Below are 121,896 nucleotides of genomic sequence, written 5' to 3' on the forward strand. Positions count from 1 at the left end.
GTTTCCCTGTCTCAGTCCTGCATTCTATGTTCCCTTGTTTCGGTTTACTCCTCATGTTCCCAGCTCTTCATTGGTTTGTACTTAATTTAGTTTGTCTCTCTTTAGTTTTTTTGGACTTTTGTCTGCCTTTAGTTTCCTGTGTTTTTTGCCGCCTACCTTTTGCTTTTTGTTCACTTACCTTCCTGACTGTGAGTTTATGTCCCTTTTCATTTAAACCAAACACATCTTTAATTAAAAAAAACAACAAAAAACTTCAATATGATTACACAGTGATGCACCAGTTGTTAACCTTTTTTACCGTCTTTTGTAAAATGTTTGTCAGTATGCATTTCAATAAATGTTATGATAGTGATCTTTATGCCAAATCATTCCCACGGTGGGGTCTGGCATCGTTTGCTTGACTAACGGATACATCAGGTTCCCTTACACAGCCGCTGAACAGGCTAACATCAAAATGCAATTTGCAGCGAGGTCCGGTTTCCCAAATGTAATCGGGGATATCCAATGCACAAACGTTGCAATGAGGGTGCCTTGGGAGGATAAGTCATCCTGTACGTTAATTGGAAACATTTTCACTCCAAGGGAGATGGCTATGCCTGGATACCACTAGACTACTCTACCAGCCACGAAAAGTATGCAAAATTATAAGGCCGTGTGCTGTGTTGCACAATCTGGCTGTGAATGCATCAAACCTGATCCTCCCCATTGAGCCCAGTGCTGAACACCAGCCAGCAGTAGCAGCAGTCCAACCATGTCTTGATACAATGCAGCAACCCTAGACTCGGTATGTCAAGTGAACATTGTGTGTTTTATTAAACAAGTAGATGATGGATACACTTTGGTTATTTTTTCACAAGATCTTTTAGTGTACAGTTTATTTCAGTCAATCATTCTTTGAGTGTTACTTGCAGTTCCCTCAGTTCCATGGCAAGATTATCAATAGAACTGATGATTTCATTTTGTGATTGAAGGACTTAGTCAGGGAGGATACAGGCATGTGTCAGGGCAGGTGATGGCTGTGGATTAAAAACCCCAGATCTCAACCTGTTGGCCGGAGGGACCAGGCTCATCATAATCATCATATGTGAATAAAATATTGTACAGCTGTGTTCACTGGGAGGCATGTGAGGCCAGTCAAGCTGAGGTTGGATGCAGGCATTCTTCTGTTAGGGTCGGCTCTTCTGTTTCTTACAAATTATTCCTCCAAGTACGGAGCTGGAGCCAGAAGGAGATTAATTTAGCTTAATTTAGACTAAAAACAGGGAAAGCAGCCTGGCTTTCTCTAAAGTTAAAATCATCACTTATCTCTACAGCTCACAAATTAATGTGTTATATTTTATTTGATGCACAACTACAACTATCCATTAGTATGGGCTTAACAATTGAGACAATGTGTTAACAAGTACACTTGTTAACACTCGTCTAAAACATAATTGAACTTTAGCCTAAGCTAAGGTTCACTTAAAATTCTGTTAGCTCCAATTGCTAAAAAGTATTTTGAAAAAAACAGCAATGTCTTTCCAGAAACCATGACCCAGTTCAGTTACTTGAGATAATCCAGACCTTGTTGTGGGCAGTTTCACATAGGATATAATAATATGAAGCATATCTCCACTTGGCTCTTGGCATAGGCCATATAGGCAGTTGACTAGAGCACCACATGCTGGAGGGTCGCCGCCGATGAGCTCATCCTAAACCTAATCTTGCCCAGGGCACCTACATGGCCAGACCCGGCCCTGTCTCCACTAATGCTGCAAAGCCTTTTTAAACACACAGCAGCATATGTACAGAGTCTGGCTATTATCTGAATGTGGGGTGGGGGACATGTGATGTGTGTGAACCTTTGCACAAGCAGATAGACAAAGCAGATGTGGTGAGGGGCACTAAGGGGGGAAAATTCAGGGGTAAGACAAACAACGCCACCTGAGGACTTTCAACCCCAGGAAATATTTAACCTCTGCGATTGATTTAGGGAAGAAGGGAAAAAAAAAAAAAAAAGACACAGGCTTGTTACTGCATGGGCAGAGACACGAGTTAACGTAAATTAAAAAAGGCTTTATTTTAAACAATCACTGTATGAAATTTTTATTACAAATATCTTTTTTTTTAAAAAAGGCCTCAATATGAAATATTAAGAATCAGCGTACTTGTATTAAAATTCAGAAAGCAACCACAATTATAAAAACAGGAAAACTAAGCTGAGGCCACATGTGGAGCGGCAGACTACACAGAGGCAGTGACCAGGGGTGCTACCACTACTCACCTTCAGTGCAGCACAGCAAACCTCACAGCAAAATGGTGCAGTCAATAGTGTATACCCGTGTGTTTACTCACATACAAAAAGTGAAGGGACCTCACCGCGGGTGCCTAGCCTCCCAACAATATGGCACTCTGCTTAGGAAAATAACTAAGCAAATGGTCAGAACACAACAAGTCATCAAATAAACAAGGTAGCAAACAACAAAGTTAATTAAGGTAACCCAGTTGGTTTAAAACACTAAACTAAAAGGCACAACTGTGGGCAAAACAGCAATGTTATTTTGCAGGTGAACCTGAAAAAGGGGAAACTTAAATTAGCTTGGCTCACTGCATGTTAAAATACATTTTAAAACCAAGCCTACTCACCACTCATGCACCTGACAAACACAGAAAATGCTCTGGTAAGGGGCAAACAGGAATTCCTCACATGGACAGCCGCAGGAAGCAGAGGCAGAACAATGGCACACAGGTGCCTTATAGCTTGGCCCTGATTAGGGAGTTGGGGAGGAGTTGAGTCAAGGCTGCATTCACCAGCGCTACACCTTGCTCTTTACTAGGGGAGTATGCCCCACCACACAGAGAAAGAGAAGTAGAGTGTACTGAGGGTGAGAACTTTTAGTGCCAAAAATCCCCAGTGTAAAAGAGCCTGCAATGGCAATAATTACTTCCTGTTTGTTAAATGGTAAGCAATGGGCATCAGGTATGCTCTTGGAATCATGACGCACAAACACTCACAACATTCAGTTTGATCCTGTTGTGTTTCACCACTCAGGAGTCTGACTAATGTTTACTTTTCTGCTTTTGTGTTAGGATAATACTGATATAATTCAACTTGCTTCTTCTTTTTATAATCAGTCCATATGGGTTATGAAAACATTGTACTCATCAAACTAATTGCTGAGATCTGGGAACATGGTGAAAAACTACAAAAACAAGTCATGATTATTTTTTAAGTTGACATAATAGAAAATCCAATCAGACAAGGGATACAAAAATATATGCAACTAGATACATATGTGCTTTTTTTTTTTTTTAAAAGGGATATACAACGTGTCATTTTTCACACAAAAAGGCAAAAAGCAAAAAAAATGATGAAAAAAAATGATTAGACACGTTGTAAACAAGACACCAGTTTAGCCAGATTAAGTACTTCATGAACATTATTGTAGGGGGAGTGAGGGTCATAAAAGTAGGAGCTTTATATTGTTAGAGAGGTAGTCTGACCTGTTCGGGAAGGTAGGAAATGGTCTTTAATTTCCTTTCCTTTCTTTCCCTTTCTTTCCTTCTTTCCTTCTTTCATTATAAGAATGAAATAGGTACAAGTAATGGCTTAAGTGTGCGGAGTGGCTCTTTTTTCCATTCTATGCTACTCCATACTTCTAGTGTACTACATTGTAGATGGAATTAATGTACTTTCTACTCCACTGCATTTTTAGGCAGCTATAGTAACGTATTACTTTGCGGCCATTTTCAGTCAAAAACTGGCCTGAAGCACAGTGCAGACTGTCAAACCTGTCCTGCTTTCTCTTCTCTTCTTCTTCCCAGATACTAGAGGACAGCTGGGTCATCCTGGATGATAACAGGTCAACGAACTGCTGGGCTTCAGGGATGGACGGATCGAGTGCTCGGTGTTTCAGCAGAGGTATGAGGGTGAGACAGAAGAATGGCAGCCAGAACATCTCGATCACCAATCCCATCAGTTCTGCATGGCAGAGTTTTCAATACTTAAATAGAGATTTTAAAAATCCCTTCCTACTCCACCAGGCGTTCTACTCCATCTTGCCTTGCATCCAGACTCCTACCCCACCCACAGTGATCAAATATAAGCCTACCGCTTCCTGTAAAATGATGTCTTTCTTAGCACATGAGCCACTGGAGAAATCATCCTGGATTATAAATAGAGTAAGAGAGTGCCTCTTCGTCTCTCATTAGCAGAGCGGAGGAGCACACAGATTCAGAATTGCACTCATTTCTGCTTGTTTGGGCTAATTATGTGCTTTGGAAGCAGAAAACAGAGCAGCAGGACATCGCTCTAATTTGTATCCTCTAAAAAATATTTTTTTTAAACACACAGCAGGAAAAATAACAAAAAAAGAAGAATCATTAAACAAAGCCAGAACGTAAAGTTAGTCATGTTTGCATATAAGGCATACAAATCGCCTTTCTAGATTTAGAATACCAATTAACTAAATGTAAATTAGGTCAGGCAGTTAAATGCCCAGTGTGTTTGCCAGATATGAGGGGCATTCTTTGGAGTGTGGAAAAGTGCAAATAATTCACAAAATGGAACAAAAATTCCAATTTGTTGGGTTTTTTTTTTTAATTGGGTACCAAATATCAAAACTCTTGTGATTCATCCCAGTGGTTTCTGTAGAAGCCACAGCCAAAGACAATCAGCAGGGCTCTGAGGGTCAGGCTAACATGCATCAGGTCAACCCCTTGCTTGAGTATGCTGAGCAATGCCTGGCTGCCATGAACACCAGGATCAAGCTCATCCATGAGGCAAGCAAGGTTTTGATAGGAAATCTTTCAGCAATGCTTTCACCTGCTATTTCAATTAGAAATCACCACCTAGTTTGGCACTATTTCACCTGGCAGTTGTTTGAGCTTTCTATAAGAAAATGACAAGAAATTAAGCAGAGAGAGATGGAGAATGACACGCTATAAAGGTCCCTGACTGGATGTTGGTTCGTCATCAGGGCCATAACCTCCTCTGTCACCAGAGCATTTTTTCAGTGATAGCCTGTGACGCTGAGAGTAAAGAAGGTGGACCCAAATGCAAGAGATGGTAGGCAGGCAGATCAATTGCAGAACTTTATTCCAATGTAAACCATTGGAACAGTTTAACAGCACAGCAGGAACAGCAGCAAACACCATAGACAACTCAACTTATACTGAACTAAAGACTGGACTTAAATACAAACTAAACTAACAAAGAGATGAGGTGCAGGTGGAGAGAAGCAGAAAAACATGGGTGAGGGGAATGAGTGGAGGAAAATAGAGGGAACGAGCTTATAAGCTGGGGAAAACACTAGGAACAGGGTTGATGAAGTTTCTCATTGTAATTCTAAGTGCTGTATCGTAGGCAACTGGACTTGTTTCAGTTTCTTGAAGATGTTTCACCTCTCATCCAAGAGGCTTCTTCAGTTCTAACTAACTGGAGGACAGCTGCAGGCTTTTAAACTCTGTGTGGGAGTGTCCTTACAGAGTCGTTAAGGACAAGTGTGAGCTCTGAGTGTCAGAGTTGTTAGGGCCACTTGTGGGTTGTTGAACCAACTGGCCTTCATGTGGGTTGCTTGGGCTAGGTGAGCCCAGGTGTGAATGATTGTTAAGCTGTCTGGGGAGGGAAAGTAATGTCGTAGGCTGGGGTCATTGAGGCTTATGCCAGACAGGTGTGGAGGGAAAATCAGGCTGGGGAGGAGCACAGGAACACAAGAACACAGGAGGGAAACAGAACACTGGACACAGGTGAGCAGGGAAAGGATGGGAAAAGAGACAAAGGCAAAGAGACACACGAGGAGAGAACCTACAACATTAAACAGTGAATAACTGAATAAAAAAACCCGAACCATGACATAGCCATTCAGTGTATCTATATTCTATAATCATGTCTTTGTTTTATAACTGCTACTCCACGCTTCCTGTGTAGGAATCAAACTACACACCCATGTGCAATGGAATTAAAGGAAACAATGTCGTACTGGATTTGATGGCCAAGCTAAAAGCTGTCATGTAATTTTGTGATGTAATTCAATCATGAGCTCACTATATCTCTGTACTGTGTGCACATTTTTGGGAAATAAATAGTTAGTGTGTGAGTCTGATGTGTCTGTGTGCCATTTTGAGAAAAGTTGTCTGTTCCACTGTGCTTCTATGATGGTTTTTCTGTCTCTCCTGACAGACTAGAGCAGCTCCATGACCTCTTGGCCTGTGAAGCACACTACAAGCAGGCAGACATGTCTAAGGTCAACAAAACATCCAGAAAGCACATATAGATGCTTTGCACGATGCAAAGACCTATACCTGTTCCTGTCATTCCCATCAGGTGCTGTTGCAGTTTGACACAGACTGCCACGGTTGGATCCATAAACAGAGCTTGAGGGGACTCTTCTTCACCTATGCTTTTCCCATGAGATCTGATGAGTTTGACCAACTTTGGTTGAGGTAAGGGATAACCAGCTGAGGCATCAGAAACACTACATCGTACAGTGGAGAGCTCTTGCTTGAGCCAGTCATGATTTTTAACTTCATTTTGACAAGTATGACCCAAGTATTACTCCTTCTCTTTAGATGAACCATTCTTATCTTCCTGGGGGATCCTGAAGCTCTCACAGACCAGAGGGGACTTACTATAATCCCTCCTGGGTCTGACCCTATGTCTCAAGATTCAAGTTTCAAGAATTATTTAACTGTCATTCTGCAACACAAGATTGTATATGACATTTCTGTTTGTAATTCCCTAAACTCACACAGAAAAAACAAAAACAACAACCTGACAGACTTATTAATAAATAATAATCGAGTCACAAAAATGAACTATTAGTGGTGGAGTGTTGAGGATGAGTTGAGGAGTCTCACAAGAGACGATTCTGGTGGCCTCTTTGGAGAAAAACATGACGAGGGTGAGGGAGGTTTAGTGTAGTGCGTTACATATTAGAACGGTTATTTTATCCATTATCAGTAGTGGATGGCACCAAAAGAGCCGCTCCATGCCACAGCAGTAATAACAGCATTACTAACTGAGATATGAGTGTTAATAATACTAAAAGTATAATAACCCCCCACCCGGTTTGGTCATTAACGGAGGTCTTGGATCAGGAAGTAATCAACATTTCAAAAAAATTCAGGCGCCCATGATATGGGACGAACTCCTGCTTGGTAAAGATGAATGCCACATCCCTGGTTTCCCCAATCACACAGTTGATTAACAGAGCTATCAGGGAAGCCGCTTTTCCTGAGACGGCAATCATTACCCCAATTTTTAAGGGAGGAGACCAGTCTTAGTTGTCCAATTATAGACCTGTAAGTACTCTACCAATAATAATGAAGTTAATTGCAAAAGTGGTGACTAAACAACTAATAAACCAATTGAATTTTGGCCAGCATTGTCTCAACCCAATACAGTTTGGCTTTAGAACAGATGCAGCAAAGCTGTACAGGCATGCCATGATATTTTCACATTACTCATATTGTATTAAAGTCTGTTTGCACGCAAGTACTACATTATTCCAACCTCCTCTTAGTCTATATAAGCAAGCGTTAAAAATCATGGATACAAAAAAAACAACTTTCATCATTACTGCAATATAGTCAAAAGATGTAATCTCTTATCATCGGAAATTTTGTGTTTATGGCAAATGCCATAATCTTTTCACTAATAATCATTTATCTTATAGATCACCCATAATTTAGCACCACAACCGCTTAAACAGTTTTTAACAACATGTAGAGCAGGCCCAAGAACAACAAGAGCCTCTGCTACAGGGGACTGCCATGTTGCTTTCAGATCAACAACATCTGGTCAAAGCTGCTTCTCAGTAAGCGCAGGTGGGATGTGGAACTCAGACAGTGCAATACTTTCAAACATTTAACATTTTGTCTTAAAACATCGCTAAAGGACAACCAGGTCTGTAGCCATGAACTTAAAAGATAGCAAATAGAGCCAGCAGTAGTACTGAATGTTTTTGGGGATACTTTAATTTATTGCACTAATGATCTAGCAGTTTTATTGCTGTTGTAATTGCAGATTGTTGAGAATGCTGATGAGAATTTGTTGGTAGTTTATTGTTTGGTTTTCATGTGGTTCTTTTGGTTCATGTTTTTGGTTTGTTTTTATTGATGGTATTAACTGTAAAGTTTTTGGTTTACTTCTGCATTATGGAGTGTTATTTTCTGTAACGTTTACAGCAGTGGTGGTATCTGTCCAACATCTGGTACAATACATGTATTGTGCATTGTCCCAGCTAAATAAACAATAAAATAAATTAATTAATTAATTAATTAATTAATAAAGACTCAAGAGCAGACTGTCCTGTTGTTTTTCAACTGCTGGGAAAGTGAAAGGGGGTTACCGCAAAGCCAGTTGGTAACAACCCAACAAGCGAACTGTTGAAAACGTGTGGAAACCCAAAACGAATCTACGGTTTAGACTACAGAGCAGCTTTCCCTCAGGCTGTGAGACTCTTCACCACCCCGCCATAACAAAATGTTTTAATTTTATGACTGATCAATCCAAATAAGTTGGAATCTGACCCAGTGACAGACATTAAAAATAACTATAACAATTATACAGAAACAGCTAGCCTTCCCTCTGATTGTCTTGTTTGCTTATGTGGGTCTTATAGAGGCATCAGTATTAAAGCCACTCTTTCACAACCAGTTAAAAGTTCCTTGTTGTACATTTAATAAACCTAAAACATTCATTAGTGTTAATTATGATTATATAATACACAGAGGTATAGTAGCAATTAAAATAAAAATATACATACATATAGCATTTCAGTTGTTTTAAACTTTAATTACCTTTACTTCACTTTTAAACTGAATGAGATCCTTAACAGGCACAATACACACAGTGAGCACGGTTACCTTGATGACTCAGGCAGGATATGCCCTACAAAACTGAACAACACAGAATACATTTATAGGTAAATATTTACAGATTGTTGTTTCCTAGCAAGCTTTGATCTGGACCCCAGAGCATCAGTACATTTCAAAATTACATATGTTGTTATTTTACTCTCCTAAATGAGCTTCTTCCCGCAGGGGGTTCGATAAACAAACATTTAAGCCTATACGGAAAACATTTTACACATGCTGTGATTATTATTGAGTCATTATTAAAAATATTTTTTGTGATAAATACTGTGAATGCCATACATCAGAGCAATATTATTTTTGTTCAGATGTTTATTTGACTTGAGGAGAGGCCTTTTCAGAATCTGCATTAAAATGTCTCATATTCTGATGATGTGAATAAAACATATGACAAAAAAATTTGTCCGTCTTAACAGAAATACTGCAAAGCAGAACATGTGTCATGTTCATATCATGAGCTCCAGCACTGTCCACAGACACACTTTGCAGAAGAACTATGAGGGGTTGAACAAGGAGAGATGGCACTGTGACGGGGGAGCAGCTGCTTAGCCTGATGCACATCTACAGCTGCTCCGTACAGAGAGAGCAGCTTGTAAATCACCTGCACAGGTCAGGTTCTCTTTAGAGACATACAGTAGGGATATTAAACGCAGTTTTTGACTTACAAACTTAAACAACTTTCAGATCACTTGTTTGTAATGCAAAATTTGAATAATACAGGCAGCGGACTACATCACCTTCAGACCTTCAAATATACTCAGTTTCCCCTACAGAAACTTAAATCATATTCTAAAACTGCCTAAATATTTATGCGCTGTTTGGTGGCCAGTGTGCTAAGTGCAGTTCAGTTGTGGGAATATCTGACTTCTCGATGTCTGACTTCTCTCGAAAATAATGGAACTAGATGACACTCAGCTTGTGGTGCTCAGAGCACTGAAAAAATACATTTGAACTCAACAGCAATGCCTCTTTTCCAGAAATCATGGCCTGGTTACGAGAGATAATCCAAAGAGCTTGTTTTGAGCTGTTTCACTAAGGAAATGTTGCTTTCTGTGCAACTACACCATATCACGTGCATTTTGTGCTGCAGATGCATGCTTCCTTCTGCGTAGTGAAAATAGTTCACACATAAAACTGCTCAGAACAAGGTACCAAGTTTATTTTTTTGGCATTTTGAGTAACACAAGCCATGTGCCATCTAGTTTCATTATATTATACAGAAGGACATCTCTGCAGCCAATATCACAAAACCTCAGCAAATCACACCAAAACAATCTAGATGGATAAATTGCACTACTAGTAAGAGGACATATATGTAATTTTGATTTTGTGGTGAACTGTGCTGATAACCAGTAACCTAATAGTGGACACAATCTACAGTTTACTCCCTTGTAGTGCTTATATAAATGAATATCCTGTGCAGAGTACAGTGGAAATAAAAGCTGAACTTGTGATAAAGGATACAACTTTAGATATGGGTTGTTGATCTATGTTGTTGTTGAGTTTCAGCAGGTGCTCTTTTCCATGTTTACCACCTTATTTGAGCATGTTAGCATTCTAAAATATCCTAATTAGTATTAAGGAAGGAAGGTTAACATTTTTGCAGGTATTTGGTCTTCAACCAAAGTGTAGGACAAATTGAAATCTTGACATTAAAGTCAGGGGATCACCAGTTCAAAAATGTCACTCAAACTCACAAAAGTCAACCTTGCGGTGGTGCTGGGGGAAAAAGTCAGGGATTCAACTCTTTTGTGCATCCTTTAGGATGCATTAATGTCCATACACACTTTCTTTATAAATCTCATGTCTGTGAGTTTAAGGAAGCTGGAGGCAGAAGGAAACAGCAAACCTGGCTCTGACCAAAGTAAAGGCCTACCAACAACTTTATGTGTGACTATTTGTGATTTTAGGGGGTGATATATGTCGAAACTATTTCTCAATTCAAAAATTCATCCTCCACCATCACAAAGCTACAGGCAATGACTGACTGCAGCCCCTGCACACAGCTGTTGTTCCCCAAGATAAAGTTCCAGACCGCAACTCCACAAATAGTCAGTTTTATATTTCCTTTTCTGCACACAATATCTTCTCTAGAGAGTGTGTATTTTTAGGGATGCACAATATGAATTATTTTCAACTGATACTGATAACCGATTATTACTTGCATCTCGCAACCGATATCGATAATTTCTTGTTTACATTTATGTATTTTAAAAAGCTAAAAACATGTAGTTTATGTGCACCTGAGGGTAAAAAGGCTAAGATGTAGTGAGTAAATATGAATGAGTTAATATTCCAAAGCAAAACAGTATTACCTGCAGAACAAAGAACAGTTCTGACTCTTCAAATGTTTATTTATTTTTTCTAGTTAAATACACTGAAAAATATCAAAAATACTTTGGCTTTTAAGAGTATTTTGCTCTTTTAAAATAAATACTTTGAAATAATCTGTTAATTGAGACCTGTCAATTTTGTTAAATACTCAATACCAAAATAGAGGCTTGCAGACGATTCCTTGTTGGAAATATACGATGAAATCCATTCTAGGTTGATGCTGGAATGAATGAGCCAGAAGTACAAGAGAGGGACATTCTGCTGTGTGCTCTGTTTTTGATTGGTTGTAACTTAAACTTACGAGTTAACAGTTTGAGTCGGGCATAGAGAATGTAAAATGTGTAACTTATGTGTAGTTTTGCTTGCAGTTGGTTCTTACAACAAACAGCCATCAACGGCTGTACTAATATAAGGAATTTTGATCTGTAGTTTCTCTGGTAAACACGCCAACTTTTTTGGCTGTGGCAGTCACTACTGAACGACCTGCTGCTGTTCTTCTTGGATCCTACTTCTCCTCCAGAGCCGCTCTTCGCTGCCGTGTCTCTGGGCTAGAGAGAACAGACAGGCTGGATTGCCGAAGGCAGGCTACCCCTCCCAGAGCAGCACAGTGGCAGTCCACCATGCCTACATCCGGCCTGTCTGCTCTGCTTAAGCCACGGACACAGCTGTGAAGACAGTGTGTTTTAACGAACTAGACTGATGGTGAACACCATAGGTTTTGCGTTATGTCACGCATTATTGGCACTGACGAAACAGACTGCCCTCGTCAGCGCTAGTTCTTTGATGTCAGGTTGTTGTGTCTGGGCCTAATATAGGCTAACCACATCCTGGCTCCAGCTATTTAATCAGCATACAGACATGAGATTGATATCCATCTTTTCATCTCACTCTCAAAAATAAAAGTAAATAAGTGCATTGCTCCAGAATGTCAGATTATCTTTCAGTTGTATGTCAACTACCTGTATCCCATACAGCATGTTTGTGTGTTAATAATGCTACAGATGTCAGCAGACAGCTGCCTGAATAGGACCTTGGAGCAAGGGACTAAAACCAGACAAAGACCCCGGAAATCACAGATCATCTGAAACAGGTCCAGGAAGTCATGTCATGTCACTTGTATGAAATCACTAGAGAGCTGACGGATTGAGACCCATCCAACAGCACTATAGTCTCTAAAGAGCAGTTCAGACAGCTTTGTGATTGCCACTGCCTGAGACTTTCAAATGATCAGGTAAAGCCAGAAAATGTGTTTACTGTTTATATTCCAGTGATTTAAAATTCAGAGAATTCAAAGAGGAGACATTGAAGAGAACAAGCACATTTTCAACAACTCTCCCAGTGCTTTCAAGCTGAACAGCACATACTGGCATCAGTCCATGGTTACAAATGAGAAGATGAATCTGAATTTTAGTACATTTGCCAGTTCCATTCTTTTTAGTCTGGTATGTTTTCTTTAATTATTCTAATCAAAATCTAATTTATCTTTGCTGATAATTATTGACTGCGTAAGAAAGTTAGTCATCTGTAAAACCAATTTACAGACATGTGTGTAACTCTCATCAGGGTATTAGATCCCCCGTGTGGATGATTATTATGTGTGTGTTTCCTCTTTATTCTCAGTTTGAGTGTGTGTGGAGTCAGATGCCTGTCAATGAGCAGAAGAAGCTGCAGTACAGAGAGTTTCTGAAGCCTTTCGGTGCTCTGGGAAGGATTCCCCACGCACAGAAGCATACGGGCCAACCAACAACGTCCCATCTCCTTCCCCTGAGCCCAGAGAAACAGTGTCAGTGACAAAATCTTGCTGCCCAGAGATTGCTGGTGCCATTCTGAATCTGACCAAAGCACACCACATGAGGAAACCCCTTTGTTATCTGTCAACCCTTACCTACTATGGTTTTAAATTATCATTGCTCTTGTAGATTAAGAAAAAACGCAAATAGTTCAAGCTCAGTTATGAATTATGTTATCAGTTGAGCTGCACAATACTGTCATAACTTTTGTTACATTTCTATTAAGCCGGTGATTTCCTAAAGCAATTTGAAATATGGACACATCAGACCTCAGAACACTTGTCCACTTTGCTTTACCCAGAGAAGTTGGTGGCATTTCTGGATGTTGTTGGAACATGGCTCTTGCTTTAGTAGTCTTAACTTACATTTGTAGATGTAGAGACAAACTGTGCATACCGACAATTCATACTTGCCAACATAGGCGATTTTAGACCCTCTTTAGGGGTGCTCAAGGACACCTAAATTTCATCAAATCACCCCTAAAAAACATTAATAATTATATTAATTATAATATTTTTCTTTATTATTTCCCTGTTTCGGTTTGCTGTGGGCGTACAGGAGAGAAACGTTACGTGAAGATAACATTACTTGAATTGACGACAACTAATTACATCACATCTAATTTGAAACGTACGTTTTTTAGATGGATATACAATATTTTTTTTCTCAACAAAACAACCAGGTTCAGGTTAAGATTAAGATTTTGATGTTACCTGACTGCATTGCCTGCTACAACCCAACATTCATCCAGAAAAATGTTGTAAATGATATTGTTATAATGTAAATTGATATTGATTGTCCCCCTTCTTCCTGCCTTTTATTGTATTATAAATACTCTTTTGGTTGACAGCACAAAGAAGGAGCGAGGAGCAGAGGGCATCTGCCCAGGTGAACAACTCAAGACCACATAGTTATAATGCCAAGTCAACTATTACAGGGCTCCAGATTCAATATGTGACTGTCGTGCAAAGAGGGAGAGATGATGGGGAGAAAGAGAAAAGGAAGAACCAGATGAGAAAGTGCTGACAGATAGGAAGATTGTAATAGTGCAAAAAAGTAACTGTTTAGTTGAGGGGGAAAAAAACATGTGGGGGCTGAGCACCACTAAAGGTCTGATCCTAGAAACACCCCTGCTTGCCAACCTTGAGACCACAAAAAACAGGGAGGAACGCCAAAGCAGGGTTCTGGGGGTCCTATCCCTGAAATAGCTGCGATTCAAGGACTGTGTTTCCTGCATTCTGGTGACATTTAAAGAATGAAAATAATAAAATAATTAGGAAAATGCAACAGCATTTTTGGGTCAAATAATTTTAATTTTACTTTTAATTCTCAGAAAACAATGCAGAATAATTCACCCTCTCGCTTAAAGTTGCATAAATCTGTGGCATAGAGTTATATTTATCACTTTTCATTCATTCCTTCATTCTTGCCCTTGCTCCCTAGAGAGTCTGGGCATACCACTGCACTGTGCTTGTCGACCCCCATGATTGACAGAAAAATCATCTTTCTTATCGAAAGAAATGGGAATTCCTCTCTCCAGGGTGCCTGAAATTTGTTCACTCACTCACTGGAGAGGATGAAGTGAACAGTCCAGCAGACTACAGACTACAGAATACTAGCTGTATAGTGCCAATAACAGGTTGTGAACAGTTTTCACATTTTGGAACACTTGCCTGTAGTGCCCAGTTGTGCGTTACTAGTACAAGTGGAACAACAGAACTGTGTAGGTTCCCAAGTACACTCCTCAAAATTAGTTAAGGGTATTGGAATATTTTAATGTTTAACTTGATTGTTAATTCTGTGGCATATCCAAAGCTTTATTTTGTGTTTTGTGAATATTTTTGGTCCCCAAAAATAATGCAACACATTTCATTTGACTTTTATTGCATACGTATGCATATGCCCATATCCCAACATCCCAATATCCTAAACTAATTTGAGTAGTGTAGACCTTAATGTTGGGTCATGAACAAGCCTTGAATGTATTATCAGAGTTGGGTAACACTGTTGCCTTATGTTCTACGTACGCACCAAACACTGCAATACCCCAGTCATCATAGGTATGCATAAAAAAAGGCTCCTGGGCCAAAGTCATGGTGCACGGGCCTCCAATGACTACATCATACACGGTTGGTGGGATAGGAGCCTCAGCTTCAGATCATGCCTCTTGCATTAAGGATCTGACTGATTGAAACCTTGGGACTGCTGGTCTATCATCCCCACCCTGGGTCTCTCAACACAGCTGTCACGTTACAGGCACTGTAGGATCTTGCCTGACCTCATCCAATTGCACACTTGGTTTCCTTCTGCAATGTCAAACCAGTTTCTGGTCAGTCTTGTCTTACAAGTCTCTCTCCAACACTGCCATTTTATGTGATCTCCTCTCACTTGGTGTCAATGGCATCTATAATTTTGACTATGAAGTCTAACTTTTCTCCACAGTTTCCTGGCAACGCTCCAGCTTGCAAGGCGCTCTTAGTCATAACAAGGCGTATATCCCACATAGTATCAACTGCAGAAGTCTGCGAGTCAGTACTTATTGAATAGGCCTATTGTTAAATTCATTAGCACATTTGGTTCAGTTGCTAAAGTTGTCATTCTTTCTAGCGTGTTTTGCTTCCAAAGGTTGAAGGTTTATGATTCAACTCTGGCTAGGAGCAATGGTTTCAATATAATCAACAATTGTATGTATTATTGTATACTATAATATAGTACAGCATTGGTAGTATACTGTATGACAAGATTCTGACACACAAGACCCAGAAAGGACCCAAAAGCACAACTCAAAGCAGTTCAGGTGTCTCAGAAAAGGCAGTTTTTACTTAAGAATAGTTCTGTACACAGGTAATCAGTCAGCGTAGCAGAAGTACAAAAGGGATCAGGCAGAGGCAACGTCAGGTCAAACAAGCAGGGTAAAAAAACACTAGGGAAAACATTCAGTAGGAGAATGCTGGAACGCTTGCATTCCTTCTCAGGACTGTAGCCCTCCCAATCAACAGGGTTTTGGCGTGAGGACGAAGTGTGACGAAGAGTTGGTAGGACAGACAGGATGACAGCAAGTTTTCGACATTTAAATTCAGTATTTTCATATAAGTTGCCTAAGACACTTAATGTGTCACACATTACTGTTGTTTGGTCTCGTAATGTTGCTTTGTGGGTTGAAATATACGGCATTTTTCTTTTATTTGATGAGTGAATGATCTGTTTAGTTGTCAGACTGTGAATGCCATAAAAACGTCACACCCCTGTCCCGCGCTGCCGGCTTACACTTACACACAGATGTCATCTTGCCTCTGTTGTGGCTCTCTGCTGGCAGATCAGAGGTGGAACAAAACTTTCCTCCCATTCCACCTCTGTAGCTTTCACACAGACAGTGAGGCAGACTATCGGCGCAAGATTCCCACCTTCAAAGGGCAGTGTGAATGGGGCTTTAGACACATTCCTGATAGAATATGCCGCATGGGGCAAACCACTCTTAAATGACTTAAGATACATATACTTTTCTGTATAGTTTTCTGTATGGTTTCCTGTGTAGTTGTGTAGCCCCCCACAGTGCACCTCCAGGTGTCCTGCCTCAGTGGGGAGGCCAGGAACAGGCAGTCTGCTGGGCAGCATGGCAAGGAGGCTGTGTGGGGCAGTGCAGCACTGCTGGAAGTAGATCCAGAGGATATCTGTTTCGAGGAGTATCCTCAGCAAGAGGGACACATCAGCGTTACCTCTTTCCTGGGTGAGCAGACAATCATATATGACACTAAGCTATTCCTTCTACAAGCTATATTCTGATGAACATTCTAGTGACTGACTGACTGACTGACTCCAATCTCTCAGCATCAGTATTACTCAGGTGCAGTTTAAGCATCTGGGTGTGAAGTTGGCCATCAGCCTCTGTTTCATATCACAACTTCCTTCGTCACTTCCTCCTGAACATAAAACCAGCAGAGACCAAAAGGGCATTTGAGCAATGGAATCTCCCTCTTCCTCTTACACCGGTATGAAAACGAGAAGGAAAGAGTTGTAGTTCTGCAATTTGATGTCTACATGAAACTACCTCTTGTGAGATAATGGGCCTCATGCAAGAAGTAATATATGAACAAATTTTCTCTCATTTTTGTTTGTATCCATGATTTTCTGTTATTTTGTTAGTACCCACTGATTTCTGGAATTCACCAATGTTTTCTTATTTTTGCTCTTCTCTTTGGGAAGAGAAAATTTTAAGAGTGGTCGAGTGCACTCTTATCAAAAAAGAGAAAAACATCCTGTTTACACAGTCCGCAATTTGTTTATCCAATGCACGGAAAAATGTGTTTTAAATCATAGGAACATTAAAAAAACACATAATTTAATACAATTTTGATTATCAGCCTATATGTTTTAATGATTTGATTGTTTAATAAAAAAAAAATACTATTGGTCAATTGATCCTAATTAAGACTATAAAAACCCTGGGATGATTGCGAGTGTTCAGCACCTGAATCATGGCTGACCTACCGCTGCTAAATGCTTAAGCAAACCAGGCCTTATGCAGAGAGCGTGTTTTTAGAAATCGCAGATCTGTTTGATGAGACACATGAATGGCTGCTGAGTCATTTCAGATTGACACAAGTGGACATTGACACACCTCCAAGTACTCAGCGCACTCTTAGTTTTGGCCACAGGATCATTTCAGAGAGAATTGGAGACAGGACAGGCATTTCACAGTCCTCTTTGAGCCGTGCGCTTCCGAGAGTACTGAAAGCAATAATATCATTCATGCCCCAGTACATATCGTTCCTGTACAATGCGAACCAGCGGGTAGAGATTAAGAGCACTTTTTTTTGCTGCAGCGCCAAATATCATTGGTGCTGTGGATTACATGCATATATGGATCAAAGCACCCTCTCCAGATCCATTCCCATTCCTCAACTGAAAGCTGTATCACTCTATTAACGCCCAAATAACATCAGATGCAAACTGCCACCTTCTGAATGATTTGAATGATTTTTTTTTGTTTAATAGAATTTTTGAGTTGTTTTTCTGTTAGGTAACCTTTTAAAATATAACCAATAAAATACATTCAGTTTAATCACAAGTTTTGAATTTAAATTGGTCAAAGGATTCGTGTTTATGGAATTATGCTGGTTCACTGTCACACTGTCATGACTTACTTTAAAAGAACAGAGTCATTGTTAATGCTATTAGTAACACCTTCGCTTTTCCAACCATGACAAGTGAAAACGTCTGTGCTGAAAAAGGCCTATTGTATAAAGCAGTGGTTGTCATTGGAGTTCAGTGATGACACTGTTGTTCATTCTTCAATAACACTGCTAAAAAAAACTGTCTTGTTATTAGCTGGTAAGCTACAGTCACCAAGTAATTGTCAAATACATGTACATGTACAGTTAATATTATGTCAAAGTACCAATAGTCATACCTACAATATTCTTTCATTATCAATATTGACATATTTGGTCAACACAAATTTGTTTCCTCTTTGAACTACTCTATGCAGCTGCATGGAAATTAACCAATATTCCGTACACGTTCTGTGGTCTAGCCTACAGTAAAACACAGAGCACACACAGTCATAAGGACCATCTGCCAAAGACAATGCCGGCCCTGGTTTTACGTACAAGTTTCAGAGTTGCAAGCTGCAAAAGTGTGTGCATTTTCACCAAATACACAATGATGTAGGTTAACACTGACACAGGTACACACCTGTTTGTAGATCAGTTATAAGCTATTAATAAGAACAATGTCTGAGTTGCCACTGACTAGAATGCATGTTAGCATTTGAAAATATTCTTTTCCCTCATGTATCCAGTGTGTAGACAGTCATCACAGTTGAACACAGTTGAGCTCACAGTTGAGCGTGAAATTGGGATACAGAGTATGTACTTTCAGCTACACATACCCATGCTGAGCAGCACATTAGCACATTTCAAATTAACTCTGTAGTACCTCTCTATTCCTCTGCTTAAGGTCTGATCTACTGCAGTTTTATTGGCTGCAAGTTTAAATTGGGTTACAGTAAAGTGTTGGGGGACAGCTCTGGAATGTGAGGGGGCGGTGATGGGCGACAGCGGGTTGCCAGATTGTGTAAACTCAGCGGGGACCTCCCACCCTCAGGCTCTCGACTATCGCCTCCCATGACAAGCGAATTGGGCAAGTTTAGAGATTTGCAGTGCTTTTTGGCATGGAGAGGTGTATGTGAAGCTTTGAACAATGACACACGGGTGGGCACGCTCTAAAAGGACCCCTGCTGAGCAACTAAGCCGAGCCCCAAGCTTCAGTGGATCGTGTGGGTGAGGGCCTAATCTGGCAACCCACGAGCTGCAACCTTCCAAACCAACTTTGGAATCACAAAGACCTGCATTGTCTCGACCGAACCCACCATCTGTGTAAAATTGAGACCCCCTGCATCTTATCCGAATCGATGGTGTGTCTGTAGATGAGTTTACAGACAAAACCTCTTTATCTGATCACAGAACAAAAAACACTTTGTTTGTTCTGAGACTCAGCTTGTGAAAAAGTGAAATATTACCGATAATGTGGGTGCTCTCACCTCTATCTGTTGTTTTCTTTCTTGTTGTTTGTATCCTTCTGTTTGGTCCTTGTACTCGGTGGTCTGATGGGATCCTGTATGCTCTGGTTCTGTTCAGACAAGCCAAGGTGTCCTGGGCAAAGACTGTGTGGAGGTCATGCTGAGGACCTATGGTGTGATTCCTACCTCCTGGACCTCCATCAGACGCACAGGAATTGTCTCCGTGCAGGACTTCAGGAAGGTGAGGTCAGCTGCAGCACACCATCCTGCAGAGCTCCACCTGCTCTGCTGCATCACTCAATGATCATCAGATTCTTTAGGAATTCTTTATAATGCAACTATTTGAGCTCCACTTGTGCCTCTGCTATCAAAATATCTGAGGAGAATGATGGAGAGTGACTGGATATCCATGTGTGCCGGAAATCACTCACACACACACACACACACACACACACACACACACACACACACACACACACACACACACACCTGTTCACTTGACAGCCAATCAGTAATTTTAATTGTTCAATTAAGCTGAAGGTTGAAACAAGACCACACTGACATTTCGGCTCTGGAGAACAGCAGCTGACACTCGTGTTCTATTGTCCCTGTCATTTACCTGCTGCACAATTTACTGAAGACAGCGCCCCTGAGCTAATCGATAGAAACAATTAGCAGCCTGTTGTGAATGACATCTCCTACACCCCCACCTAATACACAAGGGCACACACATATGTGCACACATACAGTACCCACTTCGATTTTTGCTGTTGTTGCCCTGCAGGTGTTGCGCAATTTCCGCATGAATCTGACGGAGGAGGAGTTTTTCCACCTCAGCTACTGATGCCAATACCACAGGGAAGATTTGCTACAACAACTTTCTTTGGGCATTTCTTCATTGACCTTCATTCAGATGCCTACAGCTGCTTCACAAAGCTGGGCTGAGTGGGACTGAGCAACTACTCCGAGGCTGAATTACTTTGATTAATTGCAAATAGTGAAAATACTGAGCACCTTTAAGTGGCTTCTGCAATCTTAGATTCCCTGAAATCTTATTTCTCTATAAGTTTAAATGTTATTTAGTAAATAACAGCTATGATCAGGTTGGTATCTTTAGCAATTAGGTTACATCCATTTTGGAAATTAAGCACCTTAGAAACCTGCAATAACTTCAAGGACAGTGCACCCCACAATCAAAATGACCTTTTTTTCCTCTTACCTGTATTGCTATTCATCTATCTAGATTGTTTTGGTTTGACTTCTGGAGATATTGGCCATAGTGATGTCTGTCCTCTTTCCATTATTATGGGACTCGGCTTGTGGTGCTGAAATACCACTCATAGTAAGAAGCTGACTGAGAAAAAAATGTTTTCAGGGCTTTTAAGGAGTGAATTTTTTCGCTACCTGACAATCCTGTTTTGCTGACCTTCACTTTGACTTCTTACCTTGCACTGAAGACGTGTACTCTGGGTGTGTCAGAGGTGCAACAGAGACTGAATTGCCACTTTGCTTCAATTTAATAATTCAGCCTTTGTTTATATAAGCTTGTTGGGGTGGGGCTATTGTCTTTTCCCCTAACAAATCAGTAGCCAGTGTCATATTCATCTTAGCTGCAGTAGTGGTTGCTAGGAGCAGTCAGCTTATTTTTTCACATTGATCAAAGAAATATTTATGCAGATTTATGTGTTGTTTTTTCTACAACAACCTGTACACTTGTATCAATCTCTTCTGTACATGTTGCCATGTTTCTGTTGCTATTTTTCCATGAATATAGCTAGGTAACTAGCTACGCAGGAAGTTGGTGTCCGCGATTAAGCTCTCTCAATTGTTTCTCTAAGCAGGGGGAGCAGATGTCAACAGGCACAGTGTGACATCATTTGACAATTCATATGACAACTAGCTGTGATTTTGGCAGGTTTGCATAGAGGCCCTATGTCAAAGGCTACTTTTGTTTCATGTATTGCATATGTTAATATTATGCTTACATGGTGCATATTAATTGATAATAAAGCTGTGTGCAGAATGAACTAATATGGGACGTGGGTGGGGGAATCAGGGCCTACAGCTCATTTTTGCCCATTGGCCCCTTTGTGGGTTAATCTGGCCCTGGCAGCAAGACTTAACATTTCAAATCTGATCTGACGCTAATACAATAAATAGATCCATCAAGGAAACTGATGACTGAAAAACATGAAAAATAAAGATCAACAGGAAGCAATAGATAACCCATTTGAGAGTTTTTCAGTGTCTTCTCAACCTTCTGTCTGTTTGACACTAATTTGTATTCCAAAGCCAATCAAATAAAGTTCCTTTTTAATGATGCAGACAAGGAGAAGCACTGGGTGCATCTTTTGTTCGGCTGGGAAGTGTGAAGTGAGATGGATGACGGGGAGATAGAGGGGACGTCTGTCATTCATTCAAAGGAAATGCTACTGCAGCAAGATATACAGTAGCACTCAGAGAGGAGCGAAAAGTGTAGAGAGCTGGGAATCATTATCTGAGGAAGCTAAGAGAGGGACTAGCAGATGGAAATGGAAAAGGGATGATCAGAACTGAGAAAAAGAGCTCAGTGCTGTGGTTGGAGAGGCAGAGTGCGAAAAAAGAGGGAGGGAGCTGGAGGAAGACAAGAGTATATGAAAGCTAGTTGTATTAATGGCAAAGTAAAAAGATGTCTGCGAATAAATTGCCCCGGCTCCCCTGGGATTACTAATGTAATTATTTGAACGAGGGTTCTCATTAGAATGTGCAGAGGTGTGAAAGACCTGCGGAACAAAATGGGAGACAGAGACGGAGCAGTGAGGGTTTAGCTACTGGAAATTAACTCTCTGCTCTGGGCTCTATAATTGATATGAGACACAGATACCTTTGATTGGAACAAAAGGGGAGAACCAAGACGAGAAAAGTTTCCTCGCCACCTCTAATTTTTTCACTAGAACAAGAAATAAAGGAGAGGAAAGACAAAAGGGAAGAACTATGATGGAAATAAGGAAGCATGATCTACTGGTCACAGATAAGGTTTTATTCAATCAGTGAATAATCTTTCAGAACCAGCAGAATCATTATGGTTTTAAGAAAGAAAGGTACTTTACATTTTTAGAGTTGTCTCCAGGAGCAACACAGTCAAATTTTGCAGTTATTGGGTCTTCATTTTCTTCTTTGAAAAAATTTCCCCAACAACAATGGCAAAATACAATACCATATGAACACTTTCATTCCAAAATGCTAGATATCCATTTAAAAAAGGACTTTAAGTTTATGACCATCCAGTGTTGTTGAAATATGGATTCAGCCAGTGAAAATGTAAGCAAGGACACAAGTTACTAAAAACCTTTTAAAATGTACCACCACAATCTGCTTTCAAGTTTTAGCTGTCAATCATTCTGCCTGTGTAGGCGTCCCTTTTTTCAAACAGCACATATCTCATTTTGGAACAAAACTCTTCATATGCAGATTGTCTGAGTAGCAGAAGTCATTAACTCATTTAAGCATGCCTCAAGAAATAAATCAAGAAATAGCACAGCACTTTTTTTTCGTCTTGGAAAAAACAGGAAACACATAACACAGCTACTGAAGCAGGAGAGCATCAAAGTGAGACATCTAAATGAGGACTGGAACTGGAGAGTCAGACCAAACAGACAGCTTTTCATGAAACTTAGAGATGAAAGTTCCTCCCATCTTTTGGATTGAAATAGTTCCCTTTATCTCTTTCTCTGAACGTTTTCCTTCATAGACATAAATTAAGTTTGTGTTTTAATTCAAACCAAAACACAAACATTCAAAATATTGCTGGCTAACCCTGATCTAAAGTCTCCCCATTTCATGCCTGAAATTCTGGTCCTTTGAAGAGCAACGTAATTATATATTGAGCCCACATTCAACAAAGAGCCATTACTTGTTCTTCTGATCCAACAAAACCAATTAGTGAAGTGAGGCATAGTCACTCCCTTTCCTAGAATGGTTTAATGTGACTCATATGCAGGGAGTGTTAAGTTGATCGACACTATGTTAGCCTAACAGCGATCGCAAAAAAATGGCTAGGTAGTAACCCTGCACTACAACATTAGCCAATGTTTTGGCATTGTTACCAATAAACCTACCATTGTCTTTGGACTTCATTCGCGCTTCCACCTGGTTTCACTAGTAGTCTAATGACTAATGGAACTTGTACCAACAATATTTCCATAAGCCAGAACTTTCTTACTCCCAGTGCGTCAAATACGTCACCTTGGTCAGTGGGCCAACACTTTAAACTATGCTGCTGTAGGTGCACATCTAGCATCGTTTCTGAAGGTGCCCCTTAGTGTAGAACAAAGGGTGAGAAAAGTCCATAGTGGAAGGAGGATGGGGTAAACACAGGACTTCAACCCAGGAGACCAGAACCAAAAGTCACAGTTGACTTGTTTTTAACTTGAACTTAACTGACCTTACTTATTTATTTTAAGTCAAACCATAATCTTTTCCAAAACCATGCCAAGTAGTTTTTGTGCCTCGATTCACTTAATCAAAGTGTAACCATTTAATATTGTTAACCATCCAAAGATTTATTTTGAGATTCTAACAAGGCACTGCATATTTATTATTGCTAGTGGAGCCCTGCACATGCAAAACTGAGGCTAGATTGGTTAAGTAGAGTGTAGAAGCTTAGGGCCACTGACCAAGCTGCTGTATTTGATGACTTCAGGTTGAGATTACATTACATAAGCAGCATCTTGTCATAAACATGCAGTAGCACTGTAGCTACTGTATTTTAATTTTTGGAACCATCTTTTTGCCTTCGTGAGTCAGATTAACAGGCAATCACTTAAATAGTTTAGTACTTCACAAATTTAACATGTGGCACAATTAGATCAGGGCTTGCAAATACATACAAATAAACTGAGTTGTGGTTGATGTGGAGTATCCATCAGTGGTGTTGGAAATAAGCTAACAGGTGAAGGTAATTCAGATTTATCACCCTGATATATCTGATATTATTTGAGATATACACTATCAGTCACTTTACAAGCACTAACATGTGACAGTGATCATCTTGTTACAGTGCAATGTTCCTCTGGGAAACCTTGGGTCCCAAATTCCCCAGATCCAAATCCAATTGAGCATTTGTGGGATGAAGAAAAGTCAGATCCATGGAGGTTCCCCTGAGGAGCCAAAATGTTCCAAAACAGTCCCTATAACATTAGCATAACACGTACAGACACTCAGGCATCAATGTGCATGTTCTAACAAGTGTGCGCACCTCCCACCATTATCCACAGACATTGGTTTCTTGGTGAGCGATTCTGCTGCTCTTTCCTTTTTTTGCCCATTTGGAAACATTAAGATATCAGCCAGCACAATGAATGCTGATGTGCTGAAGAAGCGAAAGTGAAACGGGAGTAAACTGCAGCCTCAGGGAACGTTCATACATAATGTTGGAGAGCAGAGAGATCAAAGTGTGACGTGGTCTGGTTATGCTGAGCACATTCAGACTCTTACTGAGAACAGCCTTATTCAGAAAATAGAGCAAAGGGAAAAAAAAAATTAACGCTCTTTTTTTAAAACACAGACAAACCGCTAAGGGACATGAAAGAGTTAATAATCACCAAATGGGGCCGAGCAGCTTCACAGAGAGGAAAATACCATAATAAGCTTTTACATTACTAAGAAATAGACCAAAAGAAATGTAACAACCACACATTTCTGGACACAAATATTAACAAGTTCTTTTGAAAAGCATAGCAACAGCTTGGAAATCTTCAAGAAAAACTTCAAGTTTTTTTTCTTTACATTGACAGAGAACATTTACATAGACCAGTTACAATACATGTAATTACAGCTTTATTCCTCTTGAAAAAGGGATAAAATGTTATGTTTCTCCCAGGGATAACACAAAGGAGGGTCCTTGAAACCACCGTTGCTCTTCAGGGGCTGAGGTGCCAGGATAGTCCAGAAGTAACGTTAGCATGTAGCACATTGCATGTTACCTGCTGTCCTTTCCAAGTCCAAAGAGCCTAACCTCCAAGTCATAGCTAAAAAATGAGATAGTCTTTCACAGCATGAAAGATAGAGGGGAAGGAACAAATGAAAAAGAAATGGCAGAAGGGGAGCTAAATAGAGGGAGATGTGGTGAGGAAAAAAAACAAGGGGGAAGTGCGGCCCGTGGTTTCCTCCGCGGCCTCCTCTCGGCCCATTTAGAGGCTTATGAAGGCTGTAATGAGGCTCAGGGGAGCGGTGTCAACATGTTTGACACCCCGACTCTCACACAGCCCTTGGCAGAGACCTCTTGCTGCCCTTACACACTTACTTTGATCTCACACACACACACAAGAAAACCCACTCCAACATGCTCCAGGCCCAAGAATGGGACTGAAACATCAGGAGTCTTGTGGGGGGGTGGCGGTCGGGGGAAGAAATGAGACAAAAAGATGAGAAATTAATGTTTAAAAATGGGAGCGGAGAAAAGTTCTGTTACAGTCCCCTTGGCAAATGTTCCATTGCTACTGTGGAGTCGTGGCTTAACCACAATCTCCTGTAGACGAGGCAAAGGGAGAGAACCACATCAGATTGTCAGTGCAGTAAAAGAGGACATAGAGAAATGTCCATTTGTCCATGTGTAAAAGTGTCTCTCCACTCGTCCATATGCTTTTAGACTGAGTGTTGAGATGAATAAAATGATGGCACATGAAAAAAACATTAATAGTGTGAGAGATGGTCCATCCTTCACTTCGTCCGTAGGTGTAGAGTTAGACACAAAACTGTGTTATATATGTACACAATTAGGTCCGTTCAGCCCACCGACCTCACCTGCCTTTCTTGGCTCCTTTCTCCTGATTGGCGGGAGGTGTTTTGGGGCGAGCTTCCTCTAGTCATGTGGCCCTGGGGTTTGGAAGGTCAATGACGATGGGCGCATTCATGGGCAGGAAGTTGACAGTGCAGGCCGAGGCGTTGACGAACGTCGTGGTGCCGTCAGTCATCATGCCGTAACCTGGGTAACAGTGAGAAAGGTGAGGCTGCAGCATGTTTCCACACCATACATACTTTATGTAATTTGGTAACACTTTCTTATAACCATCATTAATAAATGGCAAAGTTATAGTTAATTAAACTTTAGTTAATAGTTATTTCACTGTTAACAAACAATGAATTGCTTTATAAGCCATGTATTGAGCAAATGACCCTTCCTAAGCCATGCCCATTTTCATTAGGTGCTACAATAACAGTTGACCAAGATGGGTACCTGGATTAACCTCGATTAACTTTTGTGGTTCCTGTTAAAATGATGTGCCAGTTTGCTGAGGGACCAGTCCCTGTACCTCTATACAGTGCCATGACAGTGTGGAAAGCGTTTTGTTTACTCTGTCCCCAAATTTCGATCGAAGTAAAGAGTGGATTAGGCTGTGCGGTTGACCTCGCCATTAGGTGGACATCAACACCATCATGAAAGATACCTGCGTTTGTTCAAAGGTTACATTATGATGTAAAGTCACATTATATAGATGCTATGATCTCCATGGACACATTACATTGTATGTAGTGGCATCTTAGGTTAGCAAATGTAAGCAAATCACAACCCAACAAGCTAGCTACGTATAACAGTTAGGTAACAATGTTACATCAACAGGAGTTAACCTCATTTCACCAACTTCAGGTCTTCTTCCTCTTTATTTCTGTGGCAACATTAAAAAGGGGGGCTTTGGTGTGCCGATTTGTTTATTGTAAAATTGCAGCTGATGTTAACAATACTTTGTAAATTGTTAATAAATACTATGTAGTTCATCTATGAACATTATTTGATGACCAGTATAAAGTTGCAACTGGTGTTTATAAACCTTTACAATTGCTTAATAATTTCATTTCATTGTTTGTTAACAGTGAATAACTATTTTCTTAAGTTTAATTAACTATAAATGTACCATTTATTAAAGATTAGAAAGTGTGCCTTTATAATTCTCCAACACACCTTTCTTACAGGGATGCATTTGGTTAAATACATTTTGGATCCAGAAAAAGAGAAGACCTTTCATTTTGCCTTAAACTGTTACTGTTAAATGAACTCATACACATAATTGTCTTCAATGCAGCCCTTCAATATATATGGAATTTTTCTGCTTACTATTACAATTTTGACTCCCCCAAAAGGAATGCAAATCCTCAGTAAATATCCCCCACTATACGATCAAATGATCAAATTAAATCAGAGGAAGTACTGTAGTCCACTGTCAATCAGACGGGAATAATAATAAATACACAAACACAGAGGTAATCTCTTGGATGTGGAGATGAGAAACAGTATAATGATAAGCATTTAGTAACACAGAGCTTCTCCATCATTTTCTAAAACAGCAGGAATTCAGTTTGAGCAAATGTATGCATGAGAGTGTGACACTAACAGCACTGCAGTAAAAAAAATCTCTGCTCAAAAGGCACTTTGGATCAACGTTTCTTCCAAATGGCAGATGAAAAAGTGTGACCATTTTGTCAAGCATAAGTTAACTACAATCTCTCAAAAAGTACTAGCATTTAACTTTGCACTATCAGTGATTTTCTAAGTGTAGGTGTCACTTTCACCATCTCTTGGAACAGAACTCTGCATGTCTGTGTTGGTCCTTTCAGACTTGGAATACATGAATACAAAACACTGTGTGGCTCATTTCTGCCATTCTCTCACATTAGTTCTCACATTAATGAAGAGAGCTGCTCTCAGCCTATTTCTGCTGTTATAAAATCTGATCTAGTTTCTAATCTGGTTCTCTCTGATGGGGGACCGCTGCTCCGAGGGCTCAGCGCTGACCTAATAACCCCGAAAAAAGCAATCCTCAGTCCATGGAGACGGCCTCTCTGCCCTCGCTGGCCTGAATGAAATACTGATAGGGATGTGGCAGCTCAGCCATTCTCTAATATACACTTTTCATCATTTTCTTCAGGAAAACTGCTGTACAGTATCTCTATATTCTCTAAGGTTATATGCCAGGAATTTAATTCTCTTTCAATTTATTTAATTCAAAAAGTTTCAGGTTGAGAATAAGATATTTCTACGATGGATGATATGGCTTTGGGTTTATTTGCACCACAGTTATCTATATGTATTACTAATATTATTATGGCGAGCATGATAACCAATTTAATCATAATGTTTTACTTGTGAGGTGACATAAACAGCTTTCTAATGTCCAAAGCATTCTAATATTTTGCCATAGACGCCTATAGATCTATTTTTATTATCTGGGTCTCCCCTCATCACAACTTCTAGTAGAAAAAAAAAATATATATATACTTTTTCTTACTTCTTAATTTTTACTTGGAGTTCACATCCAGTACATGCCGCATGATTTATTATATGACCAAATAACGCATTAACGTGCAAGAATTTCACTCAGAAAATGAGAGAAGATTACATCATTTTTAACATCTGCAGTGGCCACTTCCTGTGCAAATCCACATGCAGATATGTATGAAGATATTTTCCCCAAATTAACAGATACAGATCTTTCTGTCACACCCCTTGCATGTGTACACACAATTGTCTGTGAAAGCCTGACTTAAAATTATGAACGTATGTGATTTTAAAGCACGTACTGTACAATTTCTTGCATGTTAATTTTGCCTTTTTCCATTAAAAATTAACTGACTTTTTTCCTAAAAACTGTATTATTATAATGGATGTACATGTGAAATTTGTAAAGGAAAAAAAACAATGTGACTGTCATGTCAATTTACAACATTAAATAAATTGTTTAAACTGCATGCTGCTTACACATGACAACCAACGACTTGAAAACCACCTGTGCTTGGAATGGCTGTGGATTGTCACATGTGCCTCTGTTGTAACTGCATTATGCATGTTGAAATCTTCCATACACATACCTTCATGAATGTGTCCGAACACATGTAATTTGGGCTGGACTCTCCTCTGGACTGTGTTGAGCAGCTCCATGCAACCGACACGCTGCATCTTTTTCGGAACCCAGTCCAGGAAACCTGCAAAGCAGAGACAGTGAACAGCAGAACAATGACAATAGTGTCATTATGGTTGTGTGTCATATGTTTTAGTTATGAGGTACTAAAGGTCCTCTAAATATTGCATTGCATTTGGGGAATAATGCCATAACCTCATTCCACATTTTAACCTTACCATTCAAACTCTCAAGAAACTGGCATGAATAAATGCTCTATAATGAAAACAGGAGAGAAAAAAAGCTTACATCCAATTTGCTGGGTCTATGTTCATGAAGTGCAGTCATGTGTTCTCAGTACATAAATGATGTACGAAGTTTTAGCATTAAATAAAAGTTCCATTGGAATATGCTAAAATGCAGTATTAGGCATGTTGTATTTATTTTTCTAATACTTATTAAATCTATTTTTAAACTTTCTGTCAGATTTGACTGTTTTAGCTTTTATGAAAAAGTAACTGGGAACAAAAAATGACCTGTTTAATCCTTACTTTGCTACATAAACTGACAGTTACAAAGTAATGATCCTGTAAGGATAATTTCAGCCATGCATGTAACAGTGTTATGTTCGATAGTGTTGGGTTGATTTTCTGTTTTTCACTTCCTGAATGTGTCTCCATGAAGGTTATAAATTTAATCTCTCTTTGAAAAGCCATACATCACATTTTAGAACGAAGCTCTCCATTTTACCCTCCTTGTCTAATGGCAAACTGCACATCGCAGCACAAAAAAACACCCTTAGAAAGCAGCCACAGAAAATAAAGATCAATCACAGCCACACAGATTGTATGTAAAAGGCTACACTTCACAGTGTGTGTGACAAGGATGAAGCATGGAGTGTATATGATTTAGTGGCTGCTCGGCGAGGAGGGATGTTGCTGATGCTGAGTCAATAAAAGCATCAAGTCGGAAAAATAAAATGAAAGAGGAGCTTGTGCCTCCATCTCCCCTGCCTTCTGTCACACAGCCCAGACAGAAATAACAAAGTTAATACAAATGAAAAGAGAAAAAAGAGTGAAGTGAACAAAAAAAAAAAAAAATAGCCCCCCAAAAAACCACTCTCAGATAATCTCATGACAGTCTACCTATTAGTTTTTTAAGTTTAATTTGTATACATTGAACTACTGGCCTTGGAGCTTGTATGGGTCAACAAAAATTGTAGAGAATAGATGTCCACAGCAAATCTGGAGAAATTGAAGCCTTGACTGAGGGGCAGCAACAAACGTTTCAACAAACAGTATGTCTTCCTCAAATTGATCATCAGATCAGTGTGCTCTTATTCGTTTTTTAGAGTATTCCTGAAGAATTGTGGGGCCACAGGCAGACCGGGAATGACCAGCAACATGAGAAAAGCCAAAAAACAAAATAAAACCTGACAAAACATAAGTGGGGTTCCAGAGGGTTCTGTCTTTACCAGCTGTAAACGTCTATAGTCCAACTCCAAGTCAAGCTGCAAGTCTTAAAGAACAAGTTCATGTCGACTGTTGAGTCTCAAGTCATTAAATAAATGAATAAACTTAACTTGGTCTTGCCCTAAAACATTTCAGACTTGACCTGGGTTTGTCCTTAAATGCTCAAGACTTGGCTGGGAACTGTCCTTAAAGACTTGAGACTTGAATTGACCCTAAATTCTTAAGAGAGGACTTGAAGCTGCCTTGAAAGACTATTAATTACAAAGGCCAAACAAACATTTTTTTCATCTTAGGTCAGCTTTTTGCCTTCAAGTCTCACGTCAGGTCTTCAGCAATCATTTTTTTCAGTAAGCTGCTTCTCAAGGCGGATGCGTCCATGTCGAGTCCTAAGTCCTCATTTTAGAATTTTAAGCCTGACTAAAGTCCAAGTCTCAAGTCTACAGCCCTGGTTTAAAAGCTATGAATTTGAAATTTGGATGGATCATTACTAACACAATAATTACATTTTGTCAGTAGTGTGAATGAAAACTAATGCTTGTGACACCAGTAGGTAGCCGGTCCTGATTTGGAAGCTTTCAGCATTTCTTCTGCAAGATTAAAGTAAAAGAGTTTATGATTCTTTACACATTTTTATTTTTTACTACCAAACAGAGAACTTAAAACATCACTCAAGGCAGAGTTAATGGACCCTCTCATACTCAACACAGACATAAAAACCTCCATGTTCTCAGCTGGCAGTGAATCAGTCATGCTGGTAAAGTGATACAGTCTGACTACTTTGTCCTCTAAATGCATCGACCTGTAAAAAGAGACACTTTTAGTTCAGTTTAGGGATAAAATGCCTTAAAACTCTAAGTGTATTCTTTACAAGCCTTGGGAGACGGTGAAAGTGAAGTGAGAAGTTACGAGGGCTTTTCATGTCTCGGGGTATTTTGTTCTAATGTGCCACTTGTTTCAAAGCAGCTGCTGCTTTGGGCACTGAGCCTATTTTCCTCTTTTTGTCTCACTTTCTCTCATTCCCTCTTTGCTGTTAACTTCCTCCTCGCAGCCAGATAAAGAGGCCATATTTTTCCTCTCTAGCCACCGATCTGCCGCTTTATCGCGCCTCATAAAAGACGGGCGCTTTTGTCGCATTGCGAAACAACGTCTTGGTCGCACTCCTCTTTCCTTCACATTCTTGTCCAACATTTGTTGTAGAAATGTTTTGAAAGTAGAGGTCTTTTCTTGGCCTCTAGTGCTTTAAAGAATCCACTTTATGGTCCACACTTTTGTCCTCCTTACCCTTTTTCATTTATCCTCCTTTCTTTCTCATGCCATTCCCCCCAGTCTTTCTCTTAAGTCTTTCTGTGTGTGTCTCATGCATTAGTAGCCTGCTGTAGCTGCTCCATATGCTGGTGGCTTACAAGCAGATAGCTGGAGACACTTCGCTAAGCTGAATGGAAAATAAACGGCTGCGTTTGCAGCCGAGACGCAGACACAGAAATCAATCACACACACTCGTCTGAACTCCACAGCTGTAGTGGGAGATGAGGTGTGAAAGTGTGTTTTGCGAGAGTGAGAGTCAGAGAGAGAGAGGAGAGTGTGTGTGTGTGTTTTTGTGTGTGAGACAGAGACGTTTGTCAGTTATCTTGTGAGCCAGCATCTGTGTTCGTTCAAACTCAATCAATGTTTGTGTGAGATGAGAGATTGTGTGAGGATGAAAACAAGTGTGTAGCAGCTGAAAGATCACTAAGAAGGCTAATGATCTCCTCTAAAGGTAAAGTGTGTTTTCTGCCAGAGTGGGACGAGCTGACCGGACTCTGTGAGTCATCGCTTTGATTCACCTTTTTTGTCAGATGACAAGGAAGAATACATCACTGCCAGAGCAAGACTATAAGCTGGCAGCAAGGAGGTAAAGAGGAGACATCAGCAGAGACTGGAGAGGGACCTCAACACCAACAGCACTAAAGATATATGGCAGGCAATTCAATATGTCACAGGTTACAAAAGCAGGAGCGCCCCATCATCTGTGAGGCCACGCTACCAGATGAGCTGAACACATTTTATGCTCGCTTTAAAACTCAGCTGTAAAGTCCACTCCACCACCAGAGGACTGACCACCGTCAGTAACCACAGCGGATGTGAGAAAAATCCTGAAGAGAGTGAATATAAATAATGCTGCCGGTCCAGATAATATACCTGGCCATGTGCTAATAACAGGTGCCAGTCAGCTAGCTGATGTTATTACAGACATTTTTAACATCTCACTCTCACAGGAGGCTGTTCCCTCCTGCCTCAAGACAGCCATCATCATTCCTGCACCTAAAAAGTCTGCTGTGTCTAGTCTAAATGTCTACCGCCCTATGGCTCTCACCCCCATCCCGATGAAGTGCTTCGAAAATATAGTTCTCCAGCACATCAGAGATAACATCTCTGCCAGCCTGGACCCTCACCAGTTTGCTTTCAGAACCAACAGATCCACAGAGGATGCCATATCTACTGCCCTCCACTCAGTCTTCACTTACCTGGAGAATAAGAACAGCTACATCAGGATGCTGTTTGTTGACTTAAGCTCAGCATTCAATACAATCTCGCACATGAAGCTGATTGGAAAACTAATCCTGGGCTTGAGTACAACACTCTGCAACTGGATATTGGACTTCCTCAAAAGCAGACCCAAGAGAGTTCTGATTGGCAGTCACACCTCCTCTACATTAGTGCTTAACACTAGAGCCCCCCTGGCATCAAGAGAACTCTATTGTGAGTATGCGGACGACACCACCATGATCGTCTGTATTATAAATGACAATGAGAGCTCATGCAGAGTGGTGCGAAGGGAACAATCTACTGCTCAACATCAGCAAAACCAAGGAGCTGATTGTTGATTTTAGAAAGAGCGAGGGAAAGACACACATCCTGTCTCCATCAGTGGAGCTGAGGTGGAGTAGGTGAACAGTTACAGGTTCCTTGGAGTTACCATCACTAAGAACCTATCTTGGTCATCACCACCCTGGTTAAAAAAGCACAGAAAAGGCTCTACTTCCTACATAAACTAAGGAAGGCTAAATTCCAGAGCCATATTCCGGTCAACTTTTACAGAAGAGCAATAGAAAGCATCCTGACTGGAAACATCACAAACTGACATGGTTCATCATGGTCCAGGACAGGAAAGCTCTACAGCAGGTGATTACAACTGCCCAGAACATCATCGGTTCCCATCTACAGAGCATCAGTGACATCAGTGAAGTGAGATGTCTGCACAGCACCCAAAGGATACTAAAAGACAACACCCACCCAGCCACAGTCTGTTCACCCTGTTGCCATCTGGCAAAAGATACAGAAGTAACCGCTGCCAAACCACCAGACTACAGAGCAGCTTCATTCCCCAGACTGTGAGACTCCTGAACTCATCCTCAACAACAACAAAAAATAGATGTAGCAGGACTCAGGGCCTCTAACTGTAATGTACCTTGTACTTTTTTTCATCCACTCAACATGACAATGATTCATGAACACCACTTCCTCTGCTCTCTTTTATTTGAGAAGAAAATAAACCATTGATGGAGAGTGTGCTCATTGTTGTGTACATGTTATTTTCGCAGTTTGTATAGACATGTATAAGTGTGTTCATTCATACACTACTGTACTTGAAGCATCCCCAGTTCATGTCCACCTGGCGACCTGTTGTTCTCTCTCTCCTCTCTGTCATCCTCAAAATATCAAATATGATCGGTATTTTATAGGCTGATGCCAGTATTTGGACACACTACATTTTGAAATGTGACTGTTAAATCACAAGTCTCACCCCACCTGCTACATCACAGAGCGCCATTCCTCAGGAGACCACTCCCTCGAGATAATATAACTCTACCATTCAGGCCTGACTGCCTTCTTTTCCCTCCAAATGATTCCAGGCAGAACAAAGACAGAACTGACATGAGTTTAATGTAGATTTTTCACCTCTGTAATTATTAATTTGGTTGATACAGAATGTGTTAATACCTCCGCCAAGGAGGTTATGTTCCCGTGTCCATTTGTTGGTTGAATGGTTAGTTTGTCAGCAGGATTACACAAAAACTACTGAACAGATCTCCATGAAACTTGGATGGAGTCTGGGAATTTTTTCTTAGTTTCTTTAAAATTGTGAGATAGGGCAGTTAAAAAATCAGGCGTAGTTAGATTTCTGTTATCTATCAGTGAGTACAAAAGATGACTGTTGGTCCTTGGTGGAGATATGCACTCTACTGAGTGCCATTCTTGTTTGAAGGTCAATAGATTGTATTGTATTGTAATGTATTGTATTTTATTATGATAGATTCTTGCCACTTTTTCTTCAATGTCCTCTGCTGACTTGATTTAATAACCTATCTTTTTACTCTCTGAACTGTTTTGGACACATCTACATTGTCAGTTAAAAAAAACACAGAGAATAATATTATAATAAATGGCTGTAACTTGCTTTGGAAAGGTCAAATGGTCAAAAATTCATATGGAAGTCTAAAACAACCAAGCACACCTTGTTTAAATAAAAAACACTAAACTTTCGGAGGTTTTGTCTGAGTTCACAGGAAAAAAGCAATACATTTTGACCAGTGCTTTTTAAAAATCCTGGTAAATTCATCCATTTTCAGACAAAGCAAATGTAAAATTGGGACTTTAAACGAACCTGACTGACCTAAGGTTCTCCTAAATCAAATAATGTGTGGCAGGTGTTAGTCACCCCAAATATTGTTCTAGGTCTTTCAGAGGATTAACTATGTTCCACATCAGATGTTCTTCTAGGAAAATTCACCAAAAACAATTTATATATTTTTAGTGACTACTTTTAGGTCAGTAAATTAATAATTAAAAGACGGACTGAGGACCAGCTTTACTGCAACTTTTGAGGACACATGCAACTTATTTATTGATGCAGCAGGCTGGAGTTGCAGTTTTTGTTTCATGTGTACGAGTGTTTGCAGGTTGTGCCAACAGTGGTCAGTTTTGCAGGGAAAATTCTCCGCCCCTAAAGACCAGGCATAAACATAGTACAAATGGGAATTAAGGTCAGGTTGTAGTGGGGAAAGAAAATGTTAATTAAATATCAGCTTGGATATTACAGAAAAGATTAGGATGATATCAATGAACACAGTGTCTGATTACTGTAACACAAACAAATAGTGGATGGAAAGTTTTTGCAGGACTCCCAATATTTGCATTATTATTAATATCCTAAATATATTTGTATCTGTGTGTGCACACATGTTTTGTATATGCATGTGTATGTTTACTCTACTTGGACAGTCTTACTGGTGGTGTGTGTGCAGATGCACTGTATTTGTGTGTGTATCTATGTAAGCACATATGCTTGACTCTGTATGCGCGTGTATGTGTGTGTATGTGTGCGTGCGTGCGTGTGTGTGTTCTGTAATGTGTGTCTCACCCAGAGGGGGGCAGTGTGTGACCAGGATGTCTGTGTTGTCAGGGACCTGGTTCCACTTGTCGAGCAGAGCCTGACCCCGCGGCAGGTTGAAGCCCCAGCCATAGTACCAGGGCTGCCTGCAGACACACACACACACATAGACACACACAAAGAAAGAGAAAAACATACGGTTTGTTTAACACAGTCACCATCAGAAGTACAGAATCATCTTGGCAGTAGTCAGTATCAGATATCATACATCTCATTCTCTCGTCTATCCCAGCTGTTATCCTTTACATTAATAATAAAGTGAGACTGGAGTACAGAACCTCAGAATTTTTCAGAACACACAACCTGCAACAGTCGCAACTACAGCGCAATGAAAAGTAGTCCAGACCACCACTTGGCAAGTTGTTAAAAAACTTTCCATGCCACGCCAAAGAAGGGACGTAAAGGGTTCTTACTTGTGTAATCTACCATGCCAACGAGCACTTCTGAAGGCTAATAACTCCCTATGATTGGATATCAAATGATGAGGCGTGGGATAGAGAGTAAAACACTGTTCAGAGTCAAAACAATCAAAAAAGCATCCGTATGAATGATGGATCATCCAAAATGACCTCATTCTAAAGGCGACTTTCCTGAAAAGTCTACAAAAACTCGACATCCTGTTCCTTTCAAGCTTAACTTGCACATTGCACTTACAGGCACCAACTTCAATTAGCCAATGGCAAGACAAATCTTAATCGGTCAAAACACAAATCAATCAAGAGCAGTTTCCAGTAGAACACACCTGAAAGCATTATCTGAATTCTAATGTAAATTAATTATTTTAAATTATTTTCTTTGGAAAGGAGAATAAAATACAACAACTGTTAATACAACATGGCTTCTACAAATGCACTGTGCAGGCTATATTAAACATTTCAAGCTTCAAAGCTCTCGGTTCAAGATGATTTGTTTGTCATTATACAACACATGGTTGCATAAGGAAATGAAAGTTAAAGGTAAATTCCTTTATGCTACACAAACATAAAAAATACAGTTCTTTATATACAAATATACATAAACAAATAAAAAATTGTTTTGATTTTGCGTATGGGTGCATGAAAACAGCAGCAACAAGATGGTGATGATAATATGGTCGGCATCTTCATAGTAAAGCCAACAAGTAAACACTGTCCAACCACTTTCACTGTGTTTGAGCACCAAACATCACTGATTTAAACACAGATTCCACCTCTCCTCTTCCTGATGTAGTCCTGCACTGTGTTGGCCTGGAACACAGTCGGCCCGTCAAGTGCAACAGCTTGATCTGGGATGTTGTTTTGGAGACAGGTCTCTGTAAAGATGTGGGCACAACAGTCTCTGATTTCCCGTTGCTTGGCCAGCCAGAGTCCTGTTTGTCCATATCATTTTCCTGCAACTAGACCTTAGACAGGAATAGCCTTAAATCCAAGCTGGATTAGCATGGCTCTTATCCTGACACCACGGAGTCAAGTCAAGTTGGACGGTCGAAAGATGCCTTGGGTAGTGATCATCTCAAAGTCAGCTGCTGTTAATCCAAAAACCTGTGCTTTCTTCTCCGATGCTGAAAGCAGCAAACATCTTGTAGCGCTGTAAGCTGTCTTCTGTTGCCTTCAAAACTCATAAAACTGCCGATTGATGAATCTTATTAAAGCTGACACATCATACTGACCCCTTTTGTCTTTTTTTAACAGGACTTAATTGTGCTGTTCAAACTGTAATTTGCTGCCTGGAGTGATTCATGAGGAAAAAACTGCAGGAAAACAAGACAGAGAGCAAAGGTCATTATTCCAACATGACCTCTCACTCATCTCTTTTCACCCCACACAAACAACTGTCAGCCTTCTTCCTTTTATTGTCTAAACATTAGGCTTGACCTATAAAATGTGAAGCTCCCAGGGGGCTTATGAAGAGCATCTAGTGGAGGGGAGGACAGAACAGATCCCAGGATAGGGGGGGCACTGAGCAGAAAGCTACATTAAACATCTCCTTGATCACAGTCACACCTCGGAACGCTCCACGACAGGAAGACGAGGGAAGAAAGAGGGAGAAATGAGAGGAGAAGAAGAAGAGGAGAGCCTTGATGGCTGGGGCTCGTGTCCCTTTACTTTGATAGCAGACGCCTCGGCCGTGAGTGACGGAGAAGAAATTAACATGTCACTTACAATCTGTACTCCGATCCATCTTCCTCTCCAACATGCTGCTTGTGTGTGTGTGAGTGCAACCGTAGGCGACAACGTCCACTGCTGCCGCCTTTTTTAAAATTGCTGAGTGCAGTCACTCGAAACGCCAACTTTATCGCCATGGCCACTACCCGGCGCATCTGTGCTCAGTGGAACATCAGATGACGATTTTTTGGAATAAGTTCTGGAGTGTGTGTGTGTGTGTGTGTGTGTGTGTGTGTGTGTGTGTGTGTGTGTGTGTGCATGTGTGTGCGTGTGTGTGTGACATGCTTGAGAACTTCAAAGACAGATGGGGAGACAGAAAGACAGGCCTGAAGATAGGAAGAAATACCTGTCACACACATACACTCTCGCCTTGTCTTTCTTTCTAATTAAGAAAGCTAAAAATGGTGACTCAGAGGTCACCAGCATAGGGAGGGGTGGTTAAGCGCATGTGGCAGTGCATCATGGGAAATAATAACGTCCTATTTCAGCTGGAGCGCACGCGATTAAAATTCCATCACTCTCTGAACATCAGAGACTAAACATTTCTGACGAATGATCTGGCGCAGCCCATGAACACAATTTCAATAATTTACACTGTGAATATTAAAACATTTAGACTGGCCTCAGCATATTAATAGGGCCTGTGGAATGTAATATTCATGTCCATCTTAACATGGACGTCTCAATTAAAATGAAATGAGCTCTGCTGTGCGATTGATGCTCTCAATTCCATCATTGTGAATGGAGGGATGAAGGGATGGCAAAAGAGGAGACGAGAGAGGTTTCCCCCAATAATGACCGACGGACAGTGATTCATCCTAACAGAGTGATAGATAAGCAAAGAGAAAGATTAATGAGGATGGAGGGAACAAGTGATGGGATGCTTGGATGGATGGAAGTCAACTTAAATGATCACATTGCACTTTGCATGTTTTATTAACTACAAATCATGTCCACTTTAAATTATTTGCAACCATTTTCCAAAGCACATTCAGTATTTAGATTGATTTCTTATCCTCCAGGGAGCCATTGTTTTATTTCATTTCAGTTCGCTATGAATATTAACTTTGTTAACTTGAACACACTGACTGCAGTTTACTCTTCCTGCACTAAAGCAACAACAGCATCAGTTATCGAAGTGTAAAGAAACAAATTTTCTGTCTGTCTGTCTGTCTGTCTGTTGTTCCCATATCTCAAGAACCATTCATGCCATCTACTTCACACTTGGCAGTGTTGTTGCTGAGGCCTGAAGTGCAGAGTTGACTTTGGTTCCATTTGGACAAACTAATATATATATATTATATATATATATATACTGACTGTCAACAGTAGAATGCTAGGTAATGTTAGCCTCAAGGGCTACAATGTTTACCATTTCTTGGCAGCACCTTCAGCTGCTCTGCCTCTCTCATTGGTTGTTGTGGTCCAGCTCAGAATGTACAGATGTATCTTCTCGATTTTTAAATCCTAAATAGCAAACATGTTTGATATCCTGAGTCTGTGAACAGTTGAGGAGGCTTAAGGCTTGATCTGTAAATAATATGGCTGTCAAAATTACGTGTTAATTTTGATTAATTAACTACAGAATAAATAAATCGTTTAAAAAGGTCATGCCCCTTGGCCTTACGTCACTGAACACATTCCACAGCAGCTTTGTAAACATGATGGAGGCAGATAACTAAACGCTGCTGAGTACTGTATACTGAATGGAAAAGTCACCGTCCAGCCAGTGTTTCTCACTGTCAAATGGTTAAAAATGTTGGCATGGAACTAAGCACAGATACAAATTGCATGGATATTAACAAGGATAGTGATAGCTGTTACTCAAACATGAGGTCTTCATGTGTATTAAGGAGCTGCAGAGTTTATACATGGTCAGACTGTGACCTGTACTGTACACTTACTGCCACTAGACAACCTCTCTGCTAAACGATCTGTCTTCTCCAGTGACTAACAGCTGTCTGCTCTGTCTCCACTCACTCACTACAAACTGCCCTGTTCTTAAAGGAGCCACACCACTCTTATAACACCAGATGCCAAGTTTGGTGGAGGACATAAGAGTCCCAGATTCTACTGTGGTCCCTTCCATTTTAGCAACAGCTTAATTTTTACAAAGTACAAAATTAAGTTATTTGTCAAAAATGATAAAACATTGTCAGAATAGATCATAAAAACACCAAAACACACTGGAGTGGTACTTCAAAAAACGCCCAGAGCACTGTTTTGTGCAACTTATGCAACAAAGAATTTTCTAACCAGTACTTCAATCTTAAAATAACACCTCCTTTAGAATGTCCATTTATTCACTGATTCACTCATCTACCAAAATCCATTTGCATTGAGATATTTTTAAATGCTCAAATATTGCCATATGTGACTAATTTAGATTAATTAATTACAAAGCTTGTAATTAATTTGATTTTCTTTTAATTGCTTGCCTGCCCTAGTAAATACCTTGCATTACCAGATCATCTGCGCCAAACATTGGTAGTAATCATGGACCCAGACCAGATTTCTCCTCTGATTGTCAGGAGGGCTGAATCAGGATTAAATTGGCCCTAAACTTCTGTAGTTTGAGCCCATATTTACTCAAGTCGTCTTTTATGTCCGCAGCGAGCAGCTATGTCATGGCAGATATATTGCTCAGCAATGAAGGATGCACAGTGCCAGGTGTAATTTTGTTTGATTGAGCTTTTCTAAAAAGCTGCAAGCAGCAAATCCTCACACTGCCTTATTGAGCCATTTTGAACAGCACGTTTTGAACGGGCACTGCACTAGTGTATTTAAATGTTTAAACATCCTATGTTGATGTTTACCTGATCTGCAACCCTTTTTGGAACCTCTGAAAAATGTGGATGGTTGGACAGCTGTGACAACAGAATGGAATATACATAAGTCTTTCCCACAGACAGATTTGACTTGAGTGGGCAGCCCAGGTATGTTAACAAGATATATAAACATTTTATACCTTTATTTTTTTAATCCGTCAGAGAGACCGACGCCATCTGCTGTTGATCGAAACTGTACAACTTATTGCTGACGAAGAAAGCAGATAACGTTGCTGGTAGAGAGAAAACAGAAAGGAGAGAGAAAGAGAAAAGAAAGAGGAGAGGCAAGCCAGTTTGCCTGCATAAAGGTGGACAATTAAAGCAACACTATGGAAGACTAATGTAGGAAAACTCTTAGCTATTCTGAAAAAGATAGTTGATTTTTGAGTCTTATACTCCCCTCGCCACAGGTACACAGCCATTCTGTAGGAAACTTACTGTATTGTTGACCTCCAACAGCTGGAGGGGGAATGTACTTTACATCATTCCATAACATTACAGTGAGGAGAGGGAACAAGAAGAGAGAGAACCAGAGTCTCTGGTGAGTGTTAAATTTAGTGGGTGGTTGACCTGAATTTAAACACGCAGACGCACTGTGTGCAAACTTCCTTCATCACTCTGACTCTCTCCTGGAAGTTATAGTGACAGGCAACCAAATTAAACCCCGCATAAACATGTGGATGTCTGTGGTTCAAACATCGTTGGAAACATTTGTGATAATGTAAGTACACAACTTAACAATTATACAACAAAGGTCTAGTCCTTTTTATACATCTGAATGCATTATACATGTTTCAGTACAAGCAGGGACTGTCTTTTACTCTTTATAGTGCTGCATTCAAAGATGTCCTGACATACTATACTTGTAAAGCTCAAACTGTGTTGTCAGAAAATTAAACCTAAAGGAAGAAAAGACGAAGCTGTCAAAAGAATAATGTGAAAATGGTCACGTGATAATGTGAACCTGGTTTAACTCATAAGATTGTTGACTGCAAACAGTTTTGAGTTTTAGAGCATTCGTGAATGCAACATCACACGGTGCTTAACTGCATTCCATGCAACAATAATATAACTGACCAAAACAAAGGATGATTATATGTTAACTATGATGCATTTGCTGTCTGCGACAAGTTTCAGAAAGTTGATTTTGATAATGTCCTGACATGAAATGAAACCTGGAAGGTTGGAAATCAATCTAATGTATGACATTCTTTGGAAAATGATGTGAACTACTTGTAGTTGATGGGTTTTAACAATCAAAACCACCGGTATTGTCCTTTAGCACACACAAGCAATCTGTGATTGATCAGTGCTGCTTCTGAGTTCTGATCAAAACTTCTGAAAATATACTTTTTCAAATGAAAAGAAAAATCTTTTTAATTTGTTCTACAGGCTGTATATCATAAAAGTGTGATTACCTCAAGTTTGTCATTCAGTATAGCAAAGACAGTGATGATCCAGTCCATCACTTTGTCAGCCGAGGATTACAGTATCCTTTATGAAGCACCGCAGCTTGTTTTAATTTTGTGACATCAATCATTCTGTAAGAGAAGGCGTCCCTCTTTTTTCAAATGCTTTATATCTCTCTTTGCAGCAAAATCTCTTTATGGCGTCCTGCGTGCCAGGAAAACAGCTCCATGCCGACTGTAGGCGCCTCCATCACAGTTGCTAAAAAGAGATTATCTCTGGTGAGGAAATGACCGTAGCGCCTTTCTGTGAGAGACCTTCTTCTATGTTTGCTGAGCAAACCTGAGACTAACTGAATGTAATTCCGTGGATAATATCCCTGCTCCAGAATTATGATGTTTTTATCAGGTGAGGGATTACAATGGTGCAAGTGATTTGTGTTAATTTAGAGGAGAAGAATCAGGCAAAGCTTGAAGCATATTAAATATTCTGTTAATGTGCTGGGCTGGTATTTGTTATGGGTTTTAAAAAAGGAGAAAACAGATGTTTGTGTTAGAGCGCTCAATCCCCAGGCACATCTTCAGGCGCCGCACGGGGAGAAAAACAACAGCGCTCAAACCATTACTTTCATTTCACACACACATCCATCCATCCACCCACCCACACACACACACACACACACACACACACACACACACATACACATACATATGCTCAGTTACTAGCTTCACCTCTCTTAAGGACAAGAGGGAAAGTCAAACTCAACTGTTAATCTAAAATGCATTTAAGGATTTAACACAAACAGGGCAATGCACAGCTCAAGTTTGCTTACGTTTCTGAGCTTGAACATATCACCGTGTGTGTATCAGAGTGTGTGCGTGTCTTACTGGAGGAGACCCACTGATATCACCAGAGTAAGTCCATGAATCATTGAATGCCTCTGCCGAATGCTGGGAGCATCGATGCCTGCCTCCCTCTCTTCTCCCTTATTCTCTCTCTTCTTCATCTCTCCCCCTCATCACATCTCTGACCATTTCCCCTGCCCTCCTCCTGCTCCTCTTGACATATTACTCCATCTCTCTCACTTCCTGTCTCTCTCCCTTTTCATTTCTCCCCCTCACTGTCCTTGTTAGTGGGGCAAACGAACTGCTGCCATTAGAGCATCCTGCTCTCTGAGAGGTTAACTTCCATGTTTGAGAGGGAATCTTTAAAGAAAACACATCAGCAGTGAAGGTATTCTGAGGTCCAGCAGGGAGGAAAAAGGTAGAGTTTGGAGAAAGACCACAGGGAAGTAGGACTGGGTTAGTGCTGGGTTAGTTACTGCAGTACTTTTTGAATAGCGACAAAAGAACTGCACATTTTAGAGTACCAGCAGCTGAAATCACATATTTCCTTAAACCTGCATTCATTCATGTATCCTAAAGTTACTGACTAAAAGTTAGTAACTTACTAAGTCAACTAAAAGTTAGTAACTTTGCTGTGTTGCTGTGTGTAAGCGGCTAATGTTACTACACAGACACAAACAAACCGTTAGCCTGTGGCTACATCCAGCTGCTAACGTCACCTCCCAGATAACAGGTTGGGCTTTCGGTCCCATATATAAAGGGACATATTTCTAACTCTTCGGTTTCAGACTAAAGGACCGTGGAAAATGTGCAGTCTGTAACTATTCAGTGTTACACAGCGGTGGACTAAGTTACATGTTTGCAGCTAACGCTACTTTGCACGTTAGGTCACTCCGAGTCCTCGGTGATCTCATATGATTTTCAAATCAAGCTCTAAACATGACCTGTAATGTTTTCTTACCTGGTTACTAGGAAATGAGCCATGTCAGCATCTGTTTTCAGTCCCGAATCAAGTTGAAGCTGCCTCCATGAGCCGAACGCGTATCCGATGTGTATTCAGGTGCCAGCCCGGCTTTGGTCGTAATTTTGTTTCGACTCACGACATGCCGCTGATAAAACCTTCGTTTTCTTCTTTGTATGACTTTTTAGTGGACTTTGTGTGGTGGTGGGTCGTTTGCTGGCCGTAGCAGAATCCATTACTACCCAAACACTAGTTTGGGTCCACCGCGCTTGTCTTCTTCCCGTATCCAAGGACGTGCATTCAGCGTCATCGGACGTCACGTCCGCAAGACTGCGCGGGAAATTCGGACACCGAATTGCAGGACATTATGCAGCACGCAGCCTGTTTAAGGCAATGGAGAGATACGTGGGTGGGCTCATTCTTTTTGGTTTTGAACGCTTCATCACACATTAGCATTAAAAAACTTAAAATGCATGTTTATTTTTTCACAAATCCTGCCCCAAGTTCCTTTAAAGTTACCAAAAGTTATGGTAAAAACCCTTGTGCAACTCGTTGCGCATGTTAGCTATATTGTCCAGATGCCCTGTAGCCAACTATACTGTATCCAAGCTCCCAGGAGGAGCGCCAGGCTCTGAAGCCAGTTTTCGTAGTGGCCAAAACCGTGTAATTACATTGTCGCGTCAATCTTATGGACTGAAGTTGCGCCGTATACAGAGCTCTGATTGCATGAAGCCAAAAAAGGCTCGACTTCAGGCCATGCTCTGGCTGGGGTCCTTCTGCATAGCTTCCGCTAGAGACTTCCACTGAGCAAGCCCGCTAACTTCCTGTTTAGCGCCTGAATGAGGATAAAATTATTTCATCAGGCGGCTCTTCTAGACTTTACAAATGTTATTGGACTGAATGGCTCAAATTATGATGGTAAAACAAGTCACTTAGCCGAGGTTGTCATGCAAAAAAAAATTATCCACCGTTTTGCAGCCCCTTCTTTCACAATGTTAGCTTATGGGAAGAAGTCTTTTTGGGCCGCAGGGCATCACGTGACACTGTAGTTACATGGTTCGGCTACTATGAAAATTTCGTAGAAAAGTTTGACTTCTGGAACTGTTTCACTCATTCTCATTCAACATTCAATATATTACTTGTTGCATTTAAAGAGAAGTGGTTTGTCTGATTTGTCTAAAAGTTTGAAAATCAACCTGGTTTAATTGGGACACCTTGCAATGTTTTAAAAGGGTTCATAAGAGTTATACTGTGTATTCTATAAATGCATCCTTTGGAGGGTTTGACCAGACTCTAACTATTAAATTGTCAGGCTCCGGCCTGACTGGCACCCCAGCAACTTTAAGTCAAACCGCTACCCTCTTCCATCAATTTGTAGCCGTCTTTACGGCCCACAATCGGTAACTCCGCAGTAATACTAAGCTGTACTAATAATAGGAATGACGGACGCAATATAACATTCACGGCTCTTTATTTTGCTAACAATCTGACAGTGAACTGGGCAGAGGCATACAGTATGAACCTGTAAACTATGAGTGCTTATATAGAAACGATAAAAGCACAAAAATGATGAAAATTTTTCCTTCACATTTCACCGGGATGTTGTTCTTGTCCTTTTCACCCAAAAATTCTAAATAATGGGAATATTTCCATGAAGTTAATGCTGTCCTCTCTGCCCTCTCGCTACACTGAATTAGCTAGCTATGCATGCGCACTGACAAGACTGTAGGTTTACCTTTCACTGGCACGCAGCCACTTGCTAAGCAGCAGGAGAGAAACAGACACAGAATCCAGTAATGGATTACTTGAATTGCAATTGGAGATTATTTCCTCTTATGCAGGCACAGAACGTACAACCAAGTTGGTTGTCAGCTGTAGTCTTTGCGGTGTGTTCATGTGCAGCTTTTTGGCTGAGACAAAGACAGCATGAGGTGACAGGTAACAGCCAGGCCTCATCACCACTTGTTCTTTGATGTCTCTTTGAGCCCTTAGCAAACAGTTGACTATCCAGCAGAGTAACTTAAGCTACATCTGGAGTGAAGTCCATCTCCTTTCAGCTCTGTTCATGAAAGAATGGTAAACAAATCCCATGGAAACAGCAACCCCACAATGAATGTATCCGACTATCAGATAGTGTCCGTATCCAAGGCCAGGTATCTTTTATCCCTCTGTGCCATTGAGCTCCACTGTTGTCCAATAACTATTACACATCACACATCACTGAGTCACACTGTTGCACTGGGTGACATGTTGCTTCATTACCATAAACAAATACACTGTAGTTTGCGTTGACTCAATCATACATCATCTTGATGCACCAAATACTCCCTAGAGAACCCAATACACATCAATACACCACTGAAAATAGTCCCCAACAAATGCTTTATTTTCTCCTGTTTGAGTAAAGTTTTATAAAAACTACAGTGACAAGCTGGTTAAGGAAATTATTGAGCCCTCTGATAGTGTAACACATTGACGGTTTTAGTCTTATTATGCAATTTGCTAAAACAAATTGAATAAATTCAGCCTTTTCCTTTAAATATAAAGTTTTGTAGAAAAATATATTCATATCCTCAAATAATTCTAGTAGAAATACTGAAACTCAGGTGTGGGGCAGCAATTTCAAAACCTTTTAAACGAGATCCAGAGATTAGGAAAGGAAAGCTACAGCAAACACAGGCAGACACACACACAAACAGAGAGGGAGGAAAAAGAGGAGGCGAGGTGAGGAGGTGCTGTAGAAGGAAAAGGAATAAGGAACGAGAGAGGATTACTGTAACAAAGTCCATCATAATGTGTAACACGGGCCTTGTGCTAATCACTACATGCACTGATTCAGTGAAAACATCGACCGTGATCACCTCAGTTAGATTTAATTAACTACTCATGACTTAACGGCCCTAATAACAGCCTGGGAGGCACGTTGGGGGAGTGGAGCGCGGCGGTCTGCATACACACACAAGCCATACACACACATTTGTGAAGTGATGTTTCTTCTGTGTGTGATGTGCATCACATAAGTATAGATGCTTATTTGCAAATCCACTCTTGCCTATTTAATTGAGTACTTTCCCCACAGCTTTTTATCCAAACTGCCTGACATCCATGTCTTTACATCCTCTGACCTCTTTGCTCCCTCATTAGGATACCTGATTGGGGAATAATTTCAATTAAGGATGAACAGAGGCGAGGCTGCTCTTCCCCTGGGACTCCACCACTCTGGCGGAGGTTGACTCTGAAGCCTCAGCAGGTGAGACTGCCTGCTGGTCTGCCTCAGAAGTAGACTCTGCCTCTGTTGTACGCTCCTGAAGCGCAGCCTAAGGCCGCTTCTTTCACAATGGGTCTATTGTTTTCTCTTCTGTTACAACTGTTTCTGGCGCATGCGTAATGTAAAACATGACGTCAGTGACGTACAACGTAAGGCTTCAGATAAAAATCACAGACGGGCTGCCTTGCCTGCAGGAAGTGGAAATGGGTTGTGGGCAGTGTTGCCACAGTTACCTTGAAAAAGTAATCTGATTACTGATTACTCCTTTAAAAAGTAACGTAGTTACTTTACTGATTACTTGTTTTCAAAAGTAACTAAGTTAGATTACAAGATACTTTCGAGTCAGCCGTGTTTAAGGGCAGCATTTCCTCTACAACATACCGCCCGACCAACTTCTTCAACTCTCCCCCACTTACTTGTTTTGCACCGAAGTCCGGCTTTTGTTGTTTGGGAGGTGGGGGACCTCCTGCAGAAGTCGAGGCTGTGGCTTTGCTCGCAGCTCTCTGCTTAACACCACCTGGTGGGACTTCCTCTGTAAACTTAACTGTGCTGTGCTGCGACTCCAAATGTTTCTTCAAATTTGACGTTGTGTTTTTGAAGCTTGATAGTACTTTGTCGCCAGCACAGAGCGTACAACGAACCTGAATATTCTCATCTTTAGCTGACACGAACTCAAAATAATGACTGTATTTCCAGCTCGAAAACACGCATCTCTCACCTCCCTCCATTGTTGTTTGTGTTTGTGTTGCTGCGTGGTGTTACACGTGAGTTGTTACTAACAGTGATGCCGGTAACGCGTTACTAAGTAACGCGTTACCGGCATCACTGGTTGTGGGTCAATAGGCGATTTTTAGCAGGTGTACCCACATTTAAAAAAACTGTGTAGACCCGCTAATATTGGTGGAAAAGCAGTATAAGGGTGTGTTCACACCAGCCTTGTTTAGTCCGGTTAAATCCTCTCATTGGTTCGGATCAAAAAACGGACCTTTCACGGACCTTTAGGTGTGAACCCGACCTAAGTGTCATATCATGTCCACATTACATGTTTGTGACCCATCTTTAATAGCAGGAGGTGGAAGGTATGGTGGTGGACTTACAGGCGAGAAGGCTGCCAAGCCAGTGACCACAGTTCATGACTGTGTTTCAACATTTGTAAGTGAGTGACAAGGGACCATAGCATTACAACATTTGTCATCTTGACAAGGAGACCTCAGCAGAATTTCCAGCTATGTTTGTGGCAACAAAAGAGGTGTTTTTAACAAGACTGCGGGACGTCTCCTGCCTTGTTTGTGGTGACCAAACAGGTATTTTAATTGAATTGTCAAAACATGAAATTGAAAATTTGACTGAAAGAAAGGTGAAAGTTCAACACATCTGTCCGTTTATTCTTGCACTTGGGTTGCCATCACACTAACCCATTGCTTTTGAGTTATTTGTTGTGTTGGGATCAGCTCTCTCTGAAGAATTGCTGCTCAGTTTTTTGAGAGCTCCTTCATCAAAGCCTTCCAAAACATTTTGTGATAAATGGTGAACTGTTTAACATGACTGTCCCTGGCTAATATGCAACAAATCAACCCAGCCAAGAAGGTCTACATTGGACAAATCTGCAAAACCCTGGAGGACATTTAATGACAATGATATATCAAGTCTAATGCCAACATTTTTTAACCGTCGCCTTTTCATTAATCAGAACCACATTTCCATTTAACCAAATGTTTTGATTGATTGACTTTAGCAATAGTTTGGCCATAGTTTATATGCCATGACCCTAATCATCTTTTCCTAACCCTAGGTACTGCAAGTAAGCAGGTGAGTATGGCTTTGTTTATATAGAGGCTACATTTGGCTACTCGAGGCTACTTGCATAACAGACCCAAATCTGTGCAGATGAATGAACTCAGTCAAAGTGCATACAGAGTAATGTAGGTACCAGGTTTTGACAAGGAAACAGAATCCCAACCCTAACCCGAACCCAACAGAGGATTGATCCATACACAAAGTAGCCTAACTATTTAGTCCCACTGATATTCCGAGTTAGGAAAGGTGACTCCAGCATTTGGTCTTCAAATTTACTGACAGCCAGAGGTAATCAGGAGTTACATTGTAAACTTGCAGCCACAGCTCTTAAACAGAGTTACTTAAAATAGAACAAAAGAAAAGCCTAAAAGCCTAGCCTTGAAAGCCAAGACCAGCAACAACAGTGTGGACAGCCAGTGTCAGAGACATTATTCTCTAAGAAGACTCGTATGACCACAGACAACAGACAAGACAGAGTCGAGTCAAGTCAAGTCAAGTTAAGTTAAAACACAAGACAACAATTCATGAAAACATGAGACAAGATAAACAAAGTTCCTCTTCTCAGCTTCTCAGATTGGCTGTTTTGACAGCAGTGACTTGTGAAAGTGGTGTGTTTAACGTCCCCTTCGAGTGTACTTCGCTATTTTTATGATATTTCAGAGTCCTTTCTTGGCAATGTTGATGAGCCATATTGTTTGCTGAAAATTTTTTGCCAAATAATTTTGTGGTCAAAGTCACTGCATTTAAGCTGTTGCTAATATGGAATAATGACATATGACTATAGTAGAATCTGGGAGTCATATGTCATCCTCCAAGAGTGGCTATAAAACCAGCATGGCTCCTTTAAGAAACAGGGCAGTGCATAGTGTGTGAGTGGTCGAGCAAGAGGAGGAGAGATAGCTCCAGTGATGGTGTTCAGAGCAGATCGGTGTCACGAACGGAAAGTTTAGCAGAGAAGTTTGACCAGGAATTAACACTGCAGCTCTTCAATACACAAGAAGAACTTCTGTTTGTGTGACAGCTGTCACTATCCTTGCTAATATTCATGTTACTTGTCTATGCTAATGTCGATGCTATTGCTAATCTATGCTAGTGATGTTGATCATACTTAGAAGGGCAGTCTGGTTGCAATGGTAATAAGTACATATGACTATTAACTTCATCCCCATTCTCTGTTTGAGAAAGATGATGAACATTAGACCGGAAGAAAAACTGACTGGAGGTGAGCTTTAAAGAGCAGAGGCTCCAACGGCCTTGCTTTACTCCCGCCACCCCCCCTCCCCCACAATGGGATTAGTGGCACTCTTCATTGTAAATTTGACAGTTATAACTCAATAGACACAGTGGCACACGCGGACACATACAGGCGTATGCATAGAAGCAAAATGTGTTTGCTTCTACACTCACATAGCCCGTGGTGGTACATGGCAAGCATGCAAGAGTTAGCCTCAATCGGCCCACTCAGCACAGCAGGGCGCCGAGTTGGAGAGACACAGAGAGGGAACAAGTTGTTTTATATGTTGCTAAGAGATAGTTCTTCAATTCAATTATTTATTGTGAGTAAAAACCAATGCAGACACATGCTATTGGATTTCTGATTCACATACAGACTTTGATGTTTAATTTTGGGCCAGCAAACTTGCGAGTTGCCCCGCCATAGTGGGCTGCTCCTCACAGCAGGAATAAAGAGACACTAGAGAGAGGGCGAGAGTGATAGACACTGAATGAGAGGATGGGAGGGTGAGAAACACAGAGAGGATGTGAGAGACAAACTTTGAATTTGATATGGCAAATAAGACAAGATGGAGAATAAGTGGCATAGTTATGTGTGGAGGTATGACGAGGGAGATGGACAAAAAAGAAAGGGAGATTATGGGTGAATACAGGGAGGAGGGACAGATGGAGTGAGGATGGAGGGAGGGAGACAGCGCTGGAAGGCAGAGTTTATCTGACTCTGACAAAAAGGAGGATTAGAGATGTGACAGAGACTAGCCTTCAGCACCCTTCTCCCTGTGTGTTTGTGTGTATATTGTGTTGTCTTAACACCGCCTCTCTTCATTGATCCTAACTCATCACTTATTTTACTTTCCTCTGTTTTGGCTCGCACAATATATTGTCTATATTGTTAACTGAAATTGTACTCTTCATATTTAATGTCAGCTGGGGAGAAACCTTTGATTTCCATTTGATAATATTCAACATGCTGATTAGTGAAAAGGTTTTTCTTAGAAAATGGTCTATATATAAGCAAATTGGAAATCTAAAAATCCATGACAATGAGGCAAACTCTGATGAAGATCAGGTGATGTTATTGACAGCAATAAGCTGTTAGATGGACATTGTGTTTAATCAATTTTTGATTTAATTTTTTCTCAATCTTCTTGTTTCTAAGTTGTTTCCACCAAGGGTGTAACAGTATATGTATTTGTCCTAAACCATTACGGTATGGCGGGGGGACACACAAAACTGTTTTCTTCAGTGAATGAAGCTGGCTCAGACGGAGTTATGTGAAAATTATGTGAAAATTAGTTCTTGATTTCAAGAGCAGATGACCAAACAATCTCCCCCCAAGGCCCCAACTGCGAGACAACAGGTGAGATCTACCATGGTGGCTTACAGTACCGGTGCCCTGTAAACTTCCCTGAAACTTTGATCAAACTAATCAAAACTGAAACTTTTCCCTCAATTATACCATCAAAACTCTGGAGAACTTGGAAAACTTCAATATCACAGACTTTGCATCTCCACCACAGAAACAGCCGAGACGAGACTGGTCCACTGAAACGGAATCAATCATTCAAAAGATTGATTCATTCATCACCATTGAGGTCAGTGGACTCAAGTCAATAAACAAAAAACTGTCTATTCTGGAAGTACTTCATGCAGACATAAAAGATCTTAAAGCAAGTCTTGAGCATAGCCAATCGCAAATCGAAACACTACAGATGGAAAACGAAGACCTAAAACTAAAAACTAAAAATGCCTGTTTAGCTCATGTTGACACAAAACACACTTAACTGTGGACACTGACACCTGTCTTCCAGCAGCTTCTAATTCATTGCAGACTTGCTTTTTGGTGGTTTTTGGTTGACTGTTGACCATCCTGACCAGTTTTCTCTCAGCAGTAGGTGATAGTTTGTGTTTTCTTCCTGATCGTGGCAGTGAAACGACTGCACCATGCACTTTATACTTACAAATAGTTGTTTGTACAGTTGATCTTGGGACCTGTAACTGCTTTGAAATTTTTCCAAGTGACTTTCCTGACTTTTTCAAATCAAAAATGCGCTCTTTCAGATCAATGCAGAGCTCATTGTAGTGTTTGTGTCTAATGGGTGTATCAAACAAGCCCTATTAAAATGTGCCCAGAAAAGTCACCAGCTGTTATCAATCATAATCACGCAGAACAAGTTAAGAGGCCATGCTACAAAGAACATTTGATTTACTCAACTTTCTATAATCACCCAAAGTGATTGTTCAAGTTACTGTATGTATATTTTTGACCCAGCAGTTGTATATACACTTCACCTACCCGTCAAAATGGCTATTTAGAGATCTGTCTGCACATATAGTATGTCTGTCTGTCTGTTTATACGTCCTTCTGCTGCCAATAAGTCTAACTTAAAACACCATCTGTTAAAAAAAAAAATATAGGGATATATATGTGTATGTATTCATACGGCAGCATAACAACAAGCAATTATAACTAGTTAGCACTAGGCCTGCACGATATGAGGAAAATCTGCGATGTGCGATAACACTGTTCAATATTGCGATGACGATATAACTTGCGATAAATAAACAAATATTGAAGTTTGCATATTATTAACTATACAGTTAATAATAATGTTTCCGCATTAATAGGTACACTGCTAACATAGACCCCAAACATTGAATAGCCAATGTCCACTGAATAAAGAATGAAACAAATTATTTCGAACATGCTTTTATTGAACAAACTGCACATGAATACCCAACCAGTTAAGCAGAACATTAATTTAAATAAGACATTATACCTATATGAAATTAAAGTTTAATTTCCCCTGCTCCCTTTAAACTATTTTCTTGCAAACTCAACCAAAACATCTCTTACCATGCAGAGTTGAAATAAATAAAACATCCAGGGGGAAACAACTTAAATAATTAAATAAATATAAATTAAACATGGCACTTTAAATTAACTGTAATGTCTCTCATCACAATCATCAAGGCCCTTGACTCTGCCTAACAAGGTGCAGAGATCTGTAGTATGAGGGACAAAACTGAAATAGAGAAGGGCCAGCCCACTAAATCAAGAGAAAATAAAATCAGGAAAAAATATCTACCCGTTAGGGCAAGTTACAACCTTAGTTATTCCCTTAACACAAGTTCTTGGCCAAGAAAACCAGCATGTTAACTTTGTTAGGTTGTTACCACATTCCCAGATGTGCTGATGTGCTCACACAGTACCTGTCATTGTAACACGTTGTAACAGTCAGTTATTTAATGTAGCGGCACTAGGTGGCGCCTCCTTTTGTTTAGTGGGTAATGTAACCTGTACGATGAAGAAGAGCAGGTGTACTTCCACTCCTCATGAGAAAGGATACCGCTAATAGAGCGAAGACTTCCCTTTTTATTTTGTGAAGTGTTGGTAGAAGAACTTCGGCCTGTGTTCATTTGCATGTATGCCTGTAACATTAGTGCCGTAGAGACCTGGCATGGTGCGGTCAGTGTTATGAATAAAAACCCCCACATGTTGCCTGCCGTCTCTTGAGTAACCAGAGCAACCGCACTAAAGTGGACCATCACCTTCCCCTTCACCAGCCCACGTTACAACGTCGTCTCTCCTGAATCCAAAATAAGTTCATATAGCAGAAGTGCTGTTTCTTTTCACCACAAGGCCTTCGTCGACCATTGTCATCGCTTTTTTCTCCTCCCTCAGCCATCATAACCCGGCAATCACCACCAAACTGATGCCGATTAATTTTGTCAGGGTAGCTAACGGCTAGCTGGGGCTTCATCTGATTGGCCTTTGTAAACAGGGCTCCGTCTGATAGGCTAAATGTTAGCATGCTCATGGCGCATGTAAACAAAATGATTTTTCTTATTCATCGCGTGTCAGGCAGTCTTTTGCGATGTGTTTATCGCACATGTTCATATCGCGATGACGATGAAAATTCGATTTATCGTGCAGGCCTAGTTAGCACAATCACATATATGAACACACTTGAGGATATTCTTTGTATGTATGCCAATATGTGTGTGCTTGTACGGAGACATATACATCTGTGTATGTGTGAATGTGATAGTGTACATGCTGTATATGTGCGAGCATGCTTGTGTGAGTGTGTGTGTGTGTGTATGTGTCGCACGGCAGAAGTAACAGCTGATTTTTGTGTATGATTTTATATTTTCCTGCATGATTTTATTATTGTTTGTAGTGATTTTATTATCTTTTATTGTACGGTTTTAAGTGAAGTCAATTTGAGTGTTTACTTCTGCTGAGGCATTTTTTTGATTACCTTGTTAACCTGCACCTGGGAAGCGCTTTACCTCCATAGACTGACCAATAGGTCTGAAGGACGAAGCGGCGAGCGACCAACTGAACGCGAGGAGGAGGGACTCAACGGGCCGCACACGGAAACAAGAGCAGAGGAGAGTGAGACGGATTCGGACGCGGCAGACAGTGCAGACACACGAGCAGTAAGCAGTGACGGGAGAACGACGACATTGACGGACGAGCAGTGGAGGGACCGCCCAAGAAGAGCTGACTAGAGACCAGCGGAAGTGGTGGTAACAACTGAGCCGAAAAAAACCAGAGTGTTACGACGCTCTGCCTAGCCGTGTGTCCTCGCCGATGGTCCGCCCCCCTACGGAGTGAGTCAGAGGAGGAGACCAGAGAGCGGTGTGGCGTCGGACACGAGCAGGAAAGCCGCTGGTATCCGGTCCCGCTCGGGCCTGTACGTTGGGCCTTGTCCCCCTGTGTTGGACAGACTTCTTGGACTTCTAGCCGTATGTTGAAGACAGTATAAAGGACATTTTTCTTTCACATTCTGCTACTTAAACAAAAAACTGTTGACGTGTCTGAGTGTAATAAAAAACAAGCTTGTTTTAACTGAGAAGTGGCAGTTGCCTCCTTGGGGTTAACACAGTGCTCACCACTTGATTTTAAAGGACCAGTACAAAGTTTTAATAATCCCACAATTCTCATTTTTTAACTACCTACATTACATATGTACATGCATATATGTGTGTATGGGTGGCACGAGTGTTGCCAATTTCAACACTAGCAACCTTATAAAGCATTTGAAGACGCATCACGTGAAAGAGCATGACAAAACTGCTCTCCCCAAACTTTATGAGACAGTGAGGGAACACATGTCATGTAGGCCGAAAGACATGCAGGCAATCAACTTTACTACTGACATTTGGATCTCCAGCATGTGCCCCATGTCTTTGCTGCACACTGGGTGGACACAGTATCACTGTTTGCCCTTCAAAGTGCAGTGCTGCAAGCAAACGAGTTCCGTGAGTACGCTTTCAGGGAATTACTTATTCCTAGATTTATTTAAGTTGCTATTGCACAACTGTTTTCAACTGTTCTAAGTGGCTGCACTTAAACAGTTTTTAAAGGTATTGTTATTTATTCCTAGATTTCTTTATTTGCTCTTTTTTCGGTTATGACTGACTGTCAAAATAGATAATAAAACAATGTTGTATTGTAATCATTCTCTGCAAGATTTTATCTGAGCCAGGCCATACAACAATGATAGCAATCATATCACATTCATACAGGCTTAGTAGTACATACAGCTCTTAAAAGAAAAAAAAAATCTTCTTCTTTTTTTTTTTTAACACGCACTGGTATCGGATCGGTACTTGGTATCGGCCGATACCCAAAGCCCAGGTATTGGAGTCGGTATCGGGAAGGAAATAATGGTATCGGATCATCTCTACTGCAAAGACTATGCTATAACCACTTCGAACATAATGATGGATCTGGTAGATATCTAGCAAACCAACTCAAACACAACAAAGAAAAATCAATCATATCCACAATTAAAGACTCAGCAGGGAATATCACCCAGGACCCCGAAACCATAAATAATATTTTCAGAGTATTACTGTAAATTATCTAAAAATGACAAAGAAAAAACTCATCAGAAATAGATACATTTTGGGGCAGAATGACCACCTACACTCAACAAACATCAGGCTGACACTTCAGACACCCACGAACATCAATAGAATATGAACAAGCACTCAAACAATACTCAAAAACGATACTCAGATGACATTAAAAGATCAAAATCCATCACATAACATAAATACAGCAATGATCTCACTACTACTTAAGTCAAATAAAGACCCAACCATCTGCACAAGCTATTGCCCCTATCATTAATCAACACATCATCAGCAAAGTATTATCGACTTGAATTTAATCTATAATTGAATCTCTCATTCTTCCGCATCAAAAAGGATTAATTAATTGCAGATATTACTCAAATAATACATGCTGACTCTTCAATCTGATGAACACCCTTTGTAACAAAACCAATACAGATATCTGATCATTAGATACAGAAAAAGCATTTGAAAGTGTAAACTGGCCATTTCCCACGAAAACCCTAAAAAAATTTGGGATCAGGAAAACATACATTCAATGAACGAAGATTCTCTATAGCACACCCATGGCAACAGTCACTACAAATGGATTAAGCTCACAAAACTTTGCACGTGGTAGAGGAACCAGACAAGGATGTCTGCTTTTCACCACAACTTATAACGCCTTATTCACTGAACCATTAGCTACAACAATATGTCAAAATAACAGCATCACTGGCATTACAATAAACAACATAACACACAAACTCAAACTCTACGCAGATGACATATTATTATTCCTTCAAAGTCCACACTCAGTCAAGTCGTCAAAGTCATCAGTGCCTACTCTGACCTTTCTTACAACTCACTAAACTGTAATAAAGCAACAATTCTGACTTTGTGTCAGCATAACTGGAATATAAAACCTCACACTGCACACTGACAAACATATTTGCACTAGACAGTAAAAACAAGGGTAACAACTCGTGCATCACTGTTTGATCATAGTGAAGGGTTTTTTAAACCATAGATGTAATCATGACAAAAGTTAGTGAAAAAACCCCAGCTCTAAATAAAATGTCAACCTAATTCACACTTTTCATATTATTTTCGCCAACTTGCAACATCACAATAATCAGACTGCATGCATGGTACACATAGTGTTAAAGATGTTTACCAGTACACACATTCTCACCCTCTGTGGATTTTTATACATTCGGAAATCTGCATGGAAAGTGGCAGTGTAAAAGATACGTACCAGTATGCATGGTCTCACTGCTCGTAGATTTTTATGCATTTGGAAACCTGTGTGGAAAGTGGCATAAGTACATTTTTCGTGTGTACGCATGCTTTGTACAATTGGCCCCTTGACTTTCTTGTCAACAAATCACCTATGATTGGCACCAAATGGAAGGAGAAAGGCACAACACACCTACACCAATAATATTTTACTCACCTTCAAACAGTTGATGCAAAAATAACACTTAATAATAATATTTATATCTAAAGGTCTTAACATCAGCACCAATAATGATTACTGGACACAAATGTGCAAAAATATCTCCATGTCCATGAATGCTTTCATAAGACTAATTCAATGCAAAGTCAATCACAGAATACATAGTATACAACACAAAATCCACAAAATGGGACTCACAGAATCAGACGGAAATATTATACTGTACTCTCAATACAACTGACCACCATTTCAACACATTGTGGCTCTGCCAGAATGTGTAGAAGTGGAAGTAGTGGAATGCTGAAACACAATAACTATTAAACTATCAATGCTCTTCTGATGCAACATTCCATGATCCCCATCACTGTACATACTAGGAGACCTGAGCCCACTCGACACATCACATAATCAAATCACACCATCTCTATTGGTCGCTCGAACTATCGCCAAGAAAACTATTCTGCTCAACTGAAAAAACAGAAAACAACTTAGTATCCCACAGTGGTTAAATCTCTTAACAGAAACCACAACACAAGAACAACACTCAGCCCCACAAAAAAAAACAAAAAAACAATTGCAACAGTTCAGTGAAAAATATTCAAAACTTCTCAAATCTCTTGAGTTTCCGTTGAGTTAATGCCACAACAAACTTTTAATAACATTCATGTACATTTACATACATGAACTCATATGGGATTATAGATTTGCATACACTATTGCAAACACATACACACACTTAAAAGCAAGACATAAAACAGACAAGACACCGACACAAATACACACCTCTATATATTGTTTACCCCTGTTATTTTTACTAACAGTCTTTTCGCTTTCACTTTGCTATTATCACCACTGCCACAAAACATCATAATCAATACATTTGAATCTTCTCCCAAGTTAATTCCACACAGCTACTTACCTTCAACAGCCATTACCTTACATCTTCTCTATGTATATCTACAGTTTATCTCCATATCTCAAAATCCTTTATGTTGTTAGCCCCTATCTGTATGTCTTATTAGTCCCTTTCTGTATGTAATTTCTGTGTCTTTGTTGTTGCAAATACAATGAAACAAAAAAAGAAGATACAATGCATTCATTTTCAGGTAAAACTGAAAGTGGGGGCACCCTTAATGATAAATGGACTGCATTTTAATAGTTGCGTTAAATGTGAGCACTGCTCCTTTAATGTGCCCTTCCTGTAGCCTTGGTTCCACCTGTGTGGCGGTGACTGTGTCTTCACCCCCACACCTCTCTGCAGAGAGGCAGATTGGAGACATGTTGGCCCTCAGCATGACTTATGTAACTCACAGCAGGTCTCAGGCATCACACACACAGACACACACACACACCCACAGATGCAAACACACACACATGGTCAGTTCTGGTTTAGCAACATAATCTGCAGAAAACGTGGGTATTATGTGCTTCTTTCACCTTAAGTACCTCTTTGTGTGTGTTTGTGTGTCTGTGAGAGAGAGAGATAGAAAGAGAGGTGTCATTGCGTAATTGCAGGTAAGCAGAGAGTGCAGTGGGGTCTCAGCTGAAAGTAGTGGAAGGATTACAAGATTGCCAGAGCTCTGATCTAGACACAGTCTTCTCTCCACTGATACAGTAGCAACACGTACATGCACAAATGCATACACACACACACACACCCTGACACACTCAGTTGAGGGCCCAGTTGGGTTTCGTTTGCTTGTGAGTGTCCAAGCATCCTGTGAATCCTGGACAAGGACACTGTGGCATCACAGAGCCCATCTGTGGGACACTGAGTGGGGACATCTGTCCATTTGACACACACACACACACACACAGTCTCTCTCTCTCTCTCTCTGTCTCTCTCTCTCACACACACACACACAGAAAGAGAGAAAGAGAGCGAGATTCATCAAAGAAACAGTGAGAGGACACAGAGAAATGCTATACAGGAGTGTTTCCCTGGTCTGACTGAGTGTGTGTGTGAGGCCTGGAGTGTGTGCTCTGTCTGCTCGCAGCTGTGCTCATTCACAGCTTTCACACTCATCAGCACCACGACACGCACACACACAACTGATGATGTAGAGATTCCCCGAGTGTGTTGATTGCTCATTACTATTTCCCTGTTTATGTGTCTCACTTGCACATATTTGTGTGTGTCTGCGTGTGTTTGCGTGAGTTTGTGCATCTGTGTGTCTGTGTGTAGTACGGTAGGTGCACTGTAAATTCTCCTAAATCTACCTTTAAAAAAAACAACATACACATGTATTAACCTTTACTTCACGGTTATAACAAAAAGATATTAGATATTTATTTTTTTACTATTTTGATGATTAAATTGATGAGTCCTTTAATGTATAAAAGACGAACACAATCTTTCTGTGAAAAGGACAGGTGTATGATGGTCCACTGTGAATAAACATCCATAAATTTGCTTAGAAATCATCACATTTGAAGTTTTCTTAAAGTACAGTTATCTGTACATTCATTGGAACGCTGCAAACAGGAACTGCTAATGATTATACAATGTACTTGTATTGTTGCCAAAATGTAAACAAATATAGGCTTAAACTAGAACTTGTGGTTGTATGTCTCCACAAACCAGACAAGTTGTAGTTTACATCCATGTCTGTCCAGACTTATTTAGTATATGTAGTGAAGACTTTGAAGGAATTTAATAAAAAGTTCTCACTATATTGACATGTTTGATACTAGTGAATAATTTCCAGTGAGAAACATGCTGTTTTCACTAAGAGACATATTTTTTCATAGAGGTAATCAAATCAAATCAATTTTATTTATGTAGCCCAAAATCACAATCACATTGCCTCGGTCGGCTTTACAATCTGTACAGTGAACGACATCCTCTGTCCTTAGACCCTCGATTAGAGTGAGAAAAAACTTGCCATGTTGGGAAAAAAATTAGTAGTTAGATAGAGAGCTTCATCACATGCAACAACAATCTCCTGAAGTTCAATATCAGCAAAATCAATGAGCCTGTTGTGGACTACATTGCTTTAAATACGGATGTTGTAGCAATAAAACGCAAATTGTAAAACATGGATCCTTCAAACACACGTTCAACCCATCAGCACAGAAGATCTCTACAATCAGGTGTACACCAAAGATTAGGGTCACCAATTCAGTATCTGGCCAAATGTGAAATATGATCATAATCTGCTGTTCTGTTCCTGAGTTATGGTGTTGAATAATGGCCAAAAAAGTGTTTATGCAGAACTTTATGATGTCTCACTGAAGTTGACCTATGACCTTTTGGATATAGACATTTGTGAGAAACTTTGTCATAACTAGTGAATGAATGAATGAATGAATGAATATTTGAATTATAGCCAAAAATGTGTTTTGTGAAGTCTCTGTGACCTTTGACTAATCAGTTCATCCTTGAGTCCAAGTGGGCAGCTGTGGAAAATTGTGAAGAAATTCTCTCAAGGTGTTCCTTTATGAGAATGGGACAGATGGATGGATGAACCGAGGGACAACCCTAAAAACATTATGCCTCCAGCCATGGTTGTCACTGGCTTGTCACCACAAATGTTTTGTTCCTGGCGCTTCAACCCGTTATTATTGCAAGACAGTAATTTTCAGTTAATGATAATGGTGCTGTTTCAGATTATATTTTGTTGGAATCTTTTAAAATGAATGAGGTGGGTTGTGTACTTCATGTTATTTTTTTTAATCTTCAGTTAACACAAACTATATGTCTTTGTCAAGTTAAAATAGTTCTCTCTATTAAAGTCCATATAATAATTGTGTCTCTCATTATCTGTACAAAATATCAATGTGTAGTTTAATTGAGCATGACCATATTTTGTGTTTGTGATACATGTTCTATATTTGTGGCGAGCTTGTGTAGTCTGAGCAGGTGGATCTTGCACATGCCCCTCTGCCTCAAAGTTCCTTTATCAACACACTGCTAGCTCATCAAAGTGTTCAAGAAGAAAGGAAGCTCTGCAGGGAGGAAAATTAGACTAATATTAAGGAGTATGTTTTGCTATTAGTAGAAAATAGTATGGAACTAAAACAATTCCAAAAAAATATGGAACTAATTAATATAGTCAAAACAATCACATTTGTGAATGTGCCCAATGAGTTTACAATTGTAAATTGATGTTGCTAACAAATAGTAACTCCTGTGCTTCTTTCAAAACAAATATTTTCTGTCTGCAGTCACCTCACAAATCAAAGAAAACTGAAACCTGTTGTATTGGTACACCATAATATACACCAAAGGATGTTTTGTTGTTATCCAGTGTTGCGTGTTTGATGTTGCATCATGGCAGTTTACAACTGGTGATGTTGGACCATAAGCGGCATTATGTTTCCATTTGAAGAAATGGTTCATTATATGTATGACTGCAACTAACAATTGTTTGATATAGACTCCCCTGTCAATCAGTTTTTCTATTATTCAATTAGTGGGCTTTGGGAAACAATGACTGATTTTTTCTGACCATTTTCTGGCATTTAATAGACCAAGGTGAAAACTAAAGTGTCTCTTTTGTCCCGACCAACAGTCCACACCCCAAAGACAGTTTACTAAAGAAACCTGAAAATATTCACATTTAAGAAACTGTAACCAAGGAATACTAGCTTTTATTTAACAAAACAAAAAACAATTGACTCAAAAACAATTGAGTCATGACATTATTTGTTGATTAATTGTATGTCAATTAACTAATTGATTAATAGACTAATAGTTGCACCTCTTATTATATGTAATACACTGTCAAAAATGTTGCTGTATTGTGTTTTTTTGGACCAAGTGCACCAAATTGTTAATTGCTGTGTTGGTAAATAAAGGAGATAGCAAAATGATGTTGTGTGTACCAAATTAATTTGTGTGGAACCTGTTGAAAAACTAAAATTATGTCAAACCAATAAAAAAAACAAAAATAAGATAAAAACCTGATGTTTTAATTAATTCAATTTATTTTATTTTATTTTACTTCTGCAAATAAGATTTTATGTAATATGGCCTTAACATTTCTACTTTTCACTAACCGAATACAATATTGTGAAACAAAATACATTTAATTAGAGTCAACGTTTCCATTTTTTGAGTTTTTTCAAGTCTTCATCTGGGGAAATCTTAACTAATATATAATTTACTATTTCAGAGATCACACAGTTATACTGTAACTTCTAGCTGTAATGCATCAGATGATGATATAGAGCAATTCCTGGATTCTGTTGATTTGCCTAAAATCAGTGAATCTGCTCAGAGTGGTTGAGACAGACTTGTACATAAATAATCACTTTGCATCTTTTACGGAGCTGAAAGATACCTTTCGTTATTTACAAGTCAGACATTTTGTTAGGAATAATAAAAAAAAGTTTGAAAGCTTACCCAAGGAACACTCTTTTAATGTTTTACTGTGGCAACAACCATGATTCAGAACATCTTATATACATTTCTTTTTTTATTGTTTTCACATATGATGGTTGTTGTATAACCTCAATAAATCAAATCTGCCTGGCAGGCAGATCTTTGATCTCAGATGTTTTGTTCCCTGAGGTGCTGTGGAGGGAGGGGATGAAGAAGATCCACCAAGGTTCAATTAATACTAGGTTGCAATTGATCCAGTTTAAAGCTATGCATAGATTACAACATTCTAAAGAAAAAAACTAGCAGAATGTATCCTAATGTTTCTGATACTTGTGATGGATGCAATATAGCAAAAGGTAATCTAGGTCATACTTTCTGGTCTTGCGTTAAGATTGTCCCTTTTTGGTTGGATGTCTTTGGTTGGTTTTGTAAAATGTATGATTTAAATACTGAACCTGATGCATTAATTGCCTTGTTTGTTTGTTCTGAAGCCTATCTTTCACTGCCCCATACTGTTCAGCAGACTTTTATGTTTGGGATGTTAGTGGCTGAGACAATAATTCTAAAGAAATGGAAGGCTACCAGTGCTCCTTGTTTTCTAGTTAGATAAGGGAATTCTTCTCAGGGATATATCTTGAAAGGCTCCGTGGCAACACACATGACTTTTGTGAAAAATTTGAAAGTATCTGGGGCCCAATTATTAGACATTTTAATTCTCCCTGATCTTAGTGGAAGTCCCTGCTATATCATATAACAGAGACTCTGATGTATTTATCTCTGCCTAGTCTGGCTTTCTAAAGTTGTTGTCTTTTTTTGTTTTTTGTTTTCTGAATGTAGGGTATGTGAATGTAGTTGGTTTATAGTTATCATTTTTTGTCTGTATGATGAAAATAAAATAAATAAATAAATAAAAATAAATAATAATAATAATAATAATAATAATAATAATAATCGTCATCATCATCATCATCATCATCATCATCATCATAAAAGATGCTCACAGACGCATCGGGGCCACCCCGATAATGTCAAACTTGTTCAATATCAAAAAACCTCTGTTGATCACGTCTCCCCACTCATCCAGACTTGTTTAACCTCAGCTTTTTTCCCCACTGGAACATGTTACTACAGCAAGTTGTTGCAACACCCTAATCACGGCAATCACATGAGAGGGATCATGCGTGAGCCCGACTTCAATCTGCAGAGCCATGAAGCCAGAGCACTAAAGCCGAGCCCCCGCTGCTGCAGAGAGTGGTGTTCACTGTTTATTGGAAATTTAATAAGATGGACTGTGTTGCATATCCAAATTGCACCAGATTCCTCAGCAACAAACCCGCCAAGTGTGAGATGGGATGAACGGTTCTTGAGATATGCAAAGAACAGACAGGCAAAGATTCCTTGCTGGGAAGTGATAACCCAAACCATGAAAATAAGACATTGTCTCTGTTTCTCTCTAAAATCTGCACCTCCATCACACCAACTTTCTGTCGTTAGCCCAGCCTGTCCATCCATCTATACTGTACATCTATCCATCCATCCATCCATCCATCCCCAAGGCTGTAAAATCTGCTTGTTTGCTGAAATGCTGAAATATCACACCTCAAGGGCTGCAGTCAATTACACACACACACGCACACACACTTGGAAGATCTCAGCTTTCTTGATGTGTCCCGCTTTAATAAGAGAAAGTCTGCTGTCGTAGGTGAATGGAGGCTGGGTAGAGAAGAAGAAAAAGAAAAAGGAGAGGAATGCTTTTGGGATAACGAACTCTGGATAGGCAGACAAACAAAAACACAGAGAAAGAAATGGAGGGAAAGATAGATGGGGAAAAAATAAAATGAAAGAACATACAACACTACCAAACAAAGACATGAGGAATGAGAGCTATTAAGACGGACACAGAGGGGGGAAAGCGGGACAGTGCAGAACAAGCAGAGGGAAGGAATCATACACAGGATTAGTGACAGATGAACAGTCGAGTCCCCTGGTCCTGCTCTCTCCTTCTCTCCATCTCCAGCCGCTTTTGCTCTCTAATCAGGTCTGATGTCAGGAGAGCCTAAACTGATTCCAGCCCTCCAGGGAAGGAGGGTTTCATGTCACACACCCTCAGTCAGAGGAGTTGGTCCTACGGGGAGTGTGATCAGACTGTTTGTTGATTTAGTATTGAACTGTAGACAGTGACAGAGCTGTCACACACACACGGAATCAAATATTCACAAACAATATTCAAGTTTTTATGTGCAGCACCACATCAGACAGGAGATTCTGGCTGGATCACGCCTCATTTTAAACACATTTCAACACATTTATTTCAAGGTGTGTTTCAACCCTAAGTTCTGAAGGTTGATATTTGTTCATAATAAAAAATACTAAAATAATCACAGTCACTCGTGTTCTAACTGTGGCTGGTTTACCCGATTAGGGAGCCCTGGGGGAAATATAAACTGATGCCAACCAAATTTCATGACAGTGTTGTCGCAACATAAAATAAAAAGTATAATAAAAAGAAACGTATTGTTGCAACATCAAGAAATGTAAAGTTTGAACATATCCGTGGCTTGCAGTGAAGTATTTTACCAACATTTATTCTGGCGATTGGGTTGCAAAAATGACTTGGATTAGGTTTAAGGAAAGATCATGTCTTGGGTTTAGGGTTAGGGGTTAAGGCTAAACCCTAACCCTAGGGTTTGTCTGTTTGGTAAGGGGACTGTCATTGTCATGGTGACAATTATAAACACATTGTGATGATTCAGGAAAGTTCTTGGTCATGGTTTAAAGAAACCAACGTTGACAGTCTGCTGGAAACAAGAAACAAATGGCAATCTCCAGTATCAAAGTCTTTAATTGCTGCTGCACTAGTTAAAAAAAATCTGATTGACAACATGCAATGGTGTTTAACAGATGAGAGAAGCTGCGGTCGGGGGTCACCAAATCCTAATCTGAGCTAGGGCCCCAAAATGTGTACAATGCTCTGTGTTGCACTGGAATTTTAAATATGAGCAGGATCTCTGAATGTGTGGAAATCTGATGTTGTCATAGATGACAAAGAAAGGCATTAAAACATGAGTCTGAGGCTGCAGGTAAAACATACTCATGTCTGCTGATACAGGGGTTAAGTGTGGTGCTGAACTGAAAAAAAATAGGTGAATTCAACTGATGAAAGCCTAAATCTAGTAGGCCTATAGCCCTATCACATCATCCTGATACACTTGTCTACAAAGCCAAATCAACTATATAGTGGTTTATTTCTATGGTTTCAGCACGCACATTTCCTGGATGGCAAAGCATCGTCACGAGAGAATACAGAATCACTCAGAGCTGATCATTCTTGGCTCTGACCCAGTTAGTTTATTCACCAATACAAAGTTTGTAGCTTTGATTGTTGAAATCTGTGTGTCAAGGATTGGACTTTGTTGCAACAGAAAGTATCATGTCAAGATGATTGAGACATGCACACTGCGCAGATGGTCGGTGACTTGCTGATTTTTTTTTTTTCTGTTTTGATAGTGAGTTTCCTTTTATCATTATTTCAATACGGATTTGTTGACTATAATGTTGCATTATCAGGGATAAAATATGGACGCATGAATAGTGATTTCATCACTGTACTCCCAATGCTGACACAGAAGACTTTATTCGAACCGCTGTCATGAAAAATGTCTGCTTGAGTCATAAATCTTTGCCTTCATTGCTGATTTCCTCCTTCCACAGTCTCAAGCTCATCTTATGCATCTTGTAAGTAGATGAAGCTCTGCCAGAGCACCATTTCCATTTCACAGTACAATACAGAGCCATAAACAAAACTGCATGAATCACTGTAAACAATACCAGCGACATGACAAACGCCACATAGAAACGCTCTTAACACGCGCCACATGACTCGCCGCCGTCCCTCTCTGCCGACAAGAGTTACTGTCAGGAAACAAGACATTAACAAGCACAGGCCGTAGAAAAACGCTTTGTGACGCTCCCCAGAGCAGGCAGTTCTAGACAATCCTCTCCACCCCCAACCCCACCCCCCTACACACACACATACACCACTCAACAACACCCCCAATCTGCTGGGCTCGGCAGCGGGAGGGAACTGGGATGTGACAAATCAGCCGGGACCCTGGCAGTCAACTTCATGCCCGGCGATAATGAGCTCCCGCCGGAGTCGACTCTCACAGGAAGGGAACTGCAACGTGGAAAAACGTTAACGACGCGCTAATCGGCCAAGACGGAGTGTGTAAAGAATTTTAAAAAGAACTGAAAATTTTAAGTTATCTTCTCAGGGAGGAGTGTGTGAAAATGGGGGGAGGGTGGAGGGGGGAGGAGGGAATGATCTGAAGACAGACAGATGGGCAGACAAACAGAACCAGGAAGAGGGGATGAGCGCGGAAGTCTCTGCGGAGGCTCGGAGTGTGTGCTGGATGTGCAGGGGATGAGGACGGGCTGGATCAGAGCACATGGTTTCAGCGCTTGCATAAGCCTCCCTCGGTGCGGCAGGTGGAGGATGCAGCGTTGTGGATGCAAGTGTGTGAGAGTGTGTGTGCTTACAGAGCAGGTGGGTGAGTTGCTGTGTCATTTGGAGATGCCTGGAGCTGCACAGGCGACATAGGAGGCCTAATTCAAGCCTGTGTGTGGGGACTGGGGGTGGTAGAATGAGGTGTGTGCATTGGAACAGCGCTACTACAACTGAATACTGTCACTGGATATTTATATGAATACATACTCTGATGATTTTAGGTACAAACGACATGTCTCACAAATACAAGACGTTCAGCTGCTCAAAACCAACTTTAAACTAATTTCAACTTGGTGCAGACTCTCCTCTAAAACCAACAAACCAACAAGTCCTCCAAATTTAATGACAAAGTACTGGAATTTTAACTATGAGCAGGATGCTCACTTCTACTTTCTCTGACTGTGTGGAAATCTGAAGAAAGGCATTAAAACATGAGTCTGAGGCTGCAGGTAAAACATACTCACGTCTGCTGATACAGTGTGGTGCTGAACTGAAAAAGGAATAGGTGAATTTTTATATTGAATAGCCAAATCCTATTCAACTGATAACATCCTAAATGTAGTAGGCCTATAGCCCTATCACATCACAAAAAAAGTTAAATAAACTATATAGTGGTTTATTTCTATGGTTTCAGCGCGCACATTTCCTGGATGGCAAAGCATCGTCACAAGAGAATACAGAATCAGTCAGAGCTGATCATTCTTGGCTCTGACCCAGTTAGTTTATTCACCAATAAAAAATGTGTAGCTTTGATTGTTGAAATGTGTGTGTCAAGGATTGGACTTTGTTGCAGCAGAAAGTATCATGTCAAAATGATTGAGACATGCACACTGCACAGAAGGCGTGACCACACCAGCAGGTGTGCTCTGTTGCACCTGTAACTACACCAACCTGTTATGTCACAGGGTCCTGGAGTACACCTGCTACACCGCTCACTTTCCCTGAAGCTAACTAAGCCTCATATTATGTTCCATTAAGCAATATTACATGAGAGGATGTGCTTTACTGTCATTATTGGCACAACAGTGATATGGCAGAGGTCAGTAAGCATCACTGATGTTGAATGCAATAGTGCCAGCAGTTACCAACTAAATAAAAGATGTTATTGAAATTAGCTCTCAAAGTAAAAAACTAGCTAGTGCTATCTCTGCAAATACATTGGATCTGACTAATAATTGTCAGGAGACTACAATGTAATGAAACCGAGTTTGCTAGTATCAGAGACAATTTCTAGTCCCTGTTGAGTTTGCCAGTCAACATGAGCTATTGTTAATGCTTTCTAGAGATAGTAGGTTTTTCCAAACTGAACAAAAAAACACACATTTAAAGACAAAAATGCTTAACTAGCTCAGTCTTGTTATAACCAGCGTTAGTCAAGTTCCATGTTTCACATTGCTGTGCTGCAGTTTCAGATGCTTCAGTAATTTACATGTTGTATTTTTGTGGTTGAAAGCGTTTCGCTGCTTGCAAAAATTTGCAACAGAAAACAGCTTGTTTGACAGAGACAAACTGACTAAGACATCCTCCACAACGTGACCTGCCCTGACTTGCCCACGTACACGTCGTCATAAGACAGCCTATCTAGGACAAAAAACATATCCCATTCTGGTAGCGCAGAACCACTACATTAGGCTACTAAATATAGTAACTGTAATATTATTACTGTTTTTGAAATTGTAATCCCTTACACTACTCCTTACTGGAAAAAGTAATATTACTACAGTAATATATTACTGAGTAATGCCTTACCGACCAATACTGGTTACAAGTCAGATATCAGCTGAAAGAGACAATTTTCCCATGGACAGATTTAGCGACTGCATCCGCAAACCACACATATTTTTAAGCTAGTAGCACCATGTCATGGAAACGAAACCTTTAAATGCTGACCATAGATTTTAACTAGAACTAGAATGCAAAGATGACACCCATTCAGTGCAATAAGAATTGCTTGCCAGGTGCCAAAAAAGATTTCTAGCTTCCGTAATGCACATTTTACTGAATCTGATACATTAATTGATCTTCCCTGGAGTAAAAAAAAGAGCTTACCAAGATATAATTGATATGTAAACATATTATTGGTTGTGACTGTAAATGGACTTCATATGTCATAAGTGATAACAAACAGCACTTGTGCATTATTAAATACTAAAAATCTTGCATAAATAAATACAGCACATTGCAGATTGAGAGACTGCTTTTCCATCAGCTGAGTGGATTTAACTGTAGTTTGGCTTTTAAAATAGTGTTTAAATCACACTATAATAAAATACTGTTGTTGGTTTGCTTTGCTTTTACACCAAAAGCAAAATGTAAGTCCCACCTGTTCAGGCAGCCTCGGTCCAGTTGTTTAGTCTGTTTGATAGCCAGAGTTTGATTGACAGCTTCCACGCCAGAGCTCATTTGAACCGAACTTAAACAGGTTAAATGTGACAGCAGCCTTTACCTGCCCTGGTGCTTCAGGGTCACAGGGCAACTAAAAACTGGAAACATCAGTGATGTAATATATTGACTGATTGATGACTGTCAAGAGATAAGCCTTTAGTCTACAGCCTTCAAGTGCTTTACAGGTGGATGATGGCTGTCAGGTGTTGATCCTGAGACTCACTGGGATGTGGGAGATTTCTTGCTATCTGGGGATGCAAATTTTAAATTATATGTTTTAAACAGTAATATTACTTTACAGAGCTCCATATTATATTCCTAATGTGCTGTTTTGTAGCAACACTGGCCTTTATCTCTGTGTGAAAATCAGAAGTCTGACGACAACATTTCAATTTGAGTCTGGATATTGACTGGACGAAGAAACACTGACAAATTGTATGTTCTAATAAAGAGAAAACATTCTTTAGAAACTATATTTTTCACAATATTATTGTTTGTGCATTATTTGCGCTGCAGGTGCAGCTAGTTTTCCCATCTATTCCAATCAAGCACTTGTTTGGGGTTTGTGTGGGAGCAGGGAAAGGAGCTCAATTTTACTGCAAAAAAAAGTGTCAGAGCATTTTGTGTGATGCATACGGACCAGTGGATTGTTTCCCAGAGCACCGCTGCTGCCACTGATCGATTTTTTAACAATATCGACAGTGATAATGACAATTTGTGCTCTACTGCTGTTAACAAATACAACCCTATTTATGTTTCCTAGCTTTTCTCTAAACCTAATTTCTTTCCCTTGGCTTGTCCCTCAGGTTGTGCACTCAGCAGATTTCGATGTAATACAAACAGATCCAGCGCCTCTTCACCTGTTTTCTCTAACTTTCTGCCTTCAAACAAGTCTCCATGAAATGTCACAGGAAGGAGGAGGAAGGAATTCTTCCTCACCTTGTCTTGTTGTGTCTGGACTGCAGCATATGACATTTCAAACAACTGCCAAGACCCCCCCTCCTCCATCATCATTCCTTATTGTTACTGCAGACATAATGAAGGGCCGTTTAACTTTCATTTAGAAACGCTGGGGGAAGCACATTTGTCCCTCCCTGTTCTAAATAATGACCAATTACCATGGAGTGTGAGGTGGGCTTCAGCACAGCGGATGAGACGTTTCAGACAGCAGAAAAGCTGTCATGGGTGGGCACTGGGGGTTGGACAGGGGGGTTTAGGCCTCTAATTGGAGGCAGATTTCACACTGATATTTCTGATGATGCTGCAGCATGAGGGATGGAGAAAGAGAGAAAAAAGAGGGGTAAGGAAGGGAAATATGGAGAGGGGAGGGGAATATGAGGGCTACAGCAAGAAAAACAGAGGGACAGGCAGACAGTGGGAGGTGGGGAAAGTGGAATGAGAGATGATAAAGAGAGCGAGAGAGGGAGGATGACATGAAGAGGGGTGGAGAGAGAGAAAGAGAAAAGAAAGAAAGAACAGGCCCCGCTGCTGGTTGTCTTGCAGGGATAATATTCCACCAAAGTCTAATTCTGTCCATAAAAGCTGTTGGACTTCTTTTTTTTTCTTTCCTCATGCAACCTGCCCCCCCTCTTCCTTTCAGAGTGATAGTTGCCTTGGCAACCGTGGCAAATCTTCCTTTTCTCAAACAGATGTCCCATTTAGTTGGAAATTAGAATGTGTAAAAAACCCACGAGACGCAAATTATTTCAAAGTTCTCCGGTGGAGAGAAGGAAACGAGGGGCGGGGGAGAGGAGAAGAAAGGAACAGATAGACAATGGAAAAAAAGGGGAGGGGGCCCCCCTCCTCTCCTCTCGTCTTCCCTCTTTTGCGTCCTGTGCTCTTCAACGTGTGAATCGTGGAGATTAGCAAGATCATCCGAAGCTGGTGGCTTGTTCAGGGAAGTGGAGGAGGTGTTGTGGGTGGCTGGGTGGTTTGGTGGGCAGTGGGGTGGAAGGAGGGGTGGCAGGGTGGCTCCCTCTCCTGCATCCAGGATGGGGTGGGGGCAAGTGGCAAGAACTGTAAACCCGGTGCCAGCATGGCAGAAGGGACACACTGCGGTGTGGAGCACTGAGCTGCCCTCGAGGGAGGGATGGAGCCTGTCTTGTGGACCCTGCACACTGCAAAAAATATCCTGAATGGAGAGCTGAGCCTTTGTCATCTAAATGTTCCTTGTTTTCAGTGCAAATAATCCTGTGCAAGGATATATGCACCTTAACAAGTTATTTAATGTCGTATTAAGTCAGAATTAAAGAATCAATAATAATTCTTGTTGAACAACTTGATTCAACTTCTTGCCATTTGGGTGAATTCATTGCTCTTGTTTCATATGCAAATTAGTTCTTGGAAAAAATATCAATCTGAAGAGATTTTTTGATCAGATTTAAAGGAAAAATCCACCCAAAAACACTTTAAGTGCTTCAATAATAAAGAAACTGGCTGGGACAAGTGATTAACTGGCAGAATGGAAACAACACAACGTTCTTCTGAGACGTTTCCAGCAGAGCCACACCAGAAACACTAGAGCGTTGACATTCAGCTATCAACAGGGAGAAATCCATCATAGAAGACACACACAGACAAAATGCACCACAGTCTCAGTAGACTCAAATATGCAATACAGCCTGAAGATATGCTGGATCTTACTCAAGACCACGTGAGCTTTCGGTTTGGGAAGGATATACATTTTTGGGAAAGATACAGACTGTAATTAGCTGTCTTTATTGGTGATTTTGAAGTAATAGTTAGGCAGAGCAGAGTAATCTGCAACATGATGAATATGAACAAGCAATAACTCCAATACCTATTAAATTACTGCAAGCAAAGGTCATTGCTGTATCCATAGCTGTTGAACAAAAGACACATATTCCTTTTTCAAAGGAATAATAATGAAAATGCTTCATTTCAGTTCAATCAGTTGTTTGGCAGAAGGCTGAGGTTACTTTGACCAACATGGTGTCCTGGTGCAGGTTTGCAAACTAGTCTTATGTGTTTTAGTGTGAGTTTTTATTATCATAGACTACTCCTAACTTAAACTTGTTGCTCCCAGACTGGGGAAAAGAATGCCCTAAGATCTTAGATTGCTTGACTTTATGTGCAAGGTAGGCCATGTTTTTAATCTCCTGCAGTAACCTTTTCCAATGTTATACCATCACTACTGAGGGACTTGTGAAAGGTTTCATGGTCAGTACATTTCTGAACATATAATGATACATATAAAACCAAAATATTTTCACAGCCCATAGGCAGAGTTGGATTAACCCACTAGGGGGCAAAAATGACACAGGGGCCCTGGTTGAGCAGCCCCACATACACATGTTCCATTGAGAAATTTTGCTCAAAGACTTAAAAACCAAGCAGGACCTTTATACTTGAACACTGGACCCAAGTTTTCTGTGAGTCAATTAGTTTCTCTAATTATGTAATTAAAAACATAAGGCTGTGTAAGCATAATATTAACTGATTATTAAATATATTACAAATTCAAGAATCTACAAATATGACACAGGGCTACATTACAGGACAAGATAAAATTAGTTATCTCAAAGACCTTAAATTTCAGTTACTATCACACTTCAGTGGTGCGCATTAGCGAAGTGCAACAAAATAACTGCCACACAGACAACTTGGAGCCTTTGGACCTTCTCCCTCACTTTTCCTGGCAATTTTTCTAACTTGCTTAAACCGACACAATCACGCCTACTCCAGTTCTCACTGGATTTGTCACTCTCCTGTGTATAAACAAGTGCAAAATGTGAATGCTTTGAGGAGAGACTCCAACAGCGTGCACAGTTATCCCCAAATTTAAATGATTATGGTGGCCCTTTCTATCATGGCTGTTTTTCACTCAACCCTTAAGTATAGCCGAAATGTAACACTTCATCATGGTTGAACGATGGTTGGCCAAGCATACCTTAACCTTAAAGTACAAGACTAGAGATACCTTAGCTATTACAGCAAAGTGTGTGGAAAGTTTAATGGTCAATAACATATACATATACATATACATATATAAACATGTTTTACTTTTCAGCCAACAAGTCAAAAGAAGCAGAAAGCTAATCAGCAAATAAAGGAACCTCAGTAGGAAGGTTGAAGGAGGTTGGACATGACCTGCTGAATGAGAAGGGATGTCAAACCTCAAGTCTCGCTTAAGCTTGCCACAGTATGTTAGTGTGTTAATGGTGTACCGATTACATCACTTGCCCATACTTCATTGGTCGACGGACACTACAGTTACAAACTGAAAGTGTCTGCTCTACAGCAGCAGGAGCAGAGCCACAGCAGAGTAGCTGGAGTAACAGTAAGGCAAGTTGACCAACCAGATGATGGCAGAGGATTTGTTGTCGAAGTGAAAAGAAAAAGCGCCTATTGGTAATATGTCGGATTTAAACCCAATGCTGACAGGGAGAACCTACAACATCAATGAATAAAAGGAGTTGGCTACTTCACTGAGAAGTTGGAGGTGTGCATCCTGTTGCCTGCAGCGCTTCACTTAAAAGCTAATTGAGGCTGCTCCTTGTTCCATTTCTCCCACAGACTGTATCAAACTACTCCCTCAAACTGATCAGCTGTCAACAAATGCAGAAAATGATTTGTGTCATGTTTCGTAGACTCATTTTGGATGAACCATACTGGTAAGTGCTAAACTCACTGAACACATTGCATTTCCTGTGGCTAGCATAATTCAAATTTCAAATCAGTTTTGAATAGGTTTTTATCAGCTGTAATTTCATACAGCGCTCTAGAGACAGTGAGGGTCTTTTCTTGTAATCAGTAATACCAGTGTCACCACGATTACCAGTGGGAAAGTTTCATCACCGAGCCAGGCTTTAGGCCAATAGGCATCCTGGTAAACATAGGACCCAAATCAACATTTATACAATAACCTGTATACAGTACAAACGAGTAAATTGCAGCAATTCACCACAAAGTAACACCTAGAATTCTAATTAAATATTTCTGACATTGTCAAAGTGTGCAGTGATGCGATTGTCAGGATTCTCTACAAAAAAAATCAGTGAGTAATTTCACTACATCAACATGTTTATCTAGCTTGAAAGGCTCATTGTAATGCAAGTGGATCAATCTGAGTTAATCTGCCTTGTTTCACAGTGAACACATTTGTTTGTGCAAAAATTGCTGCAATAAATGGAGCCGTATTTAGAGGAAGCAGAATCATCTCATTTGCTGGTTTCAAGCGTGTGAAGAGAAAGACAGAAACGGAGCAGATATGACTTCCAAGCGTGGACACTTTTTGCAGCGTCCATGGCATCCTGACTCCCCCAACTCTGTGGTCAAACACCAAACATAACCGCTCACTGATGAACTGGCAAGACGGAAAGAAGAAGAGGTAGGGCACATGTGTGTGTGTCCGTGCCGGTGTGTGTCAGTGAGTGTAGAGTGTGTAGAGGCAAGCAGAGAGAGAGACTGAGGCGAGGAGGAACATAAGGACAGAATCACTTTAATTCTGTTTTTTTCCTCCACAATGCCACATGCCTTGGGGAAGGAAGGCATGTGTGAAATGGAGGAAAATGCCCTGTAGCCTGCCATAATACACAAGCACACAGAAATGCTGACACACACACACACACACACACACACACACACACATCCACGCATGTTGAAGTCCTGCCCCTGGAGGCCATTTAACAGGTAATTTAAAGAGAAATCCCTCCAGGGAAATGACACAGTAAATGTCCTCTCGTCTGCTCTTCCTCCCTTCATAACTGTTTATTCAGCTACAGGGCTGCAGACTAGCAGCACTTACTGAAATTGGAGATGAGTAGGGAGGAAAAAAAGGGGGGGCCGGGGGGATGAGAGGGTGGGAAAGTGACAAGTGTTAAAGTAGGCCAATTCTTTTTTCTTCCTTCCTCAACCAACCCCCTTAAGTACCCGTTTATTAATGTTCAGTGTTCGTAGGCTACTTTATTTGGGTCCGGTGGGAATGTAAGGGCTACAGGGATGTAGATGGGAGATGGAGGAATGAAAGGGTAGAGGAGGGGAAGAGAGAGAGGAGAGGACAGGGCCCAGGAGGGGATTGAGAGTCTCAGAGTGAATCGGATGTTAATTTAGTGTGGGCTCTGGTGAGGAGGCCCAGAAAAGCATGAACTCCCAACTGTACGTCTTCCTGTCTTCTTTAAAGCAGCACATCGGTGCTGCTGCATGTTATAGCCCATTGACTACAAACCGTGCATACATGACATTACTGCCGACAGTATTCAAAAGCAAAGCACATGTTTTTAGATTGATTTTCTTCCTTACAGGCAGCCATTGGTTTCAGTTCATTTCAGTGGACTATTGAAATCAAACTGGAAAAACTTCAAACTTGTAAGAGGTATCCATCACACTGAGCATTTTGGCAGGTAAAATATCACCTCCATACCTAAACAATCATTATCTGTGCTTTTCAAAAAAAAACAACCCAAAAAGCCATATATGATCTTTTCTGATCTATGGTCAACATTTGGTTGAGTTCTGATGAAAGAGCTTGACAAAAACAAAAAATGTAACTTAAGATAGCCTCAGTCTACTTGGCTGAGCTTACGCAATTATCATAGGGATGTTTAACCCTGGAGGACATTTTTGTTAACAGTTATGCATGTCAGTGTATGGTTAATTTGCATATACACAGACACAAACTCCCCCTTCGCTAGCTCGTAGTCTGAGGTAAAAAAATGAAGCACGCCAAATCAAGCTTGGTGAGGGAAAGTTTCCTTCAGAAAGTCAACATGTAAATTGTGTAATGCTACTCTTCAGTTTAGTAGTAGTAGTACTTTAGTAGTAGCACTAGCACTACACTACCACATATTAAGAACAAGGTGTGATGCGTCAGTCAGAGGCCACTTGGTGTGCCAAATCATTGAGACAGATATGCTAATTAGAGCTAGTTCCTTGAGTACATTATGCCATCACAAGTTACTGTGACTAAACACAATGAGGACAAGGTTGAGCTAAAAGTCAAGGCAGCCAGGGCAGAAAAGCTAGACCTGACCACTGACTGCTGGACAACTCTAACAAAAGAAAGCTACATCACAGCTAGCAGTAAGACCACGACCAGGGAGGTCGCTTCTCAAGATATTTTTATGTAATAATTTGAACACATGGCCAGTGCTGTCGTTTGGATGAAACTCCATCACCCAAGATTTGAGACTTGGCTGAAAAACTGCATCCTTTTGACAGTATCTCTCGTCCCTTTTACACAGCCTGTTAAAGGTGAGAATGTTGCACTGTTATTTTGCCTCGCTTTGTTGTTCTGCCTCTGAAACAGCAACAGAGGTAGTAACAGGGCAGTATCAACATCTGTGTAAAAAGGGTGAGCCCGCATGCAAGCAGTACTGGACAGGGGTGTGATGTGTTGATAACATGTTATGTGTGGATTTAGCAGCTAGGAGCTAACTCGAAGAAGAAGAATAGCACCCGAAAATGCGAACAACATGGTCCCGAAGCTCCTTACTCTCCTAGAACAACATCAACTGTTGTATAACAGGGGCTGTAAATGATTGTTATTGCCATGTAATTCCCTTGTAATGTAATGCCATGTAATACCGCGGGGCAGCTGTAGCTCAGGAGGTAGAGTGGGTCATCCAGTAATCAGAAGGTCGCTGGCCCAAATCCCTGGCTCCCGCAGCTGCATGTTGAAGTATCCTTGAGCAAGATACTGAGCCACAAATTGCTCCTGATGAGCAGGTTGGCACCTTGCATGGCAGCCTCTGCCATCAGTGTATGAATGTGTGTGTGAATGGGTGAATGTGACATGTGTTGTAAAGCGCTTTGAGCGGTCAGGAGACTGGAAAAGCGCTATAGAAATGCAAATCCATTTACCTTTGTTATTGTTTAGTAATCTCTGCCTGATGCTTATGTTATACAGCACGGACCCAGACTGTGGTGTGTAACATGTTACGTCGTCACAATGGCATTATTGCATACTGCGTGGCATCAGTTTTTTTGCAGCCATTTCTCACACCTTGGAAGTCAGACTGTCCTTGAACCCACCAACAGGAAATGTTTTTTAAATTGGTCCCTGTTTGAAACCATATTACCACATGATGACAGTGTGGAACAAATGCCACTAAATGTTGACTCTGATAGATTAGCTATCTTCCTCTAAGTTTCTGCAAGTTGATTTTCATAGCATCCTGAAATGAAGTGAAACCAATGGCTGCCTGGAAGGAAGAATATCAAGTAAAGTAATGTAAACTCAACACAATTTTGTAGTTAATGGGGTAAAACATGCAACAGCACCGGTAAAGTCCTTTAAGAAGTTGGATTTGTCACTCACTCATTCTTTTACTCCTCAAACTCAAACTTCACATCACTCAAACGTCTCTGTCTCTGAAGTGTTTCCTCATCAGAGGGAGAACAAAGAAAACTCCAGCAGCTCAGGGAAGAGAAAAAAAAGGTCAAATTACCTTCATGCCATCTCCACCATCATTAGACTCATTATCATTAAAGAAAAAGCTTTACACACCAGTGCTGCATTTTACCTCTCCTTTTCCACCCCCTCCACTCTCCCCGCCTCTCTTCTTTACTTTCAGCGAGGCCGTGAAAACAAGCAAGTTAATTAAAGTCGCTGAGAGTCCCTTCTCTTTCTCACTCAACAGTGAGGACAAGCCATCAAACAGATCGCAGGTAGTCCATTTCTGTCAAATGAGAGAGTTGAGGAAGAGGAGATGGAGGAAGACGAGACGGGGGGGACAGGGAAGAGGAGGAGGCCTCTCTTCATCTCTTTAGTTTTTGATGAGCTTTCTTAATTGGGCCACTATAGAAGGAGAAGTGAATCCTCAATAATTAAAAAATCTAATTAAGGAGTCTTTTGCATCTCCGTCCTTAATTATTCCATGCGGAGCAGTGGGGAGCGATACATTTCTGCCGTTTTCATTTAAAGAAGAAAAAAGGGTCTTTCGCTTTCTCTCCCCTGTCGCTCCGTGCAAATCCCCCATCAACAAACAGACTACTTTGTCTCTCTCATCCCTGTCTGTTTGTCTGTGTCTGTGAACACGCCGTCCATCTCTCCTGCCTGTCTTACATTCTTCAGAGATCATCATCATCATAAACATTTAAAGAGATTTAACCCATTAGTACCAACACACATTTTTCCATCCCTCTCCTCATCTGCCCCCTGCCTGTCCTCTCTTGCTGCCTCTTCTGTCTCTGACTCAACCTTCCTGCTGAGTTCAACAGCAAAAATATAGAAAGTACTTGAAAACAACTCTCAACCAATGAGCATTTCTCCCTTACATCTCGACCCTCCAAAACATCCCCTTAGGATTTGGAATCAAGTCTCTAACCATATTAGTTTCAAAGTTATTAGGGCTGCCCCCTAAAATTCAATTATTTGAAGCATCTGTCAGAGACCCTCGAGCTAAATAGTCTCTTGTCAAGGTTTTACATGGCTGCTGTCACCTGGAAAATAGGCTAAATTTTTAAACCATAACGTTTGTGTTGTTCTGTGTTTTTCCCAAGAAAAGACAGAAACCAACAATGGTTTCTGCTGACAAGTATTGTGTATTAAAGACTGTAATATATTCCTCTGTGCCATAGAGCTCCATTGTTCCTTCATTTCCATCATCACACAAACTGTATTTCGTTTTGTCTCAATCCTACATACAACGTCATGCTGCCACAAATACATGTACTCCAACTCAGACTAAGAACGATTTGAGCACTGTGTGAAAAAAAACACAGCCACATCATAAATCTGAATGAGCCTAGTCCAGCAAAGCAGCCGGAATGCAAGAACGATCCAGCACGAAAGACAACATCAAGTCATTGCCACTGCAAAGACACTTCAGAGCAGGCCATCCTCTTCAGAGTCAAAAGTCCGTTTAGGAAGGAAGCTACAGATGGATGGTTGGGTTAACAGACAGGACACATTCAGGAGACCGCTGTCCGTGTCAACAATGATGTCTTTTATCTTACCAACGCAGTAAAGTTGTGTCACGTACATTACATAACGATAGTTAGACAACATAGCTACATATGTAACTGAAGTTATATAAGTAACATAGGGATTTTAACCCAAACCATAATGTTTTCCTAAAACTAACCAAGTAGTTTCCTTGCTTCAGCATAACTAACAGCTGCAAGTGTATGACAAAGGTCCAGTAGCCTGCACTTGAAACTGGTTTGCTGCAACAGTCACGTTGTTTTGGGAATGTTTTGTTGAGTCAGTGGCTATCGACCTATTCAGTGGTTTAGAAATGAGGACATGTTGTTTCAGAGGTGTGAAAACCTTGAGTGTAATAAACCACTGTCTTTATGGTGTCTGGTGTCTGACAAGCCTTCAAACTCAAACTGAACTTCCTGTATCATAATTTATGTTGCACCGGTACATGAAGCAACACACTCCTATAAACAGGGCTGATTTCAGTCTAAACAACCAAGGCCCAGGACCCAACGGGTCTCAAGCCTCAGCCTCAGACAAGTTTGATGACAGGGAATACTTGACCAAGGCTACATCCGGAGGTCTGGACGTGTTAAGGACAGCAGAGGGAAAACCAGAAAATATTTTCTCTATAAAACATGATCCAGTTTCACCCAAATTAGTGAATAAAGTTATGAAGTTGTGTTTTTGTACAATGATCTGTGAGGCAAGGCCCCTTAAACACTCTGCTGCTCTGGCAGCATCCCTTGGTTTTATACATCCATGGCAGTGTCATAAAAATTAAGAGAGCACGTATTGGACACAATATCTCGAAAATACCATTAAGGTTACCTACAAAATGACTTCTCGCCATTTTGGGATCTGATATTAGTGTATGGGTGAGATATAGAGCAAGACATACGAACAAAAGCACTTGAACATTGATTTTGACTTCATTGGAACTACAAGTATTTTAGTTAAAATTGTGCTTATGGGTTGTTAAGTTATGTTTTATCAAATCGCTTCAATTTTTTCGAGAGTATTATTCTATCATATACTGTAATGCTACAAAAATAAGATGAAAATTGATTGTTTAGTATAAATTGTCAGAAAATAGTGAAAAATGCCAAAGACATCAAGTTTACTGTCTAGAAAACACAGCAAATATTGACATTTTTGATGCCGGAACCAACAACTTTAATATTTGTGCCTGAAAATGACCTTAGTGATTCCTTGTTTATCAAATTATTGCTGTTTTTAATTTTCTGTTGATTGAAAATCAGTTATTTATTGTCTAGGGAAATAATAAATATTCCATGTGCAGTCGAGGTTAATGGCAGGTTAATCTGTGCATGAATGTAAATACATTTTTCACCATCTTAGAGATGAACAAATGTGTCAAGTGTGACTGGATCTTGTACAGCAGTGCCTTCAATTTTAATGTGATACATGCGGTATATTAAAAGAAAAAAGAATCACTTGTGTTAGAGAAGAAGATGTTTTCACTCCTCTTCCTTTTAGACATGAGTTTCTTCTTAATTGGCTGCTGATTAAAAAATTGCACGCAGTGAGAAGCGCATAGCCATGGCTGTGTTTGTGCTCATAGAGGAGCTGATCCATAAATGTGCAAAGCTGCGTGTCCCGGCCATACAGCTCATTATTAATAATGACTCAGATGTAATCTGCCGAGGTTGCCAGACTGGTTTCTGCTGCCGAGCATCTTAGTTGCTAAATTATGAGTAGAGAGTAGTTCTGAGATACTGAGCATCCAAGATCTGTGATACCAGCTGGTGAAACTATTATGTACTTTCTGTGTGAATTTTTAATTTCAAAAGTTTATTTTTTTAAAGCATTATTCAGTCCAGTAATACAAAGATGGAGCTCAATTCTAATAAATAAATGAAGGACAGATAATACCTTTTAATTCTATGCTTATAAAATGGTCCTCAAATGCTGGAATGCTCTTGTCTGCATATCACATTTGTGCAAAAAATATCCATCTGAACTTGTGATTTACAGTCCTCCAGACTGGGTCCTATAATTTAACAAGTGGACAAATCTGCAGCAGACGATGCTGTTGCACTTTACTTTCTAAATTAACTGAAACAATGGGAACAACTGGAAATCGCTAACACCACTGGCATCATTATTTCTTCATGGTGCAAGGAAAATAAGTCTTAATGGCTCACTAGGAGAGTAAATGTAAGACGTTTTCTTTGGTGGAGGAAGTTGACATCCTATAAAAATGGCAGCCTAAATATAGCCACAAAACATTTCTCATGCGTTGCTTAGCTTAGCTCCTGTTGTTTATTGTTATTTTTGGAGAACATTCTGACTTGCTGGACTGTATTTGTTTAGCAAATAAATCAAAGCTTCTGCACACCCATACACTTAATTAATGTTTTCTTTCTAAATTACGTGTATACAGTGGAGATAAGAGTACGGCAGCTTTTATTTGTCTTCACCAGCACTAATTTTGCATCAGACTTGCTGGTGTGCTGTACTTCTATAAAGTAGCATGTATAGTTGAGCAAAGGCAAAAATCGTACAATTTAGTGTAGCCTATAGCCTCAAAATCCTAAAAAAAATAAATAAATTCAAATAATAGTAATAATAGGTGAGCTCATTCAGCTTAATGCTCATTAAACCAACATAATTTTATCATAACAGCAGAAATGAAAAAGTGTTGACATTACTATGCAATTGACATAAAGGCTTGTGTGTTGTACTCTGTTCACTGCAGTTCATTCAGTCCATTGAAAAGTGTGACATGATGATCTCACATTTTTTCCGACTGTAAGTCATTTATAACATGCGGTTGATTTGCAGTCTAACAATAGTCACAATGATCATAATCACTTTGTTCTTTGTGACACTAGAGAACACAAATAGACACATTAGGACCATTAACCTTTCACCTGCTGTTAGTCACCAGAATTGACCCTTTTGTGGGTACTGATATTGTGCTGATGATACAGGATGACAACATTAAAACTGTCCAATCAGTGAGTTACCTGTCAGTCTGTATGATTTTGAACCTCACCAGTGCAATGAATCCTTTTTACCCCTGGTCTGGACCAAAGGAACCAAACTGAAGACTATAGGCAGAAAAATAAAATGCTCGGCCATGTGCATGTCAGAGTCGATGCTAGAATTTCTTTTGATGGACAGTTTGGCTGTTAATGTTACAGAATTCCAGTCATATAGTTTTAATGTGTTTTAAATAGACATTTATATCCTACATTTCAACACCAATAAAAAACATAACACACAAATGCTACGATCCGCTATGATTTGTCCTACCTGCAGTCTCACTAAAGGGAGAAAATAATTTAGTCTATTCTGTCCACCTTTTCTTGCCCTGACGGTGAGCATGCCACACCTGTGGAACGGAACTGCATGTGCAATTTGCCCGGGCCAAGTGTGACATTGACGAGTGATGCAAATTGGTGACTTGGTGAAGTCCAAAAACACAACGCAGAGAGCAACAAAGGCGCGCCATTAAAGATTTTGCTGGTGACATGTTTCTAGTGACATTTCTCGGTGTGATCAGCCACCCAGCTGAACTTCTTCTTCCATTCTTGTTCGAAACAGCTTTAGTTTTTCAGCTTTTGTTGTATCTTCCATTTGTTGAAGAGCAGGAGCTTAATGCATTTCTGTGGTTCTGCAGGCCTTGGCTGCAGTACTTGTTGCGACTTGTTTTTTTGGCACTGGAAAGTCTGCTTCGCCTTCGACATTTGGACTCATATTAATTGCTGTCAAGCCAAAGCTCAGCGCTGTCTCTGAAGTATCCGGCTTTTAAACCCCATGTCCATTTTTTTCCCCAGCAGAAATCGCTTGCAGGGACCCTGAGAGCACTGGGATGAGACACTTGTGCCATGTCTAAACTGCAGAGGCAAAACCAACTTTTGCATAATACAAGTTTATATTTAAGTTGTCTTGGCGATATCTTATAAGTCACACAATATTAGATTATCCAGTATGCTGATAAGAATTTCTTTATTGGCCAGCGGACATTGATATTTTCATCTCCCGGGTAACTACATGTGATACCGCGAAAGAGCCAGCATATGGCGGCTAATGAAAACCCCTGGTGCTGCCTCACTCAGCCAGAAAGTGAGGAAGCAGTTGGGCTGGATGGCTCTTCATTGTCAAATGTTGACGAACAAATCAATGTATCAACTCCCACTTGTCACATTTACTCTTCAGCCATACACATCATACACACACATTAATCCACTGTCCACCTTTAATAATTCTGTTCCCTCTTTTTCTGCTCTCCAACATGGTTCTCTCTGTGGTTAATATTCATCGTACAGTCCTAATCTCAGACAGAGTGGCTGTGCCATACGTCTGTGACAAACGACTTGTAAACCCACATTAACGTCAGGAGGAGGGAGCGGAGCAGCGCCCCCATGCCATCCCTCTGCTCCGCCGATTCATGCAGTGACAAATTTGGAGTGCTTGGGGAGAATGGAGCAAGCAGGATCTAATTAAGGTTGGGGTGGTAAGGGGTTTGGAGGGGGATATGTGGTGTATTTGTGTGTCTGCGTGTGTGAGTTAGCAAATGTGTGTGAGAGCGATCCAGGCGTGGGATGGACTAAAGGAGCCCGCTGAGAAGCACACAGCATCACACTTTCTCTGTGGAGGAGAGAAAAAGAAGAGGATAAAGTAGGAATGAGGGACAACAGAGGGAACAAGTAAATGGCTCGTGAAGCCAGATGGATAGAGGGATGGAGGAGGAAGAAGAGACCGGAAGTTGAGGACAGTGGCAGACAACAGGACGGAGAATGAGAGGAGGCGACAGACAGAAAGGAAGAAAGTGAGAGCCAATAAGAACACAAGGAATAGGAAAGGAGAGGAAAGATAGAAAGATAGACTCCTCCCATCATCCTTTGCTCCTCTACCTCCACCTTCCCTCACTTCTTATCTATCCCTCCTTTCTCTCTATCCTCTTGCATCGCTCTGTTTCATTGCTTTCCCGTTTTTTAAATTTTTTATCTCTTTTATCTCCTTCCCTATTCTTTCTTGATTCTTCACCGCGACCAATCTTTCATTTCTCCTTATTTTTTTCCATCCACACTCATACATACAGCTGGGTTCAAATGGCAATGTTCCATTTTGAATCCAGTTCCAGGTCATGTTGGACTAATGAAAAATATATAAATTACTCTTTTTTTATGAGCAATTTAGAAAACATTAGGGTTATGGCAACAGCATACTCACTTCTAGCCAGTGGGTCATTCCATGCCAACTCAGTCTCACTCCCAGTTCATGTCATGGATTTTCTTAAGAACAAATCATGTTGATTGGGTTGAAAATTGTCCTGTTGTTAGTTTTCACTTATACTTTCAACCTTCTGTGTAGTATTAACTACATTAGTACTACACAGAACCAAAATTTGGTTCTGTGTAGTATTAATGTAGTTCTATCACATCTAGAAGTTACCTGGTCCTGAATAAAAAAAAATGAGTGCTACAGATCTTGTTAAATATAGCTTTGGAGCAGAAAACTCTTTGGGTTATTTTGACTGTAGAATTTCACAGGAAGGATTATTTTTATTTCCTTGAAACTTTTGTATGTGTTGATATTCATTGTATATATATATATATATATATATGTATATATATATATATATATATATATATATATATATATATATATATATAGAGAGAGAGAGAGAGAGAGTAATATAAAATCTTTGATTTTTTTTATATATCCAATGAATATCAACACTTTCACATACTAACGTTTCAAGCAAATAACATCATATATTATTAGTATTATTATTTGTATATAATGTTAAAATAATCTACAGTCAAAATTACCCAAAAAGTGGATTTTTCAGCTCTGAAGCTACATTTAACTAAATCTGTGGCAAGCCATTTTTTATGGAGGACCAAGTAACTTCTGTATGTGATAGAACTACATTAATACTACACAGAGCCAAGATTTGGTTACAAGAAAGTGAAAACTAGTGGAGATAAACATGAAAATGACAGATTCTTTATTCTGGTAAAAAAAAAAAAAAAAACTTCCTGTTATTAATTTGATTACTGTAACCATTCAGTAACAACTATTTAAATAAATTAATGTTGCCAAGTTTCCTTAGGGTAAATTCAGGTGTAGTTAATTACTGTTAATTCCATAACATATAAAATGAAACATGCTTTCCTGTTAATGTGCCCTCTGCTAGCTGGTGTCTGTCTTTGTAACATCTGTTACAACACTGTGTATGGTCTACAGCTATGCTAGTGGCTCTGTGAGGCTGCATGTGGTCTCACAATTACAATAACATGCTGATATTTAGCAGGTATAATGTTTACATTGTCCACCATTCTAGTTGAGCTTGTTGGCATGTTCACATTTGTTAATCAGCACTAATTACAATACAGAGCTAAAGGTGATGGGAATGTTATTAGTTTTGTTATTGAGTCTTATGGTCTCACTCATCGCTGTTTCACTCTGAGGTGCTCAGTTGTCTGTTTTTCCATCATATGCAATTTTCAGCCATCTTCTCAAGTCTCCTCGAGGTCTAGCCTTCTGCCCTCATATCTGCCACCTCTGTCTTCGACTACAGTCTCATGGTAGCACTAGACTTAAACTCAGGAAAATCACCAAAGTCATTAGGAACTTGAATGGCCCTCAGTAGAGCACATACCTTCACCAAGGCCCAACAGCCCCATTTAATTCAATCAAGCCTGATCCAATATCAAACTGGTGGTTTAGAATTGAGAGTGATACAGGGCTATCAACTTTGATATTGGATTAGGCTTGACTGAATTACAGGGGACTGTTGGATCTTGATGGAGGTATGCACTCTACTCTCTCTAAGTGCTGTTCTAGTTTGAGCATGTTACTTGTGAAAAATAAGTTGTCATGCCAGTATGTCAGATGTCAGGTAGTGATTTATACGTTTTTTTGCAAATGGTAAAAGCTAAATAGATTCAATAACATTTGAAAGGAACAAGATCAATTAACAATTGCAATTAATACAATTACTCGACTGGCTTTTTTATGTTTCCATCTGTTTACTGGGGTTAAGGTCTTGTAAATAATATATTTTTGTTTATCAAAACAGGACAGCTTGCTTTAAAGTGACAAGGTTTGATACATGAGTATTATTGTGTCTGTATTGAATAAATTCCCTGTTAGGGTCAGACTCCAGACACACAGACAGACTGTTAAGTACTCAGATAATCAGGCGGTCAGACAGTCAGACAGCCGGGTAGCACCTCAGGGTGGTGGAGGTGATTGTTATAGTGGTTGTGGTGGGGTGGGGGTGGTAATCCACAGGCCATGAAGCAGCGCCAGCCTGGCATCGCCATGACGACCGAGGGACTGGAACAGGCACCGTCCCACTACTTCTGCCAGAGAGTGGAGCATGTGGAGGAGGTGGCTGCTGTGTGTGTGTCCATCTAAATGCAGAGCCCATCAAATGATCGGGGAAGTGAGGGGCAGGGGTGGACACGAGTGCACAGATGAAGATACAGAGGGAGGGGGGGAGTTTAGGGAAGAGGGTAGATGGAGGAGGGAAAGGCAGTATAAAGCAGTTGGTGGTAAAGAAGATGGTTGCAAGAGGAGGGGAGGGATAGATTGAGAGCATGGAGGGAGAAGGTTAGGAAAGATGGATGAATGGAAGGAAGCAGAGAAGGATAGACAGGAGGTGAAAGGAAGGAGGGAAGAGGGGAGCAGACAGTGCAGGGAGGGGGGGGGGGCGGACACGGAGCCTCCAGCTGGAGCCCCTCTGTGCTGCAGGAACACACCCCGAGGCTCACAAACAAACACACGTGTGCAAGCAAGCAGTCCAAGGCAAGTGAGAGCACACACCGGTGCTCACAAACCCACAGTGGACACATACACTCACACATTCAGACAGAGATATCCTTACACACACGCAGGCACACGCACACACACACACACACACACACACAGTCATCACCTCATGTGCCCATTACACCAGCCAGGGCCAGCCGGTGAAAATGAATAAAAATCATCTCTTCCCTAATCTCCATCCCTCGCTTTCTCTGTCCGCTCTCTCCATCCATCACCACCTCTTCCTTCTTTCCGACATATCTCCTTTGTCTCCTGCCCTCCATGTGTTCTCTTACTTTTCCCCTCCCTCACTTCTTCGTTCCATTCTTCTTTTCCATCTTCATCTTCCTCTCAGTCTACCTCAGGCAGCGCTCTGCAGTGGCCTGAGCAATAAACTCATGGGACCCTACTATCACAGCAAACCAATTACCCAGCACTGGGGGCACACACACACATACACACATACAAACTCAAACACTGCCCTCGGGAATGAGTGTCACTAAAATACACACACACACACACACACACACACACACACATACACACACACACACACACACACACACACACACGCGTGCACACACACATTCAGAAAAGAAGCAGCAAGTTCACAAGGAGTTGAGGTAGAGAAATAGAAAGCGATGCAAGTCAAAGCTAAATAAAGAAGCTGATAAATGATTCATTTCAACGATTCAATGATGCACAGATGAAGCTGAAAAGAGAACAGTAGGAGAGTGTTGTCACGATACCAACATTTTAACTTTAGCACCGAGTCATGGCCAGAACCTGCTACGACGCCAAGGGCGAAAATTAGTTGTCAACCCCCACTCCTCCTCCTCATTCCCTAATGTGTATAGTTTTTCTATGGTGGAATACTGACAAGCTTCAAATTTGCCAAGGTGGTATTTGACTGAACAGAAATTAATTTACAAATATGCCAAATATAAACACAAAACTGAAAAACTGAAAACCTTCTGACACAATGAAACCCTGTTCCACTGTTAAGGTGCTTAACCCTCCCCAACATATCTGGACATGTGGTATGGAAGAATAAGATGAACATGTGTTAAAAAGATTACTTTTTATTTTGATGTTAGTTCAGCAAGCCAATAATAGATTACTACTGTAATAATGACCTCATCACTACCCAAAAGGAAGCACCAAGCATAGTACAGCTGGGAGTGGGGAGTGACGATAACAGCTTTCTGACCTTGACTATATGTATATGTATGGGACAGACACAAGTTGACTGACTGAAAGAGCTCACATGTTTTGCTACATTTTCTCACAATAAATGCAATGTCTGAATGCATACACACCAACTTGGATCCTCTATGTATGTGACTACGAATCAGAATGATCCATTTTCATATTTCCCTATGTTAAAGCACATCTGTCAGTGTGGCATATCACCGGTGTGTGTGCAATAGGCGTTAAATGATTCAGATCAAATGGTGCAGTGCTACAGGAGACAATCGGTATGTGTTGAAGTGTAAAGCATTTTTTGGGAGTTGGTTGTTGTCACCTGTACTAAATGTCCTCTGCACAGGAAAAAAAGAAAAGAAATCCCTTTTTCTAAGCAACAGCAAACCTGAACTCCAGACAGAAATGTCAAGTCTTTAGTAGCAGGGTAAGCCAACATTGGAAACTATCAAGAAAAAATAATAAATGTTTCCGAGCTTTCTATAATTACAACATACTTCTTTAATGATGTTATTCAAACTCTTAGAAGTTGCTGCACTTGGTGCTAAATTGAAACATAAGGTCAAAATATTGTGTAAACTGATCACGAGAACATGTTAATTTTACAGGAGCTGGTGACAATAAATATCACATGAAAATGAAACCTCAGCTAAGTAGTTTTTCAATACCTGAACTACGCGTTCGTTCTTGTGTACGGTGCAGAGGTAGGGGTTACTCACCAGGGGGAGCCATAGATCCTGAAGCCCCTCACTGTGACCTCAGAGTCCTGCAGGTAGATGCAGTTGGTGAGCAGCGATTGGACGTTCTCATAATTCTCTGGCTTTAGTTTTGAGGCAGATGGAAAGTAGTAGAAGTCCTGCTTGATCAGGTCAGCCATAAACTCCTGGTCAAAGGTCAACTCGTGGTTTCCGGCAATCACTATCTTGATGTCATAGGGCAGGGTACCTGGCACAGGATGAGAGGGGGAAGTGAGAAGTTGAGAAGAGATAGGAAGGAAAGGTAAGGGGGAAAGAGGAGAGGAGGCAAAATTCAATGAAGAAAGACAGATAAAGAGTAACAAAGCAAGAAAATGGGGTGGCAGAAAGATAAATGACATGGATAGAGAAGGTATAGAGGAAGAGACAAGAGGAGTGGTGTAAATTAGGAGAACGGAGGTGGAGGTAGTATAGGCAAGAGAAGAGACAAGGATGGAAGATGAAGGCCGCGTCCAGGAGGAAATAGAAAATTGAGGGAGACATAAGGACATGCTTAGGGGAGACGAAGAGATAGGAGATGTAGTGGAGGGGGTGAGAAAAAGGAAATGAAAGAAAGAGGGGTGGCAGACGGAGTGGGGAGGGACAAGAAGAAGAAGGAAAATTGAGGACGACATGAAACCCATTCCAGACAGCTTGGCATTCACACGCCACAAGGCTTTCTCATTGTTTTCCCCTCCATTTCTAGCAAATCTGTACATCTGTCTTAGCTTCCCTTCATCAGTCAAGGTCTCAACCCAGTGCACTGCTGTCTTCTGTTTATGGAAGCATAGCTGAACGTATCCGTCAGGGAATCTTTATCTGGAGGAATGATGAGGAGGGAAAGCAGAAAGAATGATCATTGTGAAGTTTATGACGCAGAATATTAAACATTTACCGACTATGGCAACCGCTGCTGCATCTTTCCTCCTTCTCTCCCTCTCATCATACTCCTTTAATCAAACACCCACTCCTTCACATCACCCCCATTTTCGTCTCCGTCTCAATGGCTTTAATTGGCTATTCAGAGCCCGGCACAGCAGGGCGCGTGATCGATCCGCGCCCATCAAACCCAGCGGCGGCCGGCCCCTCTCAAATCTACATGATGTTTTCAAAGCTTTGCTGAGGAACATCTGGGGGTCTGCTTTGTCAGGTAGAGTGGCTGACGGAGAGTTCAATCACCAAGGCTTTTTTCATTACTGCCAGGACGGCGCGACGTGCAGCTGGGCACATCGGTTTGTGTGTCTGCATGTGTGTTTGTGACTTTCCCTCGTGTGTGCGAGTTTGCATGCATCTGTGCATGAACGTGTCATGTTGGTGAAAAGGAGTAATTAAACTGAGCTTTAGAAGAGGCTGACAGCCCGGCGACGGCTCTGTCATAACAGCCAATCACAGCCCAGTGACAGAAAGAGAGAAAGAGTGGGGGGATAGAAGGAGGGAGAGGAAGGACAGAGCGAGAGAAATACTTTAGGAAGCCCAAAAATCCTTGAGTGTGAAGGAGGAATAATAACAAGATGAAAGCAGCTGTCAAAGAGTGCCCAGCTCTGCAGTTTGGGCCGGGGCCGCCCCTCTCCCCAACACAGCTCCTATTTGTTTGGCAGAAGGGCTTGTGTTTAGCTGTCAAGCACACACCAAAAAAGCCCCGTAAATGAGGGGCTGCACCTCCACAAAGGCACACGTACACACGCCACCGCACAATCAAAAGATGTTTTAGATTCCTTTTCGTGGGACTTTGGCATCTGAAGTAGTGTTCACTCAGTCATCCAAGGTTGAAGGAATATTTCACTCCAAAATAAAATGCAATCATTATTCCGATCTCACGCAAAGTCTTGAAGATAATGGAGCCGTCTTCTTACAGCTCCAAAAATTATTTTCAATCCCTGTATATCATCTGGGTGTCTAATGTGGTACCATCAATGTATTTCACAGCTGAAAGACTGCATTGTCCAATATTTATCTCCAGGGTTCGAGTAACGTGGGAGTCAATGGGAGCTGAGCTCCCATAAGGTAGGGTTTGAGCTCCATTGGAAGTAGTAAAATCCTACATCTGTGGGTGTCACTAATACATTACCAACAACCGTTATTTTAAGCACAAATAATGCATTTTTCAATGTCATTAGTATTATTTACATTAATGATATAAATAGGTTAAAAGAAACAAGGAACTACGTACCATATTCTCTATATGTGTCTCTCTCTTCTCTCTGGGGTGTGTGCTGTCATACCATTTCTTATTTAAATGAGATAACTGTTGTTGTGATCTACTTGACCATTGTTGCAAGAAGTGGGCTGCTGTGTGTGTGTGTGTGTGTGTGTGTGTGTGTGTGTGTGTGTGTGTGTGTGTGTGTGTGTGTGCGTGCGTGCGTGTGCGTGTGTGTAGGAAATTCATGGACATGAACCAGGTAATAAAGTGAAGTCACTAGACACGGCAATATCCTAGACTCCCTTACAAATTGCATGTTTTTAAGAGTTGTTGCATCATTAGGAGAAACTTGACAAACTTCGTGAAACGGTTATAGTAAATTTTAAATCATTGGTGCCTTATTCTAAATTCAGCATTAAATACAATACGTTAAGTTAAGTGTCAGTTTGTCGCAGTTTGTTGCAGTTCATGTGTTTAAAGTACATCTTGTCTGCTTCCATGTCTGAAGTTTGTTTTACCTCCCAGCAGCTAAACACACTGTTTCAAATTTCACCACTTACTCCAATAACATATTGACAGCAAACCTGAAATTTTACAAATCCAGTAAACAGTAACTAATATAGGCTACTTCTTTGGAGAGAAAAGGAAGTGGAGAAAGTCACCAGACTTCCTTAAAAAAACCTCAATTTTGAGACTTGTTGCATTAGGAGAAACTATAGACTTTGTTTACAAGACATTCTTAACTATTTGGGCCTACTTTTTCATTTGGCAAATGTTATACATGAAGATGTTTCTTTCTTTGTGTAAAAAATGTTGTAACCGTTTTTCCTAGTAATGTAGGTTTATATTTGCCTACAGAGCAGGGAAGTGAGATCCAATCTCAACTGGTCACTCAAGACGCATGTCGGGATGCATTTAATGCCAGGTCTGAATTGACGGGCTTAAAGCTGTCCGCTTATGATCGATTCACTTAGGATGGATGGTAAGACCAAACATGAACAGCCTCAGTCTCTCTCTCTCTCTCTCTCTCTCTCTCTCTCTCTCTCTCTCTCTCTCTCTCAGGACAGAGCTGTTCGGCTATCTCTGCCCTAACGTTAGTTAGGTTTAGGGTTAGTTATTTTAGAGACCCCCACAAAGCTCAGAATATAACTTGAATCCTGTTTACCTCTCTCTAAATTTCTCACAACTATTGAGAAATGTCATAGGTGAGGTAACAAAGAAATCGTCATGTTAACATAACATTTGGACCCACAGTGTAGTTTATTGGCCGTTAACCCTACTTGAAAAATCCTTAACCAATGTTCAGCTTTTGTGCAGCTCCTAACACACTGGACTGGTAATTTCAGCAATTGAGTTGGATTCATTATGATTCAGATTTTATTTTCTGTGCCCTCAATTTAAATGCTTATGTTTGCTCAAAAGATGCTCCTTGCTTTGTCTAATATTTCAATAAGCCTCGGGGAAGAATGAACATGTGAGAGTCTGTCCATTCTTGATTAAAACCTCTTTTTCACTGTCAATTTTTTTCCAACTGTTAAATTCCAATGCTTTTTGCAATACACAGATTTGATTGGCTAAGAGGCACCACGTGAGATGATTTACAACAAATGCTATTGGTCTGTGAGTTTCCATGTCGAATAGGCTGCACTGGTTAAAATAGAATCAAAATGTAATAATTCTAAATAATTTATTGGTTATAACTTTGTGTCCACATATGATGGCTGACCCAGATTGCCATCCACCAATTAGTGACTCAGGTGGGATTGAAAGGGTACAGATTAACAAGGTGGGGGCGATGTGCCCCAGTAGCTCAATTGGAAGAGCGTCCGTCCCATGTGTCCTCGCCACAGCAGCCCAATGTCCGAGCCCCGAATGTGGCCTTTTGTTGCTTGACATCGCCCCTCAAACAAAGCCTTCCTCCAAAACATATAAAAAATGAATAAAAAGAAAAACAAGCGTGATGCATTCCGGTTGTTTTGTTAACAAGGGGAATGGTGTCCCCAGGGACAGATTAAATGGAAAAAATTATACTCGGCACACTGCATATTCTGCCCCACCCCCCTTCACACACATTTGATATTTGGTCAACAAATTAAATGAATCACCTGCATGATTATTAATATGCTCATTAATTCAGTTTAGTTTAGGCATAGATTTTAGCTCATCTAGTTACATTGTGATATCATGCCACTATTGGTTATGTCGTGTATTTATAGGAAAAGTATATTGTTTATGTTTTTAAATATGAATTTATATATTAACATTGAAATAAAAAAGAAAAGAAAAAGAAAACAATGAGTTGACCTCTGCTCCTTTGCTCCATTGTTAAAATATGTTGCATTTGCAAATAGCACAAATCTATTGCATCTCATACTGCCTCACAAACTGCTACAAATAGATCATACAATACATATTTTCTCTGCAGCCTTAATGACGACTGTGATAGCTTCTGGAGAAAGAGCTTGCCAGGAACAGAGCCAAGTAGCAGCATCTACCTGGAGACTTGTTTAGCTTGTTGTTTCAGTCTTTAAGGACTGGAGCAGCCTGAGTGTGAAGTGATAGATGAAAACTGGACTCACCTCAGAGGGTATATTAAAAATGAATGAAGTAAGGTCAAGAAAAAGCTACCTTTAGTCTTTGAGCTGTAAAACTTAACGTGTGTCTACAATACTCCTTTTGTAGTAGATATGTGGTCCAACAGCACAACCTTTTCTACCTTCATCTGCAAAAAGACATAAAAAATGTGTTGATTCAAAGAGAATCTTCCAAAGTCACTACAGTTCAAAGACAGACAAGCTGGGGAAGAATGAAAGCTGCTTTGGATGAGATCATCACCTGAACACCTAAAATGCAAACATTAAAAATACGTAACAGAAACAGATAAACTGCACGTCTGTGCATGAGAGCCTGAAGAAAGAAAGACAGCGAGGCAACAAGGCAAAGACAGCGACATAACAAGGCGCTCATAAATTTTCAACAAATAAACACTATCTGTGCCCCCTCAGAAATTCTGCACCATGAGCAGTTTTTCACCAATGAAGTTTGACGGCACACTGTGAACTGAGAGAAATAAATCACAGGGAGAAATATAAAACTCCACCAGCTGGGCACAAATACCCCACCATCCTCCTACACACACACACATACACACACACCTACAGACACACACGCGCACACACACACACACACACCTACAGACACACACACACACACTTACAGACACACACGCACGCACGCACACACACACACACACGTGCACTCTTACTTAGCAAAATTAAATTTCAATTTCATGGATGAATTTTTCAAAAGTTTCCCCAAGAAAAAAAGCTGCTAAATGACAATACGAGAATACCAACTAGCTGAACTCTATATAGTTGAATCTGACTAAAAGCAGCCAGTGTGTGTAACTGTTTATTGTTGGAATTCTCATCCCAAGCTGCTGTTAATATTAAAGTAGTAATACCGAAAAAATAAGAAAGTCAACAATACAGTCCCTTATTGTGCATGTCCACAAAGAACAAATCAATCACAACAAGACAATTTCTGCAACGAATGAGAATGATTGTGCTGCTTCTGTGACAAAAGAGAGAGAAGAAAAGGGGAGCGGATGTGGATGGAAGTGTGGAGTGTGCTGGGGGGGGGGGGCATCTAAACATTTGGGATACGCGGGCCACTCTTTGTTGCCCCACCATCTTTTGTCTTTCAATTCAAAAGACTGCTTTTGAGCAACAAATAGTTTTAATTTGTCTGTGAGGGAATCATCTGGGCGCAGGGCAGACATCCACGTTTTCTGCCGCATCCAAAAAACATAAGAAAAAAAGAAGAAAAAAAACAAAGTGAACAAGAGGGAGAGCAGAGACTTATGGAAAACATAGGACAGCGCAGGCTGAAAGCGAGGCTGTGTTCAGGAGTGGAAACATCTGGACTTCGGTTGTTCCTTCTGTCCCTTCATCCCTTTAGTCCTCTCTGGTTCTGGTTCAGTTCCTTCTCTCTCTCAGTGTCTTTGCTCTTTTGTCAAGCGCCTGCCCCCCTCCAGTCATTCACATCCCAGATCTGCTTTCTGTATGTAACCACAAAAATCTCCATCCTCCCATGAGCTCCACAAGGTGGCTTGTGTGAGTGTAAATGTGTGTAGAAGAGCCACATGCACCCTGCAGGTATGCACATGGTCCTAGGGGTCTGTACATAGCCATAATCTATCTCGTGTATCTTGATGTGTGAATGCACATGGTTGTTTGTGTGTCTATACATAACACTGGCTACAGTATCTGTATGTGTGGACTCCCCCCGCCACAGGAAATCTTCCGGAGTTCGGCCACCATTGTTCCGACACTGCGATGGGTGGTCTGCTCTTTGAAGAGGAAAATCCCTGTTCTGCCCAAAGCTCTGGCATGTTCAGGGGGATTACTGCCCATTGTGTGTGCATGTGTGTGTGTGCGCGACCTGATATATGTGTGTCTGCGTGCATGCCGAAACAAAAAAGCCATAAATGTCCTCCCTGCCAAGACAAAGTTAATTCCTAAGTGTGTGTATGTGTGTGTGCTTCGATACCAAAAACTAGTAGCCAAAATGTCTTGCCAAATAACTTAGTATCAAAGTGTGTGTGTGTCTAGAACGTCATTGAGTGTGTGTGCACTTGCAGAAAACAGGGGCCAAATTTTTCCTGCCAAAATCCAAAATGCTTAAATTAATACCAGTATGTGTGTGTCAGTATGAGTGAATGCATGCATACAGTATAAGAAACGGAAGCCAAAACGTTGTGCTAAAATTAAATTAAGGGGAAAGTCCAGTTTATTACAACTTTCATTTAATTTTTCTGGCAAAAAGAGCCTTTTTTGCATTTGTATTTAAATGGATAATAAAGAGTCACAATTTCATCAAATGACGGTATCAAATCACGCCTAACGCTCAGTTTCACTGACACAGTTGTGTGTGAGGTAACGTTATTGAGTGGACATAGAGAATGTTTTTCAGCTGCTTTGAATTTTTTTAATTTTTTTTTTATGCAGGCTAATTGTCATTTCTGATTGCACCATCAGAATGGGATTGCTGCATCATGGCTCAGACAAAAAAGGTTAATAAAGGTTAAAGGTAAGACAAAGATCTTTGGTACACATCATCTTTAAGGTGTCTAATATTGAAATGTGTCAACAACAGTCAGACAAGACAAAGTCATGCCATTTCAGGAATGGCCGTGGATGAGTGCATGATCCCATACCATGGCCAACATGGATGTCAGCACATCATAAACAGTAAACCAATCTGTTTTGGTTACAAGCTAAGGAGCCTGGCCTCATCCAGTGGTTACATGTATCACATGGAGCCATATGTTGGTTCTCACACTCTCCTCTAGTGTTGTTGTTGGTCTTGCAGAGCAAGCTCAGGTGCATCAAGGTTGCAAGTTCTTCAATGATTATCCGTTCACTTTGCTTGCACTCCATGACAAATATACGGTATGAGGGCTCTGGAACAATGAGGCAAAACTCCTCTGTTTAATGTTCCATTCAAGCCACAGAAGAATTCAGTGAAGGTACCCCAGTGACCCTCTGAGGTTCTGACCCAAGGAGAGAAGTTGCTCGTCCATTGGAAAGACAAGAACATTGTCACAGTGGCAACAAACATGGCGAAGAAATGCAATAAACCCTCAAGGGATGGACCAAGGAGCTACAGGTGATCTACAGGTTTCAAGATACCATATCTTAATCAAGTCCAAGAAGATGTTGAGGTCTATCTTCGCATGGTCTCTCAACAATGCATTCATAAACAGCCATCTCTTTAATAGAGACATTAGGGGAGGGACCGTCAACCTTCTCACCTTCTTGTGGATAGTGGCACAGTCTCTGCAAAGGTTTGCCCCAAAACTCTGCAACGGAAGGAAATCTGGACTGGCTGCTACTGTTGAAGACATATGACAAAGCTTCTCACTCAGCTTTTTGTTTTTCAACAGTTCTGCATAAAAGTGATAGTAATATGGCCAGGGAATTAATGATTTAACAGGAAGGAAAAAACTGCAGGACTCATCTGACCGGGACAAACTTTTATACTACTATACAATACAACACTATTTTAGTGTAAGAGCCATTTCTTGTTCATTATCAGAAGCAGAACATAGCAGAATATTTGGTTAGGTAAAAACATGTTGTGGATTTTGGAAATTGAAGTATATAGCTGACTGGTAGCCAGTTGGGAAAAATCGGGGATGTATATATACATATATATATATATTTTATACACACACACACACATATATATATAGTTGAATGTAAGCTACCTCCTTAATGACCTTGAATGACATGGCTGCTATACAGTTACGAGTGAATATTGCACTAAAGTTCAAATGTCACAATAAAATTACAATATCACTGTTCCAATACATGTTGCACAAAAGTAATAAAGTTACAATGTATGTCACAATAATGTAAAACATTTTAAATGGGTGTTGTTTTGTCATTGCTTTCAGAATTCATATCAGTGTTGTATAAGGGTGCTAGATTTAAAATATTCACTAGCATGTGATAAAGCATTCTAGTGGCAACACCAGTAACAGAGTTTTAAGTGTGTGAATAACTGGGCTGGGATATATACAAATTTTGGTGACTGTATAACTGTAACACATTGTCCCACCGGTCACAATTTTGACCAACCACCAAAACTATTTCAAGGGGTTACCAATGACACATGATTGGGATATTTTCATGTCTGGGCAGAATTTGGGATTAAATGGGTTAATGGCAGTTGGCAAACTGCTTTTAGGTGCATTACCGCTACCTTCTGGATCAGGAAAGTTCACAACTTCACATCACACAATTGGGCCATTAAATGACACACCCATGCAGATGCACAACCCTGTGGCTGATCGCCAAAACACCTGATTCTGTCTGAATGAGGCTTTAAGGTACAGAATGGTATTACGAGATGGCCAGGCGGGGCTTGTTGTTTAGCATGTTAACTTCAGAAGATATCTTTGCAACACAACACATAGCGACTTAACGTAACATCAAAAGTTATGTTTCTTTACATTCCTTTCTACCTAAGTACAATTTAAAAGGAGCGACTTTACATGAAACAATGTTAATTTAAACAATTCAAAAATGATCTAAAATTCTTGCCTATAGCACCTTTTAAATTGTACTTGAGTAAATGTATTTGTTTACTCTTCACGACCGCCAAAGTTAAAATACTGGCTGAACTGTCTTTGTGAACACCCATCACAGTTTACAGACCAACTTCTTGGTTTGCCTTTGACCTACCATACACAAACATTTTTTTCCTGGCAATTATAGAGTTTTACACTATTTGAGATGCACTTGTGGTTTAGATAATTGGAAACTGTTGTTGTTTCTTGCCATGCCTGACTTTGTTGTGGAAGGACAGCCAGAACCCAGAAAATAAGAACCAAGTGATAAACAAGAATAAATTGTTAATTCCAAACTCTGTGTCTGTGCCTGGGTTTATTGCAAGCACACATGCCTGCGTGTGTTTGTGTGTATACACCCCGCAGCTTATGCATGTCTTCTTTACGTATAGAACATAGTGAGATTATAGCCAAACAGTGCAGCTTTAGCTGGCCTTTATCTGTGCATGCTTAAACAGAAATGCAGTAATTCAAAGGGAAGCTTCAAAAGCAACAGCACTGATGTTAAAAGACAGACAAGCTAAAGACTCAGCTCGGATCAGCTGTAATTCCTTTACAGCATGTGTGTGTGTGTGTGTGTGTGTGTGTGTGTGTGTGTGTGTGTGTGTGTGTGTGTGTGTGTGTGTGTGTGTGTGTGTGTGTGTGTGCGTGTATGTATACTAGTCAGAGACGAAGAGGGAAGACTGGATGTGAGAGAAGAAAGTAATATGTCACATGAAAGAGAGGTGAGTAAAAGAGAGACATGCAACAAGGTAGAGATGGATGATGGAGGAATAGAAGCAGCAAGGCCTCCGCCTTCTCACCTCAGCTTAAACTTAATACTCACTCGTTTCATTTAGCTCACCACCCACACACTGCTGTGTCTCATCATACACACACACACACACACGCGCACACACACACACACACACACACACACACACACACACACACACACACACCATCATACAAGCAGACGCAAAACAAAGACAGCCAGCAATTATGAGACGGCGTACACAAACACCACCTACTGAGCAACGCATCCAAAACACATATTTTATCTGAGTACAGCAGCACCTCCTAACACTTCACAATGTCCTCACTGAACATAATGCGTTACACACACACACACATGCACACACAGAAGCAGTGACAAAGACAGATACAGCACATCATCAAGCGGCCTCGTAGGTGGTCTCTCTCTTCTCTTTCTCCCTCCTACACTCCATTTCTGTCTCTTTCATCCTGTCTGCTCCACTTCCACGTTCAGTGTGACGACGTCGCCTCCAGGATAAAGTGGTTGAAGATTAAGCTGCAACTTTCAGAACGAGTGACGTGGGCTTCTGATGAATTAAACGACTGGCCACTCGCCATCTGTCCCCTGTCTGTTTCAAAACGTGATTTCTATCGACGCCGCATTTAGCTGATGTTGAACTAAACAGCCGTATCCTGCAGTATGTACATTAACGTTTTTGGCAGAGCCACTTTATCACATTGAAATCCAGTGGGGACTGTTCAGAAACCAGTTCCAAGTTGATGTGTTCAAGAGTACTCCAACATCCAGGGCTTTCTTTTTCTTTTCTCTGTTTTGTTGTTGCGGATTTCACTGCTCCAGGCCCATTGGAGGGTGTAGACACTCTTATGCCTCTTCTCATATACATGAAGTCACAAGTTGGGAACTTCACCAAGAACTCTCAGAGTGTCCTTGGACACACTGACATGGAAAAGTATTCATTATGGTACATGATGACAATGTCACTTTGACAAAAAGTGGCAGGCGATCGAGTGTTCAGTGTGGATTAGGCTGCATGGACAGTATTACTGTAATCTCAAACAAAATAATCAGGAGGAGTCATAATTTATGCTAAAACATGCAAACCAGCCTTTAAATAACCTAAATGCTAGTGACTATAAACAGTAACTAAACAGAATCTTGTTTTTTGTAATACAATGGTGGCAACATATTTGCTTAACCATTCATGACAGACTTAACAGTATGTAGACTATACTCAATGAATAACTCGGATGGCACTCAGTAGAGTGCATACCTCCATCAAGGCCAAACAGTCCCCTTTAATTCAATCAAGCCTAATCAAATATCAAATAAAAAACACATAAATCTGCTCTTTGCTGCTCTGCGCTGCTACTCTGCTTTTTATTTGGATCTGCATCAAATTGTACTCACTCATACATACCGACCTCCTAAATACACCTGATGTTTTTCATCAAGATCCATGCACTATTTCCTGAGAAAATTAACAAGAAATGTTGAAAAAAGGCGCATCAATGCAATGTTAAAGAAAGTGAGAAAATATTCCAGGATCCGTCCCTTTATTGGGATCCACACTAAAAGTTAATGGGGTCTCTTCTGGGCCGAGACCCATCCTCCATCTGAGTTTTGTGGAAATCCACTCATTAGTTTTTGTGTAATCCTGCTGACAAACAAACCAACTAACCAAACAACAAACAAACAAATGGACACAGGCGAAACCATGAAGTCCTTGGCGGAGGTAATCAGATTTAAAGATGTAATTTCTAAAATACGGCCAGAATTCAAAGAACTCACTAAAAATAAAGAGGACAGCATATCACCAGATTCAAGGGTAACTGCAGCTCTTTGTTAGCAACACTTGGCTGTAGCTCGCTACGTTAGCTAATTAGCTCATGGCTCAGTTAACCATGGAGACAGTAGCCCTGGAGTTTGTTTGGACTAAATCCTTGGATCACAGGGGAAGTGACTGTATTCAAAGGGGCTCAGCTCAACCAGGTTTAGCTGCCTGAGTGTGAACAAGGCTAGACACAGAGCTGGAACTGAACACAGCCTCAGCCTCAAATACAAATGGAGGCAAGTTTGAAGACAAGGGATACAGTACAGAGGTGATTTACAGCCACTCTGACCAGGATTATGACTTCGGGGATTAGGAGACACTGGGCCTCAGCAACAGCCAAACACGGTTGTAGAGCCAGATTATTTTCACATTTTACTTGGGGAACTGAGGTTTTGTTTCAACCAAACCTGAGGTGATCGTTGAAATACAATCCAAGACTGTTCAGGTGAGTTTCATTTCGATTATGTGGAGTTTGAATGAAGTGTATTTTTCAAAGGCAATTAAGTAAAAACTTTAATTCACAAGGTGTATGCTTGTATTTTTCTGTTTGGTAAGGAAAATATATATAAAAGCTTTTCCCTTTATGACATTTTGTGAGTTTATTTTGTTCATTTATAACACTAAAAGCCAAGAGACCTTGTGAAACGTAGAGAACCTGCCTCTGGCATATCATGCTATCTCCCAGCTAAAACTACTGGGGTCGTACTATCAGACTGTCACCATTTGCATTACAAAGTGGTATGACAGGACATGATGAGCCCCAGCTAGCTGATTAGCATGCTAACATCAGCAGAAATCTCTGCAACACAGCACACAGACTTTGTTGGCATAACATCAACACAGTTGTTCTTTCACACTCTGTTTTTAGAACATTTTAAACTTTATTTCTGACCATATCTGACAATTTGCCCCTTTAAAACACAACCCCTGTGCACCCAGTGGCTCACTTGGTAGAGCGTGCCCAATGTACAGAGGCTGTATACTCACTACAGCAGCCCAGGGTTCAAATCCGCCCCTCCGTGGCCCTTTGCTGCCTTTCATCCCCTCTCTTTCTCATCCCGTTTCCTGTGATCTCTCAAAGCTGTCCTATCTAATAAAGCCATGAAAAGGCTAAAATAATGATAATTAAAAAAAAAACAATACATATTTGGCTGCACCAGTGTTGCTGTGTTGCTTCACCTGTGGATATCGTGAGCAGCTGGGTGACTGAGGTTGCAGACTGTTGCAGCACTGGTGAATAAACAAGTGTCTGATGCCTACATCTGTACAGAGTCTGACTGATTCACATCTGACTCCTATTTACTTGTTTAAGAGCTATCTCTAAAGAAATGGGTTGATGCAGATTTAGCAACAGTTCACGTACAGCAAATTGCATGCACTGATGCTGACCAAGAAAATAAATCTGAGACAGAGAAAGAGAAGAGGGAAATTATAAGAAACGCTTCCATATAGTGATATCCACAGGCTTCACTCTCAATGTGTTCTGAACTTGGAGGAAAAAAACAGAAAATAACTTCTTTTAAATAAAAAGTGAAGATGTTTCATATAACAATTTTCTCATCTCGTTGCATCTGTTTTTTCTCCCTCATGTACACACACACACACACACACACGCAAAGAACGCAGTCTTTCAAGTGTGCAAATAGAAGACACAAAAGCAGTGAGGGACAGATGGGAAACGGTTTGCTTAAATTTACAGTCACTTGAAATTCTGTGGAGTTTCCCAATGTTAAAAACCATAAAGGAGTGTCAAACTTCCTCGTTAGGCTCTCCTCCAGCAGCACTCACTGCTGGGTAAACATAAGAGAAAGGGGTGAAGAAAAAAGATAGGAAGGAATGAAAGTGGAGAGGGGAAGAGAATGAGAATGAAGAAAATTAGGCTTTGGGGAGTAACGATAAATGAGAGAAGAGGAGAGAGGGAGGAAGGAGGAGAGTGGCAAGAGAAGGAATACAGGGAGTAGGGAAAGAGGATGGAAGGAGTGAAACAAGTAAGCAAAGGAGAAGAGAAGAAGAGTGTGCCAGAAAAAGACAGCAGTCATGAAAGTTTAATGCCCTCGCTGTTACTAAGCTAAAGGGAGCAAGCTGGGAGGAGAATGAGAGAAGTTGAAGAGGTGAAGAGGAGGTCCAAAGGGGAGGTGGGGGGTAACACCTGACAGGGGATGGAGATGAAGGGGCAGAAATCACACATACTGTACACACAGACATGACTGTAGAGGCAGGTGCAGAGCCAGAGACACACTCTCCCTCTCCCGGGCAAAGAAAAAACCCACACTCGCATTTAAAGTGCCTACACGGCAATCGCATCATGGTCGTCCCTCATCTATTATTCAGCAGTAAAGGGGAACAGAGTAGAGCAGGCGCTAAATAAAGAGTTGTAGCAGCTAAAGGCTGTAGACTTCGCAAGTCAGAGAGGGAACTGCCTGTGGTCATTTTCTTTATTAGGAGGACACTGAGACAAAACCTCAATACCGAAATGGAAGATGGGGTTTCTTCAGTTTCAACAATCTCTCTTGTCCTCAGGAAGGGTTATTATGCATTTTTACCTTCCAAATGCACTTGAAGCGGCAATGATTATTATTTTTTCATATTGACAAAGGAGCAAATGAATTTAATGTGAAAGGTATTGCATTGAGAATTAACGCCTATCTATGCTGTTCTCCTCCAGTTTGACAAAGCTTTTTAGCTTCTTTGGCTTATTATTTTGGTTTTGTGTCCCAAAATCCTGCACTCATAAAACCTTTTACCACAGGCAGCTGCTGTTTTCAGCAAGAATAATGTGATAAACCCACTGTACATTACCTGCCCTGAACCAAATAGCTAACAAAGTTAGGAACTAGCTGGTGAGCACTAGCAGTTAAAGAGCCAGATATTTTACTCAGTGGTCCGTGGACAATAAAAGAGCTACAAGCAGAGTGAATATTGGACTAACATTCATCAGATGGTCAGAAACACATCCCCAAATAAATGCTAATGTTGCTCTTTAAGTGCTGGATGTGTAAATTTAGCTGTTTAGGTGCCAAATTAGCAAAAGCAAAAGCAAAACTACACATAAGTTACACAGTATACAGCCGCTATGCCCGACCCAAACTGTTAACTTCAAAGCTAACGTAAAAAACAATCACAGCAGAGCACACAGTAGGATGTCTCTCCCCGTCTGTCCAGCCCATCCATTTTAGCATCAACCAATCATCTGCCCCCTTAAGTGGTTGCCAGTTTGTTGTCGCTAATGTTGCTAATGCAAGCTAGCTAAAAATGATTTGTCTATATGAAAATGTTTTCAATCTGACCTTTAACCAAGTGAATGCTGTTGTTTCTCCATATGTGCTGTATGTGTAAATAGGCAACTGTTTGCTAAAACATTATCCATGATAATACAGTAGCTTTTTTGTGGCTACAGCTCTACCATACAAAATGTATGTTGAACAGTTTTTACTGGTTATGAAACAGTCTCAATTTAACTCAGTTTTACTCATGTATCTACATGACCCACCTAAGCAAAGGAGATCAGCAATGAGATCGGCTATGCTATAAGATTGGCCTGCCACCAGGTCAGGTTTCACAAATTAAAACTATTTTTTATGGTGGAAGGCTGAGGATGAAATGAGGAGTCTCACAGCTAGGGTTTCCATCCGTCCCGTAAAATACGGAATCATCCTGTATACACGTTTACACTTAAATATTGCGTCCCGTAATGAGTCAAAACGGAACGTAATATCTAAGTGTAAAATACGGGACGGTTTGTCCCGTATTTCCAAGTTGCCTTGAACGCAGCATCATCCCACCTGCATTCAGCCTCTTACAGCTAGTACCTGCCTACTCATAGCAGTTGTTGGTTTGGTTGGTTAGTTTTAGGCATGAGTAATGAGAGGGCTGCCTTCGATACTCCACCCTGTGCACCACTCGAAACGAAAACAGATGTGGAAATGCAGACGTGAGTGGGAAGATTCAAAATGCTTGGCTTTCTCACAGTGTCAGGACCAACAAAAACCAAACAGCTGTCTCAGTCAGTCCCTGAGGTGGGCTGCCCTCAGGAGGACTGGCCTCAATAGTAGGTTATGTGTTGCATAAACACTGATTGATATAATTGATTTAATATATGATTAAATATGAATCAATATAAAGGTATTGCCCTTGATATGAAGAAAATACACAATTATTGTATGTTATTAACTAATGCTTTATCAATCTGGTAAAATTGCATCATTCAGTACTAAAGAATTAGCAGTATAAAATGTTAAAAACATATCTACTTACAATAGTGTTGTACTTAATGTATTTTTCCTCAGATGTATGTAGATATTGGCTATTTCTGTGTGGTTTCACTTTTTGGATAGTGATGACTTTTCAGACAGGCAAATGACAATTATTTTAGCCAAATCTGTGTTCACACTATGGCCTGGGCAATATATCATCAATACAACATCAATATATCGTTAATAGACATTAATACAATCGGAAAATAGTTCAATATAATATTGATAGTATCATTCATGATTTCATCAAAAAACAACAAAGACAGGAAAAGGAAAGGAAAGAATAATTAAAAAATACTATGAAAAATATATACTGATTGTAATATGGCAGGTTTTTCCTCACTCGAATTGAGGGTCTAAGGACAAAGGAAGTCATTCACTGTACAGATTGTAAATCCCACTGAGGCAATGTGATTGTGATTTTGGGTTCCTCATATTGGAGTTATTAATCTAACATCATCCCAAACAGATACATTAGCCTAAAAACACTTTTAGCAAATGCACATGCTAGCCAGATCAAATTCTTTCTGACACGAGGTGGCGGTGCTCATACCACTATTGTCCACAGGGGCCACTACAATCAACAAAACATGAAAGTTCCTTGTAGCTGCTTTAAATTTGATGTGATTATTGCAGTCCCCCTCTACTCAAAACAGCTCAATTTCCAATCTCCAATCTAAGATGAGCATGTACAAGCAAGGGTTTTGTGATATCACAACTTGATCCTTAGGTTGAGTATGTGCTAGCACTAGTGTTGAACCACTACCCTCATCCATCCAGCCACAAGTATGCAGGTACACACATATTTATTCATTTATTGGTGAAGTCATAATTGTCAGGAACATACAGATCAACAGCAGAGGAGTAGATTGGACTGCAGGAGTGTTTTGAAAAGTTTATGTAAAAATTTTGGTTACCATTGGAAACCATTGTTACTGCCACGAGTCCTAGCTGAATGCAGCCATGACTCAAGGACCAAGCTAAACAGTATTGGAGTACTACTTTAAAAACTTCTGCTTCAAGAAACAAGTAGGATGATGTTATTACCTTGATTCACCTCATGAGTGGAGTTCATAAAAGAGAGGAAATGCCCTGAATATCTCTTTAATATTTCATGCATTCTGTGGAGGGAAATGGTTCTCACACATCAAGAGAAAAAGACAGAAAGAAATCTGCAAATAGGCTGTTGGTTGTTCATCGATCTGTATTTTCCAATAGTGAGCTTCAGTATTTTATGGTCTGTGTGTCTGTGGTGGCAGTAAAGCAGCCTATGAACTGAAGTCAGACAGAGGGGGAGACAGAAGGAAAGAGTGAGAGAACAAAGCCTTTAAGAATTAAAGCTGCTCCTCTCTTGACCCAGAGTTGACTCCCAAGCACAACGAGATCCATATTTAAACACAACATTCACTGCAGTATATTCCCGTTCCGCTTCGCCAGCTCACACAATCACAAGGCATGAATAAAGACGCCACTCAAGTCTACAGCGATCAGGGCAGCGCACACAAACAAACACGCGAACACTCAGAGAAGCATTGGCTCGGCTTACGAAATCCACGTGGATGCTCATTGGCGTGTGCGCTCCCAGCCGCTAGTGTGTGCCGAAAGCCTGATCAAAGAGGCCATTATTGGAGACAATTGGACTGAAGTGCTGCTGCTCATGAGCTCGAGGTCTGCCTCTCGCCCTTGCTAACCCTTTTTTTTCTCCTCCCTTCCTCTCTCTGAATCTCTCTCCTCTGTCTCTCCTCTCACCTGTCCCGCGCAATCAGCTCGCTGCACTCTGCACGAACGACGGCTTTTCAACACAGTCCTTACAGTCCTTTTTCCATCAGAGCTCTTCATGCGGCACAATATGCTCCTCAGAAAATTTGACACACACACACACACACACACACACACACACTGGCATTGGCAGTGAATAAAAAGGTAAATTAGGATATTTAAACAGCTACTAACTTTTAACTTTTAATTATTTTTCCTGCTTCAGCTCTTTAATTATACTTTACATTTTTGCTGACCATGGTTCTGTGCTGTTCATAATTTGGCAGGTCAGTGTTACATTATCATTGCATTGTAATACAGTTAAAGGGGTTCTGTGGAACTTCCTTGTTGTCCTGAAAGCTGGTGGTTAGTTTATGTTAGCAGACTCCATATCTTTACTAACATTAGCTACTGTTGCTCTCTGTTCATGGAGCAGACAAAAACATTTAGACAAGGCACTCGAGAACGGGCATAAAGTCACATCCTTTGGACTGTCGCTGAAAATCCGACCCGCATCCTTCATAAAGAAATCCACAGTCCAGCAGCATCAAACAACTTAAACAAATCATCCACAGTCTTGTATAGGCAATCAAGAGAGACGGGGAAGGTCACATTAAAATCTGCTCACATATGGCCAATAAAATTGTGATGCATGTAAGTTGATTGTTATAAAGACCTCTTTAAGGGCAGATTTCACTTAAAGATTTAAAATGAAAGAAATATTCACTGTATGGTTACACAACTGAGCACTTAAACAGTTATTCAACATTAACTTTAATAAAATAGTCATACTATTGATTGATGCTAATAGCCGGTCTATAAGTGTTAAACACAACAGCAGTTCATATCTGTAGACCAAGGAACAATCTGTGAAAAATCACTGACACACTCCACACCCCTACAGTACAAGGCAACATCACATTTACTCAATTATGGGCAACACTCCTATCACAACGTATAAAAACCGAAATTACCTTTTGGTGAAGTGGAGAGCTCAGTTTCTAAATATTTACGTTTCTTTGGTGGCAGTGACCTCTAGTGGCTGCAGTAATTATTACATCAGCAAAGGAGGAAGGCAAGCGACATAGTATAAAGAGCGACCCTAGGGAGTCCACATAGGGAGGAGGTCAGGGACAGATGGTTGGGTCAAACAAGAGTTTAACCCAGGAGACCACTGTCATGTCCAGTGTGAAAACGAAAGTCAACAGTGAGATATTTTAACTTATTAATGTAGTTATTTGAAGCCACACAAAGGTTGTTATCCTAAACCCTTGTGGTGTTGTACAGCTCATTTCAGTTTGATCTGAGTTTCGACGAGCCATCTGTCTATCAGCGTTGATCACGAGCTGGAGTTACCACAACACGAGCTACGCTGCTCAAAACAATTAAAGGTAAGGTAGTAACACTTTTACTTGCACATTAGATCTTGATGAACAAATTATTCAAGTTGAAAATCTTTACTTATATACACTGTATAATTTGTTGAGAACAAAATTACATAACAACTGTTGGTGGAAACCAAAATCATCAACCCACTGAGGGCTGGATTCAAAATCAAAATGAAAAATTGAAATCACAGGCTGATTCCAAAGCCTGTATGCACTCCTGACAACACCTGGGCATGCTCCTGATGGGTCAGCAGATGGTGTCCTGGGGGTTCTCCTCCCAGACCTGGATCAGGGCATCAGTGAGCTCTTGGACAGTCTGTGCCGGTACGTGTTGGCATCGAATGCACCAATCCATAACGTCTCATAGCTGCTCAATTGGATTTAGGTCAGGGGAAGGAGAGGGCCAGTCAATGTCATCAATGCTTTCATCATCCAGGAACTGCCTACACACTCTGGCCACATGAGGCTAGGCATTGTCCTGCACCAGGAGGAACCCAGGGCCCACTGCACCAATGTAAGGTCTGACAATCGCTCTGAGGATTTCAGCAGTTAGGGTACCGTTGGCTATGACTTGGAGGTCTGTGCGACCCTCCAAGGATATGCCTCCCTAGACCATCACTGACCCGCCACCAAAGCAGTCATGCTGGATGATGTTACAGGCAGCATAACATTCACCATGGCATCTCCAGAGTCCTTCACGCCTGTCACATGAGCTCAGTGTGAACCTGCTCTCATCTGTGAAGAGAACGGGGTGCCAATGGCAGACCTGCCAATTCTGGTGTTCCCTTACGAATGCCAATCAAGCTGCAAGGTGCTGGGCTGTGAGCACAGGTCCCACTAGAGGACATCGGGCCCTCATGCCACCCTCATGGAGTCTGTTTCTGACAGTTAGGTTGAAAATATGCACTGCCAGAGGTAATTTTGTAGTGTTCTGGCAATGCTCCTCCTGTTCCTCCTCTAACAAAGGAGCAGATGCCGGTCCTGCTGCTGGCTTGATGCCTTCTACGGCCCTGTCCTGCTCTCCTCATGTAATGGCCAGTCTTCTGGTATCCCCTCCATGCTCTTGAGACTGTGCTGGGAGATACAGCAAACTTTCTTGCAACCGCACATATGGATGTGCCATCCTGGAGGAGCTGGACTACGTGTGCAACCTGATTGGGCTGCAGGTACTGCCTCATGCTACCATTAGTGACATACTAGCAGAACCCAAAACTATAGAATCAGTAAGGAAGGATAAGGAGAGAGCAATTGTCTGTGGCCACCACATGCAAAAACATTCCCTTTTTGGGAGTTGTCTTGCTTTTGCCTCTCCATTGCACCTGTTGTCACTTTAATTTGCACCAAAGCAGCTGAAATTGATTCACAACACACGATGGACTGATTGATATCCCTGAAGATTAAACTGACTTGGTGTTATACTGTGACGATCAAGTGTTTCGTTCATTTTTTTGAGCAGTGTTAGTTCAAATAATCAGATCAACAGTTGAAGAGCACTAGCACCAGCTCAGCCCTTTGAGTAAATCCAACTGTTGTCAAAGACAGTCGAGAGCGAAAACATCTTTTCCATCAGGAAGTCTTCAGTGCTGTTCTTTGCTCTTCTTTCAACGAAATATAGTTCAGTTCTGATACATCTGATGCTATAGCAGCATCTATGCTAACCTCTTGAGGAGCCGCCATGTTTCTGTGTGTTCAGCCACAACACAGCTTTATTTAGTGAACAACGCACATGTTTGTTTTGGTCTGAGATGCAGCTGCTCTAGTTCGATATCTTGAAAGTTACAAAACCCAAAGTCCACACCAACGGGAACTGAGAACACTGAAACAGAAAACACTGCCCCCGGATTATCACTGAATACAGGGGCAAATAATACATACATTTATAAACACATTCTGCAAGTTGAAATGGTTCCTGTGCCTCTGAGCAGACACAGTACACAGTATAAATACAGACTGCAGCACGTTCACCATGCGCAGGCGTTTGTTAAACAGGACAGACAGAAAATCACAGGCACATTTCGAATTACACTACACTGGTCCTGCTAGTGATTGTTTGTCTAAATCAGCGGATTAAAAATAACAGTAAACTGGGGCGCAAACTAAGTCACATGATGTGACAATCCACTATGGTTGTAGTCATTCATGCTGCGAGTCTGATTCGCACCTTATGTGATTGGCCACCTCAATGTGACGTTGGGCTGTGTTTCTCAATTGTACCCCCTGTGGCCAGCACCACCACAGCCAAAATGGACTACCCTCATTAAAATGAATGGGAAAACCTGCGTTTTTGCCACATACCTGATTTGATCTGAATCAAGCCTTAGCCTGATCATATCACTGTTCACACTGTATAATAAAGTCCTAACATGTTACAATAAAGAGTGTGTCTGAACCAAACTAATTGCCATGACACACCTTTGTCTTTTTAGGAGCAGAATTCCAGTCCAGCCACCCCCAGTGATGAAATACCACCCTGCCGTTTATTCTCATCTGCAGCTGGTCTCATTAACAATGGCCCGCAGCTCTGTCTCTGTACATTACAGCTGATATCTTTGACTATCACACATGATATTCTCTACACTGTGAACAGCCCATGATGAAGTGGTTTGCGCAACACCGTATAGCTTTGTGAGTCTAAACATACATTATTAATAATACTTATTGCTATAATTCCTTATACTGTATTTTCATTGTAATTTTTGTATTTCATATTTATGGTCTTGACTGTTGCAGTAATTAGCCTTCATTTTTGTATGCACCAAACACCGAGGCAAATTCCTTCTTCTAAAAAAAACTAGTGGCATTTTAGTGTCCACTATTGCACTGATATTTTTGTACATTTTGTAAACTTTGTAGTTAATGACAAAACATGAAAAACTTTTTTGTGTTGACTTCAACAGAATGAACTGTTCTCAGGATTTAGCATCAGTGTATACCTCCAAAAGTTTTATTTAACATTTATTGTGTAACAAAAAAATGCAACATCGTATCTGAGGAATGGTGAATATATGGGAAAATAAATACATACATAGTAGTTATTATTTTGGTCTTTACAATTTTAACAACTTGCAACAATTAATTTGCATAGAAACAAATGAAATATCTAAAATAAAAAGAGAGGACTTATAATGCAGAAAAAGGCTGCTCAGGCCTCAGCCTTGGTGCAGATGAGGTACCAGGGCGCCTAGACTCTAATCAAATTCTTTCTGGTTTCATGCATCTTTTTTACCCAATGTTTCATAATGTATGGTGGTGTGCTCTGATGCAGCAGTTTTCGCTCTCCCATAAAGCTGCTCATTTTTTGCACTATATTGGAATAACAAGATTTTTTTGTTGTTTGCAAGTATTATGACAATAAAGTTGTATTGAAAATTGTATGTCATGGTTTCCAAAAAAGTTGTAATTTAGCTGTTTTGTTACATGGTGCTGAAATAAAACTCAGGTAATATTAAAAAAAAGATTGAGGCAGTGAGAGACTAGAGCCGGAGCTCCTTTTTCTTCCTGATGGAGGGGAACTGTTATATGAAGAGTCTGAGCTATATGAGTCTACAGTTCTAAGTATGAAATGAGTCTGAGTTAGGCCTTCAGCTTACAATAATTTTCATTATGATGAATGCCTTGATCATTTGCCGTCTTCTATAAACTATTGTTTTCTAGTGATTTTCTAACTGATTACTCGACTGATCGTTTAGACATTACATAAGTAAAAACTTTAAAAGGGGGAAGAAAAGTTACTGACAAGATTGTCGTCTTGAACAAACGATATGTAATATCTGCCACTAGGGGTCTCTCAATCAAAAGTATGAAAAGATGTAGTTTGATGATGTCCTGAAGTAGCGAGGGATCATGGGAGTTGTCTTCATTGTTAAGCAACATCCATTGCTGTTCAAAATCTATCTCAGGCACAAATGTTCACAGACGAGGTAATGTATTGAAGTTTTAATCACTTTTTGTTCCATCTGGCAATTTCTGTCATCACCTTGTCATGCCTCCACCTGTATCAAGAGTTTCACACTGTTTGCAGGATGGATCTTCTTTGCTCCAAATCTTTAGATAGTTTGGGGTGGTAAAAGGTCAGCCACAGCACGCACCAGGAAGGACAACTTGCCCTGGTCGGTGGCCCAAAGTTCCTTCCAGGAACGTAATCACTCGAGCGCCTGGTCCCACTGCATCCATTGCCCCTGGCTGGCAAGCCTAACCACTTTTATGCGGCAGTCCTCTTCTGCTGCCTCTCGGACTCTCTGCACCACCAGTTCTCTCCTGCCTTTAGCACTGGCTTTGCTCCATCTCTTGGTGTTGTAATTACCAAGGCCTAACCGTCCTTGGCAAACCACCTCTACAATCCCCTGATGCTTCCAGTAAGTTTCAGCTTCCTTCACTGCTTCCTGAGGCTTCCACTTCCTGCCATACTTGATGGTCTTGTTAACATGTCTGACTTTCTCATCCTCTGACAGTAGCAATGTGCTGACTGCTCTTGCCTTAGTGGCTTTGAATTCCTCCACCACTGATGACACTGGTAAGCAGAGCTTGGAGGTCTTGCTGTACAGATTGACCGAGCTGAATGCTGGAGGACTCCCAGCCATTTTTGTACAAATTTGCGGCACAGTCTCTCTATTGCTTCCTCTTGAGTCACGGGGACCAAATGAAACACACCGTTACTTTTAATAGTCTTGTGGATTTTCCTGGTTTTAAATAGTAATTTGAGATTATGTAACTTCACAACTCCACAAAGTCTATAACAAAGGTCTAGTAATTTAAATATCATATCCTTAAATTGACAGAATCTCCAATCTCAGCTACTAAACAATTAAGAAGTATAGAGGGACTACCAAGAAATACCTGTGCCAAATAGACACACACACACACACACACACACACACACACAGCCCTCATACAGTGACTGACAGCTGGACCTGCATGGATCACCATGACAACAGAGGGCAGAAGTTTGGCATCAGTCTCCAGGGCCGTGAGCTGTGAGTTTACCCAGGTAAGGCAGCCTTCGTCTGGGGAGAAGCACAGACTTTCTCCCTCCCCCTCTCCTCTACTCTCGAGTCGTTTTAAACCTCCACCTCCTCTTTCTTTGCCATCTTCTCATTTTCCAATTCCTCCCCCTTCCTTTGCATGAATTTTCCTCTCCTCTTTTCCTCTCTCCTCCTCGTCTCTCCCCCCTCTCCTGCGGCGTTCACCAGCCCTGACAAAGCCTTGAGCGGCTGCCAGCGGCCCCCGAGAGCTGACTGACTTCCTGCTAAAAATAAGAGCTGAGAGAAGAATCTCAGAGAGCTGCCACCAAGCGAGAGGAAGCGAGAGAAAGGCTGAAATTGGATAGAGGTTTGGAGAATGTGGGAAAAAAAGAGAGACGAAAAATGGAAAATCACCGAAAGAAAGAGGTGATGGAGGTGGAAGAATGAGTTTGAAGGAGGAAGAAAGATAGAGGGAGAGAAAATAGACAAAATGAGAAAACAAACAAAAACTGAAGATGTGCAAAACAAAATATGAGTAAAATAGTAAAAATAAAGGAAAGACTAAGAAGCGACTCCACCAGAGGAAAGATAAAAGAGTAGAAAGTTTGGGAGCAGATAAAGTTACCTGACCGAGGCTTAGTTTGTACAGACTCCTCCGAAATGAATACATTAAACCTGATCTCCCTGTAAATCTGCTCGGCACACACTGAACAGCAGGAGTTACATTCATCTACCGAATAAGACAGTGTGTGTGTGTGACAGAGATGTGGAGCAGGACGGAATGAAAGAGAGAGAAAGAATAGGAATAACCACATTATAAATATTTATACAAGAGGAAAAGGAAGAGATGGCAGAATTGCAGGGGAGAAGGAAATAACGGGAGGAGGGGAGGAAGGGATGGAGAGAGGAGAGAGTGACTTCAGAGGCAGCAGCAGGCGCGCTTGGCTCGGTTTATCTTTTCTTTCCCGTCTCTCCCGTTGCCTCTCTCGCCGCTGGAGTGCGGGCTAGCGGATTTGCAGCGCACGCTCCCTGCAGCTTGCGCGTGTGTGTGTGAGGAGGGGAAGGACAACAAGTTCTCTCCTTATCTCCCCCCTCTCCTCTCCCCTCAGAGAGACAAACACACAAAGGCCCTTGCACCCGCAAACAGGCTTCTGCCGTTCCCGGTGAGGTTTGTGCCGGTGTTCATGACGCCAGCGACAATGACGATGATAGCGATGATAGCAGGGCCTCTCTGCTCGCTCCAACTGTTGTAGATTCACCAATTCAACAGTTTTTCTGACGCTTCGTACGAGGTCACTTCATTCTGGTTTTCTATAGATATCACGTAGCAATGATAAGACTTACACTTGCTCCAAACTCAGTATGAGATAAGATGCTTCCAGTGGAGGCTAGTGATGCAAAAAGTCAAAGAAGACAAGACTGGGCTCAGTAAAGCTCTTACACTTCTGCTTAAAAAAAGGAAATGGCGCAAATGAACTGTAGAAATGTCTTTGCAGAACTAAATAACTTGCTTTTTATAGTTGCAGAAATAAACCAGAATCATTTTAATGTGCTATTGCCACTCTTCAATGCTCATTTATGTCACATCAAGTGATTCAATATACTTTTCATCACTTGCATCTCACTGTCTTCTTTGGTAGATGGAGTTTTCTAATATTTCATGGATCTGGCAATGACTTGTTGCCATGACATTTGAGATGTCAGAAGGGATGTCAGCTGAGTTATCCTGACAACTGAGCAAGGAAAGTTACACCTGCATTGGTTCCTGTTTTCTGCATTGTGAGTGTAAGACACGCACATATCTGCTTTTCTCTTCACGTTCAGTACATACATGCATTGTTTCCTGTGAACTGCTTGTTCGTGGGTAAGCAATGTGCATCCCATACGGTAAAGGCGGAGCCTGCCAGAAAAGCTTTGATCAAACTTCAATACGGACACGGATCAGTTGCATATTTGTGCGCAAACAACAGTAGCACTTCTTCACATACTAAAATCAAGGAATGTGCATACAAAGACAGTCTATCTGTTAACACCTGGTTGGTTTTTTTCCCAGAACATCGTAATTAATGTTGTTCCAGGACCATCATTGCAACTGAACAAAATGTGACAAAGTTCGCATCTAGACAAACGTTGTGGCTGAACTGGTTAGACGATGGTTTGTGTCCCATTTAGACCATATTGTTGTACTGCACTTAGTATTTTTTAGAGTTAAATCATTGTTTTACGTCTTATTTTTGGTTTTTGTCGCTGTTTGATTAGGTTTAGGCAGAAAGAAAAATACTTTAGTGCGGCTGTGGCTCAGGAGCTAGAGTGGGTCGCCCACAAGTTGGAGGGTCAGTGGGTTGGTCCCCTGATCCCTTGGCTGCACACTTGCCCCTTGGGCAAGATACGCAAAATACTCCAAATGGCACTGTTCCTTCAGTGTGTGTGTGAATGGCTGGGCATAGAAATATTGTTGGACGCTTTGGTTAGGAAGTGCTTTAACGCTCATGATGAGCATGTCAGCACCTTGCATGGCAGCCTCTGACATCAGTGTGTCAATGTGTAAATGTGATAAGTGTTAAGTGCAATGAGTAGTGGGTATACTAGAAAATTGCTATACAAATGCCATTTACCATTAATCATTCAGGCAACAGAAATACTAGCCCAATTGCATTTTCTCGTCTTTTTGCATGAGTCACAAAGCAGTGACATTAAAAAAACATGAATGGTCAGTTTAGATAATTATGATGTTCCAGGAACAACAGATTATGTATACACAGACGCGTTCAACACATGGGCACCAGAATACAACAGAACTAATAAGTAGAATTAGTACTAATACTAATACTAAGAAGTATGGCGAATATAGTGCAGACATGCAGTGCATGAAGTCCAGTTTGCTTTTGAGGCACATGCCTTGTCGGTCTGCTTGTAGTGTGTTAAGTCACAGTGCAGACAAGACACGGCAGAGGGGTGCACACAGACCTTCATGGACATGCTTATTTTGCAACCATAAACTGGCCTTAACAAAGAAAACTGTCTGGAGAGGCTTTTAGAAAATGTTAATCAAATAGCCGATGACGGAAAATCTATCTACAAATAGTGTCCAAAATGGGTTTGATATAACGAAAATCTTAAGCATAAATTACTGAATGTAAATTCTAGATTGTTTGAGGATCATCTACTCCATCTGTATGGCTTTCGAAAACCTGAAAAATGAACTTTTCTTGCCTGGTTTGTCTCAGTGGTTTGTTCCTGCTGTTTCCACCGAAAAGCGGGCTGTCAGTGTTAGACTACACAGATATGAACTGGGACATCGCTGCAGTCTGTCAGAGCTGAGAGGAGTGTAACACAAACCAGACTCATGCCGCACCACATCACACTCAGAGGACCGTACTACGGGTTTGCATGTTTAACAATAATCACATATATGCTGTCTTTAAGTCACTTTGGTTTGTTTTACAAAGCACAGCATCAGTCTCAATGGTTGATTTTTTTCTTTCCTCAAAGTCAGCCTTTGGTTTCTATTCATGTCGGCAGGCTATGGAAATAAACTTGCAGAGACTTGCTGTCCATCACAATGAACATTCAGTCAACTGTTTTGTCAAAGTTATCATTGTGTGGAAGTGCAGTTCTGAACAGAAAACATTTTTAAAATCTCTCCTTTGTGGTATGTTCAAGGAACTCCTCAAGGACCAGAGAATCAGCGGCCACAAAGCGCTGCATTCATGAGCTCTGTTGTTAGAAAATTGAGCACAGAAGACAAACAATACGCAGACTGAAATCTTGCTGCTTCTTACATTTAAAAAATTGCTGCGCACAAGTCAATTCCAAATATCTGATGTTTCAGAGCCTCCTTGAACTCAACCAAAAAGGAAGAAAAGACATTTCTATTCTATTCAGTACGCAAGGAAATCAATTTAAAAATGTATGGCATACTTGAGAAAGGAATCAACAGAACAGCAAAAGTAGATTTTTAATTTGCAGTCTATGTGCTAAATGTGTAAAACCTCTTTAAATAATGAAAACAGTCTAATAAAAGTGAGAACTTCAAAGAATCCATCCCTGTTAAAAGTTTTCTTCAAAACTTTCATCATAGCACCCGGAGTGAGTAAATTTAGCCTGGCATTGCCCCCGGTCTTATTAACACAGGGACCCAGTTACAGAAAATAGGCCCCTGACCTGCTCTGGATCCAGAGCCACAACTTTCAGAGATGCTTACCTAGCCAGTCGTTGAACTTCTTGACCTCGGAGGGCAGTCCCAGCTCAGTGAAGTCTCCAGCGTGGATGAACACGTCCCCATACGGCATCTGGATGGCGTCGGTTCGGGAGTGAGTGTCCGAGATGCACACAAAGCGGGTGTAGCCTGGTGGCTTGGGGGTGTCGTGGGGCATTGGGTCCACCCTGAAGAACAGAAGATAAGAAAGTTAAGGAAAGTTAAATGAGAGAGGAAGGAAAAAGAGGTCACTGCTGCTGTTGGTACTCTTAAGCAAAACACAAGAAAGAGAACCAGAGCTGTATGCAAAGTCTCTGTGGTAAGATCCTGACAATGAAAGAGGTTTGAATCATCCCCACAGACTGAATCAGAGGAGGAAACAAGAGACATAGCGAGAGCGAGAGGCCACAATAAAAGCACGGCGCTGAGAGAGACAGAAAGAGAAATGTGCAGAGATACAAAAAGAATAAAGCGCAGATATAGAAAAGGAGAGTCCTGCGGGATTTCCAGAGAGTGTGCAGATTCATGAGGTCTCCAGGGGGAAGAGGGGAGCTGGTGAATAACTGTGGCCCACTTTAGTGAGCTCTCCTCCAGGTACGATAACACCCAGCACTGCCTCCTCCTCCTCCTCTTCACCCCACCACAAGAGAGAGAAAAAGACGAGGGGAAGTGGGAAAGAAAATACACATGCATGTAGGACAACCGGTGTGAGTCATAAACTAATTAAAGTTCATGAAAATGTTTCAATTCCAATATTAAGTATAGAGCAATGTGGTTAGCCCACAATTCGATATGTTCCTTGGTTTTTGGATCACAGTTTCGGTTTGGTTCTGTACACATTTTTTGTGTGAGGAGAAGAAGATTCTCTCTTTATTTTGCTTATTAGCAACACCAAAAACCATTTTACATTTCCGGTGTATCATATAATGTCAAATAAATAAACCTATATAAAAATAAAAACACGTTTAAATGTGGAAAGTGCCTCTTTGCCTTGACTACTGGTATAATAAAAGAATAAGAATTTCAAAAGTAAAAGTGTGCTTTTGTCCTGACAGCTCACAGCTGCCTATATATAATCTGAGAGAAACATACATTCAGAAATAGCTTAGGCTGTTTTAGGTAAACATAATTCACTATATTCAGGATGTAAAGTGCAATAACAGTTGTCTAGCTATTCCTGTATTTATTTTAATTTTATTTAATGCAGCCAAGACTCTGTGTTTTAGCCAATTAGTCTTTTATGACTTTGGTGCCTTTTCATAAAGGTCGGGAATAACTTGGCTGCTAAAAAATGTACCAGAGGGGACAATGTAACATGGATCAGCTGTTTTCATTTGGTGATGAAAACACACATCTCTCACCACCGAAGACGGCTGCAAGTCTTTTAGCAATGAACGTCCCCACTGCACTGGTGATTTTTTTGTGTTTTTCTGAACTGGTAGGATAGGTTTGTCTGAAGGCATCAGAGAGAGACTGCTGTTTCACTGATGGCGTTACCTGCTCAGCCGTCCTGCTTCCACACAGTGTTATTGCTGAGTGGTGGTGTTGAGATTCGTGCTCATGTTTGAAGTGTTTCCACTCATGTGCTGACACAAGTCTAGCAGTGCTTGCAGAGAGTAACTTTTCTGTCCACTGTTTGTGTTCCCTCATCGTTGTATTCAACACCAAAACCAAAATGTCCCCACACCGAAGATTTGAAAGATTCTGGTGTTTCCTAAAACTGTTGCCTCTCTACTGCGCTCACCGTGCTATCCGCCATGTTCACTGTGATTCTAACCATTCAGCGCCACCTCCAGTGTAATTACGTCATTTGTATACTAACAGTGATTGGCCATTCACTCGCTGGCGGGTATTTCAGGTTACACACCAACCCGCTGTCACTACATGACAGACACACACACAAAGCCAATTTGGAAAAAAAAACGAAAATTCATGAACCATACTGTAAGTGCTAACCATGGTTGGCGTATCGTTTAATATAACATTGAGATTCATGGAGACTCATGGAACCACCAAGTGGTTTTGTGCCTAAATCCAACAAGACCATTAGCATGGCACAATATCAAATTGAAAATTGAACCTAAAGAAACATTGTTGCAACAGAAAGAAATGTAAAGTTTCAACATATCTGTGGTTTGCATAAACTTATATTACATTGTCAACATTTATTCTGGTAATTGGGCTGTCAAACCATTGTCTTTGGACACTTCCTCCACTTCCTCCTTCCTAGGTGAGGTTGTGCCAGAATCCCCTACTTTGTTCCAACAATATTACTAGAAACTTAATCTTGATTCACATACATGCTCACGTTATAGCAATTTAACTCTTTACATTAAAAGCCTTCCAGTGGCTCAAAGGGCATAGCCTATCCCTCTAGTAAGTGTTAAGTCAACAGTGGCTGAACACTGATTGGAAGAAGAGCAAAGTAGAAGTAGTTCCAATGTATTAATGATCGAGCACAGTATTTCCTATATACTCAAAGCAGCAGAGTGGTGAGTATGACATGACTCTTCTTGAACTGATAGAATTAGTGCTGAGGAAATACACAGTATGCTGAATTTATTAAAACAGCATGTAACCACAGAGGATTTGTTGAGTTTGCAAAAACAGCAAAATAGCAGCCACAGCAAATTAACACAGGACCAGACCAGAAACATTAAAATATAATAAAATATAACACAAGAAAATTAAAAGTCAAGGCCTGCCTCTAACTTAAGTCTGTGTCAGTTAAGCATTTCTTGCATGTTGTGTTGGTGTTGGCAATCCGATTGCTATTTTTTTTACCCTAAGCTAGGTCAGAGGTCATGGTTAGTGACAGAGCAGCTATCCGTAATTATCATATATAGTGGGGAGGACAAAAAACCCTGTATTGGTCCCCCCCAATGCTGACTCCATTGCTATGGCTTGCCTGGATCTGTGAGGTATCCTGTGTCTTGCTGAGATCTTGGGTTTCCACCTGCACCTTTTAAGGTAAAATGCTAAAATTCAAAGTTCAAAAAATTGATTTTAACAGTGAGCTACTCTTTAAATGTATAATAAAAACTCATTAAATGTCATAAATAATAAAAAAGACATGAAGTGTAAAAGAAAAAAGAAAAGAAAAGAAAAAGTAACACCCTGTATATGGATTTCTATATGTGTGTTTCTTCTATTTACTCACATGTGGACATGTGGTGGCTGGAAGCGTCCCTGGTTGATGTTGTAGAAGGTAAAGGCCTGAGTGGGGTTTGTGCTGTACTCGTCCACCTCCACCGCCGCCCTGCTGCCTCGCTGGGAGTGTGACTGAGCCTGTGACTGCTGCCTTCTTGCAGCCATTATCTCTGACAGGGTAAAGGCCATGACACTGTGGACGGAAGTAGATGACTGGAGCAGAACGAGGTGTCAGGTCAGGAAGCTTAGCTGCTTATTGTTTTCTGCTTTAGAATAGTGGGATAGATGGTCCTGGTGTGAGGAGAGGCGTCCTGACAGACTCAAATCCTCGCTGAGCTGACAGTCACAGTGAGCTGAGGAGAGAACATCACTTCCTCCCTCTTCTTCTTCGTCTTCTTCTCTGCAGCTTCTTTGCACCTGAGAGGA

At 40.7% G+C, this 121,896-nt stretch overlaps 1 protein-coding gene across 1 annotated transcript; it reads right to left on the bottom strand.

The window, feature by feature from the left end:
• Positions 1 to 26,345: 26,345 nt before the first annotated feature.
• Positions 26,346 to 121,659, bottom strand: mpped1 (metallophosphoesterase domain containing 1). Its single transcript, XM_073481010.1, has 6 exons — positions 121,481 to 121,659; positions 118,327 to 118,508; positions 89,885 to 90,110; positions 36,246 to 36,361; positions 29,344 to 29,457; positions 26,346 to 26,464 (listed from the first exon to the last, which is right to left on the bottom strand). Exons 1-6 carry the CDS (start codon positions 121,657 to 121,659, stop codon positions 26,346 to 26,348), a joined length of 936 nt encoding a protein of 311 aa, XP_073337111.1.
• Between the last annotated feature and the right edge of the window lie 237 nt (positions 121,660 to 121,896).

This window comes from Pagrus major, chromosome 14 (genome assembly GCF_040436345.1).
Source record: "Pagrus major chromosome 14, Pma_NU_1.0".
Taxonomy (NCBI): Eukaryota; Metazoa; Chordata; class Actinopteri; order Spariformes; family Sparidae; genus Pagrus; species Pagrus major.

Excerpts from the sequence above, each read along its gene's own strand:
- mpped1 (XM_073481010.1), bottom strand. The coding sequence starts at position 121,659 with ATGGCCTTTACCCTGTCAGAGATAATGGCTGCAAGAAGGCAGCAGTCA. Across the intron at positions 36,362-89,884 it reads AGGATCTATGGCTCCCCCTG|GCAGCCCTGGTACTATGGCT; the intron begins GTGAGTAACCCC and ends GTGTGTCTGCAG. Across the intron at positions 29,458-36,245 it reads CACACACTGCCCCCCTCTGG|GTTTCCTGGACTGGGTTCCG; the intron begins GTGAGACACACA and ends TCTGCTTTGCAG.